The 108771-nt window shown below is 46.7% G+C and overlaps 3 protein-coding genes across 5 annotated transcripts in view; 2 read left to right on the top strand and 1 right to left on the bottom strand.

The window, feature by feature from the left end:
• Window positions 1-1947: 1947 nt before the first annotated feature.
• Window positions 1948-42541, bottom strand: LOC119400480 (actin-related protein 2/3 complex subunit 1A). Its single transcript, XM_037667537.1, has 9 exons — window positions 42399-42541; window positions 39229-39313; window positions 37315-37596; window positions 28215-28392; window positions 21790-21899; window positions 21354-21532; window positions 16856-16956; window positions 11532-11712; window positions 1948-5592 (listed from the first exon to the last, which is right to left on the bottom strand). Exons 2-9 carry the CDS (start codon window positions 39290-39292, stop codon window positions 5554-5556), a joined length of 1134 nt encoding a protein of 377 aa, XP_037523465.1. The 5' UTR covers window positions 39293-39313; window positions 42399-42541; the 3' UTR covers window positions 1948-5553.
• Window positions 42542-42738: 197 nt separating this feature from the next.
• LOC119400478 (transmembrane protein 104) lies at window positions 42739-70027 on the top strand. 3 transcript variants are annotated; one of them, XR_007417052.1, is made up of 14 exons: window positions 42739-42955; window positions 45579-45700; window positions 46585-46723; window positions 48790-48924; window positions 50847-50919; window positions 53943-54010; window positions 54087-54117; window positions 55255-55354; window positions 56547-56673; window positions 57923-58016; window positions 60391-60683; window positions 65259-65501; window positions 66362-69061; window positions 69140-70027. XR_007417052.1 is itself a non-coding variant. In XM_037667535.2 (13 exons), exons 1-13 carry the CDS (start codon window positions 42911-42913, stop codon window positions 66668-66670), a joined length of 1779 nt encoding a protein of 592 aa, XP_037523463.1. In that variant the 5' UTR covers window positions 42739-42910; the 3' UTR covers window positions 66671-70027. The 3 variants fall into 3 exon arrangements, 2 of the variants coding, with proteins under 2 accessions (XP_037523463.1, XP_037523464.1); XM_037667535.2 differs by having other exon boundaries at window positions 66362-70027; XM_037667536.2 differs by lacking the exon at window positions 48790-48924 and having other exon boundaries at window positions 66362-70027.
• A 38292-nt stretch (window positions 70028-108319) lies between these two features.
• The window catches only part of LOC119400476 (actin, clone 403), a 3953-nt gene continuing 3501 nt past the window's right edge, over window positions 108320-108771 (top strand). Inside the window, exon 1 of the mRNA XM_037667534.2 lies at window positions 108320-108467. The gene's annotated coding sequence lies outside the window, so the exon portion shown is untranslated. The remainder of the gene's footprint in view (window positions 108468-108771) is intronic.

Genomic DNA, 108771 nt, shown 5'->3' with positions numbered 1-108771 from the left:
TTTTTTTTTTGTCTTTTCGCACGTTGGCTCAACGAAATTTCCTGAAACTTGGTATGTCGAGTCTTTGGCTCCCTCTCAAGACAGTGCCCGACAGTGCCAGGAGATAATAGACTGGTATGCGAACTTTAAGGTGGCATTGCCACCCGCATTTTCTTTTTGCGCGTTTTCTTGCTTACCAAGCGTCTTCTGGCGGGCGTGGCGTTTTTGGTATCGTCAAAGAGTATTTTGCCGATACGTGAAATATCGCTTCTCTCTTTAGTGTCTCTTTAAATACAAGTACACTTTTAAGTGCCTATTGGTCTGATGACTGCGGTGAATTCTATCGCAGGTACAATGAACCCTCAAGACAAAAGATGGCGTTTCGCCGAAAATCCGGATTCAATCACAGACGGTCACGTCTCTAGCTCGGTGCGCCTGACCAGCGCATGGAACGGGTGCTTCCCTTTCTCGGCTTCCCGCGGACGTGACCCAAATGAGCTGGCGAGATGTGCTTCCCACTTTTCCCGATTGGAGCCTAGGGCTCTTGAATCCCCCTTTGCTCTCCTCCCTAAAATAAAGTTTCTTATTCTTCCCTCTCTCGGCCACGGACTACCTTCACCACGCGGCGCTGGGCCAGTTCGTATTTCCCACGAAGTGCCTAGGACACATGTTTCGAGTTATCGGGAGAGGGTTCGGCTGTCCCTGTGAGCGTCACCTCTTTTATTCGAAGGAATGTTTTGCCACTTATTTATCTGTATAGAAGAAAATTTCAAAGTTTGGTCGTCAATCCACGGCGGCAGTTATCATTTCCAATACTGATATCACGCAAAACAAGTGGAGGCGATGCGCACTCACAGGAACCGCTAAACCATCCCCCAATAACTCGAAAACGTGTCACGAACTGTACAACCTTACTGTGCGCTTGGCCACGCGCTCTCGCGGTGAAGCTCGAGCATACTGAGCGCGATAGTACAAATCTCACACCCTGTATGGCATAATGCACGAAAACTGGGACATCAGAAATTCCTCTTGCAGTAAGCGCGTGCGCAGGTCTTCACAGCTGCTCGGCGCGTGCAGAAATCTGAGATGACACAGATGCTTGGACACTAAAGGAAAATATTGTTTGCTTAGACCGCTTTTTTTAGTTGCGTAGAACTTTGTCATCGCTTTCTGCGAGCCCATAAAGGTAATTTTGCCGTCGAAAACACCCACCGAAAGTCCCTTGTGTCCTAGCTCAATTTGAATCGCCCGCGCCAAATGAAGGACGTCATCTCTGCTGCAGATTTCGTGAACCAGCCGTGGTCCGAGAGCTCCACGGCCGTAATGTGTAGCAACAACTGCGGCTTACTGCACGTTTGTTTATTGTCAGAATTCATGCAATTTACTTTTCATCCGGGAGCCGCAGGAGTTACTGAACAATCAAAATAGAAGACGTGATGTCATCTTAATGGGGTGCCCAGAGAACATGACAGAGGGCGCCACTCCGATTTCTCAATTTCGTTGTTTCCTCGCTTACAAATATGTTCTTGCCAGGAATGGCGAATTTATTATTACAGAAGCCTAGTATTTTAAGGGCCCCTAAACCACCCAGGTGTTGAAATTTAGTTGTGGCGTTGCAGTTGTGCACGAGTCTACGGCGAACGTTAGCAGAGTTACACGAGTTTACTCGTTTCGCTCTTTCCTTCGCTATGCTGCATTCGTCGGCTCGTCTGTCCACCTCTCCGAATGCCCTCCTCGGCGCCTGAGGTGAAACCTCAAGGAGCGCGCGCACCTGCCCGGAGAAAACAAGTTCTTGTTCGCCCACTGACAGTGTCTGTTGCTCGTGACGTCACCAAATCGGACAGGTGACGTCACGACGGCCGTTGTGTATAGCGGAAAGGCACTGAGAGGAGCACGCGAGCGTCCGTAAGTGGTTTAGGGGCCCTTTAAGCAAACCCCGTGTCCCACCCATTCTCAGAAGAGCCCGGAGAAGAAAGGCATGTGTCGTTTATTTGTCATTATCTTACAACCTCGAGACCAGGGTTCCCAGCAAGGAGACATGACCACTGAAACATCCGTGATGCAGTTTTAAACAGTGCACAAAGAAATCACAGATGCAGAACACCTGCAAGAATAAATTAAGCGATTGCGTTGTTTTTTCACAGCCAGTCATCCCAAGGCTCAGTGACACTATCAACAATTTTTCAGACAAACATGCAAAGCTTTGACAAATGAAAATTACAGCATACGTTGCCCCGCAAGTCAGCCTTCCAACAGCTTACCAGCATTTACCAGTTTATAGGCTGCACAAGCTAGCATGTTATAGCTTCACAAAAAGTATCTCACTGACCTTGAGACTGCTACAGTATGCTTCCCGAATTGCCTTGTTTCACGCAAACCGTTACAGTAACACTTTAGCCATAAATATTAGCGGACAGCTTTTTCGCTGCAAGTGCACACACATGTAAGAGTTGATTCGGAATGTCTACAGCAATGGGGAAACAGACCCACCTGCAAATATCACCAAGTTCACTAACTCAAATTATATTTACTTTAGTTGCCACTCTACTCTGTAATCTTTTAAGTGCTTCCCCCTCCCCATATGCGTGAACTATATGGGGGGGTGATGGGGCTCTGTGTATGCACATTTTTTAGCACTGCTTTTCCATGAAGTCAAAATTCAACCAACTCTCCGAAATCGAAGTTCTGTGTAAACCATGGACCATACAAAATTCAAGAATGTAGCCATAATCTGCAGTACACTACAAAACGATGAAAGTGACGAGGGTATTGCTGACAATGCTCCAATGCCAGAAGAGCTGTAGTCATCTCGAGCGTCTGTCGTAGGCGAGAAAAAATCCGATTTGATATTATCCAGGCAAACACCAGTGGCTACGCATTGCACAGTCACAGAACAGCTTCCACCCCGACGTACACTTTGTGTTGTGTGTAAAAACAAACTCGCAACCACTGACAATGCAACCAACCGATCAGATAGAGCTCAGCTGGTGCACTCACACAGAAAGATCAGTGTGCGCACACTGCTGCTTCAAACACTACAGCAGCTTTGTAAAGCACGTACCAGTGTTGCTGCAAACACTATAAACAGCCAGCAATCTGTCTTGATGTGGCAGCTAACATTCCCTAAAAACAGCCCTAGCCACCTATTGAGCACACTTCCGAGAAAAAAATAAAACCTCGACAAATGTCCTCATTTCGAATGTGTCGCAGCACCAGTGACAAAGTTTCACATTTCACTTGCGTAGGTTTGTGTCGGTGACCATTGTATTGTACAAGATGCTGCTTTTGAGAACACTGAAGAGGTGAACTTGCTTACGTCTTGATGTCCAGGTCAACATGGTGGGGCTGTGAAAATCTACCTTTTCCACAGTCCCGCGGCACATGCGCCCTTTCCCTTAGCCAAAAAGTCATGAAACATATTGGCTCCATCTTTACCAGCATGCGGCTCCATCTCCGAGGCTTTCATTCTGGCGATCCCCGATCACCACGCGAAACTGCACCACCCTGCCAAAACATTTCCAGCAGCATAGTTGGCTGCTTGCGTTAAATATTACAAGACGATGTTGATTTTATATCCAAGTTTGCCATGCGTTCAGCAAATATTTGGTTTTCATCAAGTGCTTCAGAGGACAATATTTCCTGACGTGAGTAAGAGCTTTTCTTTTCCAGCTGTGAGCAATGTGTACATATCCAAGTTTTCCAAGTCTAATATGCGTGATCAACACAGAATATAACATTTCCTACTGACAGACTGCTCACCCTGCACCAACATGGTCTTTACTGCAGTAAATATGTGCAGGACATACAGCAAGAGAGACTGTAACTGTGTGCATGTTGTGGTTTTAGAATTACAAACAGAACAAACAAAAGATGAGGATGAATGCGTATTAACGTCAGTTCCAAAATTAAAAGGCAGTGCCTAACCACCAAGCACACGTTGTTTTAGACAATTGGTACAGCTGCTGTGAACTACACTGCTGCAACCAGAATAGATATCGGAGCAACTACTTTGTATAAAAATGTCAGCCTGTAATTTGACCATGAAAACCAGAGATGGCAACGCGGGTAGGCATGAGCAGCAAGGCAAACACCAGACAAAAAACTAGCCTCGGGAGAATGCTCACACAACCTTCTTTATGCTAAACAAGGAACGAATGAAAAAAACCACTGCATGTTTACCGCAACCCGTGAATTAATTTAATGAATCCAAATCTGACATAACACCGCTTGCACCGTTAATCCAGAGTAATTTGTGTTATCTGCATTCAGCATGCAGAAAATTTAACGCAAGAGTACTGCAGCTCATGCGTTTGTCACGATGTCAACAAGTTGTAGCAACTGGGCTTTGTTCATACCTGGAGAAATATAATAAACTGGGGCTGGGATATTGTAATGATTGCTTATTCTTCATTTCATTTTTTCTTTATCAATCACTGGCCAAGAGAAATTGCTACATAACCGTACTTATGCACGGTGTGCTATTTCACTTCACAATTCTGGAAGGTCCAACTGGCACTGCAACAACACAGTTCAAGTGGAGGTTAAAAAAATGTGATCTCCTGCATGTTAAAGTAATGTCTAATCATGCAACATTACATTGCCACCGCGAAACAATGTGTTTCTTTGCAAACTGTTATAGTCTTTAGTGCCTCAATAAAACTCCAGCGGGCTCCCAGAGGTTGCAGTAAACACATACATTTCTACAAAGCTGTAGCAATGATATTGTTTTGGTAATCACAGAAACTCGAAAACTTTTCGCAACTACTAGGTGCCTAGTATGTTTGCTATGATTCACCTAGGCCAACCATGGAGCTTCAGCTTATATGTCGCGTGTACAGAAAATAGCCCAGTTGTAACACAGTTCCTAAAGAACATTTTCGCAGCACAAGCAGTGCTCAAATCTGAGCCTGCAAACAGTACCTTAAAATTTTCTTTTTATAACAACATCCAATTCTTTATCGATGTGGTACTCACTACTACTTTATTCAACGTTAGCAATAGCTTGAAATTTCGACCTACAAGTACCAAAAAGATGTGCGAGCACACTTTTCATGCTTTTCTCGCAATTGCTTTTACTATGCTGGTATTTGAAGGTCATAAAATTGAAATCCGTGCTTTTCATAACAATTCCTATTAACTTAAAACGCCAGGAAGATGGCAGAGGAAACAGCTGGATTAGTGAGCGTTTAAAACGCACTGTACAAGGGGGAAAAAAAAAAAAAAAAAAAGCACAGAAAGGGCGTATAAGAACGAAAGACTCTCCGACAACAGTCACCAACAGCAGAAATGATTGATTCGAAACGCAATGCTCGCATTAAGTTATTGACTTATATATAAAAAAATTAACACAGCCCTCCCCGGATGCCTTGGGCAGGAGCGCGTCCGCATGGAAGCTGTCGTCTGGTTTGGCTCGTCGTCCGCGTGGAAGACACTGTCGCGGACTGTAAGGGAGTCGTCGTCCGTCCTCTTGTGGCGGCAGGTTCACGCGCACGCTTGTCGTCCCTTGCCAACATTAGACCGATAGAGTGGCTCGTTCCAGCCACATCCTAGGCCGACTACTGTGACGACCGGAGGTCAGACAATGTGCATACCGGCCATTGAGGACTGCAGCGTCTGTTTGGGGTCAAAAAGGAAGAACAAAATATAGAGACATCCGAACAGAAGGGAACGAAGGCTTAGCTACACGTAACTGTTGGCATTAAATAACGTGACTTCATTTTTGGTGTAGCGCTATTTCAACACTATTATGCTTCAAACTAAGCTTTGGACATCTAAGTCGTTTCAAAGGGGTTACTAAATGTTACGTGCTATCTTACTGAAACTCGTATGCCGTTTTTGAGGGAATGAAACAGTGCTTTGAAGCAGCACTGCCAATGACCAGTTTTGAGCATGCTCGAGATGGGAGAACTGCCTGAAGCTATGGTATGGGCGTTACCGTATTTACTCGAATCTAACGCGCACCTTTTTTCCAGTAAAACGAGTCCAAAAATCGCATGCGCGTTAGAATCGAGTACCGGAAGAAAAAAAAAAAAAACTCTGTTATCATATTGCCATCGGCATTTCAATATGGCCGCCTCCTACACGCCTTGGCCATTTCTCGTGTGCTGAGGAGATTGTCATCCCGTTCTGCGTTCGCATCGACGTCATGGAAGTGCAGACTCCAAATACTCGACGAGTGCACCACGATGCCGCATTTAAGAGAATAGTTATTTAAGAGAATAGAAACCGCATTTAAGAGAATAGAAATCGGGCCGCATCGCGGTCGTTCGGAGTTCCCGAAACGTGCGTGCGAGACTGGCGCAAAACAGAAGCAGAAGATTTTTTACAGCAAAGCTTCACGGAAAGGTTTCAGTGGACTAAAGCAGGGCCGGTTTCCCGTAATCGAAGAGCGTTGACAGTGACAAGGAGTTGTCCGACAGCGACGAGGACTGATCCATTACGCGACTCGTATCGCCGCTGTAGTTGTGACAGTTTTAGCGGCAAGGCCCGCTTTTTGACTGTGTTTTACTTTTTTGAAACTTTACTTCTTTAAAACCCAAGTACTTGTTCTTCTGAATGGCGAAGCTTGACTCCCTACGGACTTTTTTTGTTCTTTTCTCTCACGAAAAATGGGTGCGCGTTACAATCGATGTATTACTTTTTTTTTTTTTTGGTCGCGGAAAACGGGTGCGCGTTACAATCGAGGGCGCGGTAGAATCGAGTAAATACGGTAACACAAGCCAATACAGATGTGCTTTGAAGACGTGGATGAGACGGGACAAACACAGCGTCCCACCTCTGTCCGCGTCTCCAAAGTGCATCCACACTGTCGTCATGCAGAACTAGCCCAACTGAGTGCACTGCGAATACAGCAGTTTTGTGCACCGTAATGCCTATAAGGTTCAAATGAACCTTATAAGGCTGCTTCAGTAGTAAATGCAGTAGAATCTCAATGATACGATTGCAGTTCATTTGAATTTCACGTCAATTTTATGAACATATTGGGCGGACTACATCGTGCACAATCTGTCCCGACTTATACAGTTTCTGAATTCATCGTTGGTGACAAAAAAATGCTGGCACATGCAAACAGGCTGGCGCAGCTTATCTCGAAACGGGCGAGTAAGCTGCGTCACCACCGACTCACCAATTCATCTGGGCATGTGCAAATATCACTTCTTTTGGTTCTAAGCAACATCGAAGCGAATAGTAATTAGTATCGGATAAATGAGAATTGAATTCAAATAATAGCAGGACTGCAATAGTAATATGGTGCAACTTATAAGAGGTAAAATATGTTAAAAGGTGGCTGCTTGGTACAACATAGCTGCACTGCGTCCTACCATGTCCTCGCCTTTCTTCAAGCATTCTACGCACTAAAAAAGGTTTCCTTTGCCAAATATGTTACATCTTAAAATCTAATATAAACCCACGCAACATGGTTTTAAGCTTCTAAAGAAAAAAGTTACAGTTTCGCCGCAAGGGCGAAGCAATGAATGCGATAGCAAGAAACTAATGCTATACGAAGTGAGGCTTGCCAATGGATACTCTCAGTTTGAACAGTGCTCCTGTTGCAAAGGCGGCCGAAGCAGCGAAGGAAACTAGCGTGCTTCAAGTGTCGAGCTGTGACACTTGATAGTTCGCGCTCATCTTCTGTTTGTTCGTTTAGCGGCGTCCCTTGAGCTCGAGTGGCTTTCGTACGCTCCGTAACATAAGCGCGGACATCACGGTGAAGGCTCGAAACATCCCTCTTCCCCTCACCACGAGAAAACCGCGCGAGCAGACAGCGGAAGGGCAAGGTTTTCCCTGCGCAAATATAAGAAGAAGCGAGCGAGCTCACCGACGACCTTTAAATTTGCCCGTCACGCTCCTCGCGCCATCTCGCTGGTAATGAAGAAACGCTTATAAGCGCCTGCCGTCTCCGAGTCCTGCCAGCGGTAAAGGGTACAGTGTATACAACGATCGCCGTTAGCTACCTGAATGATCTGCGCTTTCTGGCGTAGTGGTCAGAGCCACGCTCTGCGAAACGAGAGGTCGCTGGTTCGATTCCGCGCTTCGGAAGCATTTTTCTGAATTATAAAATACAGATGAATAAACTGATGGTGATCGAAAGCGGTTTATCGCCTTCAGACGAGCTCAGTTCGCCCTTCTAAGTGTGTAGCACTTTAGGAGCTGTCGTCCATCCAGAGATCTGGAGGCGTGATCATGCTCAAAATAAAGTGGTCAATACAGGCCTAAAAGAAGGCTAGCAACGCTCAAAACTGGGTTAAAATAAATGAACAAGGTCTAAAATAATATTAACAGAAATAACCATGAGGTAATTGTAATAATTGACTTAAAATCGCTATAAACGCTTCGGAATTATGCAGCTGACACCTGCGTTTCTCTGGCACAAGTGTTACAAACTCCTACGAGAGATCATTCATCTAACAACAGCACAACGGGAATCGCTGGGTGCTACGCACATCCTCAGGTTTCACAGCTGCATTTGGCGCAGCATTTAGAACTACACCAATCGCTACCCAAGAACGACATTAGCGCTTTATTTGAACTACATTCAGTGCTTGGTGTGAGTGACATTAGAGCTGTTTCCATTCGCGTTTTCAATGTGACTTTCGGTTTGCCTTCGACAACACAGTCGGTAACACAGCGTCGGTGATCAAAAGCCACGCAGTTGCCAGCGTTTAAAGACTGTTTTTAAAGTTGAGCAAACTTTGCTTCGCAAAATAGTTTATTCTAATGGCACATGCGGGTGGTCGTTTGAGAGCACTCTGACCGGGTCTGAAAGTGGCGAGTTCAAGAGCTTTAACCCTTTCACTGCCGGGTTTTCTTGGCACTGCTGCACATACCCTACCGGGTTTTCTTTTTCTGTTGGCAATGCAGTAGGATGCTGTTAAGAATATGTGAACATTTTTATTGGGGATTATCTCGTCAAATTAAAAGTAGCGCTCATTACAAGCAATGTATTAATTAATGAGTAAGTATATTTTTAATAAGTGCTAAAATAATAAATAATTACTTATTAAAGGAGCACTGACACAAAATTTCGAAGGCGAGATAACCAGTGTGATGGATTTATGTGGACACACACGCATCATCTACAAAATATCAACGGATAATAATGCCTAGAACATATTTAATATCACGTTTAAAGCGCGCGTCGCCCTACTCCACGCGAAACGCGCCTTCGGTGTCCTAGTAAACAACCAACGGCCACCTGCATCACGAGTTTGTGTTGGCTGCCACGATTGTTGCGGGCGCTCTCTCCCACTGACTCCTAGCAGACCTTTTCAACGGAAAGAAGGGGAGACTTGCACGGGAGTACAAAGGCTGATGTCCTCGCCTCAGTGCATCTTGGGGGCTGACTGCTAATGAATTGGCCTTTCTTGGCGCTGCAGGTTTTCAGGGACAATGAGTGGTGCTTTGCATATGGATCTATTTATACCGTTGCTTTCGAAAATAAACAATCAGTTGAAAGTTAGCGCCTGTCCTGTTGTCTCTTCCTCGTCCATGTGTGTTAGCGCTATGCCCCATTCTGAAGCATCTTGGGGGGGTCACGCATATTTACAACGCCTCAGAGGGCATTGTAGCAGCACCAGAAAGCCTTCGTTGAAAAGAGTTGTCGATGCAGTGCTCATGTGCAGTGCTCAGTGTTCATGTGCGCTATAAAACCGTCTCCAAATAATTAACGGTTGCGCACTCGAGCAAACGAGCTTTCCAGCCGTGATAAGTGGGTCGTTAACTACTTATCGCAACAGAAAAAACAAGATGCAAAATTTTGGTGTCAGTGCTCCTTTAAATCCGAGTCGCTAACACGCTAAATGTCCATTTTATTCGGAGACCGAATTAATCAAGAGCTCGTGGATTTCTTCTTCTGTCCATAACGCACGTGCGTGGCAAGCTGACTCGCCATGGCTGCGCTGCTGAGACGCTGGCAAAGAGACGCGAGCCGACGCTGAAGTGGAAGCATGTGCTCCATCAGTTGTCAGAAATTTCACTACAAGTTATATTTATTTACATGTTGTCTCCATAGACTGTGGGACGCAGCCGCATTATTTTTTTTACAAGAGTTGTCTCGCGAGTGGCAGGAAGTGAGGTAAAGAGGCAAAACGAGTATACTTGGGATGGGCAGTGAAAGTTCTACAACAAGAACAAGCAGGTATGCAAGTCATGTTCCTCCTCCCTTATCATGCATTGGCCCGCTAATTTTAGTACTAATGCTTAGATGCTCTTTTAACGGCAAAGCTGTTCTCGCTCAGCGTAAGATGTCGCGACACAAAATTATCGTCATCTTGAACCGGCACACGCTCACTTCGTCCTCTTCTTCATCTTCTGCTTCGCTCCCAGAACACGTGTGTCTTTTTGTTCGGCGTATAGCAAGGGGGAAGCACAAAGCGATGTGAGGGTGAAGGAAGAAAGAGAGAAAAACAGAGAGACAGAACGATATAAAGAAAAAGAAAATCTTGGCGAAAAAAATTCCTCATGAGGCAGCGTGATTCGAACCCACGTACCCACGATCCAAAGGTGAGTGTCGTAACCACTCGGCTATCCGGGCACGCTGACAGAACATAGCACAGCCTTGTATAGTATCACACAGTATAGAAAGGGAGTAGAATAGGGAAGTGAGGAGGAGGGAAAGGAGAAGGTGAAAGGGTAAAGCATAGCATATAAAGAATGAGAAAGAGGAATAGGAGACAAACAAGCCAGGAAAGACAGAGAGAAGAGGGAAAAAGAAGAAAGAAGGAGAACGCTAAAGAGAAACAAAGAAGGCCGCCCAGCTCTATAGAGAAATATAGCAAAATAGGTTGCCCAGCAAGCGGCTATGGGCACATGCTTCGCTGTGCCAACTTTTGCTTGACTTAGTGCAAACTTCCCCTGCATTGTTTTACATCAATTTTTTCAGAGCCTCAGGAGCACTCTGAAACAACCACCTGACTGTGCCGTAAGTATAAGTGTAAGAGCAACCATCTGTCCAACAGTAAGGTTTGTGGCAGCGACAAATATGCATTCAATGATCGGTGAAAAAGACAAACGAGCTTTGCTAATGTAAAGTATCAGTAAATTGGTTGAAAATGCAGGGAAGCATCTCCAAAATATGCCATAACAAAGAAGGAAGCAAAATAAGGTCGCTTTTGGTCAGAATAATAAAGTATTGAGCATGGAAAAAGAAATATGGCACAGATAATGCTTAGCTGGCCCATTTGTTCCCATGATTGATACATTCCCTCCTTTTTTTTTTTTTCATCAGCAACTTGATGCTGTTAGTTTGTGATGTACGTCGCTATCCTAGCTAAAACCAGCAATTTGCGCAATTTGCATACTGCATAATGCATTTCATATGTCGAATACACTGAGCATTTCCCTTCTTGTGTTTCACACTTGCTGAATCAATGTCTTGTAATCGAACGTCAGGGGTCACTAGCTTTGCACCTACACCTATATTGCTATACTTGCAGTTCTTGATGTTGACCTACATCGCTCCTACTTTGTATCTGACCCCCCTTACACAATGCCTCTGTGAGGCATGTAAGGCATTTGTAAATAATAATAAAAAAACTAATATCCTGCTGCACCTTAATGTCCCAGAGGATGAGCCTTCCGTCCATGCCCTGGCTGCAGACGCGCGATGCATTGTCCCGCTTTCCCTGCACCAAGGTTACTAGGGTGATGGCATTTTGGTGCGCCGTGTCCAGAAGGGTGTCACCCCGGCTCTCCATCGCATGCTTGTCCATGTTGCGGAACTTGCGCATGGCACTGCACACCGCGGAATGTCACATTGCATAAGGGTTCAGCAAAAGTTCACCAAGAGCCCAGGCTGACCTGTGCCGTCGCGCCCGATATGAATTGCAACACACTGCCTGCGATAAGAATGGCACCAACGCTGCACGGTGGCGCTGACATAGGAAACAACCAGTGATGTAAACATTGTTTCGTCTACTGCCATTTCCAAACCCATTTCACGTTTGCCAGTTTTACAGTATGGGCTTGGTGCCCCTTCAACCATGGCCACCGTGTTGCAACTCATATTGAGCACCACTGTACATGGTTGCAGTGGGTACTACCACCCGAACACTGAATGCGACATTGCAAGCGAACTCATTAAGCCACAAAACAGATTGTTCTCTATACACCACACTTATTAGGAAAGTTAACACCTTCTCCAATCTACCATTATATAACTGTTGAAGTTTTACGTCCCAAAACCACGATACAATTATGAGGGACGCCGTAGTACAGGGCTCCGTAAATTTCTAGCACCTGGTATTTAAGGGTTACTGACACAAAACTTTGTGGCTGTGATAATTGGTGGGATCGATTCCCATGAACGTGCATATATCACCTAGCAAATCTCAACAGTGAATATTATAGCTTGGAAGGAAATTTATATGAATTTTGAAGTTCACATGCACGATCCAGCGCTATAGTCGCACCTTGCTACATTTGCATAATCTAAAGTGACGTGAAGGGGACCCCCAAATTCTCCGATGCCACCGCTGCAGCTGATCTCAGATCTGGCACAGCTAAATGATGACGTCATAGTTGCCATTACCCTTTTGTCATGCTTGCGCCAGCAGGCTACTATTCGGCAGCGGCTCGGGCAGGCACGTAGCCAGGATTTTTTTTCGGGGGGGGGGGCCCAAGGCCTAATTGTTCGAAAGAAAGTCTTTCCATGGCAAAAACAAAAAAAAAAAAAAAGTTGCCTGGGAATATAAAAGGCTGGAAAAATTTCGGGGGGGGGGGGGCCGGGCCCCCTGGGCCCCCCCCTTGCCTACGTGCCTGGGCTCGGGAGTCCGTGCCAGTGGTGAATGTGTGGAAGCCTCAAGAAGGTTGTTGCTGCCATACGACGACATCGCGCAGCACGGAAGTGTGTCACAGTTCTGTATGCAGTTTCGCACGCTAGGTGGCGTTAGTTGCACATGGAGGCTTGTTGTTCTCAGAGCTCTCCCAAGCCGAAACTGAGACTACTCGGTAATAAAACACACTGTAATTATGTGTCGCACACTGCAGCAAGTAATGTGGCGTGTTATGATTAATAGGCCCCCAGCAACATATTGCAGTAATAAAATGCCACACCAATATTTTTGTGTCAGTAACCCTCTAACATGCACCAGAATCTAAGCACAAGAGCCTCTAGCATTTCACCTCCATAACCACTAAACCACCGCGACGGGTTTCCACTATAACGTTAGCTAAAATATTTCGCTGCATATACCAGATGCAAGAAATGATAGAAGTGGGTGAAAAAAAAAAAAAAAAAAACATTCGTCTTGGCACAGTAACATTCAGTACATGCATGCATGCAAATTCACAGGCGAATCTTCCTAAAGGACTGGTATACATAATCATGCATATTTATGTAGTGATTTTCTGCCTTGATTATCAAAACTATCACTGTTTATGCACTCATGCAAGGCACCCCACTTGCTGTTATTGGACACTTCATGAACACTGTTGCCAACCTGCTAGCAATACAGGCCTGCCTAATCTGAAATTATAACATGTGCATGAACAGTAGTATTTGATTCAGTGCTTGAAAACTGTAATTGTCACCTAGATGCTGTTTTGCTTTCCATGCTCAAGTTAGCCCAATAAACACTTTGATTGCCACATACACACTATCTCAACTCGTGTTCTTGCCTCACCATTCCTGAAATGGCAATACAAGCCACATAGCCAACTGACTTGTAAAAGATCCAAGGCTTTGTCATGGATCGGCTACTTTCAATTGATGGTTACTGGCTAAGCCAGCAAACACTCATGGTGGTGTACCATGTTGTCACACAAAAGCCAAAGTATTCACAAAAGTGACAAGACATACAGCACCTGCACACCAAATTTCCCTCTTGTGCAAATTCCACATGTCAAAAACCAATCGGGAAGAGCAACAGGGAACATAAAGCAGTCCTGAACCACCCCTCGGTGCTTGGTGAAAAAACATACACAGCGGAAAGCAAACACCGCTGTGAACACTACAGCCACATCTAGCAGTCGTGTGTGACAAGAAGAGTTTACAAGCGAAGAGCACACACAGTTACTACTTTGTCAGGCCCCCTCTTTCCATGCAGAGGCCTGTCACTACTCTCTTCAGAGCTGCCGGCAGCTGTTGTATGGCGTCACACAGCAGATTGTGGCTATTGGTCGACAGCTGGCATAAACCAAGAGTGCTGTTTAGATCAGACACGCTTCTTGCCACGGGGTGCCGCCACACGCCGGTGTCGCGCTTTGCTGTGAGCTAAAACTGCAAACTGCGGTGCACTGTGGCAACAAAAACGTGCACCGGAATCCCAAGGGGAGAGAGTGAGCACATTTCATGATGTGTGCTCATAGTCATGACGTAGCTGCTCTGTCATCCACTCCCGGTGTAGCTTCCAGCACGCTTCTCAGAACGAAAGAAGAGAGAAAGCGTTCAGAGCGTGCGACCAATCCCCGTAACTCCGCTTGTTCTTGGCACATTCGGAAAAAAATCAATTTGTGATGTAATAAACTCCGATACTGAGATCACTCGATGATTACTTGAAAAAGTGATTCAGGACCCCCTTTAAACGCCAAGCCAAACACACGGTGAAGCTTGTTAAATGAAGTGCGCACAGCAAACCAACACGGTAACAGCAGGGGTAACAGTGAAAGCAGCTGGACACAAAGTTACCTTTTCTACTACCTCGTTTGAATCAATCAAGACGAACTAACTGATGCTGTAGGCAGAGCAGTTTCACAAAGCTTTTGAGAGCAAATGACCCTCTATGAAGGAGGAACACTGTGATTTTACACAATCCTGCTCCAGGCAGGTTTGTAGCTGCTGTAGCCTCCACCTTGCTGCCAAGATATTGCGGGAGTAATGATGCCATCAATGCATTGCAACATCGCTTGCAAGGCTACCACACGGAAGATGCAGGCAATCACGTTAGTGTCTGCTACTCAAGCATTATCAGGTGTGCCTCGTGAACGAGCAGGCTCTTTTGCAACACACAGGATTTGCTCACATACGCAGCTGGGCTGATAACTTCTGGGTCGTCATCTGGCGAGCTGTGCTGGCTGCTTCCGGAGGCTACCACATTAACACTGTGCACGACGGAGGAGACACATCAGCACAATACAGACTCAGAAATGACACACCGCACAAATTAAAAGTTCACTGCATTTGTGCAGTCTCCTGTGGCCTTTTTGAAGGACCTGCCTGTCAACACTTGGACCTCTGCTGAGGATTGCTGCTGCCCAAGACTACACAGTGGTACGACTCCCCATGCTCGGTCACATATACAACATTGCCCACCCTGCACAAATGCTGAGAATTGAGCACCATAGCTTCTGTTTATGTGTCCTTGTGCCTGTCACTGTCATCTCGGTAGTACACTGAATCAGAAGCTCTCTTGTAGACCTGCGAGGCACGATGCCAAAACAAAAGACTGCAGCAGCTGCAGTGCTGCTAAATCTAGAGTGAATATGTACACAAAGGTCTCACGAATCCTCTCACAAGTTGTCTCACAAATTCCTCTCAAGCAATAGATGAATCTTGATACGACGAGCACAGTAAAGCTTCTGGTGACACAATCGCGGTCTGCATGAGTTCTCAGTATTCCCTAGCCAGAAAACCAAACGCACTGCCACCCCGTTTTGGAGCCAAGGCCACCGAGGCTGCAACATCAGCAGTGTCACCTGCACCGCAACAACCTGATCACCTGTACTTGTCATACTGCATCACATGGCCGCACACTCTGTCTACGATCAACCTGTCAATCGTACTGGCCCCATACCCAGCATTCACGGAGTGCAGGAAAGCAGGAAATGTGAGAGAGCGTGTCGTCGGCCAGCCAGCCTTTGATAAGACTCTCTCATTTATTATCTAGGCTGACAGCAAGCATACGCTTCCTGCACAGTGTTGCCTTTCAATTGCTTTTTTTTTTGTGTAAGTTGGCACTGGCGTCTCCACTCTCCACGAGGTTGTGTACAAAGCCCAAGCGTGAGAAAAACACATCTCACATATGCTGTTGGTGTAAGGGAATGCACATGAGAAAAAAAGAATGGTAGACTGATGCATGCAATCTAAAGACCCCTACCAAGAAAACTTATTTTTTGGAGAGGTTGGACCTTAGTGAGGTGTGAACATCTCCTCTAGCCCTGTTTTTCATGTTTGTTTGTTACTTTCTATCGTAAGTGAACCTAATTTGGAACGTCGTGCCATAAAACATGTGCAAGGCAGGGGAGCTGCGCTGGCTTTTCAGTGCAGCCGAGTGCCTAGGCTTGTTGTTTCACACGTGCTTCCTTTGTGTCTGCCTTGAGTGGGATGTCACATAATTGCGAGTTTCGAGGACACATCAGATGAAGGCAGTTGGGCTGGTTCACATCGTGCCATGGCTATGTTTTAATATAAATTTAGGATGATACAAATATCATGCGCAACTCCACAACGTTTGTATCAGCGAGGCTTTATAGTAGATAGAAGTTTTTCAGCCCCATCAGATATGCAATCAATATATGTGCCTATATCAGGTACAACGAACACATTCCCATCTTCAAAACAACCTAGTTACGAGTCATTTTATGTGTGCGTGATTGTGTCCTTTTGTGCACTGCATGATCAATTATCATGGCTCACAAACTAACCCATCAGTACATATTAAGTTAGTTACGAGATCTGATTACTGCCATGACACCATCACCACAGGATCAAGGACAATGACTGTTTTGGCTCAATACGTAAATGTGACCACGCTAGCTGTCTCACACTGCAAACTACCTCGAGGACAGGAACTAAGGCTTATCCCATTTTGCACAGACAAACCACACGGCCAATCAGGGTGGCTCCCCCTTTCTAATCCCTCTGACACACTCACAACGCCAAAGTGGTGAAAATTGGGAAACGTTCGAAAAATCTTGGCAGCACAAATGCGGCTCTCACCTGACGCCATCCACTTCCTTGCGTTGCGATTTGTCGAGTTTTTCAACGAACTTTAGCTGGCCGTCTCTGTACTCGTACACCATGGGAGAGCAGTCATAACCCTAGGTTGAGAACGAGGCTGCTTAGACAATGAAACATCCTTTGCACATTTATTTTTTTCTTGACTTAATGGGTTGCAGACACCAAACAAATTATGATAAAAAAGGAGTTATAATATTATTGAAACAGGGTTCGTACAGGTTTCCAAAGGAAAAATTCAAGGATATTCAAGGACTTTCCAGGACCTGTCACAGGTTTTTCAAGGACTCAAGGTGGCATACAAAGTTGGAATTTTCTTACTATAAAATTTTCAAAATGACTAATTTTATTGCACTTACAATAAATAAAAAGATATCACAATTATAACAAAAACACTAGCCTTGATAACTTCTCAAGATCACAACACACAAGGAACACTTACAAAAGTGGTTGAGATTTCTCCAGTATAGGCTTGAAGTTCACTAAATATATTCGAAACGTCCAGTGTAGTGTTATTTCACTTATGTAAAGATAAATATATGTATATCACAATCATGTTAATATTGACTAGCCTGGATCACTTTGCAAGTCTTAAACAGTACAGAAAAAAAAAAAAGCTCACAACACACAATGAACTCTACAAGAACGGTTGAGATTTCTCCTGTATAAGCTTGGTGAAGTTCGCCCAACCAATCCAAAACATTCAGTGTAATGTTCTTTCACTTATACAAAGATAAATAAATGTATAGGAGGTATGCACTTGACGTCATCTGCGAGGAGCGCTAGCGCCGGCGTCGCCATTTTGCAGGTCCGCACACTCGCCACAAGTGCAAAAGCTCTCAGCACGTGCTTGAGTTTTTTTTTTTTTTATATATATAATGCAGCTTAGAAGGGAAACGCAGGAAGCCATCAGGAGAGCACGAAGTGTTGTGCTAGAGAGGCTGGAAAGCTATGCGAGCACAGATTTCCCCTTCGCTGCAGGTCTGTTTGGCCGTGCCAGCACCGGCGGCGACAGCGACATCGCGAGAAGAAAGCACGGCCGATGCCGAGTAACAAGTTTGATCGGTTCAATTAGCGCCCCTCTTCAGCGTGCGCTGGACCTTATTTCTCTGTAACTTACTCATGCTGCTTAAACTGAGCATTTGGATTTCGATGTCACCGCTGTGCGCACACCATGTTAAATGCACATCTATGTTTTTGTGCGGCTTCTACCGTAATCATTATTGCTGTACATAATAGGCTGTCATTTCCAAGTTAGTGGAAGATCATATAGTAGCAGTGCAAAACCATTTTTTCCTCTCCTTATCCAAGCCGCACCAAAAGCGCAGCAGCTTCCCCGGCGCACGTATAGCCCTCGGTGATGCCTCGGTGGCGAGCGACTTGGCAAGGAGGAGGAGTCGGCCACGCCCACCTCTGAAATCGCGCTGTCTCCGGGCGATTGGGACAGCCGGAGAGAAACCTGCCGGCGCACAATCTCGGATGCCATGCTCCACGCGCCGCAGTTCAAAAAAAAAAAAAAAATTATGAGCGTTGGGCTGTGCAGAGTCAACACTTGCAGCATGCTGCTCAAACACAAAGAAGTAACAACTGCGACAGTTGTTAGTTCACACTCGTCCTGCGTATACCTGTGCATTCTTTTCAAGTGTCATTCTTTGTGTTTAAGCAGCGTGCTGCAGGTATCGATCTGTGACAGTTGTTCGTTCGCGCTCGTCCTGTGTGTGTTCTTTTCGTGCGTCCTTTGTGCTTGAGTGGCACGCAGCAAGTATCGAGTTGCTTGCCGACCTGCATGTGACGTTCTAATACCTTGCTGGCCGTGAAAATGACTTTTTTTCCGGTGCGGCTCTGCAAAATGGAACCATGTGCGCTCGCACTGCATTTAGTGTCTCTGAAGTGGGGAGTTCGTCAGGTTGACATGCCGGTCTACCATATTAAGGAGGTCGCATTGTCGATATGAGAGTGCACTGCTCAGGAAATTCAACGGCCTTGAAAACGCATTTTTCAAATTCAAGGGTTTTCAAGGATTTCAAGGACCCGGACGCACCCTCTTGAAATCTGCAGCTACTTTTCTCACATATAAAGCCTAATTTAATTCTCGTAAGATGAGTATTTTATCCACAGTGTAGTTGTATGCAATGTGTATGAGCTGAATATGAAATCTTTCTGGATCGCTTATTTAGTTTGTCAGTGTAACATGTCAAGAGCTAGAACAGTAGGAGCTATAAATATTTTTAACATAAAGCCAAAACTGTGCCGAAAAGTACAGAGAGCAGTATTCAAACTTTCTAGGCATAAATTTCTTACATCTGATTTTCCGTTTCCTTTGTGGTAGCAATGGTACGCACATTGAATTTTCATCATCTGCAGACTGACTAATTACAATTTGATTTGGAATTTCTATGCAGTGCTCACTTTCTGCCTAGCTGTTTTTTTCCTGCAGTTTGCAGAAACAATATAGTGGCAGCTCTGCCTATCTTCTGGACTAGTTGACCTACAATAAAAATAGTTCCGCATTTGAAATCAACACAAAAAAATTAAGCAAGTCTTATTATTTTCATCAGGTGTGACCCTAAAAGAAAATACAGGAAATATCTCGACAACTCATGAGCCCCTTAAAATGCTACTCCTTCACCTTACGTTGTGACTGTGCTGCACGTTTTGCACTGGCCTCAATTCTTTTTTTGTCTGAATGGTAGTCAGCTAGAGAGTGCAACAAGCCAACAATATTATTATGGACAAGCGTTACATAAATATTCAAAGACAACGTTGGTCCTGGCTATTACTATGGGTTCTTATTTTAAAATGTTTGACATGCCCTAGCCTTGGCTGAAGTCAGTCTAGAGCAGGCATTCTTGAAGCATGTCTGGCATTGTTGTGCTGCAATATGCTGCTGGGGGCCTATTAGTCGTAACATTGCACATCACTTGCTGCAGCAGATGAATAACTACAGCCCGTTTAACACCGACCAGTCTCAGTTTTGGTCTGAGAGAGCTCTGAGAACAACCATCATCATCTAGCGTGTGAAATGGCACACAAAACTGAGACTCACTTCCCTGCTGCCTACATCGTCTGCTGGCATTCTTTTGCCTGCCACACGTGCTGCACCGTCACTGGCATCGTCGGGTGGCAACGACTTTCTCGAGGCTTCCACACTTTTTGCACGCTCGCTACGCGCACGGGCAGCCTGCTGGCACAGGTAATGGCAAAAGAGCAATGGCAACTGCGACGTCGACGTGCTTGCAGCTCGGCTGCAGCGGCGACGCCTCAGAAGTTAGGGGTCACCTTCACGTAGCCATAGACGATGTCAGTGTCGCGAGGTGCGGTGTGGAGGGCTGCATCGCGTAAGTGAACCTCGAAATCCATATGAATTACTTCACACGCTATATTTGCCGTTGGGATTTGGTAGATGATATACGCATGTTCACGGGAATCGATCCCGCAGGCTACCTCAGATAGGCCATGAAATTTTGTGTCGGTACCCCTGTAACACATGTAAAAATGTCAAGAGGATGTACGACTGATAGTGCTGCACCTCTTTCAGTAAATGGGAACTATCCTGTTAATCACAACGCAGTTTTCCCGTTCCTTGTAACGAGATTCAACTGTATTCTGCAAGGAGTATTATGTATGTGGACAAGTTGGAACTATCTACCATATTTTCTCTCGTATAAACCACACAAGAGATTTAAAAATATTTGGAGCTAAAGTCGAGACGAAAAAGGCAAATTCCGGTTCTGCAAAAGTGGCTTCAGGCAGTGCTCCACAGCTATGAAAAAAAGCTAGCTTCGCGGTGATATCCCCTTTAGGCACGAATTATGATTGTCTGAAAATGCGTCAAACTTGCGCAACATAATTCCAAAGCACTCGATATTTGGTCCCAAGAAAGAAAATGAGATAATATGTTGTTCTGCATGAGTATCAGTAATTAATTGTAATTAGCATGCAATTAAATATCTAATTATTCAGCAATCAGTCAGGTTTCAATCTTCCATAAAAATAATCAAATGTTAGGCTCAAAATGAATGCTCAGTTTGTCTTTTGGCTGTATTCGTTTTGAAAAAAGAAAAATAATACTCTTGATGTTGGTCCTGGAATGCAGCATGTCAAACGATCATTGAACATGGTAGTGTCTCCAGCAAAGCGATCTTCTGCAGCAATACCCAGCCCAATGAATTTAATAGCTGTCCACTCAGGAAGCCTGTACAAATGTGCATACTGCGTTTCTAGCTATTTGAAGAAACATGCGGTGCACGACGCGCCTCCGCAGTTGATGTGTACAATTGTACACACCGCCACTGAAGGGGGTGTGCGGGGCTTATTTTTAGAACATTTTCTGCGAATCATTGTTGAGGGTCCAGGTTATGCATGAGAAAACATGGTATGATCTGAACCCAGTTCTCAGTCAATAAAGGACTCTACAAGTTGCCACTGTAACAGCAGGCTGAACAAGCTGAGGTGAGCATGGCAGGGAAGGAGTACTCACGGAAACCAGCAACCTCGTGGGTGAGATCCAGAGGCAGGACAGAAAGGGCAGGTACTGCGTGCGCACAAACTTGATGGCCTGCCCCTGCTGGGCGTCCGCCACACATATGCTCGAGTCGTGTCCAACCCAGGCCAGCCGGGTGCCGTCTCCCGAGAAACACACCGAGTGCACCCAGCCAACTGCAAAAGAAGGTGAGGGGGTGTCATGGTTCAGCACTTATATAGGGAATGGGAATATATATTATCGCTTTGAATATTCAAAAGAATGTTACAGTATTCAAATTCTCTCCGACATGACTAAGTTATTCGAAATTTTGAAGTATTCAAAATGAATGAATAGACATAGATTTGACCAACTCACCCAATCAGCCATTTTGACCACTATTCCTCTAATTTGCATTTTAATGTGACCACACGCAGTAATTGACAACACTTACTGCCACTCGCGGACAGTTCGGCCACTAGACTCCCAAATGAGGCAGTCTTGTCACCCCAGGGCGTTGGCTCGGGAGGACTGTCCACCTCCTTGATGTACGCAGAAAACACCCTGCACACACCGCAAGAATGCACAGCATTAATGAAAGCACAAGAACGGCAGGCTCTTTCTTTCTAGCATTGCACCCTTCTCCAGAATCCACACAGATGAAGCTAAATGGACAAAAATGCAATTTACTGGACAGTTCTGGAATAACATACCCAGAGCTTTGCATATGCAATTGCCTTGGGTTGTTGCCACTACGTGTGCGTCACGTGCAAACCATTCTTTGGGTTAGCAGGTTGGTTGTTATTTTTCGAAAATAGTGTTCCCAAGGCTCCCCTAAGCTCCACTGCATTAATCTCATGAAGATACAGTGATTAACTTGTGTTTTGGTTTATGGAGAAGAAACTCCCGTCTACAGCGCACTTACAAAATCTCATAAGAACCCAGAGCCTGGGTACCCCATGCTGAAGATCTCCATGAGAGCTGATCAAACCACAAACTGGACGACCACACTCCATCTCAAAGCACATCATACTGCTATAATGAAAGTGGAAACGCAGGATTGGAGACAACACTGGTTCTAACGAAGTGAACATATGCACTTGCATGTTTTGGTCCCAGTGTATATCTGATCGAAAACCACACTTGCCAGCAGATGGCCTCAGAGATTTGTCAGCACGTCAGAGGCCGCGTGCTCTGCTTTGGAGGCTCTCATGTGCTATGCGATTTGAAGGTTCACAAACAGCTGCACATAATTCAATCATACGATCACTGGCATCCACAGCAGTTTTCCAATGTTACTGTCTTGGCTTTCTTTCCATAAGAGTGAACGAAAGAAAAAGGGGAATTTTTTTCGAGGGGCTCGTTTATATGTTAGACAAAATCGAATGAATCAAACAGACAATAGGGGATATTCATAATGCTTGGTGCTCTGGCAACACTGTGTGCGTCCGCCATTTTTTGTTGCGTGCCGTCGCGAAATCGTCTGTTAGATTCTCCATAAGGAGAGGCCACGGAGAGGCTGAGCCGCAGTCGTTGGCGAAGCTTTTGGACCAAGAAAATGCGACTGTTTCTTTCGCCATCCTGCGCCGAACAGTCAGAGGACTTCACTGTGCTGCCACAAATCGACAAGAACTCAATATCGGAGCTCCGAGCGCTTAAAAGCTCATCCGGACGGCAGCTGCAAGAGGTGCGCACCGCTTTGCAAAGCCAAACTGCTCTTCTCTAGTGCGTGCGCTTCCGATGTGAGGTAGGCGTTCAAGAAAAGTGCTTGTTGCAGAGGAGGTGTGACTCAAACTTCTAAGATAACCTTGCACTGCAACACATCTCCATTGTATTTCCCACTGTGATTTTATAGACGTGTCATAAACACTCGTCAGATATCGACACCATGTTGTTTCTGCGCGACCTGTGCAACGCTGTGCTGCTTTCCTCGGCTCAATTTTCTAACCACAGGTGTCTCCATACCCTCCGCAGTAATGAGTGTTGTAGTTTTTTCGAAATAAACAATGCATGGACATGTGCATGAGCGGCGCGCCGCAAACCAAACAAAAATACTGATCGCGTGTTTTCGGTCCGAGTAATGCTCTTTTACTGCACACTGTTGTTTATAATGTTTTGTGGTAGTAATCTATCACACATATTTAGTATTGCCGTTCTGGTTTTCTTGAACGTTATACGTGTGTGTTGACATATCTTTTTTAAAATATTGTGCTTTTTGCTTTTGCATGCCACGGAGGCGTGCAAACCCGTGCCTTCGTGGTTATGCACGGAGGCGCGCGAATGCCCGTGATCCGCGGAAAGAGGAGTGCGATGATCTACCTGGCGAACAAACAGCTCCATCTACTATACGGCTCTGTAACTCTTTGCTCCGTGTTCGCAGCACACATTGACCGACGAAAGCAAGAGAAAAATAAGAGGGCAGGGTTAAGGGGGTGTAAAGCGAAGGGCTTTGTGTGGTGGCACTGATTTACCACAGGTGCGTACAACAGCGTCTGTGGCACTGCCTACACACGTTTATTTACGTAAATCATTGCTTTCATGCACCTGCAACACCGACAAGCTAATGTTGATCAATCATGCTCTGTCGTGCGTATGCAACGCCGGCCGTCTCTCTTAAAACGTGTATACCGTAATATATTGTTCTGCAAGTCTAGCTTATGTTGCAGGCGAGCAAATAGTAAAATTGCACGGAGAAATAAGAACCAAGGTGGAAAAGCGCTTTTGCGTGCGCCGGTCATTTCCGAACCAAAGCACAGTCGCGATCTTCTTGACGAAGCAAGTACATTCTTTTCCTTCATTCAGGTAACTGATAAATTCAATTAAAATTAGTGTTATCTTGTTCCCGGCATTGTCAGGGCTCCCTCGTTGCCTGAACAGTGCACAAAGCATTGGCAAGTCATCGCAGAACAAAGAAAAAAATTACACCATCTCCCGCTAAAGGGGACCATGAGGCAATGCGAAGCCGGAGCACTTGCATGATCGCGTTCCGTTGGTGTTCGTTGGGCATGCTACCGACCTCGGGCATGCTACCGACGTCGCGTCGTGGAACGTGAAGAGGAACACTACGCATGTTGTGTCTTCCCTCTAGCCTGGCCGTTAATTCTCACAGGGCAAGGGGGAACGCGGTCGACAGGCGTGCGAGAGGGGGGCAGCGTAGGAGAGGAGAGAGAGGGGGAGGGGACGCGCATGCCCTGGCGTTCATCGCGGCGTTGCGTAGGAGAGAATTTCGGCATGTCTAGCCCGCGTTTCAGAGGAGTCAACCGAAGCAAGCACTGGACTGAACGCACGCAGCGCTCTACCACTTGAAGGAGAGGAGACTAAAGGAGGAGGGTAGCGCATGTGCCACGAGAGCAGAAGCGAGAACGCAGGAGAAGCGCAAGCAGGTGCTGGGAGAGAGTAACACGCAGCTGTTGGAGAGAGGGAAGGAGGTGAGTTGCGCATGCGTAGTGTGAGTGCGGACGCCCAGGCCAACACCGCTGGACATACCCCTGAGCAAAAGATGCTTCGCATCTAAAAACCAGTAGCTAGCACCTGAAAGACTGCGATATGCGACTGGTTTCATTTTCACACCCAACATAACATGGCGGATTGAGCTTATGGTATTGTCAACAGATGGCGCTGTACATTTTGAATATCCCCTATTAGACCAGGGAAAGCATAGAGGACGTTAATAGCTGTATTTAAGCGGGTCTTTGAGACCGCAAATCAGAAAAAAAAATCGAATTTTTGAAAATGTTTTATTTGGATTCTGCCGCTACTGATGCATAACCTCGCCAATTTTCATGCGTCTTAGATCAGTATTTTAGCCGTGACGGCATTTTATGTGCCATCAACGAGCTAAATTTTTAGCGATGAACGCGTAAAAAACGGGCTTATTCAGCGCCGCGCTCTTGCTGTTCTACGTTCCCTACGGTAGCCATCTTGGTCGCATTCGAAAGAGCCGCGCTTTTTCTTGAATATCCCGCCACCCTTGTTTCCATCCACCCAGAATTCACGTAGAAAATCCGTGCCAAAAAAAGGTCCCTCTGCGTAAGCCTATTGGCACAGTGAGCCCACGGACTAAATAACGCCTTTCGATTCGCCGGGCCTCCCGCGCTGTCTGCTACAGCGCAAGCAAAGCGGCAAGTTGATGTCGCCGTAGTATAACCGTGTTGTTCTCGTCGATTTACGTCCATAAAGTTCCAACCTGCGCAAGCTGGGAAGAAATTGGAGCAGGCGTTTTTGATCATCCTCAACAAAGACTGCATGTTGCGGCGGCTTACTGGCATGGTGCCAGGTGAGCTAGACGAAGTGCGCCGCAGCCGCCAGGAGTGAATTAGGCCTACGCTCTCGGCCGCGTTTTGGAGCTTAAATCGTGGCGCAGCCATATCGAAAGTTGGCGTGGCGGTGGAACGCGATCCATCGGTCGAAATGACGACTTCACCTGTGTCGGCTGCCGCCTCGACGACGTCAGTGATAGGCAGCGTGGTAGAAGGATCGACACGACATTCTTGACTAGCGCCGATCGTGCGCAACAGCAGAAAAAGACTGAAGATAAGATCTCCAGCTTATCGGCAACTTCCGCTAGCGAGCGCAAGCTGCGGGACGCTCGCAACAGCGTGCGAGGGCTCTGACCCTTTGGCGGCTACAACGGGATCATCGACTTCTCCGCAATCAACAAACTGCTTGAAAGGACATGCACTGGGGCTGTTTCGATTGGAAAATGTGATAAACTACTCTCCTGGTGTCTTCTAAGGCATTTATTTGCAAAGTAAAGCATTTTTACTTGTGTAGCGCTCCTTGAAGATAGAGAGTTTTATTTTTTGCTTTTTTCTCAGCTTCAATTTTTTTGGCCACCTTTCATTCTTTTAACGAGCGTTTCTCAGCTTTGGTACACTCGATTTTGATCATTTTTGTATTACTGAAAAGCTGGATGTCTAGTGAGTGCAACAAAGTGCCATATGTTACTATAGAAAAGCGTAAATTTTTACAAGAGAGAAAATAACAAAAATATATTTTCTCGGTGATCGAATGGCGAACTTTGAAGCTTCATAACTTTTGTTGTAGGAAAGCTAGAACCATAAAATTTGCTTTTTGCACTCTTTGATAGCTGTAGAATGCAATGACATTTAATTCAGCAGGATCCGAGTAGCCAATTTTTAAAAAAGGTGATCAAACGAAATTTTAATGAATGATTATTTAAAAAAATAGTCGTAAGGGCTACATAAAAACTGAGTTCATATTTGATATTTACTTATGTAAATACATGATCACCGAAGTTTTCATCATCCTAACTTAAATAAAAAAATGCTTCATGTCAAAGTGCCTCTTCCCCCCTTAACTGCAGTGTATTAATGGTGACGTAAATTGAAATTAACTGAAGCGGACGAAAAGTTATTCATTCCGTCAGTGGGATCTGGACCCACAAACATCAAAATTTCGTACACTTGCGGTAATACCTCGTTGACTCGAACTCGCATATCTCAAAAAATCGGCTAAGTCGAAATTTTCCGCGGTACCGAACGATTTCCCATAGGTGCAATGTATTTATTGCCCTTTATCTCGTAGTATTTCCGTGCCCACTTTCGGTTATCTCGAAATCTTGACCGAGAGCGGAACAAGAACTTCACTGTCGAACAGTTTCACAAATAGTAGCGGCAAAATGTCATACGTTTCACAAGGTTCGCACGAGGCTGCCGCGCTTACGATGAAGTGGACACTGTTCCCGAAAGGGAAGTCGGAAGCTAGCGGCATAACAACTTTGTCAAGCAACCCTGTATCACGTCATCTGATGCTAGAGACGTGCACAGAGGCAGGCCCTGCAAAATACCACGGTTCGTACACGTCATTTTGTTTACCGTCGGAGATGCGATTTCAGCATTTTATTTACACAAGGCACGTCGTGCGGACTTTTTCGTCGGCCGTGCGATGTGGTGAGGATAACGCTGCCGAAGCAAAGCAAGTCGCTGATGCTGTAAAGAAAGGTAGCCCTAATCAAAGAAGCGGATTCGAGGCTCGAAGTTTCCGGACGTCAAAACGGTGCGGATTGTGTGGCTGCATCGTGCGAAAGGAGCCCCTTCCAGTCACAACATTGACAGAGAGGGCCGATTCTCTGCACTTAGCGGTGGGTTACACTGATCTCGCCTGCAACATCGGCTGGATTGACCATTTTCTTAAGCGAAACAACATGGCGTCACGAACGGTGATCGCGGCAGTGTCGACGCAGCTAATCAAGGGGTGACGACATCAGCCAAAACAAGAAAAATGCTTCTTTTGATGCGAAATAAATTTAAGTGCAGCGGCGCGGATCGCCACATGCGACGTGTTAAGCAACTCGAGAAAGCTTTGGTAGGTGCAAGTGTTACTGAGAGGCAGACCAGCCTTAATCGGTCTTTCTTGCACTAAATCAAAAGGCATTGCTCAAAAACACAGCTGGTTGATAGCTCTGGTATGTCATTATTTTTCTTTGAAACCTTTACAAAGAGCCAGTTAGGCGCTCCTGTTAAGAAACTGGTCAGTAGTGATAATGTTTTTAGATAAAACTGGACTTTTTAATAGAATTTGCGAAACTACGCATATCACGAAATTTTTTCTGGATTTTACTACTTCGAGTTAACGAGGTATCACTGCATATTCATTCCAATCCACGTCACAATGTTCTCGCGTCTTCAGTTGTTAGTCGGCGTTTGTGGTGTTGTGACTTCTTTCTTGTGTTCGTGTTTGCACGCCCAGTCTTTTTAGAATGAATTAAAGACACCAACTAATGTCTTCAATGTTGTCCCTGGCCTAAGTGTCTGTTCGATTCATTTGGTTTTGTCTTTCCACAGAAGTGCAGCATACAGTAAGTTCGGAGACTGCTTCGGTGAAGGTTTTGACTGTATAAGTTGAGGCAGTGCAAACCTGGTGCGGAAGTCGGTGGAGCCACAGGCCAGCAGGCAGTTGTTGGGGTGCCAGTCGACCGAGGTGACGGTCGACTTGATGGGCTTCTTGATGTGCTTGCTCACCCACCAGTTGTGGTCCTCCTCAAAGTAACACACCGACACCAGCTTGGCACCAGAGCCCACCGCAAACTTGTTCTCTGCACAAGAAAACAACTATAACTTTTTGAAGCCTAGAGCGATGGGCTGGCACTTCAATGCTGTTCCCGAGTGAACTTCATGAATGAAGTCAGAATTTTCCTGATGCGTACGATCCTCCAAGTCATCCTTACATCTTGTCCTAGACAGCGCTTACATTCCACCACCACGAAATATTTCAACGAAGCCTTCATATAAAGTGTTTTCCTTTTATATTTGTCTTATAATGCCGGTACAACACATTTACATGATTCAGATATATTCATTCAGCCCAGTGGGTAACACACTTGCCTTCTGAGCCGGGGGCCCTAGGTTCAAAACCCAGCATTGCCAAGAAAGTTCATTTTCTTTTATACATGCATTTCTTTACAGCAATTCATCTTACGTGAAAGATGGACAGACTGTTTTCTAATTGAGTCAGATAGAAATGCATACACATTTTAAACAGCAGCCACTGAGAGCCTGCCTTATGCTGTACATCTCAAGTAGCCTTCCATATACGTAATCTCACATGTTGGCACATTCAGTAACTATAGGGTGTGTTCCAATTCTGGCCAGCATCACCGACAGTCTATGCTGACAGCTCAGAAGACAGCATTGAGACTGAGTGGTCAGAGTAATAAAACACGTCTGGATGTCATTCGGGCATCACGACACCACCTTGTGTTGACACGAGAAGGTATGAAAAACTGAACACAGCTTAGATTAAGCGTGTAAGAAAGCGTCTACTTGTGGGAAGATGACCCAACCAGTGAGATTCAAGCATTCCGCTCGGCCACCATCTTGTTCGGACAGCAAAGTAGACTGCATCATATTGTCTCTACTACTCTCTTCGCAGAACTGTTTTTGCCTTTTGCAGCTAGTATTGGAACACGCCTTTAGGGGACGCTAAACAAAAAGACGATTTCTCGCATATTAGTAAATTACAATTTCAAAATGCCTAAAACACCATATAGAAACTCGCCGAAGACAAGGAGAAGAAGAAGAAGACAGCGGGCACGGAAGAGCGCGCGCATTAATGAGCAAATAAAAAAAAAGAAGAATCTTGTTTATCGTTCGCATCGAACGCAGTTTGTCTCGATCGTCTCGTCTCGTTTCTGCGACATGGTGCCGTGACCAGGATAGTGGCTGCTCCTCTTCTGACTGGCCACGGGATACCAGGACGAAGGACTGGCCACAGAAGACTGAAGAAGAGGAGGCCGCAGTGCGAACCGACGGCTGCGAGGCGGGACATCGACAGCTGAGAGCGGCACATACAAGGAGGACGACACAGACACGGATGAAGACTCGCCGTTGAAATCTGTAAGCGACCAGCAGTTCCTAATTTATCCAAAATGAACCGAGACGTGATTTCAAAGAAAAGAAAAATGCTGAGGACGCAAATAACAAACCTAGCAAGCGAAGCAGAAAAGAAGCTTCAGGAGAATCAAGATCCCACCGCGATATCGCTGCTAGCCAGCCAGCCAGATCAAAGGAATCGCAGAAATATTAAAGAAAGTGGACGAGCAGATGGAAGAGTTTGTAACGCCGGAAACAGTCGAAGCCGAGTTTGCGAAAACAACCGAGTACGAGCTGAAGATAATTAGCGTTCTCCACAACATCAATGCGTACCTTTGCCGACAAGAACAGCGCGAGATAGGGAGGGAACAAGCCACCTCTAATGACAGTGCTAGGCAAGTGCCGCAAGCAACAGCCGTAAAGCTACCAAAGGTAGAATTAATGAAGTTTGATGGCAACAAGAGGAAGTGGCAGAGGTTTTGGCATCAGTTTGAGTCAGCTGTTCACGGGAGAACTGATTTAAACGAGAACCAAAAGTTCACCTACCTTCTGTCATCACTAACCGGGAGAGCGGCAGCTACCGTGGAGGGATTTCAATTTTCAGACAGCAAATACATGAAAGCTATCGATCTGCTCAAGCAGCGTTACGGAAAAGACGAAGCGCTTGTAGAAATGCACATGAAAGAGCTAACTAACCTGCGTACAGTAGCAAGCTGCAGCGACTATGAAGGATTAAGAAGACTGTCAGACAAGGTGCAAGTGCACACACGTGGGCTGGAATCCTTAGGCGTGAAAATCGAGTCATATGCGTCAATGCTCCTGCCGGTATTGAAAAGATCTTTACCTGTGGAGATGCACATGGGGTTCCAGCTGAGACAAAGAGAATTGGCCGGCAGATCTTCAATGCAAGACCAGAATGCAGCTAAACATCACGAAGACACTCTGAGGTGTCTGATGAGATATATCGAAGATCAAGTAGAGTGCAGAGAAGAATTGGGCGAACGGAAGGAAAGCTACGGCAACAAATCTGACAATAGACAACAGAAAAGAACAGTTAATTTTCAGAGTACAGCTGCAAAGTTTTGCATATTTTGTGAGACCAACACCCACTATACGGATGACTGTGGGAAAACTATGACGCATGAAGAGAAGAAAATGAAGCTAAAAGCGTCAAATTGATGTTTCCGTTGCACGAGGCCTCGACATACAGCCAAAATATGCAAGGCAAACATAAGGTGTAAAATATGTGGGAAATGGCATGCAACGTCCATGTGTCGGAGAAAAGAACTTACAGCTCAATGTACAGCGGCCGTGCAAGGCACACATGAAAATAAGGAAGAGCAAGAGTCTACATGCCAATATATGAACATATCATCAAGCATTTTTCTACAGACTGCAGTGGCACTAGCAGAAGGTAGAAACAAGTCATGCTATTGTCGGGTTCTGTTAGACACCGGAAGCCAAAAAACGTTCATTCTTAAGAGCTTATCGGAGAAACTTGGTTGTCCGGTCAAAGGAAAAGAAAGGCTGACGATATGCTCTTTCGTACGCGGACAAGATGAAAAGACTATGAATTCGGTTGAAGTTAAACTTAGAAGTGCATACAATGGCGAAGAAGTTCTGTTGGAAGCACTAGAAGTTGATGTAATATCAAGAGAAAGAATACCATTCCTGCCTGTCTCATTGAAGAAGAAGTACGAAGACGATGGATTAAAGCTGGCTGACGGCCTTTATACAAGCACAGACTGCAGGGAAATCGGAATCCTTGTTGGATCAGACCAGTATTGGCAATTAATGACCGGAGGCATTCGAAAACTGGAAGAAATGTTGACAGCAGCAGAGACCATATTCGGTTGGACGGTGCAGGGCAAAGCCAAGTTAGCTGCAACATTAATGAAAAGGTCAACCGTTATGGTACTTCACGTTGAAGTGGACAAATCAGACATAGAGACAGAACTAAAGCATTTCTGGGATATTGAAACAATCGGCATAAAGGGCACCGAGCAAGATGTAAAGAGAAAAGAAGATGTGATGGAGTACTTCAACAGGAACTTGAAGTATGAAGAGAAGAGATACTCGGTACGACTTCCATGGAAAGACAACGTGGAGCTTGATGAAAACAAGAGTGTAGCAATGACCAGACTGAAACAGATCACTCGAAGGTTACGGAAGGACGAAAGTATAATGCGGCGTTACGACAGTGCCATCAGAGAATATTTGAATAGTGGAGTGGCAGAAGTGGCCGAGGACCAAAGTGCACCACTTACCCACTGCTACTATATGCCGCATCAAGCCGTAATCAGGGAAGATCGTCACACTACAAAGATAAGAATAGTATTTGATGCGTCCTCATCGTCCACAAAAGGGTTATCTTTAAATGACAACCTCGAAACTGGACCGAATCTTAATTGCAATCTTGTGCACATGCTAATGAACTTCCGACACCATCGCATTGCAATGACAGCTGATATTGAAAAGGCATTCTTACAAATTTTGGTACATGAGGAAGACAGAGACGCACTGCATTTTCTTTGGTGGGACAGACTTCCGAGTGGAAGCGATGCAAGAGTTGTAACTTGGCGAATGTCAAGACTAACGTTTCTCCGAGTACGTTCCTGCTGGCAGCAACAGTGCAACACCACCTCAGAAAGTTAGAGGGTAAGTTTCCGGAGACCATTAAGCAGCTGAGGAGCAACATCTACGTCGACGACGTGATAATGGGAGCCGAATCACCCGAAGAAGCCGAAAAACTTTACCGAGAGTCAAAAGAGATCTTCCAAGAGGCGTCAATGACCCTGAGAAAGTTCAATACGAATGAGCCTCGATTACAACAAACTATAACGAAGGAAGAGGAAAATTCAAGCGTCGGAACTTCCACCCAAATAAAGGTTCTTGGCATCAGATGGAATTTCAAGGAAGACAGACTGTACCTACCATCGTTTGAAATAAAAGACATCGATACAAGCGGTACATTAACGAAGAGGCAAATGTTACAGCTCACAGCAAGGATATACGATCCGCTGGGAGTCTTCACTCCATTCACGGTAACAGCCAAGCGAGAACTACAAAACATGTGGAGGAAAGGAACGTCTTGGGATGACTTACTGCCAGATGACGAAACGGAGTTGTGGAGGAAATGGACTCAAGAGCTGGAATCCATTCAAGAGTTCAGTGTACCAAGATGGATTGATGTGAAACAGAGGAGGAAACCTATTCACACGGAACTTCATTTGTTTTCCGATGCAAGCCCATATGCATACGGAACAGCAGCCTACTTAGTAAATGACTACGAGAGTGAAAAAGAGGCTGATATACTCATTGCAAAAGGACGAATAGCGCCAATGAAACAAATGTCATTGCCGCGACTCGAGCTAATGGCTGCATTGCTGTCTGCACGTCTCTCGGAATACATCAGAAGTGGCTTTGTAAGGAAGATTGACGAAACAAGATATTGGGCGGACTCGACCATTGTTCTCAGTTGGTTACATGGACAGAAAAAGAGGGACATCTTTGTAGAAAATAGGGTGAAGGAGATAAAGGAGAAAACAAAGCTGTCAGAGTGGAAATACATTGCAAGTGAAGAGAACCCCGCTGATCTCATGACCAGAGGTGTGAGCGCAAAGAGTTTGATACAGTCGGAACTATGGTGGCATGGTCCAAAGTGGCTTGTTACGGAAAACAGGACTACAGTGAAGACGGAGACGGAAGAAAACGTCGAAAGTAGCGAATGCTATGCGACTAACACATGCGTGCCAATTCCGGCAGTGATCGACGCGGAGAAGTATGGAACGTACATCCGATTGCTCAGGGTAACAGCTTGGGTTCTGAGATACATACAGATTATAAGAAAGAAGAAACGGATAATTGGAGATCTGAGCTATGAGGAACTGAAGAATGCAGAGTCGACGATAATAAAAATAGAGCAACGACAAATACGGGACCATATCACACTGAACAAGAGCAACAATACTAAGACAACAAGGATGTTTCTTTACGGCAGGGAAGTCTTCGAAGATGATCAAGGGCTGATAAGACACAAGGGTCGCCTGTCTCAAAGCGGATTACCCTACAACGAAAAACATCCAATTGTGCTACCAAAGTGGACGGCCGGCACGAAGCTGCTAGTACGACATGTTCATCAACTCGCGTTGCACGGAGGAGTAAGCGCAACGCTTTCGCAGCTTAGAACCAAGTATTGGATAATCCAAGGAAGGCAGCTGGTGAAGAATGTAATTCACGGATGTTTAAAGTGCCAACGATTTGACGCCAAACCGATTCAGCAAGAAACAGCACCCCTTCCTGCAGACAGAGTCAACGAGCGACAACCATTTGAAGTGACTGGTGTGGATTTTGCAGGCCCGATGCTTATAAAGGACGCAGTGAAAGGCACGAGAAAACTGTACATTACAGTATTCGTGTGTGCAACAACGAGAGCTGTACATCTTGAACTTGTGGACAACTGTAAGACAGACGCATTCCTACATGCATTCAGAAGATTTACCGCGAGAAGAGGCCTATGTCGCACAATATACAGTGACAACGCAAGGACGTTCAAGAAGGCCAACAGAGAAATCAATCGCATGCTCAAAGAATTACAAGAAGAAGTCTCTGCAAGAGTTAGCCAAGGAGATCAAATAAAGTGGAAGTACCGTATTTACTCGATTCTAAGCACCCCCTTTTTTTCACGATCGCGATATTAAAAGTTAGGGGGGGTGCTTAGATTCGAAAAATCGAAAAATGACCGCACAGCCCCACCCCCTTTTGCGACAACATATCAACGAGGCTGACGCGAGAAATCGCATTTTAATTCAAAAACAATGAAAAGAAAAATAGGTTCACACAGTGAACACACCACTTGTGTATCAGGTCAGTCACTATCACTGCCGCTCGAGTCCGTCGCACCATTCGACCCGTCACTCTCTGTGTCCCACAGCACATCGTCTTCGGTGCCGTCCAGGTTGTTCGTGATGCAACATTTCTTGAACGACTTCGCGACGTCGACTTTGATTCGCTTCCACGCGTCCGAAATCCGTGTTGCCACGGTGGACGGGGACGCTTTCTGCAACTTTCCCGTCGGCGTTTTTTTTTTCGCTCGGGGTTCCGGACCCACTCTTCGTACTCCTGTCGAAGGTGGGCCTTGAACGGCTTGTTCACCGAAACGTCCAGGGGTTGCAGTACTGGTGTCATGCCTCCTGGAATCACGACCAAGTCACAGTTGCTCTTTTGCAACTTGGTCTTCACATCCGGGGTGAGGTGGCCGCGAAAAGCATCTAAGACAAGCATGGATCGCATACCTGAAGCTTCCCCAAGCAGTGCCCCGGGGCGCCGCTGCCACACAACCCGGATCCAATCTTCCATTAGCTCGGCTGTCATCCATCCTTTCTCCTGGACTCGGACGATGACATCCTTCGGAAAACACTCATTTTTGGGCATGTTTTTCCTCTTCAGAATAATGTAGGGCGGAAGCTTGCGGCCGTCAGCTGTAATGCACAGCATCACTGTGACACGCTGCTTCTCATACCCTGTAGTCTTCACCCTCACTTCCCGGGCTCCTACCTCATTAACGGTGCTTGCTCTCGGCATATCGAAAAAAAACGGGCGTCTCATCGGCGTTGCCGATCTGGCCGAAATCGTAGCTGTTTAATCTGCGGAGATCCAGCACGTTTGCTGAAAAGCAACGAGTTTGTTATCAAAATCACTTGGCAGCTTTTGACATATCGTGGTCCGGCGTCTCAAAGAAAATCCATTCCTTCGCATCATGCGCTCCGCCCACCCACGGCTAGCACGGAACACGGCGCGGGGAATCTCCATTCTCCTCGCGATCTCCATCGCCTTTGTCTGTAGGGCATCGGCAGTGACAGCGAAGCCCCTGCTTCTTTCGCTGCGAACAAACTCGCAGACTTCCTCTTCGAGTTCGGGGTGTCGGCCCTTGCGCGGTCCCGTGAATTTCTTGCGAGTCGCGGCGCCCTTGAGAATCTGGTCCCGCTGCTTCCTCCACCTGATGATACAGGCTCGGTCCACACCAAATTCTGCAGCAGCACTGTGGTTGCCATTGTCCTCGGCAAACGCGATCGCAGCACGCTTAAACTTCAAGTTGTAGGATGCCCTCTTTGCACTCATTTTGACCGATGTCAGGGCTATCGAACAACTGACAAAGAAACGTAAGCACGCCACCCGCCACCGCGAAGCCAGCGCAACCTGTCCGGACTTGCGGATTGGATTGCTGCCGACTCTTGTGCCGCCATCTCTTGTGTGAACCTAGCAACATACGACATGGCGGCTTCCGAGATTAGCGACTAGAGGGCGCGCTTGGCGGCCCTGACTGCGCCGTGTTCGCAGAAAGGAAAAAAAAAATAAAAAAGAGGGGTGCTTAGATTCGCAAGCAAACTTTTTTCCAAAATATTTATAGTGAAAACAGGGGGGGGTGCTTAGAATCGGGGGGTGCTTAGAATCGCGTAAATACGGTATATCGCCGAACAAGCACCTTGGTGGGGAGGCTTCTATGAAAGGATAATACGAAGCATGAAATCATCAATGAGGAAAGTCATCGGAAAGAGACTGCTAACCAGAGAAGAGATGGTAACAATCACCGCTGAAGTTGAAGCTGTGCTTAATAACAGACCGTTGACTTATGTATACAGCGAACCGGATGAGCCGCTACCTATTGTGCCGGCTGACATAATAGGTGGAAAATACAGGCTTCCAGGCAATAACGAAGATCAACAGGAAGCCAACATAGAAGAAATCTGGAGAAACCGACAAAAGGTCACGAAAGACTGGTGGAAAAGATGGAACAAAGAATATCTGAAAGAACTGAGAGAGCAAGCTAACGCAAGTAAACAAGCAACGAGAGTGAACCGAGGAGATATCGTACTGCTCGGTTCACGCACTCCCAAATCACTCTGGAACCTGGCTAAAGTCATGGAAGTTTATTCGGGAGTAGACGGGAAGACGCGCTCCTGTCTTTTGAAAACCAACGGAAAATTCATTCGGAGACCTATACAACATATCTACAAACTTGAAGGTTGTTTCCAATGATAAGAAGAAAACTTCATGCGGGCCGGAACCTATAGAAACTCGCCGAAGACAAGGAGAAGAAGAAGAAGACAGCGGGCACGGAAGAGCGCGCGCATTAATGAGCAAATAAAAAAAAAAGAAGAATCTTGTTTATCGTTCGCATCGAACGCAGTTTGTCTCGATCGTCTCGTCTCGTTTCTGCGACACACCACTCTTACCCCGAGAAGACACTTGGTAAGCGAGAAAATGCACTGAAAGAAAATGTGGTTAGCGATGCCACCTTCAAATTCCCACACTTGACGCCGTGATGTCAGATTTTGGCAGCATCGAATAGGTCATGCGTATTTCCTAATCGGTAAAAACAAAGGACGTTGACCTCTGCAGGGGCCACAGACTTAACATTCCAAGTTTCAAGAAATTTCATTAAGCCAATATCACCAAAATATAAAAGAAATACATTTTGAAATCTGCAACGTCACGTGCGGACATTTCGGCACGAAATTTAAAAACGAAACTGTGACCTTGATTTTCTCCTCCATCAACATATGGTGAACAACAACAGAGTTCTCAATGTACAATTTATGATAAATCTAAGCCAATTCACTGTTCCACTTTATTTAGTCACTGACCGCTGGGAGACCACCGGACACAGGTGGCCGCACGGTTGATCCGCAGCAGCACCAAGGTAGGGGTCCACACTGTGGCATTGGTGCCGGGTTCCTCCGAGCCCAGGGTCCAGACGTACGCGTTGCGGTCCGCAGCGCAGGTCACGATGCGGTTACTCTGCGGTGCCCAGTCGATGCTGGTCACTCGAAGGTCGTGCCGGCTGAGCGTCTGCCCCCGAGACCAACCTCCGTTCGCCTCTCGCTTGTAGATTTGCACGTCCGTGCTGTTGGGGCACAGTGCCACCTCTGCAAATACGGTGAGCAAAGAAGGTCATTGTCAGAGAGGAGAGTTGGGCTATTTGGTGCGTATGACTGACTTGGGATTCATGGCTGCAGCAAAGAGCCAGTGCAGTTGAACATTTTCACAACAAATGCCTCTACAGTAAAAGCTCATTAATTCGACCCCCGTATATTCGGAAAAACGGATAATTCGGACATGCTCCGTGATCCCGGCCAGCATATGCATTGTTTAATGGCATCAAACTCTCGTTAATTTGGTCGCATTTTGCCGCAACTCTGACGATCCTCTGAGCACGATGAGCGCAAATCGCTGCAAATGTGCAGCGCAAAAGAGCAAAACGGCGTTCGCAAACAACAGAAATGAGGCGGCACTGTCCGCATCACTAGTTGGTGACCACGCATTTGTCCACACGCAGATCCAGCACTCGTCAGCTTCGTTTTAGGTTGATGCAATGTGTGTGCAATGTCACATAACTCAACATGGCAAAAGCTGTTGAAGATGAAGAGCTTTCAGCCGCGGTCGGAATGCTGGCATAAATATCGTTTGCTACATTGCGATGGACGAACTATCAATTGCTGGCCATTTTACTTGTGAAAACACTATATTCACATGCTCGTGACGGCGGTACGTAATAAGGGAGGTGTGCAGAGCCACGGGGGTCTGGCGCCCGGGTAGCAATGACAACAAAGTCTCAAAATGACGAAAATGGCGGCTTTTACACTGCTTTTATGCAAAATAAGCACAGGATTTGCCACTGACAAAGAAAATGAAATTGCATTGATTTTACAGACATTTGTTTATTTTTTCCTGATACTTTCAATAATTCAGACTTCGGTTAATTCAGACATTTTTAGCGGTCCCATGAAACACGAATTAACAAACTTTTACTGTACAATGAAATGAAAACCCACAGACAATGAATCCAAGGAAGGCACAAGGGTCAGTATTTGTAGTCTTTTATCTGTATTGTAGTAATTATGATGCAAATGTGAAGAAACTGAAGTGGACGAAAAGACAACTCGCCACCGGCAGGGACCAAACCTGTAACCTGAAAATAACTGATAGTTATTGGATAACCAATAACCCGATAAAGTTGACAAGAGGAAGACCGCCGCTGTAGTTCTATTGTTAGATCACAGGACGTGTTAGCCGAAGGTTGCTGGTTCAATCCCTGCCGGCGACAAGTTGTTTTTTGTCCACTTTAATTTCTGCACATTTATATCGTAATTAATACAATACAGTTAAAAGGCTACAAATACCATCCTTTACACCTTCCTTGGCTTCACTGTGTATTAATTTTCACTGAGGTTGTGTCTATCAAAGAAAAACAAGCACTTAAATTCCCACTTCTTCATTCATACAATGAAATGGCTTGTATATACAACGAATTCTTTACATCCTAGCGACATTACAGGTACTACAGTTCGTGGTCTTTCACAATGAAGTTATGCGCATAAACAAGCATTTTGGAGGCCCCGAGAACTTTGTTATAAAAGCATCTGATCTTAGAAACACCCACCCACAAACGCAGAAACGAAGAAGTAGAGTGGTGGAACTTAGTGTTGTGTTGCTTTCTCTGTGTACCGAGTCGGTGATGCAGCTTATGCACATCAAGGGCAGAACCTCCATGAGCCTACCTGTGCGATTCTCGTTCCATGCGTGGCAAGTGATGGGCTCCACACCAAAACTGTGTACGTCCATGGTCTGAGAGTGGAGATGTCACTGCATGAAGCGAGTGCACAGAGTTAACATACATTTCACATAATGAAATCAAATGTTGCATTAAAGTTTAACGTCAGTACACAGAGTGAGGTAAAATGAGAATGCATGCGCTACCATTAGCCGAAGTCTGCGAGTACCTTTGCAAATATGATGGGCTTTCTACATAACTGCCATCATTCAACAACAAGACTCGTAACAACGCGCACAGCCAAGCTTGCAACCGGCACGTGCAATGGTCAGGCGAGATGGCAGTATTGTTTGGAGCAACACGAATCGCGACCCTCGTGGTGACGCTCACACCTAGTCAGGCATGACCCAAGTGGCTGCGCATCACTGCTTATGTCTGGGTCGACCTACTAATGAATGACGCACCGCCTTTCTGCCAGGGTGCACAGAAAAACAAAGCCAGTTACGACTTGTGGCAGCAGCACACTCTAAAAACTCCAAAACATCAGATGCACTAAAGAAAAAGGAGAACAGAGTTGCTAGGTTCACTTAGTGGAGCCTGTGAACAAAAGTATAAAACATAGCAGGTCACTTGCATTTCAAATAAAGAAAGTCAATGACGCAGTTAGAAAAAGACAAGATCGTGACCCGTTCAAACTTTTAGTGTTTTGATCAAAAGAGAGGAAAAGCTTCTCGTTCTTTACAGGAGGCTGTCTCCCACAGGTTGATGGGAAGCTAGACGTTCCGAGTTCAGAGACTACGTTGAAGTTACCCTAATGTTGACGGTAGTATGTTTACAACATCTGAAACAACTTTGAAGTATGCAGGCCTCTGTTCAGTTAACCGATGACAGACCCTGAAAAACCTGTATGCCGAAAAAAAAATAGTTCACTCAGCACAATGAAAGGGAAAGGACGGTGAGACAATACAATGGGCTTGACAGTGATAAGCGGCAGCGCGGGCATAGCTGAAAAGACACACTGACGCATTCTTCGCTGTCACTTCCTCACTACTGCACTCGCACACGGGGTAACGGATTCGACCAGTTACCCGAAACTACGGCTAGGCGAAGCCAAGCCGGTGGCATGATGCAAGCTTCGCGTCCGGGCCTTCAGGTGTCGCCCCCATCGAAACGACGACAGCGCACCGCCGGCAGCGGTAATCGAAACGCCATCTAAGCCTTTTTTTCGCCGATTTTATTTGTAAGACTTCAGGTCAATATGCACAAAAAACCGTTTCTCATTTAATTTTATGCTGTCAGAAGCGTGATTAGCGCGAAGGCTAAAAAGATTTGAAAGTGACGCACTTTTGAGGCAGCGCAAACCAGAAAACAGAAGACACGCCGCTGGTGGCCGTGAAAGCGACGCGGATATGTTCATATCAGTTCACGGTGTGTATCAGTTACAGAGAGTTTGCTGAATACTGTGAACGAAGTGGTGCGACATCTTAAGCAGCAGAAGTGCAGGGACTTTAGCGGTATACCTTTCTTACACCAGCGAAGGCTTCGTGCAGTTGGATCTATTTATCATCCAACGCTGGACAGCTTCTGTGCTCCGGACATCTGTGGTGGGGCTATGCGTAGTACGTACTTTCCTTACATATAAACGCTTATGCATGCATGTTATTCGCTGGTATACATGCTAAAACGCTACTTACGTGTCCTTCATTTTGTGTAACCATCGATACAGTCGCAATAAAATAATTTATTGCTGCAAGTTTGTGTGATCAGCGTTGTCATTTCGCTCGGCCTGTATGCGGCAGCACTGCCCTACTAAAGTAAGTATACAAGATACTTGTGAATACCTAATGAGTAATTGACTACAGTGTACATTACGGAAACGAGAAAAATTCAGGTAGGGTGGAAAGGGGGCTGCCGGAGCGAGCGTGGGGCAGCGGCGACGCAGAAGCAGACGACGACGGCATCGTCTGCTATGCGGAACGCCAGCCGCCGCAGCCGCCATATCAAAGTGCCCTTGTGCGTTTCAAACATATTTCATTTTATAAACAGCTATAAAATCTACAAACAATATTCGTAGTTCTTAAAACTAAATTGCATGTGAAAAAAAATAAAAGCTTTTTCTGTTGAGAGCAAGATAACATTTTTCATTGTTTTTGCAACTACCGTTAGAATCCAGACGGCGCTACCATCGCGTCCAAATTCGTCCCCATTGGCTCTATGGACATGTCACTCGCTTGGCGAAGCCGAGGAAGTGAAGCATCCAGCGGCTTTTCCGTCCAACGGAAAGGCTCCTGTCGTCCGCACGCCGCCCACTCGCATCGTCCCTTTTCCGGCCCCAACACGGCGGCTCGTTAAAGCCGCAATTGGAGCACAAAGCAAACGGCTAAACGACACAACAAGCACGTCATTCGGGCCGCTTAGGGCCCGTTTAAAAATGTTTTTTTTTTTTTTCCGCCCTCGGAGCGACAGTCTAAACATTCCGGTCGCGAGAGTTACGTCACGGCCGGATCCACTACGGCCGCGCTGAATCACCGCCAGATTTCAGCGCAGCAACTTGAAACGGCCGAAATCACGAAGTGCCGCGGCGCCGCTTTGAAGCAGGTCACATCGCCGGATGATAACCTGGCTGACAATCGGTACTTTTAAAAAACGTTCTTCAGTTGGCACACACCAAGCAGCTAAGACGACGCGACGTAACGCTGTTCCGTTTCTCCTGGCACAACGTATTGTCGTAAGAACAAGCTGGCGCACCGGAGTGCGATCTCAATCGAAATGAGCAGCCTGACGAACGCACCTGTCATTTAGTCCAGGCAGGTGTCGATGTGTGCGGCATTATTTTCCGGACTGTGCGAAGAAGTGCAATCCACCGGTGTGGAGAACCTGTTGCGCTGTCGCTAAGACGGCGAAAACTACGCCACTACCGCGCCTACAATAGACGGAAGACGGAACGAGAGAAGAGCGCGATGTCATTGGAGGCAAAGGCGAAGCCGCGCCCAGTGCAAAGATTGCGACTCGTATCACCGGAACGGTGGCACATCCTTCGTCGGCAAACATTTAGGCCTAGTGGGCTTTGCGGGGGAGTAACCCGTCACAGTCTTGCAGACATCTCGGCGCGAAAGTAGCGATTTCTTCGAGACGCAGCCGTCCGAGTTGTGATACGGCGATCGAGGTGCTTCTTACCTTTGCGTCCGCCAGTCTAGACATGAAAACGGGTGCTGATTGTTGATGGAAATCGAGCGAGTTTCGTCGACCGGGCAGCTTGCCTCCGCGGTCTCTACGATAAAAAAAATAACGACTTGTATTTTGGTTCGCGTTGGCTTCACCGGCGGATACCGGAACGGCTCACACGTAGCCAAGTGTGCGTAGTGCGTCACGGTTTCAGCATCTTTTACGCATATCCTAATTTGTACGAAATTTTGTGGTTGATGTTTGTAATGACACCTATAATAAAAACTTCTAGAAACACTCGTAATAAGATTCAACAGATAAGAGTCACGTATATAGCCGCGATGGAGCGCTCAGGTCGCCAGTGCGCTCAGCTGCTGGTGTCGTCGGCGGGGGGTTGTGGCTTGGCAATGCCAGCAGCGCGTACGCTTCTGAATTATTGTAGTTAATTTTTTAAATACTCGTTTTCTCCAGTACTACTCGCAAGTTTTACAGTGCTTCGTTATCAGCTTCGAGCCAAAGCAGTTATGGCAGGCGACTCAACGGACGCGAGGGACAGTATTTCGCCTCTGGTGAGCAGTTCTTGTGCTTGTCCGATTTTCTGCGCGTTATTACTCATTCCGCATCAATTTTCTCGTTCAGTCTGAGAGGCATGATATTGTCGACTTGTTGACCGTTCTCGTTGCTGACACATGCGCGTACTTGTTGGAGTCCGAAACCCATCTTCCGAGTACTGCCTCCTGCGACGGTGGTTTTGTAAGCGCTTATTGATAGCGAAAGAACATGACGTGTTACCTGCGAGATGGTTGGCAGCTCGTGATGGGTAGCTCGGACGCACTTGTCTGTTAATTACTTCTTTCCGGATTGCTACTGCTTGAGTGCGCTAAGCAGCTGTTGCGTGCTGCGTACGTGTGTTTTTGTGCGCGTTATGCTCCCTGCAAGCTCGTGTGTGCTGGTGAGCGACGTTTTTCGGCGTTGCCTGTTCCGTTCAGTGGGTTCTATTGCGCAACCAATGAGCGACTAAGAAACACTTAGGCGTCTTAAAGATCTAGCATCTTTTCGTCAGAATGTGTCGAGCGATGCTGCATAGAATTAACATAACTGGGTTATCGCGCATGGGACGCGACAAACTGAAAGTTCGTTCCTTCCGTGTCTTGTCACGTGCGCTGTCAGTCAGTGCAGCCATAGAGAAGCATAGTATGGTGTCCTTGTTTCTTGAAGTAGTGTCATGTAGTTGAAACTAGAAATTACGACTTGGCTGTTGTGCTGACGTTAACGTACCAATGTGGTTGTTCCCGCGTTGTCATGTGGGAAAATGCTAGAGGAAATAAGTGGTATACTGTCGAAACGCGGAGGTTAGCGCTAACTAGCATTTTCGGAGGTTATTTTGCATCTCGTATCACTCGGCATGCTTTTCAAGATGTGAACGTATCCTGTGCAGTTCGTTTCCTAGAGCTTCGAACGATGGCCCCGAACTTGCAGATATCGTGCCACTTGGCGATTGCCACCATCAGAGGCGGCTTTCGCCTTCTGGTGATCTCGCAGCCTGAGCCTGCTTGTAGCAGCATGGGGGATATCCTTCCTGTGAACAGCTTCACTAAACCGTGCTCTCAAAAACTTCATGTAATTGACTGTCCCTTCACTTAATTCCATTCGCTGACTTGGATGTAGGCCCATATCTTTGTTCGGAAGCGCTAGTGTCTGATAAGTGGCAGGTATTGAGCTTTGTTATCGCTATATCCTCACTTTGCTTTCACAACAATTTAAAGATTTCTAGAGGACAATGTGTCTTGCAGAAACACTTTCTTTGTCACTGTTTAAGCTGTTTTGATCAAACTGCATTCAGTTCTCTGGAACAGAAGGGAAAGCACCAGTTTCGTCACAATATATTCAATCTAAAACTTTGCGGGTGAAGTTTTTGTGATGTAGGCATGCAGCTATATTGCTGGAGCCTCTTGCATAAGAACCCTTTGTCGTCGCTGTTCCTACAATGGTAGCACCTATCCTAAAATCTCTAGTCCCGCTGACTCTGTGGCGCATGTTGCACATATCTCGATCTAGAAACACGTTTATCTGGTCAGAGTAGAACTCTGACCACTATACAAAGGACACTTGAAGTTAACAATGGACGAAAAACAATGTGCACAACCAAAACCTGAAATGCTGCTCCTGTTGAAGGTCTCTTTACTGCGGCAGACATCTTTCACCACTGCGATCCACACTAAGTTGGAATTGATTCATCTCGACGCTTTGCGCTAAACAAATGGGGACAGAGAAAGACAAACAAGGACAAGCACTTTGTGGGACAGCATTGCTTTAATGCTTCCAGTCGAAATTCACTACAGCAACTGCCCCACTTCGGGGTACACACATGGTTCATCTATCTTCTGTTGGCAAGAGTGTTCTTATCTTCACTGCGGCTCATTTTGAGAAGCATCGTTGGGAAGCGGTGCCACACCGTTTCACCACAACTTTCTAACAATTGGTTTTATCTCAGACTGTTGTACCTTGCAGATCTGAGCAAAACGTTTCAGTAGTCCACCTTGGGCGCATGCAGCAAGCACGTGTGTGGAAGCATTTCACACATTGCAGAACAAAAAGAATTGTGTGTGCCACCCGTCATGGTGGTCTAATGGGTATAGTGTTCACCTGCTGGCCGAAAGGTTGTGGAACCAAATCCCGACCGTGGTGGCCGCATTTCGGTAGAGGCAAAATACTAGAGGCCCGTATATTTAAGTGCACGGTAAAGAACCCCAGGTGTTTGAAATTTCCAGAGCCAGTCACTGTGGCCTCTCTCATAATCATGTTTTGGTTTGGGGCGTAGAACCCCAAGAATTATTATGCCACGCATCCATTGACATGTCAGACAAAGAAATGTGTCTACTTTCCTCCTATCTATTAAATCCAGGCAAGTCGCATGTTTGCTGTGTGTGCCCTAGATGGATTCCTGAAATGTTTTGATAAGCTATGTAAGCTATACAGATCTGCTGTTTTCCAAGTGAAGAAATTGCTTGTCCTTGTGCATCTTTCTCTGAACCTGTTTGTTTAGCGCAAGGTATCCAGACATCTTTCACTGCAGGCTTAGTCGGTATTTTGTAATTTGCATCGATGTATGCATGCACCAGTCATGTCTTTTGTGTGTGCGTTTTTCCCCCCTCCTTTCTCGTCGATTGGTCATTGTGACGTCTCTTTCAGGTGGGACTGGTGTATATATTCAACTTAATAGTCGGCACAGGTGCACTCACGATGCCCGCAGCTTTCAAAGATGCTGGCTGGCTCCTTAGTCTCATCATCGTCGTAGTGCTCGCTTTTATGAGGTGAGATAACTGGTTCGTACCGGTCTGGTTTGTGGCCATTTGATTCTGCCACCTTTTGTGCATGGGCGCCCAACATTTGGCAAACACTCGCAAAAAACATTGAAAGCAATATAAGGACTACACATTAGGTGGCAAGTAATATGCATGCTGTCAATTAAAAATAAAACATTTCACATCTTTTCTGTCATATTTAACCCCAGGAAACCATTTGACATACAGGAAAATGAGAACATTGTTAACATTTGTCTTGCCATGTTCATACAAAAACAATTAAGGTGAAAGCCCTGTATCGTGAATGTGGCCTGGAACGAAAATCACGGGGATGATGCGAAATGGTCCAAATAGTCATGTGACTTCTTGGGCCTAGTAAAAGCTATGCGAAGTGGACAAAAGCGTGATAGACATATATACTCATGATCATAGGGATCAGTGCAGTCATGACGAGGCCATTAACAATTAGCAACCGTCGATTCGTAAATGTTAATTAGTGAAGGACACTTAGTGTAGTTTAATTAGTACAAAGTATGTTCTGTGTATCTCCAGTGCAAATCAAAGGTGCCTAGGCTTTCACTATCATGTAGTCCTTAATTCATAAGCGACCCCGTGATTTTTCAGTTAACATTAGAGAAAGCACATGCATTAGCACGGCGTCAAGAGAAGCTTGACATTTTGCCAATCCACCAACATTGTATAAGCATGAAATTCAATACTGAAATCAGTCCATTGTTTTTTCTACTAGTTGGACTTTATTTGCCAAATAAACTCAAATCGTGTTTCGAAGGAAATTGTTCCCCTGGACTGAACAGTGCACCTGAATGAATTGGCGTTTTCATTCTTGGTCACTGCACTCCCGCTCTTCTCGGTCCTTGTGTCAACTGTGGCAGCTACTTGACGACGACGTTTGTGATCGAGGCCATGGCTTCGGCCAATGCGCTTGTCCACTGGAAGACACTGCAGCACTACAAGCGTGTGGTGGACGAGGAGGAGAGTACCATCACGCAAGCCAAGCAGGACGACATGGTGGTGAGTGGCTTGTTGTTCCACTGGTAGCATGCTGCACAGTTGTTGTCACTTTGCTTTGAGCACACTGTAACACTCTTGGCAAAGTTGTACGATGTTGCAAATGTAGCAAATGGCAGAATTTGTCCCATACCATTCATAGTTTCATAATAGTACACTAGAGGGAAATCTGGCACTAGTGCCTATGGGAGATGCAACGCTTGGTGCTTCAGCCAGCATGAGAACGATGGGTAGTACATGAATTTGTCGAAGCTTCGTTCTCTTGGCACCGTGTGGCCTGCAACAGTTTTGTCGCAAGACGAAGTTCAGAAAAAGTTAGCAGTCCTACTTTGCCAGCTTGACTCTTTTAGGCTGACCAATTCAAATTGGCTCACGAGGTTCATAATGAAATGTTCTTATATTCAAAACAAAGTGCATTCGAAGCCACAAGCATAAAGACTAGGTAAGGTCTATGTACTACCCATCCTTCCCACCAGTGTCACACGGGCAATTCTTGTCATAATCTGGCTTCATTTGGACTAGGCTCCATCTGGATCAGGTGTTGCTAAGGGTCTCATTTAATCGCAATCGGGCCCAGTCGGCATCAAGATGATTGCAATCTGCGCATCGCATTTGAGCTCCCACATCGAGATTTGACTGACGTCTGCCCCAAACACGATCCAGATTAGTTTAAACTGTGTAGCAGCAGCCGTTGTTGATCGCGATCAAGAAATCCGATCCGGATCGGCTCTGATGTCAATTGAAAGTGCTACTGCCCATGTGACACTGGTATAAGGTCAGTTTGCAGTACAGCCAAACCTTAATACAGTGAGACCTCGTTTGTGTGATCCCATTTAGTACGATGCTAATGCTCTTGACAGGAGAACATGACAGATTAACCAATACAGTTGTGCTCGCAACCCTGAAATATTTTTCATCAATGTTCAATCTTTCGATAAACTGCTATCAAATGGTACAATTTGTGTGTCTCATCCAATGTAAACAAAAAGGCCCATACTAACGAGATCCTGCGCACTGCAGCAGCTTCCTGCAGTATTTGCTCGCACGTATTGTGCGAGAATGGCATAAGGCATTTGTGCACCTTGTTTCGTCTTCTGATACTACCAGAAAATCTTGCGGCTCATCACTCGTTGCATTCACATTTCTATTGCTGCCAACCCTATTGCAATAGGCTCCCTCATCTGTTCCACAACATACGTGGTGTATAGTTCCTTTAGCTAAGCTCATACGCAGTCCCTGCACCATGTATTGGAAATCGCATGCCAGACTTGGCAGTAACGATGTCACTTTTCACTGGATAAAGATTTCTTGCTTTAAAGTAGAACATTGATACAACTTATGAAGCATTTATCAGTTGCTTGTTCGAACAAGTTTGTGGCATGTGCGGTGTTTGTTCTGTGCCTGTGTTGGCGGCTTGTGTGGCCTGTGCTGGACAGGGTGGGTTGGAGATCATTTGGACAGGCCGTCATCCGGCAGTGGATGTAAGATGCATCGTAAAAGAAGGTAACCCGTGCAAACACACACAAGAGAACAAGACAATGCAAACACCAGCTGTCAACTGAAAAGGCTCATTGTGGCAAAAAGAAAGTAGAGGGAAAAACTTTGCGTGCTGCTTTCTTTTTGCTCCAGTGCACCTTTTCAGTTGATAGTTGAGGTTTGTGTTGTCTTGACCTCTTCTCTTGTGTGCGTATTTGCATGTCTTAACGTTCTTTTATGAATCCTTACCAACTGGCTCAACTTTCTCTTGTACTTAGACTTAAGATAGGCTGGTGATATTCAGGTTAAATCTAGATAGCTAGGTTAAAGAACCGCCGACATTATCAGTTCTGATACTTCATGAAAGGTTCATACAAATGCAAGCTACCTCTTGCTGAGGTTATTCAACCGCAGCACTTTTTGTATAGTGAGAGATTAGTAATGCCTGCTGAAGGATATGGACAACCCTTAAAGTTTTAGTGTAGTGAGAAACGAGATGTTTATTGAATAGTATTATCTCTGCTAAAATGGTCCTGCCAGCCTCTGTAATGCCAACTGTGCTGTCGACGATGTTCTTGGCTTTTTCTTTCCAGTATTGCGCCTTGGGGTGCTCTAAGTGCTTGAAATGCAATGCATGGCCTACAGTGCAACTCGTAGGTCGCTCGGCGGCCGTGAAGGCCAAACTACCAAAGCGAAACTATCTGGCAATTAAAATTGAAAAAGTAACTGTGTGAGTAACGAGTGCATGGAATTGCCATGGACTACGGACTATGTGGTGGCGGGTCATGCCAACTTGGCGACTTGTTTACTGCGATGCCATACATGTTGTGCTGTCGAGACATGTGCGTTTGTTGAATGTGTTTTGTAAAGTCTCGTTTATTTTCTATTTTCTATTTTTTTCTTCTGCTTTTGTTGCTGTGTTATATCTGCTGAATCTTTTTCTGTCTCAGTCAGCCTGCATACACAGTGTACTGTAAATTTTTTTTTTCTTCTTTGGTGATGGAAAAGGGACCTTGCTTACGTGTTTTAATGTAGTACACTTTCTAATGTTTTTTTTTTTTTTAAGTTGAGTTTGGCATGTGTTTTTATAAGAACAAATAATGCTCTGTTGTACTGACACAGTGGCTCTCCAGGGTTAGTTTAACTCGTGAGAATATTATACCTGCTAGCGTGACTATTTAGGGGAATTGGTGCTCAGAAGAGACGTCCACACAGCATGGTTCCACGTATAGCTGACGCAGGGCAGTGGTAACTGCTAGAGAGGCCTTTCGCAATCTAGTTTCCATTTGCAATCTGAACATCCCCGCTTTGATCCAGTAAGCCGTGTTATTTATGTGATGGAGGAAACTGTTAAAGGGGCCCTGCAACACTTTTCCAAGTAACCATCAAATGGTTTTATTAAAGGAGTTCATTGCCTCACAAATTGACCTCTGCAAAAATTTTTAGAATCAGTCGCGTACGAAAGGAGTTAAGAGATTTGTCGCACTCTGTAATTGCTTTCTCTCGTCCCGACAAGCGCACTTGAAGCTTTGCAGGGAGGGAGGGCATGGCAGAAAAAAGTTACATTATGTACGCATCATGACCGTGAGCACTTTCTTCTTCTTCTTTCTTTTTTTTTCTTCAAACTTGTGGCTTACTTTCAGTGTTATCGTGAGTGCATGCGCGTGCATGTGGCGGCCTCCTGCGGCGGCTGCCGTAACTGTGGAGCTCATGATGCTCAAATTAGCTGATAGCATGGAATTTGGGCATGTGGCATCATATCTCGAAATAAGAGGGAACGATTTCTAGCTGACTTTGAGAATGGTAAATTTCAAGCCGCATGCTGCACTCTAATGTTTGGCTCGGGAGCCTCGACTACTGATCGGCAGCGTTTTCTGACCATGCTGAAAAAGTGTTGCAGGGCCCCTTTAAGTTGCTGCAATGAAGCCAGAGGTCTTGTTCAAGCACATCCTTGCTGTGCTTCTAGGATTGCTGCTGCTGACATTGCCCGCTGTATTTTCTGGAAACTGTCGGCACAGTGCCTGCATATTTTGTCAGTGACACTGCAACATGTTAAAAAAAAAAGGCAAAAAAGAAATAGTGAAGCTGGAACACTTGTTCATGAAGAACTCTTCAGAGCATGTGCTGGATTAGTGTAGTGAAGGAATTTTTTCAGCACCTTACAGAACAAAAGAATGATGGGCATAACATTCTTCTCGGCAGGTAGAGAGCAGAGTTGATTTGAGAAGAGGGCTTGCCGACATTAAGAAAAAAAGAGTGGACCTGGGAAGGCCGTGTGATTCGGCAGGCAGATAACCATAGAGTTGGAGCGATGAAACGAAACACCAAAAGATGGGGAAACGCAGCTGACGGCAGAGGTTTGGATGGAGTGATGAAATCTGGAGCTTCGCAGGCATTCAATGGAACCAGCTCACATGGAATAGGACAAATTGAAGATCATGTGCAGAGGTTTTTGTCATGCAGTGGACATAAAATAGGCCGAAACGAATAATGTGTAAATTTTAATTGCAGTTCAAAGGAGTCGAGGGTAGTACAGGAATCTGGGGGTAGGATAGACATTCCCGCGTGTGGAAGTCTCAAAACCGTGTTGCATAAAGTTTTGTGGCATGTTCAGAACCTTATTCCTTTGCTTTCTCTGATTGGTCCACAGAACGAACTCAGGACGGATGACATCATCTCCAAGTGTGTGGACGAGGATGAGCGAGTGCCCCTTCTCTTGAGCAGTTGAGTCGTGACGTTGCTTACTACAATTCCCCCTCGGCTGCCTTGCTTTTATGCTGTAGTGTGCTCTTGCAGTGCCGAGTGTAAACTACACTATCACAAGTGCATGGCCTTCGGCACGTGTTGCAAAACTTTTCACCCTTTAATTAATCAGTGACCAGTTTCCACCCCAAGGAGGTAATTGATGAATCACTAAAAGGCAATCACATTCTACATTACTTTTTCATGTTTATTAACTGTCTACAAATCAGTCTTGGGCAGTAACTAGTTACTAGTAACGCGTTACCGGTAACTAGTTAATTTTTTCAGTAACTTGTAACTGTAACTAGTTACTTTTAAGTTAGAGGAACTTGTAACTGTAACACTGTTACTTTTTTACAGAGTAACTGTAACGGGAAATAGCGTTACAGTTACTTTCCCATTTCCTCTCCACCTTTCACCTTTGCACAGCACCGCTCCCCTCGCAGTTTGGAAGGGGAGGTCGCTAAGACTAAGTTCAAGTCCGTCTTTTTTTTTTTTTTTTTTACCTACATATCCTTTTGGTCACTTCACCTGCTAGCTATGCTCTTGGTGTACCGGTGAATCATTAGGATGCCAAGTTTAAAGTCTCCTTCATCCGAGGCTCCGAGCTAAATTGTATTTGATAGGCGGCTAGAAAGCAGCAGAGCGCAAAACGGTTGAGAGCCAGAAATACCGTGAACTAGCGAATCATTTTTTTTAAACTTTTTTGGAACTGATTGTAAAAGGTTAACTCCGACTCGCAGTTTTGTCTCGCCCCCCAACTTCGTTCGCGAGCCAGCGTCATCGCATTGTTTAGGCGAAAGCTATGTCCAGTTGCCCAGCAGTGTTCAACAAGCTCCGTCTTAAAACGCGTTGCATGAGTTGCTTTGGCAATGTCCCGTTTGTCGATCCTTTCCTGCCCGTTTCGCCGATGTTAAGTCACGTCGCAATCCCCGCATCGTGCTTGTAGATTTTTCACGAACACAAGTTCCAAGGAGAGCTCTGCGCCCGGCGGACGCAAAGCCCTCCGAACAGGGTCTGATACACCTTGAAATATAGGAAATAGACACAATGGACGTTGTCTTCACTCGTGAAGCACTCCCTGTTCCTCTTCGCATGCACTTCTGGGTATCGCTAATAAACGCCGTAGGATAACGCTGTCGTTCCAGTCCATCAACTACGATTCCACTTCTAGTGTCCAAGGACGTTTATTATTATTATTTGCAAATAAAGTCCATTTTCACCAACAGTCCATGAACAAATAAATTGCTGCAACAAAATGAGGCGTACACAAAGAAGGCTGGTGTTAGGCCATCATTTAGGTTTTCTTCGTCTAGGGTTTTACAACGTGCAATTTTGACTACACGCGCATGCCTTCTTATGTTTTCATTAAATAAATCCTATCATTTGGTTTGTGATCTATTACATAATTTGTACAGTAACGGAAAAGTAACGACGTTACTTTTTTAAAGTAACTGTAACTGTAACAGGTTACTTTTGAAAACTCTGTAACTGTAACTGTAACAGAGTTACTTTTTTGGCTTAGGTAACTGTAACTGTAACACTGTTACTTTTTACTGGTAACGTGCCCATGACTGCTACAAATACAGTAAATATAGTGGATTGGCCTGTTAGCTGTGTCTTCAACATTTCTTCATGTTTTCTTAATCGTCGCTGAAAGTTGCTTTCTCAAATATGTTTTTCTTTCTTTTTTAATGAATATGTTGGCAGCAACACTGTAAACTTGGAAGGGCGATGCTGTAATGTAAGAACAGCTTGTGGAGAACATTGTGCATTGTCCTGGCAAAGAACCATTTGCGGATGACACTGTCCTGTTTAGTTATGCTGGGAATGACCTGAAACAAATGACTCAAGACCTCAGCTAACCAAGCGTAAGAGTAGTGAAAGTTTAACACGCAAAAGACAGAGGAAATGTTCGGTAGCCTGTCAAGGGGATGAGAATTCATAATGGGAATTTATGAATTCACTAAATAGTAATATCTGGGGTTTAACGTCCCAAAACCATTATATGATTGAGAGACGCCATAGTGGAGGGCTCCAGAAATTTGGACCACCTAGGGTTCTTTAACATGCACCTAAATCTAAGTACACGGGCATCAAACATTTTTGCCTCCATCGAAAATGCAGCCACCGCGGCCGGGATTCGATCCCGCAACCTTCGGGTCAGCAGCCAAGTGCCATAACCACTAGACCACCGTGGCGGGGCTATGAATTCATTTGTGAGCACAACGTGGAATCTGCGTTAGTTAGTATAGGCCTTTTTTATAGTGGAAACAAGTATGGTCGTGATGATGATCAGTGTAGTGGGTGTGGCTGCCGATTCACGTCGGCAGTAAGTGGCTATCTTAAACATACAGTAAAATTCAACAGCTTGTTTATTGCATTGAATTTGTTACACATGCCACATTCATTTCATCGTGTTGCAGTCTTTTTATGAAAGGCCTAAAAGAGACGCTCTAAACCACGTGGTAGCAGCCATGTTCATGTTTTTTCCAGTGATGCAAATCCGTATGCACTAATGAATCTGCATATGTTCTAGGCATGTTAACAGATCTATGCATGCACCCACTTGCTTCACACAATTGACACTGTGCAACTGACAAGCACATGTTTGCACATTTTTTCACATATGTTCAGTGGGTTGATTGGTTGGGGCATCGGATTGTCGGTCGATCGCCTATGGCAACAGGCAAACATAGTTAGAGTATACCGGAAAAAAAAGAAACTGGATGTGTGTGTGTAGGCAAAAACTTGAGGGCAAAAAATGCATTAAAACCACCTGGTGGGCTAGTTGGTAGTGCATATCTTATTAAAACATAAGATATGCACAAAGAAACATAGTCAGCAGAGTGGCTCGCAGAAAATACAATCTCGGTAACTCCTGCAAAAGCAGAGGCAGATAATGGTGCTTGGGGACACTTAAAGTAAATTACAGGAAAACATAAAGCGAATATTCAATGTTGCTAATTGTCAAACTGTGTTTATTTTTGGCTCTTGTTTTCAGGTGCGGCAGAGCGAATGGCAGAATCTTCACACGTCAACTACTTCGCCATAACTGAACGTTTTGAGCTGGTACGAATACTTCCTCATCTTCAACAGTTTCGGTTAATTTTGTACCCTCTTTTTCACGCGCTTTTTTTCCATGCAGGGCAAGATGGCATCCCTTTTCTTTAGCAAAGGTAGGTCTTGTCCAGTCTCCACTTGTGTGCTACTTGTAGTCCCTTTGAGGGTCTAAATTTTTTGAAAAAAAGCTTTCCCAGATGGTCAAATTACTTTATTGCAGATATTGAATGTACGAAATGTGTAAAGTCGGGAAGAAATTGCAAAATAAAATCGGAGACAGTATTTCGGTGTCAGCATCACTCAGAACTGCAAAATGTTCAATTGTATTTCAGAGTGTGGTATTCTTTGAAACAAGCATCTACGAACAGCGCCTTATCCCGGTCTGTACACATAACACACGTGTTCGTTCTCGTCTTTGAGAGACGAGTTGTGTTGCCACACGCACGGCGTCTTCTCTGTGTGCGGCTGCCCTGAACAGAGTAAACTCGGTAAGAGCGAGAATACCTCGAGAGCATCGGTGATAAACAAGCTAAGAGCAGCGCCAATAAAGATGGACGTCAACTTCCGCCACCCCTGCAAGAGAGTGCCGATAAAGATAAAAATGAAGTTTCGCGCACCTCCGTTGCGATCACGCGGTGAAACCAAAACCACGAAAGGGCGTTGTTGCAGATGGTGCGAGGCGCTGAAGCTAGAAATCGGTTCTGTTTATCTCCACAAGTTAGCACAATCACTTCAAATGCTTTTTGCAAGCCCTAGGAGGTGGCAGTACCTCCCAGTGAGCATGCATCGTCATTACGGCAAAAAATTTCTAACGGAGCGTTGAAAACGTACTCGTACGACAAAGACCTTGTGGGACAGAAAACTGCTGCCGTACATGTACGGCAAGAACGCTCAAAAGGTTAAGAGCCACATCACGTGTTAGGGCACCTGGTCTTGGGCTTCGCATATTATGCTCCAAGCCTCAAGAGAGCATGGAGTACCATCCCTTCAAGTCGCTTCAGGTTGAAAGAATAGCCTCCTTGAGGGCCTCAGTACATTGCCTAGTTAATGCTTAGCCTAGTTAACTGTCTAGTTAGACTTAGTTATGTCGGCTCAACGTGCAAGTCATGCTGCTTTTGTTTGAATCCATCCTGCAGTATATGTCCCGTGGTGTAATACTTTTACCAACTTGCCGAGCTTCGAAAAGGTCAGCCAGGGTACTCCAGAACACAAGAGGAAAGCTTGCGTCATTTCGTATCATTTCTCTTCCACAGTGGGCGTAAATCTCTTCTACATCTGCATCGCTGTGTACCTGTATGGAGACCTTGCCATATATGGTGCGGCTATTTCGAAGTCTGTTCGTGACGTAGCATGGTAAGCTGCTCGTCATCTTTCTTAGAGCTGCCTAGCTTTAGAAGTTTGCCTGCATTGAGTGTGCATCGTTCAGTTGCATGCAAGGTTAAAAGCAAACTATAACATCAAAACTAGCTTTTTTTTTTCTCTTTCTTTGAATAGTGAACATCTGTGGTAACTTCTTTGCAATACAGAATAAAATGCATATATACATCCTTGTACAGGGACTAAAATCGGAACATGAGTGATGGCACAGTGTAGTAGTGTATGAGCCTCCTTTTATGAAACCATAAAAAATAAAGACTAAGAAGAAAGCACGCACATCTTCATCAGTTATGAAAGACACGAACAGGCATCACTCTTCTGGAACTGATTACTGTTTAACACTGGCTGAAATGCATTGGCAATATTTTTTAATGTAGTCGTACTGGACATGTTGCATCAATTACCTTTTATGTGGCGTTCATATGTTCAAGTTATAAATTGGTTTGAGTACAGATTGTGTGTTCCTTTTTCTTGTGAACACCCCCCCCCTCAGTAGCTTAGCACGTAGGGTGTTGCATTGCTGAGCTTGACGGCACAGATTGAATTTCTGGCCATATCAGCCGCATTTTGATGGCAGCGAAACGCAGAGAACACCAGTGAGCTTAGATTTAAGTGCAGGTTAAAGAAGCCCGGGTGGTCGAAATTTATTCGCTGTCTTCCACTGTGGCAAGCCTCGTAACATCTTGGTTTTGGTAGACAAAGGCCCAGCAATTATGTTGTGGATCGTAAAATATACACATACACTAATCATGCAAAAATGATGGGTCCTAGAACGAGATGACGTATGCAAGGATTCAAATATCTTTAATCTTTTCACTGTAAATGGACTGCAAAGTAGATGTAAAAACATTGTTTTCAATACTGTCCTCGTGGAAGTGCAGCTAATTGTTGAGATGTATTATCGAAATATTTCAGGACCAGATCCTTGTATGTCAACGGAATTGTCCAGTTTTTAACTGACTGCTGTTTGCATTTGTGGCCTCTTCATGTTAACTCGGTAAATTTGAACATACTAGTGCTGGAACTAAATAATAATGCAAAAAATGTAGGTTTTTGTGATACTCTCTGTGCTAACTACAATGTTAGTGAAGTACAAATGTTTGGTGCATGCTTTCACAAAAGTCAAATGGTGCTCGTTAATGAAATTACTTTCCTGTTCTTCTTGTAGCCAACTACCAGCGACAGCAATTGACAACTCTACTATGGCCAGTGTCTCAAATGGAACCCTTCCAAGTGACTTGCCGTGCTGGGAAAACTACTCCATCACTCGTGGAAATGCTTACAGGATATTTTTGGTATGAATTTTTTTTCTTGCTGTGTAAGGCTGAGCTTGTGGATTGTTTGGCTTCGTAGGAGGGAAAGATTGCCTGACACTGCGGTATAGCAGAGTACTGGTTTACAAGTGCAGACTTGTCTAAAGTCAGTTGAGATTGCAGTCTTGGCTACACTCAAACCTCGATATAACGAAAACGGATATAACGAATTATCGGTTATAACGAAGTAAATGAAGTCTTGTCATAGATACAATGTTACAAATAAATTTTATAACGAATTTTCTGATATAACAGTTATTTTGTGGCAGATGTGACTTTTTTATAATGAGGTTTGAGTGTATCTGCTTTATAACAATGTAATAAGCTTTTACATATGTATTCCTATGACATGGCAAGCCATCGTCTAGCATTGATTGTCCCCGCAAGAATATGTGAATGCACTTCGCTTCAATAAATCTGACATCTGTGGTGTAACGTGAATGCCTGCCTTACGTCGAGCGATAAGCACGCTTTACACGCCATTGCAGTCAACGTTCCTGTAAATTCAGTAGTTGTGTGCACATCATGGGCTTAACAAAGACTTTGATCCACCTCGTAAGACTTGGCTCTGACATAAAAAAGATACCTGGCATGGCAGCTTCTCACAGACTTTTTTGCTGGAAATCTGTTCCCACAATGCATGGGATCTTCCAGCCTCTCGCAGCTATGTTTAACGCTCTTTGCCTATTAACCATGTTGTTTTGTAGTACTCCTTAAATCTAAGTCGCGTGGCTACACTGGCTACTTGACGAGCTAAAGCCACAGCCTGAATTCTTAACCGGCTGTATTCTAGTTTGAGCAGAACACAGAAATACTTTGCTACTGTTGGTCACAGAAATTTTACAAGAATTTGCAGAAAAACTTGAGTACGTATGCACCATGTGGCTTGTGCACATCTCCTAAAACTAATTTTTGATCAACTGTATTTTACAACCTTCACAACGACTAATTACGTTGGAGCACCATGCTTTAGCAGAGCACAAGTTCATGTTTGAAGTGAACTCGTGTCTTGTAAGACTTTGTGACAAGCTTGCTTAGGTTTGGGTGCACATTCAAGGGCCCTGCAGGATTCAAGTTGCACTGTGTGGCAATCCACCAGAGTCTCTTTTGGAGCATTTAGCTTCAATGATTAATCTAACCGTGCACACGACACTGGTTCACTTGAGCTGTTCAAATCTGTCTGTGAGACTACGCTGCCAACAAACCTCTCGTATCGTGCGTGTCTCCTCAGTTGGTGTTCCTCGGTCTCGTTGGGCCGTTCACCTTCTTCAACGTGCAGAAGACAAAGTACTTGCAGATCTTCACAACCCTGATGCGCTGGATTGGTGAGCACGTACTTTTCACTCGCATAAAACAGACTGAGCTGATCTGTTGAAGCATTTGCTACTGTGCTTCTGTTGTCAACCGTTAGTTTCGCCTTGTTTATTGGCATGCGAAATTTCATGTTAACACCCCACGAAATTCTTTTGGCAAAAAGTGTCTCATATTAATTTGAGCAAAATTTTATGCTCACGCGGCCTTCTTTTGTAGTCTTATTTTTGCACCAAAAAATATAAAGGCACACTGAAATTTTATGTAGTATTCACCTTTAGCATTCTTTTAAATGGCCCCTCACCAGACTGCACTGATATATCCATATCATATAAAAATTGCATGTATCACGAAAAAACGATGCTTTTATTTTTAAAAAGTCTGTTCTCTCCAGCAAGGACATCGCAACCTCTTGCCTCCATGTCGTACACATCGTTTGCTGTGCACTGTCAGCTTGGGTATGCACAGCTTGGGGATTGCCATGAATTGTAGGCATACAAAGCCACCACTTCGCAACGTAGTGTACGACAAAAATTGTCAGTGAATCCCGGCAAGGAGCCCTTTAAAATGACTGCAAGCTTTGTGTGTGCTATACCCGCGGTGCTTTATGATCAATGGCATAATGTCTCACTTTTTTTTCCGTTTTCCATCAACAGATGCATTTTCGTAAGTATGCGCAATTCTTAGAGCCTCGGTGTGGTCTTAGTATTTGCTCCAATTTACATTTCTTAGACATGTTGGGCAGGCAGTGATGTGGCATCCACAGAGTGCAGGCTGCAGAGGCCTGTAGATGCTCTTGTGAAACTCGCAGTGTGCTTTCCCCATTCCCACTCTATTTGTGGGGACCAACTGATGAAATCAGTTCTGCTGAACTGCATCTATTACCTTGCTTATAGGCATAAACATGAGGTCTGTCCGCAGTGGCATAGTACTTCTTTATTCCTGCACCTGGCACATGCACGACTCTGTCTTTACGAATACCAGACAGATTTCAGTCCCTTATAATAATTTGCCTGTACAGGTGTGCTCGTTGACTGACCTGAAAGATATAGAAAAAAAACTGAGTTTTGTGAATATTTTTCTGTTCTGTGCCCCCGTGTCTCTAGCAGACAGGCACTGCCCCTAAAGCCCTTGTTTTGGCTTTGTCAGAGTTGTTCTTGCGCTTTCATTTGGCGTCTATTATTCATTACGAATACCTACAGCACCCGAGTAGGGCATAATCATAGGGTTTAATTACAAACATAAACATAATAAAGTTGCAAAATGGAACGACATTAGCAGCATCAATCCAGCCGTAGTACTAACACAAAGACATGGTGACAAAAGAGGAAGACGACACATTTATTACCAAGCACAAAACATCCCATTATAAAAATTTTTGCACTATTCATAAAACAGGCCACTGGAAGTATTACCTGAAATAGATTCATGTAAAGCTTTCTGGGAGAGAATAAAAGCAAGGCACTGTTGATGGGCTGGTTGGTTCATAGTTTAAGCAAAACTTTAAACTGATTGAAGAATACGGGATGAAAACAGGAGCATAGGCGCACACACAAAATGCAGACCTGCACTTCATGTTTGTGTGTTTTCCTGTTTTCATGCTGTGTTCTTTGTGCAGTTTCGAAAAATTTGCTGAAAGAATGAAAACTAATGCATTAAAGGGGCCCTGCAACACTTTTCTAAGTAGCCATAGAATGGCGTCAGCTAAAGGAGCTTATAGCCTCACAAATCGACCGCCTCAAATTTTTAGAATCGGTCTAGTAGGAGCAGAGTTACCAAGATTTGCCGCACGCTGTAATCGCTTTGTCTTTTCTCGTCCCAACGAAAGTGCTGGAAGCTAAGCAGGGAGGGGTGGCACAGGGGGAAGAAGGTACGTCACGTGCGCCTCATGATCTTGAGTACTTTTTCTTTTTCTTTTTTTTTTTTTTTCTTCAAACGCACGAATGTACCCTCAGTGCGATAGCGCGCGCACGGGCCAGTGGTGGCCTCCCGTGGTGGCCGCAGTAACTACCAAGCACGCCATGTCCAAATCGGCTAATGGCTTGGAACTTTAGTCAGTGACGCAGTGACTTTGAGTCAATAGCATCATTTGTCGAGAGAAGAGGAAGCAATTTTTAGCTGACTTTGAGAACTTCTGTAAATCCCAGGCAGCCTGCTGCGCTATGTTTGGCTCTCATGCTCTCGGAAGCCCAGACTACCGATTGGCAGCATTTTCTGACCATGCTGAAAAAGTGTTGCAAGGCCCCTGTAATGTGCTGTGGGTACGGCCATATTTTCTTGGAATGGTCGTGTCTCTTAGAGTTATAATGAGATTGTTACAAGTATGTGTTCTCATTGTTTCCCGTGTGTCAACAAACGTGCACTCCCTCTTTCACTCGCGTGCGACAGCATTCATCTCGATGATCGTGCTGTGTGCACTGGCCCTGGGTCAGGGCAAGGGCCAGGGCCACCCAGCCATGGCGGTGCCCACGGGCCTGCCCAACCTGTTTGGGGTGTGCGTCTACTCGTTTATGTGCCACCACTCCCTGCCCTCACTGGTCACTCCGTGGCGAGAGAAGCGACACCTTTTCCCACTGCTGGCTGCCGACTACACCCTCATCCTGGGCTTCTACACCCTGCTCAGCTTCACCGGCATCTTCACTTTTCCTGAGCTCCATGACATGTACACCCTCGACTTCCAGGTGAGACTCTGACATATGCTAGGGCACGTCGCCGGGCTGGGTGCTTAGTATTCATCTTGACAATATTTGCGCAAAAACATAGGGACAAGAAACAGCAACAGAAGGACAAGCCCTTTCTAACCACTGGTTTATTTTTTTCGAAAACATTTGCTTAAAGGGACTGATTTTTATGCTACCTGTTTTCTTTAGCACAACTGGAAGCTTACTGGTCATATTGTCTAATCACAGAATGGTCACACGGATTGCGGAGACTATGAGGTTGTATACACACAGCACATGTAACAAACAGTGGAAAGTGAGCGCAGTTAGTGTTTGTGCGCGGCAGTTTGCTGCGAATTGGTGCACTCAACACGCATGTGCCACGGCTCGACACGTTTCACTAGTTGCTGCGAAGGCAGCGCCGCTTCTCAGCGTGCAACTCCTTTTACCTTGTAAGCAGAACAGAATTGAGCTGGGATGGATCATAATATACACACTAACTTTGAGCACTAACTTTGGTCCGCATGAAAGTATCTGACTACGCACAGCAAATTGATCGACTTCATAATCCAGCTTCAAGGCTTTTCTGCTAGGCTGCATGACATACCGGTTTTTACAGCGAAAGCTGTTATGAGATCATTTCACCGGCCGTTTTTGGCGCCGTAGTTGTCCGCCGCCGCCGGTGTCCGTAACCAGTATCGCTCGAAATAAGAGAAAAAAAAAAACGAAATAAGAAAAAAATTCCAGGATGGAACGAGGTTCGAACCTGGGCCCTCTGCGTGGGAGCCCAGTATTCAACCTCAGAGCCATGCCGGTGCTTGAAACTGCTTTGCAAAAAGGTCCTATACAGGCTTCATATCGGGAAGGAACCACATTAGCATATGCAATATAGAGTGGTAGAAGAGTAAAATAAGCACCAAGCGTCGCACAACGCGAATTCTTTAACCAGGCGTCGCACAATGCGAATTGCGCAACGAGTAGCTTGTTGAATGCTTCCAACCCATTACAAAGGGATCTGCCATATTTTATTTAACATGTAGCTATTTGAAAAAAAAAACATTAACAGCCTGACTGGCAACAAACATACACTGCTATCTCCAGAACACAATGTCCAGGCTAGCACAATGCACATCACAACGCAAGCAAATATCACGGCACAATGAAAGTAATGACTAGATGTTATCATGAAGAAATATGAGCTGCTCCACATAATCAGGCAGCAGGCGCTCCCTTCTAACAGAGACAACCCCTCCCCCCCCCCCCCCCCCCTGCCACTGAAAAGGCACGCACGCTTGGAACAGAAGTGACTGGTGTGGGGAGGTACATGGGGCAAAGCTTTGCCAGACTGGGGTATCTGAAGGTGCCTACAGTCCGCCACCAGTCACATGGGTCACTGTCTTTCTGCAGAAATGGTCCCGCATAGTGAACGAGTGGTAGTGCGGCACGTTACGGCCGCATAATATTGAAAATGTACGGTTACATGATCACCAACAGCGCTGCACGTCGGAGATGCACCAGCAATAAATCATACGTATTGGGGCGCTCGTCGCAGGCAGATATCGTGCCTCCGTGTACTTACGATGTGTATCGCTCCTCTCGGCAACGTTTTTAGCTATACGAACGCAGCAGAAATGTGGAAGACGAGTTATATTATGCATGATAATCGAATCGCATATTCGAATTTTTCGAATATTCGAAGTTATTGAATATTCGAAACTTTTCGAATACACGACTTTCGAATTGAATACGAATATTTCGAATGTAATATTCGACGAATATTCGAAACTTTCGAATATTCGCACACCCCTACTTACATGCGTTAAGCAGGTACCACGGCTCTCCGTAGAATGACGAAAAATGGCACACTGCCTGCTGCCCTACTTCTCAAAAATTACAATAATTTATAGCGTAGTGGGTTCCTCTCAAGTGCACTTGTATTGGTTACCAAGGAAGCCCATACGCGCATGATCCATTTCCTGGGGGTCTCAGTAAAGTTACAATGATTTATAGCGTAGTGGGTTCCTCGCAAGTGCACTTTTATTCCAGAAGCACACGCTGTTGGGCTAGTCGGTTCATGTTCTTTCAGAAGCCACGGAAGTGGCTATTTCGCGCAAAGAAAACACAAGGGGAGGGTTAAGGGGAGCGCAACCCTTAACCCTCCCCTTGTGTTTTCTTTGCGCGAAATAGCCACTTTCGTGGCTTCTGAAAGTGCACTTGTATTGGTTGCCAAGGAAGCCCATAAGCGCATGACCCATTTCCTCGGGGTCTCAGTAAAGTTCTTCCCCCCCCCCCTCCCCCGTCTTTCTCCCACGTCAACGTATGTTATACAGCATGACGGGAGAGGGAAATATCGACCGGGCGTCACCCAATGCAAATTACATAACTGGTGGGCCGTTTAAAGATTCCAACCCATTACAAAGGGCTGAGCCATAATTCTTTGTCATCAGTCGTCGCGTCAACAAAGTGCACATAATGCCTTACAGACGTGTAGCTGGTGCCTTGCTTCTTCGCAGAATGGCGAATAATGGCTTAGTAGGTGCTTCCCAACTTCACAAAAATTGTGATTTATGGCGTAGTGGGTACCTTTCTAGTGTACTTGTATTGTCACCCCAAGAGAGCTTACAACGGGCTCTAGAAACGCCGCTCTTCCAGCTTTCGCTGTGACTGTGCTGCAGTTTCAGCGCAGGCCTGGCGTTTTTTTCTTGACTTTTAAATGCGATTTAAATATATAAATACTACTCGCATCACTAAAAGGATGTTTTATGTCATTATAATTCATGGTCTTTTCATTTCTACCGTGATCTAACCGCGCATTCCGGCCAGTTTCGGCACCTTTAAGAACCTACAGTTCTGCACAATCCAGACAGCAGAACCATTCAATAGCAGCAGTACCGCTATTACATTCAAAGCACCACAATCAAACTTTGAGGGAAATAGTGGAAGCTCTCTGCATTGAAGAAGAAAGTTGCGTTAGCCATCCATCAGTTGTGTAGCTCAAAAAAGAAATTGTGCTCCTTTTTCCATACCTATAGGGCATGTTATCACAGGCGATGCTATGTGTGATATTGATGAGTTCTGTTGTCTGGATTGTGCAGATCTGTGGGTTGTTGAGCAAGTGTTACTGAAAAAAAAAAAAAGTTGTTAGAAAGTGTTCATCCCTTTGTTGCTCCTCCCTGTGTTTTTGTGCAAGTATTGTCAAGATAAATTTATTCCAACTAGGCCAACTCGCAGTATTGCTTAAGATTATTAATTTACATGGAGCAGTGTACATCACCAAGAATAAGAAGCCTCGTACACAGCGCTAACTCTCAAATATTTTTTGTTTGTGTGCGTGTGGGTTCTCTACTGTATTTTTGTACATTGTCTCCTTAGTTTTCTCATCGATCCACTGTCATTGTGTAATTAACACGTGCAATCAGAAATAAATGTTTAGAAGGAAGTTCACACTGTGCGTGTGTCTTCTCATTATTCTTGGTGCCTGCTGTGTTGCGCAGCTCCTCCAATGTAAATTACGGTGAGTCTGAGCTGCTCATTTATTGGACATGGTGCAAGACATAAAAGCACTGAAAAAACAAGATGGTCGCTTATTGATATCGCACATTTCATGTTTACATGGCGTGCACGACTACCTCGGCATTACATGTTGCATAGCTGTGTCTCAAAATGAAGGACAAAGAGAAAAATTCTAAACGTTATTTTCTTTTTTTTCCCAACTTGAAAATAGTATTGGGACAGGACACAAAATAGAAGCGACAAGACGGGGTGCAGAATTTTTTTGTAAGAGTGACCAAACCTGGCTGACATTTTTGGCATGTGTGAAATAAATAAAATGACTTGCTAATTTCTTGCTGCACTTTGTGCAGAGTCCGCAATGGTGATGAAGCATTACCTGCTTTATGTGTGTTTGGGGTCAAGCCTGGGCATTGAGAAAAGCATTAGTACTCACTTTTGCCTCGTAAAGTAGCAGAAACAGTGCTTTGTAGCTGCTTGCTGAAATTGGTAAGCAGCTGCGTTCAGAAGTCTACCTGCATGATCTCTGTTGAACATTCGTGTGCCTCGAGGTGCTGATTAAATTTTTTTTGCACTATCATATTGTACAATTAATTCCCCCTCTCACTGCCAGCTAGTAGCATCTTGGCTAGTTCTGTTGGTCAAACTGTTCTGTGATCTGATCTTCATGAGTTTGTCTTCATATCCACTAAGACAAATTTTTCTTCTACTGCAGAGCTCTTCCTGAGCCACCCATGGCATTCTACTTCATAGATCAGTGCTACATTCAGGTGTACAACGATTTTCAGTGGTGGACATTTTCAGTTGCATATCACAGCCTTGATCACACCCTTAAATCCATGAATATTGGCATCTGCATTCGTTATTTTGGCATTTTCCGTGACATGTTATTTCCTTGTCAGCTGGTCTTTCGGTAGGCATTGCCTACAAACAATGGCTACCAATGTTGGGACACAATTGTGGCGATGTCAAATTGAGGGCTGCACTTTTTAAAACCTTGTGAAATTAGGTTGCGATGGCTTAAGTCTTCTCTTGACTTGAGGCTGTTATTTTTTCCTTCTCTTTTTTTTTTTTTTTTTTTTGCAGCCAAACAGTGACACAGGGAACTCCATCATTCCACGCATTCCAGTGCTCCAGTACTTCCTGTCTCTCTTCCCAGTGTTCACACTGAGCACAAACTTTCCCATCATTGCCATCACACTGCGCAACAATCTGCGCTCCCTCTTCCTCCGTGAGGAATCCAGCCAGCCAGGGTCCAGATCACGAAGCTCAACATCGTCGGGCATTTCCACCCAGAGCACTACACCACCACCACAGTCCTGCAACCAGGTGGGGACCCCTTCCTTAAAGCATGCACAGCTCTTTAGTTTTTCATTAAGAGTGCTGATACAAAGTTTTACTAACACAAGGTTAAAGGGGTACCGAAGCAAAAATTTTCAGTTGTCGATTTTTTTTTTTTTTCGAAAGTCCAAGCCCTCGAGCACCTAGAAAATGTATTGGTAAGTGCGAGTGCACCCTGAAAAAGTAATTAGCATGTTTTTGAAAAGTTAGTTTCGGTTCCTGGCATCACGACAATGCACGAGCTTCTCGTCATGTGCTCGCGTAAGATTTTTGAAGCACTCGCAAAGCACCCATGTCGTTTCGTTCTTTACCGCTCACGGGGCCCCGGTTTGAAAATGCGCTTTCAACGACACTGAAGCTTCAGTGCACGTGATCTTGGGTGCTCCCCCACTGTGGGGTGCTAGTTTCTTGTGTTATTTCGGCGGGTGTTTTGAACTGACTCAAAATTGTTCTCAATTAATGATGCTAGCATTAATTATACGATGCATAGAGCATTTATGATTCAATTTCAGGATTACCAGACACAAAGCTACAAATTACAGTAAAAAGGTCTCAAACAAAACTTCCGCTGTCAGGTGTCCTTTAATGTCAAAATAAAATATGGGCATTTACTGAGCTTCACACTTGCTCAGAGCATTCTCTCTATGCAGGAGATGTGTATGGCTGAGTGAACTTGCCTTTGAAAGGTCGGTGTCATACCCCTTTAAGCTAACAGTGAAAAGTTAATGGAGTTTACAATCATGACGTTATTGTCACTAAGATTTGAAAAGCAAATGCACTTGTGCGTATGGAAGATAGTTGACAAATATTCTTTCAAAGCAGTCTTGGAATTTTCCGCATTTGCGTAGGTGCTCGTAGAGCGGTTCTTCTTCCCACTGCTGGCCTTGCTTCCACCCATCGCCGTTGCTTTAGCCACCGAGAGTGTAGAGTTTCTGGTTGGCTTCACCGGTTCCTACGCCGGTGCCTTCATCCAGTACATCATACCGGTGGCGCTAGTGCACCGTGCCAGGAAGCAAGTGCTCGAGGCGCTCGGACTCGGCGTCAGAAACCAACATGCCTCGCCATTCCGCCACGGTGCTTGGCTCATATTTGTGCTGGTGTGGGCAGTGGCATGTGTGACGCTGGTTACCGTGAACCACATCATCATACGGGCGTAGCATGCCTTCCTCTGCCACCACCTTCGGTGACCCGACGACATCGACGTGCGCGCCTATGGTGGAACAGTTTTGAAAGTACCTCAATTTTACCGGTGTTCAGTGTTCCTTCAAACCAGTGCAGTGTTCGCCACAGAACGCTGTTCCTGATACAAGTGCCAGTGATAGTACAGTTTGCCTGTGCTTTCACCACCAGCTGTGTCGCTGACCGCGCAAAACTGGTTCATAGAGGGGGTTGCTGTTAGGCTCGTGATTGACATACATAACGTTATTCATTTGCAGCCTGGTGTTCGCATGATCAATATGCAACGAAAGCATGACTAGCACTCTGGCCATTTTCACATATCTTGACCTTGAATGCATTTTCATAGACCTAATGTCATGGAGCACACAGCTGGTTAAAAAATGTAGACAGCTGGCAACTTCTTGCCACATTTCATGGTTGGCAGTGGGACTTCAGCAAAACCAAGCTGGTATGTGCACTGGTCATACAGATATCGCGGCACACCAGGAGATATGAAGTACTGTCGGCGGTGATGCAACGTGCACCTCAGACTGGCGAGTGTGAGAATCTGCAGCAAAGAGTATTTCCAGTTTGGATATTGGGGTATTCTCAAGCTGAACTGTGCCCATGTTTAGCAAACCTGTTCCGTGGTCGTAATTATCTATGAAAATGCTCATTTTGTGTTGATATCCTCTTGGTGTTTTCAACACTTGGACATACTACTTGACCACACATTAGACACGTTGGGTGTGGCAATCATTTCTGGTCAACCAGACCTACCTGGGACTCGTGTTGCTAACCATGACGCACTGATTAAGTCTTCCACGCTCTGCAACATGCATCTGCCTGCCACATGCATTGTTATGCAGCATCAATTGTTCAATACACTGCTGCCCACAAAACTCTCTCAGGATTGCAATTCCGAGCCCTTATGGAATGCTTCTCGCTGCAGCATGTCGTAACCCTTGCAATATATTCTTGGCTGACCACTTTGAGTGATGCATTCACCTTCAGTGTTTTGTGGTGATCACCGAGATTTGTGCGTGAACATTCGATGAGGGCGTGGCTGTTTTGCTGCCTGTCCTTTTAGTGCTTTGTGTAACATTGTGATGTGGCTTTAACAGTGACAGGTGGTGTGTATTGAATGTGCTCGTCTAGCCAATGTGTGTGAACTAAAAGAGGTGTTCACGTGACTGGCTAAGTGCAGTCTGGCGGTGCTTCATTCAAGGTGTTAGTTTATTGCTGGTATCCGCTGTTGCCAAGCTTGGCCATTGCAGTATGTGTTCCTCTGCAATGGTTGGAGTGCCAGCGAGGGCTCCATGCACTGTTGATACAGTTGCATTTACTCCACACTTTATTGTACCTGAATGCAGCACATAAAATGTTGATACTACTGCACACCATTACAGCCCCCCTCCTTTCAAAGCGCAGTAGCAATGTTTATGCACCACATATGCCTGCCAGCAAAGGTTGCTCCCTGAAAACATGCATAAGATCTAAGCAGGTTAGGTTTCCCATGTAAAGGGACTGTGGCTCACCATTCCGAATGCCTAGTAGCAAAAAAATTCAGTTCTGCCACTGCGTTTTATATTCCTTACGCTTTTTCCCCAAGTGTCTAAGATCGGAGCACATTGCACTGTATCGGCAATTGTTGCAAGTTGTAAAACTCTCAGCTGTGTATTGGGGGGCAATTTAACATTGCGCTGCCAACCTTCCGAAAAGATCTGCAATTCCAAAGAGACAGAGGACAGCTGTTGGGATTAATTTCACCCCTTATATGGACCCATGATGCCTTTGTATTTAATTTTGGGGACCACTTAATTGCCTCTCAATGTACAGTTTGTGAAACGAGTCTGATGGCCACCTCCTCTCGGCGTATAGATTTTATTTAACAGCCTCTATGGCTAGTCTAATTTTTAGTGTGTACTTTTTTTTAGCATTATTTGTGGTGTTGCAGGCTTCGCCACAAGTAAACACAACGGTGCGAATATTGTGTCAATCTCTTACACAAAATAATTTTTGTTGCACATGCACTCTTGTTTTATGTTTGCCATGTATGTGCATATTTTTTGCTGTAGGGATGTTGGCATGGCTGCTTAATTACTATGCTTTACTAATGGGTTATGTTAGTATTGTTTTTCTAGTATTATTGTTGCTTTTACATTGAGTTTGTGCTTGCCGTTATGTTACCTAATGTATGTTAGGTTACGCTTTTTAAAATTGAATAATGAAGGCAAATACCAACTCTGTGCATTGTTGATGCATAGGTTCTGCTGATTCATGATGTTAAAGCTGACCATTCTCTGTGAAATGATGCAGGAAACTCTAGAATGGCTTTTATTAGTATTATGATTGGTTGTTTTGAAGCCCTTGATTGTACATGTAAATTTGTGTGGTTTGCAATACAATTGGATTCTCCGATGTTGATGCAAACTGGACAGGACGTGGTTGTACGTACACATTTAAAGCCTGCATGATGGGACCACTCATTTTATAATCTGTACTTTTTTTTTTGTTTCCATGACCTGAACTGTAAGCAATCTTTTCGTTCTTTTTAATTGCCCACAGTGTGCAATTCCGTCCATAGCTGTTTTTTGGTGTCAAGGCGCAAGACTGTTATTGTCTGCAAGAGGTAATCGCCAACCTAACTGCAGTCATCCAAACTGCGCAAACATCCGACTACTGTGATTCCCAGCACAACTCCATCTTTTTCCTTCCTCCCCACCCCCCCACCCCTCAAGATGACCTTGTTAGTTTTGTGTGTGACTGGTGTTGGTAGAAAATTAGTTGTCACTGAAATGCATGGAAAATGTCCCCAGTGTACAAAATAACAATATTTGCTGAGAAGTCGTAGCCACCCTTTAATGTGTGGCTGTCACTTGCTCCGAATATTTTTATAGTGATGGATTTTTTGCGTCTTTCACTCAGACGTGAGACATTCTTGGTTAGTGGATTTTGTACTAGCCCATCAGGTCTTCTGTGATGTGCCCAAAGAGTGTTTACTTTGTTTTGTTCACTCTTGTAAGTTGCATATGTTCGGCCAATGAACTTAACTGTGGTGAAGCTGTCTAGTCGTGAAAAACACATTGGCGTTAAAATAGCCTTCCCCCATTTTATTCCCAATGCACCAATGTGTCATTATTAAGCCTGCTTTTCCTAGATGTTTTTTTTTTTCTTATTGAAGGGCACAAGCCTCTGCATAATTTCGCAGGCCACAACCCCCCCCCCCCACTCTTCACGAATGAAGCTTATTTGAACAGAGCGTATGTTACCTTACGTTTGTTCACTGCTGTATTATTTGCAGGGCTGCTTTCCATCTTGCCTATGAACGAGTAATAAATTGTATTTTTGAGTAAGCTGTGGCCTTGTGTAATGTTTATCTCGCATAGTATTGTAAAACTGCGCTGTATTCGCAGTGGTTAGAGTACTACAACGTAATGCAGCCCCCTCCCCGGCGCCGCTGCGAGCATTGATGCGAACTTGCCGCTATTTCCCTAGATTGAAGAAGACAGGACTAAAAGAGGAACAACATGCGTATATATACTGCGCTTTGTATGTACGCCTGTGTTCCTCATTCCGTGCCCTGTCTTCTTTGCGCAGTTTAAAAGATTAAAACATTTGCTGAATCTGTGAGCCGACTATTCAGCCCAACAACGTGCACTGCCGCTTCCCTAGTCGTGTTCAACAGTCTCCCTACGATGTCGCTAGTTTTGCAAAAGTGTACCTAGAAGAACGGCGGGCAAATCGCGAGGTTCAAGGTACGACCGCGTGGCAGCGAATTAACCGAATTAACATCGCAAAGCTTAAAGCCCGTGTCTAAGCTCATGCCAAAGCGTTCATGAGCGCTGGTACGGTCAGATGATGGCCTACCGCAAGTCAGTTTCGGGTGCCGTCGCCTGCAGCAGCTACAGCTTGTGAAAAGCTTTTATTAAAATGAGAGTTTGCAGGCACAAAAGGACCCTTTACATAGGGGGAGTCCTTATTCCGGGACTCCACTGGACAACGCCGCTACCCGCGCCCGTTGGACTAGAGCCCGTTGAGACTGACGCAATGTTTGTGAGATTTGATACCGAAAGTGCATATTGATACTGCCGAGGAGGAATCTGTATTCGGGCGTGTTGCAAATCATTTTTGAGAGTGCTCAGTGTGTCTGCTGTTGCGCTCTTTTTCGGAGATTATTTGTTCGTGGCTGTTCCTTGAGCGCGTTGTCAAAATGGTGCACAAGTTGAGCGTTATCTGTCATCAATGCAGCTCTGAACTTGATCGGTGACTGTGCAAATTTATATTTTTCATGGCTGAATTTTTCAGCGCTCGCGGGTATCGCGCTGCTCGAAGGCGCGGGTTTGATTCCAGGCAACGGCGGCCGCATTTGGATGGGGGCGAAATACAGGAATATTCTTCGATTTCGTTGCAAACGTTGAAAAACCCAGATAATAATTGTTGGGGTTTAACGTCCCAAAACCACGATATGGTTGAGAGACGCCGTATTAGATAGCTTCGGAAATTTCGACCATCACCTAAATCTAAGCACACGAGCAGCACTTCGCCTCCACCGAAAATGCTGTCCTCCGCGGCCGGGATTCGATCCCGCGACCTGCTGAAGAACCCAAGGTGGTCAAAATCAGTAATGCGACGAAAGTTGGTCCATGTTGGCTTGGTGATGCGCTTACGGTAGGGAGAGTACGCTACAAAGTACACAGGACAGAGTGTCGTCCTGTTAACACTGTGTCCTGTGTACTTTGTAGCGTCACCCTACCGTAAGCGCATCACCAAGGTCAAAACTAATCCGCAGTCCCCACACTGCGAGCCTCGAGGTGCCTCATAACCATGAGATTGAAAATTCCGAGAACACGGGTGTCGCTGGAGCCGACGTTTCGACAATGCGGACTCGTCTTCTTCGAGGCCTTTGAAGTCCGCCTGTACAAACGTTGGCTCCAGCGACACCCGTGTTCTCGGAATTTTCATTCTCACAATCATGTCGGGATTTTGACACGTGAAATGCCTATAAACTATTAATCATTCAACTCGCGCTGTCAGCTACGATCACAGTGCAAATTAACTTAAATTTGTGCTCCAGAAGGTTGGGGGGGGGGGGGATGGAGAGTTGTATATTGATTTGTATATGCGGTTATTTAAAAAGGCTGCGTTCAAGCACTTTGTCACGCACAATACGAAGCTCGTAGTGGATGGCCTTTCTAGACGCACCTGCTAAACAGCCCGTATGCGCAGACGCCGGTGTACAGCAATGCGTGTTTGTACGCAGACGTACGAGAACGACGTCCTTGGCCGAAAAGCTAAATAACGGTGTCAGTATCACCGTTGCAGCGAGCAGAGCTGCACATGGATGTGAAACGTCCTCGACAAAAGCATATTTCGGCGCATGTCTTCCATTGAATATGTCAGGCATTTTTTGCTCACGCGTATACGTTATATGCGTACCATGTACATGGTTGTCCAAAAGTGCCCATGCCGCGCTGCCCTAGGATTGCATGCGATCGCGGCCTGGGAACTTTCGAACACTCCTGTACCTTCATTGTCCCATCCACTGATAGTCCAATATTAACGTAATAAATAATGCATACACATCTGCGCTTTCGTTAAAGCACGGATGTGTACGAGAGAAAAAAATTCTTGGGCGAAAAAAGTTTATTTGCGAGGCGAGATTCGAACCCGCGTACGCACGATCCGAAGGCAAGCGTCGTAATCACTCGGCTATCCAAGCACGCTAGCAGAGCATAGCATAGACTTGTATAGTACAGTATAGCAAGGGGCTGCAAAGGGAAGTCAGCGCTCGTGTCCGTCCTTTCTAAGTGCTCCCTTAGTACAAGGGACTCTAAAGGCAAATATTAAGTCGACGTTGATTGTTGAAATAGCGTTACAGAAACCTCGTAGTGCTTGTTTCGTGCCAAGGAAATGCTTATTTTGAATTAAAATCACGTTTTAGTGGTCCGCACGGCGTTAGCGCACTTCATATTAGTGGAACACTGCTGTTGATAATATAAGACGTTCTCACACATTGACCTTTCACTCTGACATAAATTGTTATTTGCCTTTAGTGTCCCTTTAGTACAGATCTGTATTTGCGCACTTCAGTGCTTCGCGCTGATCATCTTCACCGTGACAGTTTCACCGCTTGACTTTCTACATGAAGCAAGTTTGCATACGTGTATCTAAGACACCACGTTGAACAATTCTGAAGGGCATGCTTTCAAGAAAGAAAAAATACACTGTCAGGCCCGTAGCCAGGCCCCCCCCCCCCCCCCCCCCCCCCCCCCGAAAAAATTGCTGGCTACGGGCCTGTATACTGTCCTTTCATTAGCGGCAAGCCCGCCGCAAATCCAGATGTCGAGTGGTGCTGCAGGACGGTCGTTACACTTTTCTCCACAGCACTTCGAAACACGCGCTGCTGTGTGTCGTTGCACTCGCGCCAACGTTGAGCCGATCACAGATGACAGAGTACTGCTACTCAGCGTTACAGATCCACGGATCTGTGACCCGAGCGGCTTCTTTTTTATTTTGAAACTGATTATTGTCTTTCTTCAGAAGGCTTTTTCCTGACAACTACCTTTCTTTTCCTTTCTTTTTTTCCCGGGCTCCTAACGGGGGTAAGTTCACTGTTCTCGTGCGACAGCTGCGTGTAGCTTCGCTGTGCTCGTCAAGAAAGAGCAACAAACAGCGGCATAAAAAAAAAAGCCGGCAGATCCCACGCATTGTGGGAATCGATGTAATGCGAAGCAGCCAGCAAAGAGCTGCATACATCGTCTTGTATGTCATTGAGGAAAATGCGTGTCATGGTTTTCATGTTAACTCCTATTATTTATGTTCGTCACACAGTAACGTCGCGCAATACCAACTTCAGGGTCGATCAAGCTAGAGAAACGGCCGCCAGCGCCCCATGAGCGTGGCACGTAAGTCATGCTGTACATGACATACGTGTCGTGACTTTCATGTTAACTCGTGTTATTTATGTTCCTCACACGGTCACGTCTCAAGATACCAATTTTGGTGTATATCAAGCTAGCGAAACGGCCGCCAGCACCCCATGAACGTGGCACGTAAGTCATGCTGTACATGACATGCGTGTCATGATTTTCATGTGAACTTCAGGAGAGCACAAAGTCGTAGGCGGCTAGATAGATAGATAGATAGATAGATAGATAGATAGATAGATAGATAGATAGATAGATAGATAGATAGATAGATAGATAGATAGATAGACAGATAGACAGATAGATAGATAGATAGATAGATAGATAGATAGATAGATAGATAGATAGATAGATAGATAGATAGATAGATAGATAGATAGATAGATAGATAGATAGATAGATAGATAGATAGATAGATAGATAGATATAGATAGATAGATAGATAGATAGATAGATAGATAGATAGATAGATAGATAGATAGATAGATAGATAGATAGATAGATAGATAGATAGATACGCTCAAAGTTGCAGAAGTTCGCTAAGAAATGCTTCGCATTTAAAAAAAGCTGTCTACAAGACGGTGCTAGCACATGCACTGGAGGTTTACGAACTGCGTGGAATAGACAGCAAATATCACGAACATTGACGAAATGAATCGAGTTAGCGGCAAAGCACAGGAAACGTACAAATTCAATAGTCGGAAGGGTTTCCACTTGGGCTTGTTGTTTCCACATTAAGACGAGCAGTGGCGTAGCCAGAGGGTGGCTCACCGGGCCCGTACCCCCCCCCCCCCCTCGAAATTTTTTTGCCATAGCATACAGAGCCCAAGATGACACTCGACCACACCTGCCTGCCCCGAAAAAAATTTCTGCCTTCGCCCCTGAAGACGAGTATAGTGTTGCGCATAGGACGGAACAAACAAAAGAACAGTGTGTGTGCTTATCGTGTTCTTTCCTTTGTCCCGTTCTATGCGCAACTCTATAAAGAGCAGAAGACTGGACAGCGCTTCGTCCCGTCTCGTCTTTTTCCGTGCGCCATATGCACCTTCCAAGACACGTCCTTTCAAGATGTCTTCTGCCGTCTTCCACCGCGGCCGGGAATCGAAGCCGCGTCCTCTTGTTTATTAGCGCAGCGTCATATTACCACGATGCACGCGTACGAACATCCCCCCCCCCCCCCAATAGGCGTGCGCAGGAGGGAGGGGGGCAGTGGGGGCGCAAAGTTTGCCCCATACTATCACATAATAGGGAGGGGAGGGGCGCTGCGATGAGCTTTCGCACCCCCCCCCCCCCGTAATCATCTCAAGGGAGCGGAGGGGCGCCAATTCCGCCCCATACCTTTACTCATGTCGGACCTCTAACGGTATTCTTTAATGCGCAGGGCTATGGCTACGCATGTTTTTGACGATAATGGCGGTCAAGGACCCCTGATGTTGCATTCAAAGATATGTTCATATTACTTCGCACCTTTGCCCCAGGAATGCCGGGGACCAACGGCAGGCTGTTGTGAGGTGCACGTCACCCCGCTTCATTTTCTCTTTTACATACACTGCGAGGCTTGTTTTCTTTCGGACTCAACCGGGGGGTGAAACTTGCCCCCCTTAATGGAGAACCCTGCGCACGCCTATGATAGACGCTGTTAACTATATACAAAGGCGACATATAATGAATGCAACGAAAGCGCAATAAGAGACGTTATAATCAACTTTTGTCCCCGACTCGGAAGTTATTAACTTACCTCGTCGCGATATAAACGGTGTGTTTTTTTCCACCCGCATGTAGCCTGAAGAGAACGCTATGCTCGGCCTTTCGAGCTGCAGGTGTTGGCACGCGCGCAGTGACATTGTTTCGCTTTTTATGATGCCCGCATTTCCAGGTCGTAGCCATGAACCGCTAGCTGTTGTTTATAAGGACGCCGTCGCTTTGTGAGTCATATCCTTTGTGCGGGATCTCCAGTGCTAGCGAAGGTCCACATTCATTAGAGAGGGCCCAGCCACAGTGGTCTAACGGTTAGGGCGCTCGACTGCTGACCCGAAGGTCGCGGAATCGAATCCCGGCCGTGACGGCTGCATTTTCGATGGAGGCAAAAATGTTTGAAATGTACTCAGATTTATGTGCACGTTAAAGAACCCCAGGTGGTCGAAATTTCCGGAGCCCTCCACTACGGCGTCCCTCATAATCATGTCGTGGTTTTGGGATGTTAAACCCCGTATATTATTATTTATTAGAGAGGGGTAGAAACTACAGGCGATATGCTCGTGTAAAAAATATCATACGCTTTCCGGATGGATTTTATCATGTGTGGCAGCACGGAATTATAGGTATTGACTTAAATACGCCTTCAATACGCCTTCTATATAGGTATTGACTTCAAAAGAAAAAAAAAAAAAGGGCTTCGTCTTATATTTGACTCGGGCGGCGTCGTCGGGAGGGGAATGCCATTCTCGCCTGCCCAGTCACAGAATTCTTCAGATGGTGTCTTGGCACGGAATAGCATCCGGCAATCGCATCAAAAATAACACGCTGCACAGGAGTGCCGCATGCATTAGAAGTGCGTGCGCGTTGCGTTGCTCAGCGCGCTAGATCGCGGGGTGTTTACGGTATTTATTTACTTATTTATTTAACCGCGTCAAGCAGAATTATGCAGGTGAGTTGGTTCTTTTTAAAGAAAAGAAAAAGAAAACATCAGGATTGCATTTTATTCAAACATATAGTACTTACCCGGCTGATGATTATCCAAGAGAGGAAGCACCTAAAACATAAATAACGTAATGTATGGTTTTCAGAATTCACTTTGTTTATTTGTCCTGATTACATTCTTTTTCTGGCGCGCAGGGGCAAAGTGATGTGGGGGGGGGGGGGTCTGCACCTGCAATTAATCTGGCAAGAGCATCACAGGCTGACGAGAATTCCTGCCGATCCCTGCGTCAGCTGAGTCGGCGCCAGGTGGGTCACCAGGATGAAATCGAGCCAACACGTAAAAGCGCCCGTTGCCTCAGCAGCAAAGAACGCACCAGCGCCAAACACTGCTGCCTTGCTCTGCAGCTGAACGAACTACACTCTGCCGCAGATGGCGTTGAGCACATGACTATGAAGTACGGTTTTAAACAGAGTTCCCTTGTATTTTTTAATGATAATAATAATCATCTGGGGTTTAACGTCCCAAAACTTTTTTTTTATGAGGGGAGGGGTGTGTTTATGGGGGATAGGGGTGTCTCTATACGGGGTGGAGGGGAGGGGGGGGGGGGGGGCTTGGAGTGAACTAAAGGCTCGTGCTTGTGTACGCCTGTACATACACGTACATAATAGAAGCAAAGTGATAGGAAAATGAGCCACTGCTATCCCTCAATAAAGTTAATCCAACAACAACTGCGCTCCCTCACAGTCCGCTGTGTAGTTGGCTAACGAATGAACGGGTTCGATTCCCGGTACCGGTGGTCACGCTACAGTGGACGTAATCTGCAAAATTTGTAATTTATAATACGGGGTGCTTAGCATAGCCATAGCGTTGCGGTTTCGATAAAAAGTCACTAGTTGAAGCCGTATTTCTTCGAACGAAAGCGATAACATAAAAGGGTAAGGCATTCGTGCGTGTTGTTCTGTCCCGCACGGTTGCGCCGCTCAGCCGATGACGCGTCGCGAATTCCTGTCGTGTCCGCTGTCACACAGCGCGCGTGCTCAGGTGGTCCCTTGTTTTCTCACTGCCAATATATATCCGTGCGCGCTGTCCTTTCACCCTCGCCAAATGCGCAGCCGTACCGTCGTCCGCTCGCACCGATTTCAAAGCTGCAGCGACTGCTCCACTAAAATCTACGCATATCCATAATAATTTTTGAGATTTAACGCCCCAAAACCAAGACGTGATTATGAGGGCCACCGCAGTGGAGGGCTCCGGAAATTTCGACCATCTGGGGTTCTATAACGTGCACCTAAATCTAAGTACACGGGCCTCATGCATTTTCGCCTGAATTGAAAATGCGGCCGCCGTGGCCGGGATCCGAACCCGCGAACCTTGGGTCAGCAGTCGAGCACCGCAACCACTAGACCACTGTGGCGGGTTTCTGCGCATGTCCATAGGCGAAAGTGCGATTCTTAAAAGGACGTGTAAGCCTGGTCACTTGAACTATATATGAAAGGAAGTATGATATCCCATCTAGAAAACATGTCGCCATGCCTTATGATTCATACTGTATATCGCGCCTTTTGCGGCCGGCTGTATCGAAGAGCTGAGCCCGTGTGCAGCCACAGACCCAGCCACTCATTTCAGGGAAGGGGGGGAGGGGCAGGTGGCTCGATGTAAAACCGGAGGGAGGGGTGCGGCTCTGGTTTTACGGAGTTATCATAAGACTCCACCAGAACATATATATCAGTGATATCCCACTAATTTCTTCTATCATATTTCAAACAAGCAACCTCACGAAAGACGCGAACGGCACGAATAGAAGGGGGGAGATGGGGGAGTGCTGTCAAGGGCTAAGGGGGGTGGGGTTACGGCTAACCCCCTCCCCCTCTCCTTAATCGCTACTGCATGTACCAAGCCCATTTCAACAGCTCGCAAGGCGTACACACACGCAGACATATAGACGGAATGTTTTAATAAAATGCCCGACGGCGCAAACCATGGCTGCAGAATGGACAGTCAGTCTCATGGCTAGCGCCAATCAGTAAAATAACCAATAAGAATGCTTACTTCTATACTGCTGTCACACTACCACATGCATATATGTGTGGCGGCTAAATTACGATGACATGTTCGAACCTTCTCGATATAGAGCGCCATTATTTAGATGGACGCCGAGCTTGCATTGCCTCCTACACGACGCAACATTATAAAGTCCGTGTGTCTTTACGAAAACATCTCTGGTGGAAAGAGCATTACGGGCTCTAAACCACGGATAATTCGGTCTAACTGGTGCTGTGGGAAAAAAAGAAAAGCGCGGAACAGCAAATTTGGTAGTTGCTGCAAATTAAATTTCAATATATATATATATATATATATATATATATATATATATATATATATATATATATATTGTGAGCGCTGACTATATAGTTCATCTTCATCTGTACAGAAACCATTGTAATCATCATCTTCGTTTGTCACGCGGGCTGCGCCGCTTTTGGACATTGAAAATATAACCTTTCGATTACTGAACTGGGCGTCGTCTCATAAGTGGTGGAGGTGCTGTGGTTCCCACGTCCTCTTGCTCTACCGGTCACCCCTGGAGCTCCGGTCTGGTCGACGGTTGTGCTCGCAAACGACAGTGATGGCACAAAACAACGCCTCCGCTGCCGCAACCGCTTCTGCTCAGCCCGTTGGGCCTAACTACACAGTGAGTACGTCGCAACGAGACCCTCCGGTATTTTCCGGCCTTCGCGGTGAAGACGTCGAGGAGTGGCTCGACAATTATGACAGAACCAGTGTTTGTAATTATTGGGACGAGGCCCACAAACTACGCTACGTTCCTTTTTACCTCAGGGGAGTGGCTAAAACCTGGTTCTACAACCATGAAAGTGACTTTCCTGATTGGGCAGCCTTCACGGCGCAACTCCGTCAGATATTTGGTACATCTGCAGGACGCTCTGAGGTAGCGAAACAGAAGCTCGCAACCCGCATCCAAGGGCCCGACGAATCATATACGTCGTATATTGAAGACGTTCTGGCTCTCTGCCGCCGTGCCCAAAGTGACATGGCGGAGGCCGATCGCATCCGTCACATACTAAAAGGCGTGAACTCTGTGGCCTTCAATGCTCTCGTCATTCAGAGCCCAAATACAGTTCAGGACATAATCACCACATGCCAACGCCTGGACGTGCTCTATTCGATGCGCCTTCCACACGCCTCCTCTGACGCTCGTTTTGCTGGCGAACACGAATTGCGAGCCCTGATCCGCACCATTGTCAGAGAGGAACTTCACGGTCTTGTTCCGGGCAACACAGCCACTTCGCCTGTCCGCTCTCCTCCTCCCAACCTGCGTGAAATTATCAAGGACGAACTGGCATCGATGACAAGCGCCGCACGTGCCCCGTCTCCTGTACCCTTTCGCATGCCTTCGTACGCAGAAGTTGCATCCCGGGCCCCTGCACCAATCCCATCTGCGCCTGCGGACGTTGGGTGCGACCATTTGGCGTCGATGGCAGCACAGGCACCAGTGCAGCCACACTACCCTACCTGGCGTCCTTCGCGCCCCGTCTGTTTCTACTGTGGCATACGGGGCCATATATCCGTTTCTGCCGCCGCCGTCAGCAGGATGAACGACGTGGCTATTCTGCTTATGAAAGAGACTTTGCCCCAAGGTCTGATGCCTACGCTCCAGCACCGTATCCATCCTCCTCACGTCGGTCGCCCTCACCTCCGCTGTCCCAAGCCATGCCTCGTCCTTCTCGTTCACCTCGCCGCCGTTCTCCGTCACCATTTCGGCGTACGACATCACCCTTGCGTCCTGCTCCGATCTCTCTGGACAGCCACTCGGAAAACTAGAAGCTGCAGTTTTTGGAGGGGAAACTGCTCGTTATCGAAACGTCACAACTCCTCCGTCTCGCCCAGCAAATTTACTGCCTGTTTGTGTGGAAGGTGTTTGTGTTGACGCCCTTGTAGACACTGGAGCCGCAATTTCAGTCATTAACCGCGAATTGTGTTTTCGTCTACGGAAAGTGCAAACTCCTTATGTCGGTCCCATGTTATACGGCGCTAATGACAATCCGATTTGCCCGACCGGACAGTGTACTGCGCGCGTTCTCATCGACGGAGTCCGCCATCATGTACAGCTGGCTGTGCTTTCTTCATGCGCTCATCAGATAATCTTAGGCTGGGACTTCCTATCGGCTTCGTCGGCTGTCATTTCGTGCGGTCAACCTCTCATTCGTATTACGGACACTGAGCTTTCTTCTGCTGCCGATTTTTCACCGCCCAACCTTGTCACAGCTGCGGATTTTCTCCTGCCTTCAGGGCAAGAACGTGTACTTACGATCAGGTCACGAGACATTATAGATGGCGACGCGGTGGTTATACCTTGCCAGCGCTGTATTTCTCGAGGCATCGCCATCGCATCTTGTCTAGTGCGGTTCACACGTGGTTATGCAAGCATCACCGCCTACAACACGACGCCAGAAGCCCTACTGCTGCCAGAGGGGACTACTGTTGCCAGGATTTCCGAAGAAGCACCGGTATGTGTCGTCACTGTTTCAACTGACTCGTCATTTCCACAGTGTACGCCCGCGGAAGGTTCATCGCGTGCTCTAAAGGCCACTTTGAGTGCAGATCTCAATCCGACCCAGACTGATGCCTTGCTGACCCTATTAATGAAACACAACACTTGCTTTGACGTTTGTTCCGATGGCCTGGGTCAAACAACAGTGGCCGCTCATCGCATCGACACAGACGGATCTCGTGTCATTCGTCGCCGCCCTTACCGTGTATCAGCTTCTGAACGCAAAGTTATAGAAGAACAAGTCAACGACATGCTCGCACGCAACATTATCAGGCCTTCGGCAAGCCCGTGGTCTTCTCCTGTTGTGCTCGTTAAAAAAAAGGATGGCTCGGTGCGATTTTGTGTTGATAGAGCGCTGAACAATATTACTCGTAAGCCTCGGATCGACGACGCTCTTGATACTTTACAAGGTGCCGAGTACTTTTCGAGCTCGACTTGCGCTCTGGTTATTGGCAGATCCCGATGCACGAGTCCGATAAAGAGAAGACTGCATTTGCCACACCTGATGGACTCTTTGAATTCAATGTAATGCCTTTTGGCCTCTGCAATGCCCCAGCCACATTCGAACGAATGATAGATACGGTACTGCGTGGATTAAAATGGAAGACCTGCCTTTGCTACCTGGACGACATCGTCATCTTTTCGTCCAGCTTCTCACAGCACCTGGAACGGCTAGACGAAGTTCTGACCTGTCTAGCTAAGGCCGGTCTCCAGCTAAACACTAAGAAGTGTCGGTTTGCCAGCCGCAGCATCAAGGTATTAGGTCACGTTGTCAGCAGACATGGCATTGAGCCCGATCCCGACAAGGTTGCTGCAGCACTGCACTTTCCTACACCAACCACACCTAAAGACCTTCGCAGCTTCCTCGGCTTAGCGTCGTACTTCCGCCGCTTTGTGCGTGATTTCGCCACTATTGCAGCTCCTTTCCACAAGCTTTTGACCGCGAGCGCACCTTTTGTCTGGTCGGATGAATGCGAAACCGCTTTTCACACTCTCAAGCGATGCCTCACATCGCGGCCAGTGCTTCGGCATTTCGACCCTGCAGCGTCTACTGTCCTACACACTGACGCAAGTGGACATGGCATCGGTGCCGTCCTGCTGCAGCGGAACCACGCTTCCGAAGAACAAGTCGTGGCCTACGCGAGCCGCACTCTTTCTCCTGCTGAGCGAAATTACAGCATCACCGAACAAGAATGCCTCGCCGTCGTGTGGTCCGTGCAAAAGTTTCGTCCTTATTTATACGGCCGGCATTTCACAATCGTGACTGACCATCATGCTCTGTGTTGGTTATCGTCTCTCAAGAATTTGTCGGGACGCCTTGGCCGTTGGGTACTGCGTTTGCAAGAGTATGACTACAGTGTCACATATAGGTCGGGTCGGCAACACCAAGATGCTGACGCTTTGTCGCGGTGCCCGCTCTCGCCAAGCGCCCAAGTGTCGCCTTCAATCTGTTCATCACCGACCAGCCAAGTGACCAAGCAGACGGCCGGTAGTCCGAAAGAGTCCGTTGCCTCAGTGGATCCACAGATCTCACCTCGCTCCAACATGCAGATACATACTGCCGCACAATCATCGATCGGCTTACTGGCTTATCCCGTGCCCCCAACAGCCGCTTAAGACGACAGCTTGAACGTTTTAAACTTCGAGATGGAACGTTATGTAGGCAAATTTACCACCCTCTCGGTAACCAGTGGGTTCCAGTCGTCCCTCGTTCACATTGTCTCCAGGTTTTACAAGCCCTGCACGACGACGCGACAGCTGGCCACCTGGGTTTTCACAAGACTTACGAGCGCATCAAAACTCGGTGCTTTTGGCCTGGCCTCTCAACAAGTGTGGCCAAGTACGTCAGTTCCTGCGCGTCATGCCAACACCGAAAACGTACCACACCTCTTCCCGCAGGCCCTTTACAACCTCTGCCGTGCCCGTCCGCTCCCTTTGACTTCGTGGGCATCGACTTATACGGACCCCTCCCGCTTACGCCAGCCGGTCACCGCTGGATTGTTACTGCCGTGGACCACCTAACTCGCTACGCGGAGACGGCAGCTCTTCCCTCTGGTGCTACCTCGGAAGTAGCCGATTTTGTCCTGCGCGCCATTATTTTGCGCCACGGCGCCCCTCGTGTTCTCCTTAGTGACCGTGGCAAGACATTTCTTTCCCATGTCCTTGCTGAAGTCCTCCAGGCCTCTAACACCGTCCATAAGACCACATCAGCATATCATCCGCAAACAAATGGTCTTACAGAGCGTTTCCACCGAACTCTGTCCGACATGATATCCATGTATGTTCAGCCAGATCACAAAAACTGGGACACTGTACTCCCTTTCGTCACGTTTGCATACAATACTGCCATACAACGCACGACGAATTACAGCCCGTTTTTCCTCGTGTTTGGCCGTGAACCGACTTTTGTTCTGGACACCACATTTTTATCCACGCCCTCTGTTCCATCTTCGTCCCTTCCAGAAGAGTTCGCTGCTCGCGTCGCCCGCTGCCGTGAAATTGCCCGCGCCAACACTGCTACCATTCAGGACAAGAGGAAAGTCGGTTTTGACGCGAAACGTCGAGTTGTTTCGTTCCGTCCAGGCGACGAAGTCCTCCTGTGGACACCTGTTCGTACCCCTGGGCTCTGTGAAAAATTTCTTCATAGATATCTCGGTCCATACACCGTGCTGGAAAGGACATCTGCCGTGAACTATCGCGTCGCTCCAGCCAGCGCGGCTACTGATCGTCGTCGCCGCAGCACCGAGATCGCTCATGTCTCTCGCCTGAAACCTTATATTCGGCGTTCCTACCCTTAACCTGCTGCCCGCTTTCGCGAAGGGGAAAAATAGTGTGAGCGCTGACTATATAGTTCATCTTCATCTGTACAGAAACCATTGTAATCATCATCTTCGTTTGTCACGCGGGCTGCGCCGCTTTTGGACATTGAAAATATAACCTTTCGATTACTGAACTGGGCGTCGTCTCATAATATATATATATATATATATATATATATATATATATATATATATATATATATATATATATATATATATATATATGTGTGTGTGTGTTTCTCTCATTTGCATACTTACCATGCACTCTCGGCAATTATGTGCAGATATGTGACATCGTGCTTTACTCTCGCCCTCTTTCAGCAAACCACTGCGCGCTCATGTTCACTCTGTGACGAGTGTATAAGTTTCGCTACCAACTACTTGATGGTAAAATGTTACAACTACTTTATAAGAACATTTGGCACTCGGCCCTTTCAAGCATTAAACTTATTACTCAGTGAGGTTGTCAAGGATTCCTATATATCTTTTTTTTTTCTTTCGGTCGCACTCTTGAGCACGTAATTTAGCGTGAATAGCACTAGTGGGCTTATGAGCGAAAAAGGAGGAGAAACCCATCCCAATTATTCCCTCCAGTGAGCCATACAGCTACCTTCTCTCTTTTGGCGCCCCGCCCTCAACAAAAAAATATGAAATAAGCTGCAAATTGTGCGCTTATATAAGGACGTGCTCGTAGCTGCGTGCCTTGTCGGTTTTATGTGGACCAGCCGGTCAAGCAGCCGGAACGGCAGCTGCCTGCGTAGCCTTGAAGCGTGAGCAGACGACGCGGCGGCTAAAAAGAGCAGACGACGCGCGTAAACGTAGCACTTCACGGAGCCTCTCGTGCACTCAGCAGCATTCACGTGAGAGCAGCCCTCGCAGTTTTCTGGCCATCTCGCTGGAATTCCTGCAAAAAGACGCAGAGAACAGAAACGCGGGCTCGTGAGGGCACTTTCACAGACTGGAAAAAAAAAAAAAAAGAAACTTTTTCTCGCAGAGTTGGCAGTGAGCCTAATCCCTGCCTCGCGGAGGTATACAGTTTGCTCCCCGCATTATATAGCACGCTTTCTAAAAATGGCGCCCCCTTTGCCAGGCGGGGTTCTCTAATTGTGATATTTCGAGAAATTCCGTTTCAGAACCTGGCCGCGTACTCAGAGAGACTAGTTTCCAGAATTACGGGCGTCCGTGCAACGAGATAAGCTAAATGTTACAGTACATGAGCAGTCGAGACTGATTAGAATACTTCGTTGCCGGGTAGCGCGGTATAATCTGCAGGACGATACGGTACATCAGCATTTGGCACCGTCAAGACACGGTTGCAAAAAATACACGAGCACGCACATATTCGACGCTCTCTTAAGCGAAAATGTGCGCACTTTTGTGACAACAGGAGGTACGCAATTATAAACGGCAACTGCACTCTAAAAATGTGCGTACCGGATGAGGATAGTGAACTGTGCCGGTGCTTTCAAATCTACCAAGTTGCGGTTAATTGATGTAGCAAGTCGTTGATATACTTTATAGGTAATGCGTGTGTATCCACACAAATCTGTCTCACAAGTCACCTCGCCTTCAAAATATTGCGTATGCAGTACTCCTTTAAAAGAAAGCTTGAGATGCTCTTCAAGCGATCTTATACGCAAGGAGTCCCGAAATGAATGAAGGATGGGCAGGACATTGGTATACGTGCCTTATATGTACATGTACCCGAGTGACAGGCGCACGCGGCACGCGTCGTCTTACATAAGAAGGTATACTTCTCAATGGCTCGGATTGAGCCCGGCTGAGGTCGCAGAAAAAGAGACGAGACATGAATAAAAGTGCTGCATAAGGTACAGTCTGCTATCTGAGGCCTCTACACGTTGATGGAGAAGACACGTGAAGAGCGGTGTGAGGAAGGGGCATTTCCGAGAGGGAGGAAGAGAAGACAAAGAGAAAGAACAAGTGCGAGTGCATGTAGAAGGAAATATGACAGCAGTGGAAAATAAGATCAGGGTATAAGACAAAGAGAAGGCGTGTGTATATATGTAAAATGTGTGGATGAAGAGAAGGGAAACACCAGCGTAGTCCTCCAACCGGGGTGAAGCTATGTAGTGTTTATCAAGGCCCCCGTCGCCTCGCGTGTAAAAAGAAGACACCGCGCCCGCCCTGACGAGCCAGTCACAAGGGAGGCGTGTTGTGTTTCGCGACGTCGCCGCCACTGCTCGGCCCACGAGGCTCTCTGCTTGGTTCCTCGCGGTGCCAGCATCACGAACGTACCCCTTGTGACACATTGTGCGCCTTCGCATCGCGACGGGTTCGAAAGGTCGTAACCCCGCGCCTCCCCTTCACACCGTGACCTCCCTCTGGGATGTGACCCACATCCGTCGAGCACTGAATGCATGGAGTAAAAAGGAACGACAAAGAAGTAAATACAATGAAAATATAGCAATGGATAACTATGAGCCTGTGAAGCATCAATTTGGCGGCACCAACTGCGATGGCGTGCGATCATGGGCAAATATTGCAGACCGAAGCAAGATTCAAGGTCACAGAAATGTTTGGTGTCAAGCTAAATAACGGCAGGGATCAGGCCCGCAGTCAGGAATTTTTTCCGGGGAGGGAGCGGGGGTGCACTTGCTAAAGACCTTAACTGTTTGAGGAAAGCTCCTATTTTGAGCAAAACACCCAGTTAGGGAAGCACCAAGTTCGGGGCAGGGAGATGATCTGTGATGTAACCACCAATCAACATATATCCCCTTGAAAATTTTTCAGCCTTATTATCTAGTCTTCACAAAACAAATGTAATCCGTGTTTCCAAAAGCGTGACAATTTTCTATCTTCATGCTGAATTACGGTAAATTTATCTGACGGTTGTTTATTGCGCATTTTTTTTTCTAAATATATAGTGCGCTCACCTTGAGTCGTTCCTTGAGTCGCTCAGGGCTTGTTAATTATTTGCTTCCTCTACAATACTGCAAATTGTCTCGTTATACCCACACACTTAAATGCAACCTGAAGAGGCATACATTTTAGCTCGACAACAGCGCTCAACTTCATTACGAGACGAAGAATGCTTAAACCTTGATGGAAGAGCGATGCTTAATCCACACGAAGTCGGAACAATAGGCGAAGACGCGAGAGAACGCTCTTTACGGTGGCGTGGCTCACGCAGGCGTCACATTCGTTTATGCGCCGTCTCACGCGCTCGCGAAATCTCGCTTGTGTATCGCTTTATCTCACGTATAACCAGCTTATTCCTTATACACGGACAAGCCCATGCACCCGCCTCACGTATATTTAGAAAAAAAAAAAAGAAAATGTCGCCATATACGCTAACTAAATACTCAACCGTGTACTTGTCACAAAAAGCACTAACCTCTTAGGAAGTCAAGGTAGTAATATACAGGTTGGTGAAATTCGCTACCTGGTTAGTAGGCGAATAATACTAACTCGAATGGTTAGTCCGTTAGTAAATTGTTAGTAACCCCACTAGCAACTTAATAGCCTTACTAAAACTATAGTGAACTACAATTACCCAACTATGAGTTTTTGCATATTTTGTTTTTATGCGCGTGTGCATTGCAATATCAAGTTGATTCTATTAGAAAATTATATGTGCTTTTCTAATAATAAAGATGAAAAAAAAAACACGAAATGGCACGGCATTGTCCTCTTACACTAATACATAACCGCTAATTACTTTAAGAAATTACTATAGTAAGCACATATCACAGCAATGTACCTAAAGACATGAACGGACCATAAACGAGAACAGACACTCACACACATACCGAATATCACGCCTTCTGCATATCCGATAACTATAAAATCTCACGGAGATATCGCAGCCTCGTACGCACGCCATGGTGCCGAGCGCGGTATGTGACGCCTCATGCAAAAGCACGAGCAGACCACATGCAGAGTGCACGTGCACTAAATATAGCTGTAACCCATTTTCATTCAGCTGCGCGGCATGGCTGACCGCAGCACATAGTAGCCGCCATTGTTGACGCGGTCGCGGTTCCTGCGTCGTGCACTGTACGTTGTTTTATTACAGTTCTCGAGACGCTGGCCGCACATTGACGTGCTTTTGTTTGCCGGCCTTTGGCGCATATATACGATTTGGATATTGACGGGAGGGATCTATCTATCTATCTATCTATCTATCTATCTATCTATCTATCTATCTATCTATCTATCTATCTATCTATCTATCTATCTATCTATCTATCTATCTATCTATCTATCTATCTATCTATCTATCTATCTATCTATCTATCTATCTATCTATCTATCTATCTATCTATCTATCTATCTATCTATCTATCTATCTATCTATCTATCTATCTATCTATCTATCTATTATTCTAATCTTTTTGTAGCTGGTATTACTTGAAGGTTCGGACGTGGTGCAGTTATCTTAAAGACGATGTCGCAGCGAGGACCTTTCCACCGCCGCTGGTCGCATTGTGACGAGACCGCCGCTGAATGGATGTAAATGAAAATTTCACCGTATAATATAGTCAGCTTGTGTAGCGACTACCTGCACATAAAGTATAGCTCTTCTGCTGCACGTGCGTAGCAGGCGCCCTTAAAGGTAACTTCCCCGCAGTAGGGGTCGCCATGAGGGCAAGCCTGCTTGTGTTATTTTCTTGCCTTGCATGCGGCTGTATTGAAAGTGGTCACCCTGTAGTCGAGCCTCGTGCATGCCGTGCAAAGGAAAATCGCGGTCGCTGATCAGGGGTGCTATTCTGGACACTGTCAAATTCCGCCATATTGTCAAATTTCATAATGGCGGCATTCTAAGCCAATCAGAGAGGCCGTGCAGCCCTCTGGGCCAATCAGTGTTGATCAATGGCGGAATTTGACAACATGGCCGAATTTGACAATGTCCAGAATATCACTCCAGGTGAACTAGATTACGTTTCGAAACTCGTGATGTGTTCACAATGCAAGGGACATAGTGTCGTTCTTCCGTTGAATACGCACTGCGTGACACAGTGAGCGGGCATGTCTGTCCTATTAAGCGAAAATCGGAGCGCTAGTTAGTTGACGTTTATGTTGCAATGGTTTTTAACTGCGTTACAACACGTACGACATAAGAAGAGAAGGCAGCACGTGGTGTCTTCTCTTCTCTTCTTCTGTCGGCCTTGTTAGAGCGCAGTTACAAACCATTGCAAAAAGTAGCCTCGTTGTCATGTTATATTCGATATTAACTGGGTCCCATAATTAACCAACTATGAACGGTTCCCTGTAATGGGTCCTATATTTGGGCCTTATGGGTCTCGTATACCACCATGGACATGGGGCAGAAACTTGACGAGATGGGAAGACAGCAGAGTGAATCAGAGAACAAACAGGGGTAGCCGATATTTTCTAGTAGACATTAAGAGGGACGCGGACAGGTAACGTCAAATAGCGTCTTTTCCTCTCCTCAACCCCTCCTCCTCGTGAGAGGACAGATGACCGTTGGTCAGTTAGAGCGTCGGAACCGAGGGGATCGAAAGCGCGGCCCAAGACAGCAAATGGTTAGCGACGAAATTGAGAAATTTGGAGCTCCAAATTTCTCAATTTCATTTTTGTGCATGCACAAAAATGAATCAGCTCCTGCAGCACAGAGTGGGTTGAGGTCTTGGGGATCACTATAGGATAGACCTTCGTCCTGCAGTGGACATTGGAAAGGTTGATGATGAGTCCTTTATTAAAGCACATAGGTCTTGTATGAAACCATATGTTTTTTTTTTTTCTTCGGTACACATTTTCTAAGCGTTCTGGAAATTGTGCCACTAGACACTGCGAACTCTGAGACCACAATTAGCAGCTCAAATATGCATTGAAATGACAAAGTAAACAATAATGCTCCTGCACGACGGAAACAATGCTTGTCGCAAAATGTAATTGAATTATTTCTCATAGCCCATTCTCTCAATCGACCCATTCAGCGGCAGCCCGGGCACAACCTGAATCCTACCAGTCAGAGCACATTGAAGCGTAGACTTAATGTATTCACAATTAGATGTCAGCCGAACGGAAGCCATGGTGCAAAGTGCTGGGTTCTGCTTGTCGTTATTGTGACGACATAGATGCTCTCCAACTACAGGTCAGCTTCCTTAAACGGCTCCTTAGAAGGGTTCCTCGGCGCTGTGTGCTACAAGAAGTCACATGACGCCTCGTAGTTGGTTGTTCTTTAGTAACCTGGCGCAACCCACTGCGGGGATCTGTCAAGAACCAGGCGGTACCTTATTTTAGAGATAAAATTGTTTTATAATCTAAATATGTTTAGAAATGGACAGTTTACGAAGTAACTCATTGGTATGATCAAGAGAAAAAAATGACAAGCCAATATGGTTGAAAAATAAAATGAAATTAGATAACCTTAACATTCAATTCGCTTTGTATCACGTAGGAAATAACATTCGGCGTCGCAAACGTTCCCGTGGCTAGAGCCCATTTCGGTAGCACCAAAGGAAAGAATTACCGAAAGTGATAAATTTAAGCCCCTTCCGAGGGGTTCATCTAGAAATCTTTTTCTTTGATTTGTAAACAATCTGCATGTTAAAAGAAATAATGCAGAGATTCACTCTCGTTGCAATAGAGACATACAGGTGACTGCACCAGAACAGACCTGTGTCGGTAAAGGTACAGTGGGGGAAGTCGGCATCGTAGGGTCTGGTAATTCATATTTCTGACCTTCTAGTGGAGCACCACCGATTTTTCCTAATTAAGATGAGGAAACTCAGATGTTGACAAAGAAGATTTATCAAAGTTATTCGACGACGCGGCAAACTTTTCAAATCGCGCCGCAGAGACAAACGCCAACGTCGGCAATACAGAAATTATGGGACCATCGTGTGATGCTATCTGCAAGTGCACCCGCATATTCATTGAGGGTTATACCTGAGTGACATGGTACCCACTCCAAGCGAATAAGACGTGAGTTTCTCGGGACAAGAGAATAAAATACGTCGAAGTTATTTGACCAATTAGGTGCAGCTAGGTCGTGTTTTTTGCTTCTTGTCCTCTTTGTCCCCGTCGAATTTGCGCTACTACACCATACGTTAAAATGATATCTCACCAACTAGCCCAGCTCTCAACCCCACGGAGGTTCACTTGTAATGTTTCCAAGAGTTCTTGGATCGAGGCGCGGCTCACTTCGTCTTTCCGGCGTTCGCGCGTTATGAAGTGCAAGGAAAATACTATATTCACGCCGGACTGCTTTCGCCTTCGAGTCGTCTTATAGGCGAATGCGTAGGCACCCTGTGCGTTCTTTATTTTCTAGTGCGAACCCCAGGAGGCATTTTATTTTTGGGCCAGCGCTATTGTTCGACGACTGCATCACTTCGCCGTTGCGGTCGGAGTAAGGGTTCGACTACCAACCAAGGAGACGGCATTTCGATGGCGGCGAATTGCAAGAGGCAGCTGTTGTATATATAGTGAGCTTGGAGTGGTCGGTAAAAATTATAAGGTGGACTAAATCAACCCACGAGCATCAAGAGATAATCAATCAATCAATCAATCAATCAATCAATCAATCAATCAATCAATCAATCAATCAATCAATCAATCAATCAATCAATCAATCAATCAAACGCTTACGTTAAGTTGCGCGGTGCATCTGTCTTGCACGATTGATGATCCATTTTCATGACGCGTACCCACTATTGGGGGATTGACCAAAATCAGGCGGTAAAGGGTTGCCGAGAAGAAAGTTACTTTTATAACGTAACCCTCGTCTCTTCTCTCTGGTCCGGCTGCTGCAGCATTGTTTCAGAGACAAAAACTTATTCAGAGAAGATACTATTGCTGAGCTAACAGGAGCCCAGCGCTGCAAGCAGCTTCGTCCTGCAGCGTTCGTCATCACCACACGCGGTGAATGGACGACTCCAGCAGAACCCGAATGTGGCCGGTGAGTGGGAAATTCAAACGCGGTGGCAACTGAGCGCGCAGCCCTTGGTCGTCGCTGGCATAGAAGCTGCTTCGCTCACACTCTGCAAGACTTCCGTGTGACTCGGTGTGAGTCACGGCGGCGCGCTGCATATGCATTAAAGCTGCGTTCAAGACGTCGTAGAGGCGCGATGGGAGAAAACGCCCTTCCTTCATTTCGCCGACAAGCACGTGGTGTATGGAGCCGGACGAGCATAATTCTCGACGGGGCAACGCGATATCGTGGTGGCACAACTGAAATCATACACAGCAGACGACACTGTGCCGAATTCTTTTTCCTTTCTTGATTTCACGGCATCTCAACGCCCTACTACACCAACAGCGCTCGACCTTCAGGGTTTGAGAAGCTGTTACGGGCCTAAAGGGCGGAAAACATCTTTTGTGCATCTCTCCCTTTCTCTCTACGAGAGACGAGCACGAGGAGCTACCGCAAATATGAACGGCACCGAATGCCCGCGACGAGCGCGAGCGAATGCGAGCTGCCTAGATGCACTGCGCCAGACACGGCAAACATCCAAACGACATCGGGCAAAAACAGCCACCCCCGATGCAAGCAGGGGGAAATACCAAACACGGCACGAGGTACAGCGAATCGAAACGAAGAATACTAAAGAATGTGCCACCACCCCGTCCAAATATTGTATCTTTATTATTTGACTGGTCGGGGCAGCCGGCGGCGCGCGGCGGCTCTTCACGAAGCGTGCTCCCGCGAGCCGACCAATCGGAGCTCGCGGTGCAATTCTTTACCATATTTGGAAGTACGCCACGCCTAGCCGCCGTCAAAAGCCGGTGGGCTCGACGTCAACGACCGAGCACGCCGACCGCATCCATCGGTCGCCTGGACCTCCAGCGACAACGGTGAGCCGCGAAGAAGGCGTTTTACGAGTTGAGAAGATCAAAATTTGCCGAAAATGGCGGTCCGGTAGCGCCGCTTCGCGATTTTCGGTTCCGTCGCCGGCGACCGCGTCGCGTCGCGTTTTGAGAGCAGCCGTCGTTCTCTCTCCCAGTCGGCGACGTCTTCTCTCCTCCTCCTCGACCGGCGCAGGAACGCGTTTCGGCCGGCGTCTGCTCCCGCGGATTCTTCTTGTCTCTGTTCGGCGCCGTTTAGGAAACGCCGCTTACCCCGACCCCCTTCAAAAACGCCGGGACCCAACTTTTTTCTCTTCCAAATTCTTCCCCGCAGAAGGTAAGCCCCGAAAGGCCTCTGCACGGTCGCCTATTTTTGAATATGCCTGCCGCGAAGAAGAAAAACTGCGCGTTGTTTCGCAATAACGCTTCTCGTTTGCCGTCTTTGCAACCGCCGTCTCTTCGTCTGCCAACCAACCAGAAAGAAGAAAAAACACACCGGCTGCCCATCTAACCGTGGCACTTTGTGCCCTCCCACCATCGCTACCGCTCCTAGCCGCTGCAGTGGCGATTCGTTAACGACCGGCATCTTAGGCCTAACAGCCCCAACCCTCTTGCTACGGTACTAAACGTTTGCTGCGCGTCAGCAGTACTAGTATCAAAGCCATTTGATGCATTTATGTAGTGCCGTTCTTGAACTGTGGGAAACTTGTGTATTGCAACGTGTCTTGTTTGCTGAAGCGACAGCCGCCGGGGACACAATGAATCGGCGGCAAATTGAAGTGCTCCCTTTTGTTCATTATTTGTGACTACTTCGCCGATTCCTAGGCATTTCCTTCTGCCCCAGTGACTAATTCACAATTTTATCGCCACTTTGTAAATGATTTCGTTGCCTAATATGTCTACTGGCGGTGCACACCCCTTCACTGTACCGGCGAGTCTGACCTCCGCCCCCCTCAGCAGCAAAATTAAACGAGATACTGGAACGTGCGATAAGGACACGCAGAATTATGGCGAAACATTACGCGATGTGTCCAAGGCCTCGTAAGGTTTCTCGCTCTACCAAGTGCTTGCTTATATATATATATTTTTCCTTTTTAATACCCGACACTTCTGGGTTGGGCACGTCGGCTGTAACGCTCAGTACGATTAAATTGAGTGGCTCTTCCAACAGTCACACTGCATAGTTTAAAGAAAAGTTCGTTTCATTCGCGAGGACATGTCATGCTTGCGCCACCTATAACCGGTTACTGTGCTATTCTAGAGAGGTTTCGACATTACCTAGTGAAGCCGAGCATAATAAAGAGATTTTTCAATAATCATGTATCATCGGGTTTTATACATTGAAAATAAGGCTCCTGATTGCCGATATCCACACTGGCGTGTGGTTCACATCGGATGCCCGCTCAGGTTCTGCTGCTCCGAATGTAGATGCAGTTAACATTTGCATCAGTTGATTTGCCGTACATTGAGGTAACAGTCGACAAGCAACGGCATTTTCCCAAGCGGAAGTAGGTGACACTAGACGAGATGCATTCCATTCTACGGCCTTTATCGGTTGCCTCCCTCCGGATCTCCCGTGCTGCTTATCTGATGAAAACCGCATACATTTCGGAGCAGTAGCGGCGGCCTCTTCTGCCGCTGTTTCGCACAAATTTTCCAAAGGTTCGGGTGTGTCCCCATGCACAGGCGAGAGCCCGGAGGAGAGGGGTCAAAGTTTGCTCCAAACTGTTACCCACTCGGACATTATCTCGTCATTGTTTAAAGAGCAGGGTAGGGTTGTGGCCACGCAAGTTTTTGGTGATAATGGCTGCCGAAGACCCCGGATGCATTCCAAGCATTGTTTACTTCGCATCTTTACTCTCCGAAAGCCAGGAACCATCCATTGTGAAGCATGTTGCCTTTCGGTCTCGACGAAGGCGGGGTGGCGGGGGGGCTGCGATGGAACTTAGCAGACTCTCACCCCCCCCCCCCCCCCCCCCAAATGGGGAACCCTGCGGACGCCTACGACCCCATGTAATGTGTGTAGCTTTCGTAGGACGTGTTGCTCGACGGTATGGATACAGGTTGACGCAAATGCACAAATTTCGTAAAAGCACTCGCACATAGTTGGTGCTACTGGGGGAAATGCAGGGAACTCGCGTAGCGGGAACGCCTTTGGAACGTCGCGATACCTTTCAAGGTTAATGTAACGTTGCGTTGCGTCACTGGGAAAGGTCCACAACTGAAACTGGTTTGCAACTCCAACGAGGAAAACAGTAAAAATAAGCGATCGTCCGACTACCAATGACTCCGTCGAGGGGCTAACGTCCTCGCGTGCTGATGACGTCATGAAGGAGGAGGGGAACCAATTAATTCGCCTCGTGCTTCCTCGTCGTGCGGCGCTCGCGTGGTACGCCGGAATTGGTGACGTCACCCAACGTGGGGCCTTTTTCTTGCAATGACGTCACCTCGAGACCCGCCAGCGTGATGTCATGATTTGGTGAGGGCGCCTCTGTCCCAAATCATCTGAAATGCTGCGATCTCCCAACATGCCTGCACTTGCTTTTGTTGCCGGTACATAATGTGAAATTATTTAGATGAGCTCCTACAGAACTTCGTAGCTTAAAGGAGTACTGACATGAATTTTAAAATTTTTCGGGTTGTTGCTCTAAATGAAAGCACGGGTGTCGAGAACCCTAAAAAGAGTGTCGTGGTGCCTGGGGATGCATTGCATATATTTTTAATACCGCTTCTTTCAACCAGCAGTTTCGGTTTCGGTTTCGAGAGGGCGGCTTCATAGTGACGTGTCAAGTCTGCCCGTGACGTCACGGGCAGACTGCAACCCACAGAATATGCACCTGCTGTCCTTTGCTGTCAGTCGAACGTGGTTCATGATGAGTGAACTGTCGTCCAGTGCCTCCGACAGTGATTTCTGTGATTTAGGCTGCATGCAGAACCCACACTTCGCAAACCAAGTGAGCTGACTTGAAACGTCATAGGGCTCTCCATGCGGTGAAGCTGCCTTGCAGATGCTGGGAGATGAAAACTTTAAAATCAAACTTAAATATTTATACGTGTTTCCCCGATGCGGTGTGGGGAGAGCGTTAACACTACATGCCAACGAAACCAAAAACGTCTGTTTTGCTGCACTTCAAAATCGTGTCAGTACTCCTTTAAACGGCCTATTTGAAAACTTTACGCCTGGCACTCCGTCTATCCTTTTGGAGGAAGGTCATGCGCTATAGTGAAGTCGGATGCTAGTATAATCATAATTTTTCTTTTGAATTGTTTCGCACTGTTTTCACAAATTTTACTGATATGGTAACCTCGTGTCTGAAACTGAAGCGTGGATTATTTAGGTGCATGGACAACGTTGAAGTGGGAACAGTTCGTTTCAGATACGGCAAAATTTTGTACTGTCTGCAGAAAGGCGTTCGATACGAGCGCAGATTGACAGCGCGTCAACAGTTCAGTGCAGTGTGTTTACTGTGTAGCTGTGTGTATAGCATAATTTCACAGTGCAACTTGTGCGTCGCATGCATTACTGCTCTGACTGCCGTCAGTTTAAGTAGCTCTTCGTTAGCGACTTGCTGCTGCGCTAGCTCGGACCGATGATAGGAATTATCCATTTGCCACTTTTAACTACAGGGACAGCCCTTTTATTTTACCGATGTCTGCTGCTTTGATAACTGCCTGACCTACGTATCTACAGTTATTGATAAGAGCCGCAAGGCACTGATAACTCCAAGATGTACTGAACTGCGCTGTCCCTGTAGCTGGAAAGCACACCAACCTACAAAAGGCGGCTATGCTCAAACGCTTGCAATCGGATCTGTTGTGCGATGAATTGAAACAAAACGAGCTATCCCAATAGGTTAAGTTCGACTGCGGGTCACATTATAGCTGTCTGATCGGAAAACAGACATTTCTGTGAGATGCATAACACGAAAGCGATGGAGCCAGACCCTTACCTCACGGTTGCTTGGCCAGATGGTCTTGCGCTGGTTTGTTTGCAGGCGTCGGGCCTAGGAGACAATTACCACTGAGTACGCGAACAAATTCTATCTCTAGCGGACTTCCGTCTGGACATGATACAGTAACTTCCGGACGGCATAGCTAGCCGATAGATTGAAGACTTACAGGTTACCGCGACCTCATAGCGTTTCGCGTTGCGAACAGTTATAATCCCGGACAAGCAAGCCTGCTAGCAAATCTTCCATGGAATGGGCGTGCAACAACCTCAAGCTGCGGAGCGCAGCACCGAATTTTTCGAGAAGCGGCGTCGACCAGAAGCAGACGATTTCTGAAGCGCAAGCGCGCCGCCATCTTTGCTGAGAACGGAGAGGGCGAGGAGGATTTGGAGCGTTGCCAGACGAAGCGTGCAAAAACGCGCCGCGCTCGGCTTAGCAGCGCGTCGGCGCTGGGGGAAAGGGGACGGCCTAAAAACGGGCCCGGAGCCAACGAGCGTTGTTTGGTGGAAAGGGCAAAGGCAGCAGCGCTTGCAGACCGCGAGGTTTGAAACCTGTTTTACGGACCTTTTTTGAGCAGCCAGGCGCGTTCTAAACCCGGGCTCCCCCGTCTACTTCTGCTGCGGTGAGGCAGCCCCACCCTTAGCGCTACGAGCGGCCATGGCCAAAATTGGGTCGGCGAGCGCCCAGGCAGTGCGTGGCTCGCACCCGCGAAACTCTTCTCTTCACCTACTTTGTCAATTCTTTCGAAAGCCACCGTTGCGTCGAGCGAAAAAGCCTGGTTAAAAATTGCCTCTGTCGCAGTTTTCAAGTGTTTTGTGGGTTACTTAGTGACCCACCATTGGCGTGCGACACAGAAAACCTTTCATTGTTTTTTTTTTTGTTCTAGACGCGTTTTCTCCCGGCCATATTTGCCTGTGCCCGGATGGTTTCCTTCCGGGGTAGCCATGCCCAAAGCACGTGTACTTCGGACTTTTCTCCGTGTTATTGCGCTACAAGAAAAGCGAAGCATTGTAGCGTCGATTAAAATTGCCCCTGCAGTAGTCACCCTTGCGCCGGGTAGGCATGCTGAGTCATTTGCTGGTTTATACTACTGATCTGTTTGGCGTTGATGGACGAGCCGTTCTTACGATCGGTATGCCCTGGCGTGTGGCATGGAGAACTCGCAGCTGTTTTCGGGTCGACATCCGGCAGTCTCTGACAAATCTTGTTTATATCGGTCTCTCGCTAAAAACACTGTGAAAACTAGAGCGCTATGATTCATGTCGTGCCACGCGTACGGTACAGTGGGTGGCAGAACCACGCTACGCGCACAGTTTCCGCAACACTGCGTGGCGAGGTGCCTCGAGGACGATGAGACTCGTCGTGTTTGTTTATTTAGTCCTTCGAGGTGCAGTGGTGACGCAGCAACGAGCGCATCGCTTCGTTTTTAGCCTAGCAGATGGCGCAAGGTGCTCGGCGATGGCTCCGGGGAAAAGCTTAGCTCGATTTCAGCGTTTCTGTGAATCCGCTGTTGTCTTTGAGCTCAAACAGAAATGGTTCAGCTTCCACAACGCGTTCTTGAGGTGGTCAGAGTTCAGATGTTAAAGAATAAATAGCTCATCGATTCCTGATTTGACCGAATGAACGGCGTGAACTGCAAAGAATGCATTCCGCAGTTTAGTACACGTATACATGGCGGCTCAAAAGTTCGCAGGCCGCTATCCCATGTAATCCTATGGCAGCGCGGCCTGCGAACATTTGACCACCCATGTACTTTGCAAGTCTAAACGCAGACCGACCAGAGATATAAGGAGGCTGGGAAGATTAGTACGCACTCGACCACGTGCATCAGTATTCCCTCGGTAGCGCTGACAGGTAAAGAAATAGGCTTTCGCTGTAGTTCAAATGGCGGTCATTTATCAGTTTTGATAGGGAAATTTCACTGTTAGCTATGTTAGTCGGGCGTGGTAACACCTTGTGATATGTTTGCGTGCACAGGCGCGATTCCGTGCTGCTTTGAAAAATTTTTGAGAAAATTCCCAGTAAACAGAAGTTCTAAATTGAGCGCCCGTCCTGTCATCTCGTTTCTGTTCCTGCTGTTCTCCATTCATACCTTTGCAATACAAAGACTATACACGGCTTCGCAGGGTTGAGTGCGCCCAGGCACAAATGCCTGGTTCGCAAAAAGTTGTGGACGCGTAGTACGTGGTCAGGTGTGTCATTGAGAACGGTCTGCGTCGGTTGTGTGCTTTCTGCGGGCTCCTTCGAATGCTTCCTCCCGAATGCAGGCGGAGTAGACTTGCTTACCTTCAAGTTTTGGTGCTCATCCGTCTCTTATTCTTTTTCTAAAATTTTTTAAAATGGTGAGGCGGCCCAGACTGCTCATTTTAGTTACCCTAAGGTGCTTCTGGACGTTAGCGTTCCGTGCCTGAAAAAAAAAAAAAAAAGTATCGTAAAGTATCGTAAAAACTGGAACGACTTAATTCTCGGTGCTGACGGAAAGAGAAGAGCAAAAGCCTTTGAAGATGCCGGAAAATAATGGCGGTCAAAGCAGACAGAGTGCCTACCGTGGGAACGGTGTGTATCAGTGGCGGACGTCTCGCTAGCCTCGCTATTCAGTTCCTTTTTAACCCGATTGAATGTTAAAAAAAAAAAAAAAAAGAGGGAGGTGGGGATGTTCAGACATATAATGTGTTTCTCAATATTGCTCGCCAGAAATTGTGCTGGGATAGAGAGGGGTCCCGTGGCGAGACGTTGGTCTGACCTGGCGTTGCATTATTACACGGCCCGCTTCCTTCCTCCCCCTTTTTGTCGTCTGTGCATGAGGCGGCGGTCGTTTGGAGTGCGATTAAGACCTGGCGAGACGATCTTTTCTTTTCCCGAGCCGGTAGAGTTGCGGAATGTGAGCGTCGGAAAAAAAAAGAAAAGCGTCGAGAGATGGCACAAGTGACACAGTTTCCTCGAGAAGCCATATGTTCCGCGCTTTTCCTCCATTTTTAAGTTGCCGCTTCTGCGTGTGCTCCAGACAGAAGCCACGCCGCTGGAAGAGTGGCCTTTCAAGGTTGCCAGAAAAGATCGCTCGCTGTTTGGAGAGCAATTTCTCCGCCAGGCAAGCGTTGCGTAATGAGACCCAGGCAGGATAGGATAGACGGCGGCATTGCCCTTGCTCCTCGGGGTTTTTCTTTTTTTTTGCAAAAGAGAAAAAGATGGTAATGACCGCGTCTTGAGAGCTGTTGTGGCACGGCCGTTTGACGTAACGGTCAGTACTGATGGTAATCCCACCCACGCTCGATCGCCCTTCTCGTGACGATGTTTGGGAAGTGTGGACGAAACTTGCGACGTGGCCGTGTGGCGTTTGCAAGACACCCGCGCTTCGCATGTGTGAAATGCTGCGGAGTAGTTCAAGTCTTCTTGTCAGAGCTGGGCTTTGAACTGTTTGTACTGACTGCTAATTCCCATCTCACACGGGCCTCCGAAAGGAGCACGTTACGGTGGAGCGAACTGCTCATGCGCCGTAGGCAAATTTCTATGTCATAACATTTCTATTGTCGTCATATATACCCGAGGGGGAGAATAATCCGCGATAACTGAATGGGCAACGCCCGGGCGTTACCCTTTATGGTATCTAAATGATGTCGTGTAGACGTTCTGTACACGTATCGTTAAATCTTGTGCCGGATCCGCCGCTGTACGAGCACGATGCGGTGCGCGCGGCTTCGCCGCCAGACTCGCCCCGTGCCTCGACAAGGTTAACGATCCCTTCATCGTCGCCTTCGCGACCTCCCCTTCTGTGCGCTTCCTCCTTGGCCGTCACGAGGCGTTTGTTGTTCTCCGTGCACCTTGTAGAGACGTGGCCGTTGTGTGGTGTATCGTCGACACGCCAGTGCGTACGTTGTGCCGCAGTGCATGTGACCACTGTTCCTCATCGTGCCCCACTCGTTCGCTGCTCTCTGCGGAGCCGTAGCCAGGTGGTGGTGCACCCGCGCCCCTCCCGAAATTTCGTTTTACCATATGAAACCTAGCACCTAAAGAAATTGATACTCGACAACGGGCCCAGCGATCACCTCGCGGTCTATCGGGTGCTCTCCCTCGCTGTAATACGGCTTGCCCGGGACTTCCAGATCACAAACGGCGTGCGCGCTTATTATTAGCGTGGCGGCATTCCTGGTATAGGAAAGCGGCGATCGTTGAGTTAGCGAGAAAAGAAATCGAAGCGAGCCAGATAACGATTGTTGGCGTTCCGATCGGGGTGGAGTGCAATTTGGAAATTAATGCGGAGCAGCTATGCGACGTATCGTGTAAAGGTTGCCTTGTGACGTCAAGTCCTGTCGGCGCCGTAGTGGGCGGTAAGTGCTATGACGGGCGCCCATTTCAAAAGCTGGGATCGTGAACGGAGAGAGCGGTCTCGTTGGCGTTCCCATTGTTGTCTCGAAAATACTTGCAGCAGCGCTGTTTGCCGAAACTATAGTTTCGGCAAACATGCTGCGACATAGCGCAGCATATATGAAAGACTGAACGCCCAATCGGGTGTAGATACGTGCGAACTAGCTGTATACAGTCCCAATTCTGTACTCCGCGCTAGCGCCCTTGGGCTGTGGCCAATCTTTCGTTGTATTGCAGTTACGCTCGGCGGCAACTCCTTTTATTCGACCGCGCTAATAATAGCGCAAAATCGATGGAACTTGACGCGACGTTTGTAACAGTGCAGTTGCTGCCGGTGCCGCGAACATCGAGAAAAGGGAGTGCGCGGCGCTTAATCGGAAAGTGGTTAGTTTAGAGGCGCAACCCGAGTAAGACCGAGAATAGATGCGTTGTTCGAGCAGCCCGGACCTAGTTAGTAATCGGCCTACTTGCGGGATCATCTCTCCGACGCCGCCGGCATATCTCGAGCGCGCACAGCGGCGCGTGCGCTGCATGCGCGGATGGGTTGGCCTCGTGAAGGCGCCGCATTAGCGGATGTAATGCGGCGCGCGCGCTCAGATCGCCCGACTGTCGGGTGTAAAGCCCAAAACGGGCACGCCAGCGAATCGGTACACGTGCTCGCGGTGCGAGATTGCGTATAGCGCGTGCGCCTCCCTGGGCCGGCCGTTGTCACGTGCGGCGAGGATATTTTCAAGGTCGACGGTAAACGCCCGTCTGCGCTTTGCTTGGATTAAATTTCTTCGTTTTATCGTAGTGGTCAGCTTAACACGCAAACATCGGCGTGCGCACCGCGGAGGGGGGGGGGGGGGGGTCAGTTTGCAGCATACCTTCACTCAGTCGGACCTTTCACGTCATTTTTTAATGCGCAGGGTTATGGCCACGCCTTGTTTTCTTGTTTTCTTTCGGATCTGACCACCGGGGGAAGGGGGGGGGGGCTGTGGTCAACAACCCCCCCCCCCCCCCCCTGATGAAGAACTTTGCGCACGCCCTATGCTCGCAGACGGACTGTATTTTGCTAGATGGCCGGGCGTGAGACGAGAACTTCTACCACTTCACTCTGCACGTGGTATACAAGGCGTGCGTAGTCGCACTATGAACGAAAGCCGGACGCAGTCGGTGGTTGTCCGCTGATCACGAGGCCGACTCCCATTGGATATGTATATGCAGTAGAAGGTGGGCAGGTTGGTATATCTTCAGAAAGCAGCGCACGCCAGGTAACTGTTATGGAAGTTTTGTTGTATTTCACTGAAAGGAGCTTGTTGTGAGCGCTGTTAACTTCCAGCAGGAGATACAATGTGAAACTTGAATTTGGTCCGAATTCGAAGCCTCCGCGTATTCTTCAAGATGTGCTAACCATCAAGCTTTGGTCAGTACGCAGTATGAACTAACTAGCCCAACGGCAAGTACTTCTGAGTTACGTTTGTTCAAGGTGCTGTCGAGGGTGTTAAAGCTGTATGACCCCCCTCCCTCACCCTCGGCTTCGCCACTGCTTGTGTGCGTGGATACCGCGGGAGCAGACCGACGTAGCTTCTGGAGGGAGCGCAGTGCTGCAGGCTTCGGTGATTTCCCGTCTCCGCCACGGCACATTGTGCACGAGCGAGCTCTGGGCGTAACTTGCGGACCGTGGCTAACCCACATTTCACTCTTGCGAGTTCATTTTGCCCGTGTGCGAAACGACACGAGCGTAGCAGGGGGTGGTCGCCCTCGGAAAAAAAAAAAAAAAAAAATACGGGGGTGCTGGAAGGGGTGCGCCACGCTGGTGAAACAAAGGCGCGCTACCGAGCGTCGCTGCCAAAATTCTACGAAAACAAGACAAACAAAAAAAAAGATATGCCGGGAGAGTCTTTGCTGGTTGCCTCGTCAAATTAATGCGTGTGCGCATTCTCGCGGCGCTAGCTGCGCGCGCACCTTTAGAACGAAGGCGCTCGTGGAAAATCTGATATTTTTTCGTTTTCTGCGCTCTCTCTCGCGAGTTGCTGTCGCGCCGTTTCGTTCGTGATACGCCGCTGCCTTTTTTTTCCCCTTCGAAGGCGTGTTTCTTTAGCCGCCGCGGTTGTTCTACTTCGGGCGGTCTGTTTTTGTCGCTTTGCTGGGCCAGCGCTGTATTTCTGCGCGGCCGCTTGGCTCTCTCTCAGCCCGTCTCTTTAATTAAACGTGGGATCGTTCTGTTTTGCTGAAGAGGCAGAATTGCGCCACTTGATCTTTCAATCGAAACACCTGAATGATAAAACACCGGTCTTAAAAAAGGGCCCGTGAGGGAATCGCTAGTGTCTGGCTTCACTTTCGGGACGTAATTTCGGCTCCGATATGGTCTTATAAGCCTTTTTGTTCTGTACTGTCAAGTTACTTTCTGTTGTGTGAGGTCAGTATGTTGGCGGCCTGTTTCGTGTATTGTCGCTCTTGCGCAAGATTAGTGCGTCAAATGAAATTGCGAGTTCTTCATCCCTGCTTAACGGTTTGTATCTCGACCGAAGGTACTTGTATACGCTCTTTCTTCTTCTACTTTTATTCATCGTGGGCTCGCGATGTTGTCGTGTATTGAGCTGAACGAAGGTGTGTAAGCGCAGGTCCGCAAACGGCAGGCACTTACGGCGCCGCGTTTTCGAGAAGCGAGAAGGCGAGGGATGCGAGTGTTGGTGCCCGACACTTGTTGTGCGCGACTGTAGCGAGTGTCAATGAACTGGGTGTGTACAAATCGAGAATATTATGTCCCCTCCGAGACGGGCCCAGCGGAGAAGGGATCTTGAAGCGGGATCCGTGCAAGCTTTCTTGCGCAACTTGGGTGTGTGTGTTTTTTTTTTTTTTTTTAAGACAAATCTGGCGTCCTTCCAAACTCTGCCAATAGCAGTCATGGGACAAAAAGGAAAGCCGTCGGTTGGGCGCGCATATACGCGAGTACGCTGTCCAAACATGGGCATTCACTCCTCTGCATTGTTACACAGCGGGCGTGTTTGTTTCGTTCCACCGCGCATTCGGTTACACCCCTCTGAGCGTCATTGTTTGAACTTGGCGCATTCCGCTGTAGATGACGAGTGTTTTAATTATCTCGCCGATGATTCACCGCTGCGATGCACTGGTGATGCATGCGCAGTAAGGTGACCTGTTGAGAGCATCCTGCTCGGCACTTTAATTATGCTTGCTCGGTATAGTTTCATTCTCAGGGCTTATCGTTGTGTGACAGGGAGGCAGCTGACGCGCCCCTACCCACCCAGGCCACTGTTTATCGATGTGCATGCAGCAAGAAGGAAGCGATTAGTGGGCGATTTCCGGCTTCGTGTAGCTTTGCTTCGATGGCGCAATTGCGTGGACGTATGGTGGCTAGTCGTGCTAACTGCCGCGAACCACTTAACAGTGTTGCACACTTTTAGTTATGTGTCCGCATTTAGAAGCACATTGGACAAAAAACAGTTGGGCGTGCTGTATAACTCGCACGTTCCACTTCACCCCATGTCCATTTTAGTTATTCGTCCCGAAGGTTTGTCGTGGAAGTTCTTGGTTAAAAAGCACCTTGCGTATTTTCCGCGTATCGCAACGTTAACTACATTCGAAAACTGCTGAAATGCATTCATGCTACACTTAAATTGTGCAAAACTATCGCTACAGCGCACTTGAGAAGCAGCCGCCATCATTTTTTTGCAAAAAAAAAAAACATAAAGCTGGCGACACTGATGATGATGACGGCTTGCCGAAACACCTGCTCGTTATCGCGGACTACGTAGCCAAATCCACACTCCTCATGGAGTTTCGTTCATTGGCTTGGCTCTGTGCTTGGCTTTGTCGGCTTTGCGCGCTCATGGTCGCGTGTGTGGAGTGTTTGCTTGGTCGATTGGTGCAACGTGAACTGTGTGTTGCGATTGCTTCGTCCGATTTCGCTGCCTGCGAAGCTGCCGCCTCCAACGAAAAAGCGGAAGTTCATCACTCTGGAAGATAAGGCTGCAATCATCAGTGAGAAGGAAAAGGGCAGGAAAAAATGGACATCGCCGAAGAATTCGGCGTTGCGTGCAGCTCGCTGTCCACGATTCTGCGCTGATAAAGGAAATCATCCTCGTGCCTGCGAAGCCGCGTCCAAGATTAGGTGGCTTCTCCTTGCGCTTGCTAGACGTGCAGTGAAGCGAGGCGCATTAGAGCACCGATTTGGCAGCCGCTTGCAGTACAGCGAGGCATATGGTCTGGCGGGAGCAGCTGCGTGGGCGACCCTCTCCTCGGTATACATCGTTTGGCACTGGTGCCCGAAGTTTTTGGCCCGTGTGGATCGTACGAGGCTCTAGTCGCCTCGTGGCCGAGGAACGCGTTCGCTTCTCAGCGTGCTGTGTGGCGCTTGTCGTAATGAACGCCCTCGTCGGCGGGTTTTGTGCCGATGGGCCGGACAGGCGCTGCTACTTTGTAGTCGGCATATTAAGCCCCAATTAAATAATCGGCTGGTTTTTAGGTGCCAAAGCCACGATACGGTTGTGAGCCACCCCGATAAGGGGTGGGGGACCCAGAATGATATCGATCACGTGGGGTTCTTTGAAGGGGTTCTGACCCCAATTCGGCCATACAAACCTCCTGTATACAGAGAGGTCTCTGCGCAAGTGGGAAGCTCAGTAGACGGGGATAAAATGTTTTACCTTGACATTACACACAAAGTCGATTTTCGCATCGTGACGTCAGGCCGCAGTGTCAATTCTAGTGACTTCACGCACCAGTATGGCTAGATGTGATGACGTCATGTGCCAAAAAGAAAAACATTCAAAATGGCTGCTTTATGTACATACTGTAATTACGTTTTAATGGTGCACTCACGCTTACCAGCAGATTTTCTAGGCGCTTGAGGTGGCCTTTCATTAGACGCAAAATAAAAATTTTAATGTCAGTATTCCTTTAACGTGCACCTTTCAAACGTTGTCATAACGAACATCGTAGTGGTTCACGAGTGGTTTTGCATTTCGACCTCATGGAAATACGGCCGGTAATCGAACCCGCAGCCTCGGGCTTAGGAGGGCAATGCCATAGCCGCTAAGCTATACCGTGGTGGTTCTTAGCACATTGTTCAATTAAAATGTCGTGTGTGAGGTGGGTGGAATACACCCACCTCGCAATATTGTTGACGCCAATGCGACTAACACGAGCATGAGGCGCGCGTACTGCACGCATCCTCCTCTTCGCTACTTGTGGCCTTTGATGCAGAAATGTCCACCCAAGGACTGTTGAGGCATAAGATGCCTTTCTTCTATGCGAGCATGGGCCGTGGCTCTCATTTTCAGCGGAGCTGTTGGCACTACCCGAAAGACGCGAGTTCGATGGAGGCGAAATGCGAGCGGTCCGTGTACTGCCCGATGTTGGTGTTCCTCAAAGGGCCACTAAAGAGAGAAACGATTTTTCTCGTGTTAGTACATTACGCTTTCAGAATTGCGATATCACTACGCTTGCAGCGAGAAGACGCCACGTAAGCGTGACGTCACCTTGACATTCCCGCACCAAAAGTCGGGACGTCATAGATGTTGACGACATCTACTAGGTCCTACGTAGTTCCTAATCAGTAAAAATGAAGTACAGTCGCGCTCAGTATGACTTGCAACACGTGAGCGCGTGGCCTCATGAGTTCACAAAGATTGCGCATGGCTTCAACTTGTTTTCATTTCAGCAACTGAGCGATATTTTCTTATTTGGAATCATCTCCGAGTGCGAGAACAGTGTTTAGTTGTGGAAATAAGGGCTAGTGGAAGCCATGACCAGTCTTTGAACTCGTGAGGCCACGCGCTCCCGTGTTGCAAGTCATATTGAGCGCGATTGTACATTGTACTCTGATGGGGCCATTAACATGGCGAGTTTCAGGAAACTTTGTTGAACCAATGTTGTCAAAATACGCAAAAAAGACAACAACATTGAAATCCATGACGTCACGTGCGGCGGTTTCGGCGCGAAATTTAGGAATTAAACTTTTGCCTTCAGTGTTTCACTTTAGTGTCCCTTTAAAGGGCCCAGGTGGCGTAAATTTCGGAATTTGCACTACGGCGTGCCTCGTAGTCATACCGTAGTTGAGACACGTAAAGCCCCAGAAATCATTCTAGCCATTCGCTAGCTCCGCTTATGATAGGATTCGGCTATACGACTGTGCCGCTGGAAAGCGCGGTTTTTGCCTGGCCTCAGTCATCGTAGAATCGGCAAAAAAGATTCATCGGAGGACCCTGCCTTTGACGATTCTTGTGAAGCTGATAAAACGCTGCTCGACCCCGTTGATAAGGGGCACACTTGCGACGACTATCGTGGCGATACGGGCAACCCGGGCGTTGTCTGTCACTTGGAGTGCGCGATTATTGCGAAGTCCCAATACCGAAGTCACGCGCTTGCCAGGCACGGGCGTGTTGACTGTGACGTGCCTTTCTGGTAGGATAAATTCCGCAACATGTATCGTAGGTGTATGCGCATACACTGGTCGTATTTTCCTCGAATGATTTAGCGATGCTGTTGAATTCGTACTCGCCGATAAATAAGTGCGCTGAGGTTTGACTGACGATTCGAGCTTGCGACAATCCAGCTGTCGGCATTTGGTACTTGTATTATCATGTCCGCCTATAGTATCAGCTGCAATAGGCGCTTAAAACTTAACCATTGGGTACAATTGCGAGCAGCGGTGTGGAGAACACTTGGTGCTGCGAAGAACTTTGTTCTCTTCGCAGCCCGAGTATTTCGGACTAAATATAGTGGTGCAGCCCAAGTGCGCCTGTTAGACCAATGCAGCGCATTAAGACAATTCTACGCTATAGATGTCTTGATAAAGATAGGCTGAGGAATAAGATTTTCAGAAGCGTATATCCTTTTCCTATATATATAATGTTCTGGTGCGATGGTGCCCTAACCTGTATCCATAGTATGCTTTAATTAATCCGGTAACGCCGGTGCGGCGTATTCTGTTGAAAGGAGCGAGACGTACAAAGTCCTCGCGCAGTAGCAAATCTCCAAGGCATGGCCTCAATGCAGGGAAAAATTCGGAATACAAGAAACGCAATCAACTTACTTACGGAACACTTTCGCTGCTAGTAGGAATTGATCGCTCGTCCTCTGTGGGCTAAGTTAAGAGAAATTTCTCAAATCTAACGGCATCGTCCGCGCTAGGAAAGCTACATGTTCCGCTTCTTTCTCTAAGTCTACTGTCCACTCGTTTCTGCAAAGTTCCCTCGCTAAAGCCTGGCGACCAAACGTTAGAGGCTAACCGATTGTCGCAGCGTGTTCGAAGCTAAGTGTCGATACCATTCGGACAGTAACTTCGAGCAGTGGCCGTACACAACAAAATCAAGAAAAGAGCCGCCAACCGAATGAGCCACCGGCGAAGGCCAAAGCGGGGCATGGCTCGCGCCGCGGCTTTTCCAGGCTACTCGGGGGCCGAGCCGAGGGGGAGGAGGGGGGGTGGCTCGAAATAGCGCGCCCGGTGCCCGAACCCTTACCGCGGGGCTGGCGCCGTTGGCCATTCTTGGCTCTCTGCATGCAACGGCACTCGCCGCGCCGAGCGCGCTTAGCGGGGAGCGGGTGAGGGCGTCCGCCGCTGGCCCTATATGGCGCTGGCCGCGAGACGCCGGCGCCTTACGTCACGTCCGGGACCACGTGACGTCCGGCGCGAGGGGGGTTCGCCCCCGTATATAATGTTGGAGCGGGGCCGGGAAGCGTCACTCCGGGCCTCTCGGCGTTTACGAGAAGTTTACTTTCGTCCAAGGCGGGGCAGCTGCTCTACAAGGTGGGCCGACTCATCCCAGTGTGCTCTTCTACCGTCGCCTTCAGTTGGATTACCGCCGCAGATTAAGACATCCCTTATTCTCTCATCGGTGTTAATCCGCCTAGCTCTTTCAAATCAGATAATTCCTCGGGAAGATCGCCGTGCCTCTTGGATTACTCCGGTTTGATTTGCCTGGCTGTTATCGTCCCGATTTAAAGAGAAAAACATGCCTTCGCTTCTCGACGGCAACCGGCTGTAGGCGTAGTACAGCGACGATGTGCCCTCATCCCGAGTGGTGTTCAGTGACCCTTGCGATGATCGCAGT

This window comes from Rhipicephalus sanguineus, chromosome 7, assembly GCF_013339695.2.
Source record: "Rhipicephalus sanguineus isolate Rsan-2018 chromosome 7, BIME_Rsan_1.4, whole genome shotgun sequence".
In the NCBI taxonomy this organism is placed as follows: domain Eukaryota; kingdom Metazoa; phylum Arthropoda; class Arachnida; order Ixodida; family Ixodidae; genus Rhipicephalus; species Rhipicephalus sanguineus.
Note: the sequence above shows the minus strand (reverse complement) of the source record. Positions and strands in the feature narration are given on the sequence as shown.

Excerpts from the sequence above, each read along its gene's own strand:
- LOC119400480 (XM_037667537.1), bottom strand. The coding sequence starts at position 39,292 with ATGGACGTACACAGTTTTGGTGTGGAGCCCATCACTTGCCACGCATGG. Across the intron at positions 21,900-28,214 it reads TCCACCGACTTCCGCACCAG|GGTGTTTTCTGCGTACATCA; the intron begins GTTTGCACTGCC and ends CGGTGTGTGCAG. Across the intron at positions 11,713-16,855 it reads AAGGAAGTGGATGGCGTCAG|TGCCATGCGCAAGTTCCGCA; the intron begins GTGAGAGCCGCA and ends CGCGGTGTGCAG.
- LOC119400478 (XM_037667535.2), top strand. The coding sequence starts at position 42,911 with ATGGCAGGCGACTCAACGGACGCGAGGGACAGTATTTCGCCTCTG. Across the intron at positions 42,956-45,578 it reads GGGACAGTATTTCGCCTCTG|GTGGGACTGGTGTATATATT; the intron begins GTGAGCAGTTCT and ends CGTCTCTTTCAG. Across the intron at positions 54,118-55,254 it reads ATCCCTTTTCTTTAGCAAAG|TGGGCGTAAATCTCTTCTAC; the intron begins GTAGGTCTTGTC and ends TCTCTTCCACAG.